The 121,260-nt window shown below is 42.5% G+C and overlaps 1 protein-coding gene and 1 long non-coding RNA gene across 6 annotated transcripts; one reads left to right on the top strand and one right to left on the bottom strand.

The window, feature by feature from the left end:
• Window positions 1-3,727: 3,727 nt before the first annotated feature.
• On the top strand, window positions 3,728-101,357 carry NMNAT3 (nicotinamide nucleotide adenylyltransferase 3). Of its 5 annotated transcripts, none has more exons than XM_012451087.3 (5): window positions 3,728-4,015; window positions 49,279-49,424; window positions 88,327-88,510; window positions 94,173-94,255; window positions 100,171-101,357. In XM_012451087.3, exons 2-5 carry the CDS (start codon window positions 49,316-49,318, stop codon window positions 100,551-100,553), a joined length of 759 nt encoding a protein of 252 aa, XP_012306510.2. In that variant the 5' UTR covers window positions 3,728-4,015; window positions 49,279-49,315; the 3' UTR covers window positions 100,554-101,357. The 5 variants fall into 5 exon arrangements, with proteins under 5 accessions (XP_012306510.2, XP_012306508.2, XP_064234813.1 ...); XM_012451085.3 differs by having other exon boundaries at window positions 49,276-49,424; XM_064378743.1 differs by lacking the exon at window positions 94,173-94,255 and having other exon boundaries at window positions 49,276-49,424.
• On the bottom strand, window positions 71,897-104,281 carry LOC135275885 (uncharacterized). The gene is made up of 3 exons (XR_010343459.1): window positions 104,237-104,281; window positions 99,807-99,902; window positions 71,897-74,828 (listed from the first exon to the last, which is right to left on the bottom strand). It is a non-coding gene; the product is annotated as an uncharacterized LOC135275885 (long non-coding RNA).
• Between the last annotated feature and the right edge of the window lie 16,979 nt (window positions 104,282-121,260).

The raw sequence follows: 121,260 nt of genomic DNA, 5'->3' as shown, positions 1-121,260 counted from the left end.
TAATACTCAACCTGTAATTATAAATCAGATTATATAATACAGCTCAGCCATTTCATTTTACTTTTCCCTCTGTGTTCCAACAATTCTTTTTAATTTAAGAGGAACCTAACCTAGAGTTGAAAGTCTGCATTCTAGAATATTATCTGTATGTTTAATGAATATGTTTTTCATTTGCTCAATTCCACTCATTCATTCATTCAACAGATATTTATTGAATATCGGGTGCTAGGCACTGTCATGGGTGTGAGGATGTGTCAGGGAACAAAATGTATAAAGATTCAGCCCCTCTTGAGCCCTATGCTTCAGCCAAAGAGAGAGATAATGAGTGAAATATCCTCCAGTGATAAGTAATAAGTACTATAAAAGGGGTTGTATGGGAGTGTTTTTGTTTGTTTGTTAGGTGGAGCAGTCTACTGAAAGCTAATGAATTGGGAAAGTTACCCTAAGAGTGGGCAGTGTGTCATTTCAGTCAGTGAGGAGAGCAGCGCAATGGCTCTGGGTGCAAATAGGCCCAGTGTGCACAAGGAACGGCAATGGAGTCAAGGAAACGAGATGAGAATGGCCGACAGTGGGAGCACTTGTCGGGGCAGAGCCTTGAGGGCCTTGCACGCCAGCAGGAGGACTTGAGATGTTATCCTAATTGTGGTGGAAGCCACTGGAGGCTTTTGAACAGAGGCATGTTATAAACTGATTCATGTTTTTAAAGTATAATTTTAGCTAAATAGTAAGTACAGCCCAATGGAGCCAGGTCGACAAAATGGAAGTTTTCTAGTGAGGACCTGCTTTGATGCCTGTATAAGGAAGATCTGACATGAGCATTGTCTGTTCACTGTTTGTAAGCAAACACCTGGCCAGGTGCAGTGGCTCATGCCTTTGGGAGCTCCCAACACTTTGGGGAACCAAGGTAGATCACCTGAGGTCAGGAGTTCCAAGACCAGCCTGGCTAACATGGTGAAATCCCGTCTCTACTAAAAATACAAAAATTAGCTGGGCATGATGGCAAGGGCTTGTAATCCCAGCTACTTGGGAGGCTGAGGCAGAAGAACCACTTGAACTCGGGAGGCGGAGGTTACAGTGAGCCGAGATCATGCCACTGCACTCCAGCTTGGGCAACGAAAGCAAAACTCGATCTCAACAAAGATAAGGAAACACCCATCTGCTGAAGTAGTTGCAGTGACTGAAAAGTTTGTCTTCTTTGGTCATTTGAAAAGTCCACCAGTCTCCCTTTTACATTTTTTTTTTTTACCCACCCAAAGTTTGCTTTTCCTCAGCGACCCCTCAGAAGTCAAGGTAAGAATGGTTTTATCCAAATGCAGAGGCTGCCCCAGGTTACAGCCTCATCGCAATCCATCCACAAGCAAGCTTTCCAGAATGTCCTCAGGTCCGTCCCAGGACTGTGACTCTCAGCCATCTGCACATTGCTCCCTGCCCAAAGAGCTCCTCCTAAAACTTCACCAGCACACTGTTAGGTGATAGGAGGAAACTGCAGAAAAATGTTATAGCCAGATCTCATTTTAGTAATGGCATTTTTATGCCTAGAAATAATGTTTTAAATGTTCAAAAATATGAGCTAACTGGTCAGTTCCAGCTTTTTTCCCTGTAAAGACCTGTCTTCTGAAGCCTTGGGTGGGATGATTCCAAGGCATGATCTTCACACTGCTTTCTAGGGTTTCTAGAAAGGTAAGAATGGTAACAATGATAGGGCTTTCTAGGGGAAAACCCTATCATCGTTAGGGCTTTCTAGGGCTTCCCCTAGAAAGGGGAACCTTCCCCTAGGTTATTAGGGAACAGGTGGTGTTTGGTTACATGAGTAAGTTCTTTAGCGGTGATGTGTAAGATTTTGGTGCACCCATCACCCAAGCAGTATACACTGCACCCAATTTGCAGTCTTTTATCCCTCACCCCCTTCTCATCCTTCCCCTCTGAGCCCCTAAAGTCTACTGTGTCATTCTTATGCCTCTGCATCCTCACAGCTTAGCTCCCACTTATGAGAAAATATGGTTTATTTTTCCATTCTTGAGTCATTTCACTTAGAATAATAGTCTCCAATCTCATCCAGTTGCTGCAAATGCCATTAATTCATTCATTTTTTTCTTGCCTAAGAAACAAGGTTTCCTCGTAGACCAAGCTTTAGTCTTCACTATCTCAGGCAAAGAAAGCTTCCCTTGCATGAGGAAGTCATTGTTCAGCCTCTTCTCTGCTCTCTGTGCAGCTTCTCCTCCCAGGCCTAGGGTCCTGACTCAGAATGACTCTTCACCCCATGATTTTAATCTAAGGGCTCTAATCAATCTGTGGTACCACATTCTACACAAAATTCTTAGAAATCCCTAAACTTTCTCATGAGCCTCCCACCCTGCTGGGAAGCAAACCTATTTATCAATTAGAGAATATCCAAAGATGTTAAGCCACTTAATCCTCCCCAACACTCAGTGTGGTAGGGGTTGTTCCATTTCAGGAAAGGAAACTGAGGCTTGGGGAGGTAAAGAGGCTTGTCTAAGATCACCGTGTGGAGCCACATTTTACACCACAGGTAAGAGAAAAGGGATCCGAGAGGGCATGGGAGTGAGGAAGTACCCTTTACCTGGGTATTTACTGGGTGCTAGCTGCATGCCCTCTGTGCTGATCCACAAGGGACAAATTTATGGGCCTCCTAAAAGTGTGGACAGTGCACCCGTCCAGCCAGCCTCATGGGTGCACTGTGAGGCACTGGTGATGAGGGCAGGCTTATAAAACACTCTCCATACTAAGGTGAGGACATGTTTCTGTGTCTAGGAAACGCTGGAAATTAAGTGTACAGCAATCACAAAACCTTGACATCATCCTTGATGTCTCTTTTCCGCACATTCCAATTCATTCCATTAAGAAATCCTATTGGCAGAATCTAGTGAATCTTGTCCTTCAAGGCCTCTTCCTGCTAGGCTCCCGTGAGCCCTGGGGCCTGAGTAGGCAGAGGAAGCCAGACTGCATTAGGGAAGCAAATTTGGGACCTAAATTTCCTAAGAAGGTATCAGGGGATAGGGACCCCAATATCCAAGCCTTCAGGATTCTGTTATGATTTCTTTTCTCTTTCTAAATAAATGTTCACTGGCAAGCCTTAATTCTGTCTTCTCTTTCTAAAGCAGCCCTCCCTTACCCTCTCCCCACACAACTGTGTAAGCTTCAGGCCGCAGAAAACCTTCCCTGCTTTGAGGTCTGGCGTTCACGAGGGCAGGGCTTGAGAATAGAGGTGTAAATTTGTCAGAAGGGAAGCAGGGGCCGCTAAGAGAGTAAATCCTCATATAACATGGCAGAAAGTCAATGGATAAATCAAGAAATCGCTATGTAAGCTGCTGCTGCTTCTTTTTTTTCCGACAAGCGGGTCACCACCAGAAGAAATAAACGGAGGAACTGTTAAAAAGAGCTGTGATGGGAGGGAGCGAGAGGTGGCCTGTTGCTTTCATTAGAAGCAAATCTAGATAATTTTATTTCGCAAAAAGTAAGTGGGCATTACTTTCATGTATTTTTTGTCTTTTAAAAAGAAAATTAAATAAAAATACAAAACAGAATACAAAACCGGAAAATAAAAAGCAAACACGCACGCGACACAAAACAGCCCCGGCTATTGGGAGCCAGGGGGCGGGGGCGGGGATAGGGAGAGGGCGGGGCTTAGGGCCCAGGGGCGGGACCAGGGCTGGGTCTCCGTAAGGCCCGTCCCAGCGAGGGGGCGGGACGTAGGTCTGTTTCCCTCAGACTCCGTCCGCTCTGGGCAGCCAGGGGAGCGCAAGGTCAAGTTCTCCTTAGGCCCCGCCCCCAGCACGGGCAAGAGGCGGGCTAGACCCCTGGCCGCCCGGGCGGGAGGTAGACTTGAGTCCCGAGACCAAGTGTCGTTCCCTCCCGGACGTGGGGCGCGGGACAACTCGCTGACCAACAGCCCCGGCTAGGCCCAGCAGGTCCCCCAGTCCCCCTCAGTCCCCCGTAGTCCCCCGCAGTTCCCTGAGACTCGCCGAGCGCCGTTGCTGAGCCCTGCGAATAGCAGGTAAGCGCAGCCTGGGGCCCTGGTCAGCCCGCTAGGACCTGGATCGCGGCTGAACGATCGGGCCCCTGTGACTCCCGGCCCCCGACGGAGTCCTGGGCGCCCCCGCTCGGGCGAATGGTGGCGGCGGAGTGTGGAGCCTTCCGGGATCGCGCAAACCCGGGGACAGCTCCGCGCTGCCTCTGCGCGCCGGCGGTTCTCGCAGCAGCGTATCAGCCTAACCCCTAGCACCTCTTTAGCTATGACCAGGGCCCCGGTGACATGGGTTCGGATCCCACCTTCAGCACTCCTGCACTCAACAGTTAAAAATAGAAGCACAGTTTCTAACAAGTACTTAACATGTGCCAGTCAGTGCCCGCTGCTGGTCTAATTGCTGGGGTTACAGTGGCAGGCCAATGGACGTGGTGCCCTCCGTCAGGCAGCTCCCAGTCCAGTGAGGGAGACAGACACCAAATAGAGATACATGCAAACAAGTGTGAGCGTTAAAACTGTGGTCAGAGCTATGATGATGGAAAGCATAGGGTGCTGGAGAGCTTTTATTAGGTCCCCCAGCTACAAAGCCTGCTGGAACTAAAACTTTAGAGAATTCGGGGGCAGAGAACAACAAAGCCAACTTATTTTGTTGGGAGAGAATGTGGCTTGTTTGAGGAAAGGAGAGTTGGTGGGGCTGGCCTGCAGAGAGCTGGGGGGACGGCAAGTTCCTTTACCTTAACTTCCTCCTCTGTAAAACGGGACTGCTCCTACCCATTGAGAATGGAAACGGTGAATGTAAATGACTTAGCACTGCGTGATGGGTGCTGGATATTACTCTGCATTAAACATCCAAGGCTGGATATTGTTCTGTACTAAACACAGTGTGCCTGCCTCTCAGCAAACTCACTTCCCCTCTCCTTGAGTCCTGTTTCCTCCTCTATCAAATAAGGGGTTCTGAGTAGAATCTCTCAAACAGCCTGTTCTCTAAAATGATGACTGGTTTCGTTGTTCATTCTTGAAATATTTAACTGGAGTCCACTTTACCCTGGCTCTGAGGATTCAGAGAGAAATCAGAAAGGGGCCCTGCCCTCCTGGAGCCCATGTCAGGTGGGCTAGGTGAAATAAAGTGACAGTTTCAGCCTAGCAGAGCCCAGAGGAAGGGGTCTGACCCTCTGGCCTTGCAGTGGAAATCGTCTTTGCCTTTGACCAGGTGCACATTTCTCAGAAAGCCACCAGCTGGAGGAGGCCCTGAAGGTATGGTTCACACAGCTCCACTGAGAATCAATTACTTCCTGAATTTCACTGGTGGTTCCCAGCTTTCAGTGTCACCCCCTAAAATTGGACAGAAGACTTCCCAGAAGCGCAACTATGCTGGTACCTTGCTGAGGACATGTCAGACCTTGAGACCCTATGGATTTGGGAGAGCACTTTAGGTTTCAGGAAACACCTGTCAGCTGCTCACTGTGTTTTATTAGCTCAAATGATCCCAATTTCTTATTTGGCTCTGTTTACACTATTGGTGTAGACAAAGGAATTGCTCCATGAAAACTAACTGAGAGGCCCAGAGAGTAGGGGAACACAAATGAGGCAGGAGCCTGGCACCATTTGTGTGAAGTGGTTAAAAAAAAAACAGGTAAGATGTTAACAGAGGGTGTTGGAGGGAAGAGGAGAGAGGGCAGCCCTTGGTGCAGCCTCTATTTTCCTCTCTCAGACAATGGCAGGGTGCCAGCCCATGAGAAGGGAAGCTCCAGGCTTGGTGGTCCCAGACCTGGCACTTCCCAGCTCTGTGAATGACCCTGGGCAGCTTACTCACCATGTGAGTCGTGAGGATTGTGCAGGCTTAAGAGGTGCTTGGCATATCGTTGGCCCTGAAGAAATATTAACTCCCACCCTCTCCTTCTCCTGAATGAACTAAAATACGCATAGTTGTAGTGTCTACTTCAGAAGGTTATTATGAGGATTTAATGAGGACCTAAAATACATAGAGCAGTGCCTGACATGTGGGAGGTTCCTACTACTGTAACTATTGATGTCGTTCCTTAGTCTGGGCAAAAATTGATGAAACAAGGCAGGGCAGCAGCGGGAGAGGGAGAGGAGTGAGGGCAGTATGAGAAACTGTGCAGGGTGATTAGTCAGGGGGTTAGATTATCTGTTGCAGTGGTTTTGCCAGAAAGCAAGATCCTGGCAGCAGGGAGGAGTGTTCTACATGATAAAGGGCCCCCTTGGCAGCTGCACTGTCAGAAAGCCCCAGAGTTTGAATATCTTTGTAGACTCAGGCCAAAGAGAACATAGCAAAAGTTGGGGGAAACTAGGATCTAAAATGGTCTTTTTGATGATGTGTCTCTAACCAATGGCTGAGTGGGGGTTCCCTGCAGGGGGCTCACTCCTCCTTGCAGACCCATCCATTTGAGCATAGTAACTGCGGAGACTGGTCTAGCTCTATGACCTGGGAGCTGTGGGGTCTAATTTTGTAACCCTTGCACCCAGCAGAGTACCAGGCCAAAAAGGCAGGAATCAGTAATGAACAAATAAATGAGCATAAACCCAAGAGGCAGATTCTTCACTCTGTGTGTGTGTGTGTGTGTGTGTGTGTGTGCATGTGTATAAAAAAGGAATGTGAAGGTAGGGAAAAATGACTAATTTAAGCATTTGCTGAGGCCAAATAATGTCATGTATGTCACAGCTTAGTGGTGAACACCACAGTCTTGTAGTCAGATAAAATTGCTTGAGTGACCTCCCATGTATCACCAAAGTGCTCTAAATCTGTTTTTGCATCTTTAAAATGAGAATCATTGTACCTAATTCATAGGGCTGTTAGGAGCATGAAGCAAGATAAGCATATGAAGCGCTGACCTCGGTGTACAACATCTAGTATGGTAAGTGCCCTGTCAATAATGGCTGCCTTATTATTATATTTATTCATCTTCCCAATGAGCTCCACTGTGATGAGGAAACTGAAGGCCACAGGCACAGATGGGTGGCGTTGATTCTGAACTCAGTCCCATCTGGAAGCAAAGGCACTTTGCAGACACTAACCAGACAGGTTGTGTGACATGAAATCAACTTTATGTGCATTTCATTCATTACTTAAAGCACTTGACTATGTGAAATTTTAAAAAGAAAAAAACTGCAAAATTATAATTTATGTGCCTTTCAAGTTCAGGTATTTTATCATCTCAATAAATCTTCCATGCATCTATGTTAAACCACTTTGGGCTGTCGAAGCTCTTAAATAAAGTGGCTTGTCCTCACCAGTGTCTGTCTTTGCTCGTTTATCATGGTTCCCCAGTAAAGATGGACAGATCCCATTTTGCAGGGCAGGCCTCAGGATAGCAGCTCCTGCCCCACTGGTTTAGCTGTGCAGTTCCACATGATGGTATTTAACAAACCACAGTAGACTCATGATTCCTTCATCATTGTGTCTCTCACATACACATAGGCCCATGTGCCACTCTAGGAATTAGGAATAGAAAGGCATTCTATTGCTAGAGAGAATCTGAGAAATCAGCTCCAGGGAAATTTAAGCTGCTCTGTAATAGGTTTTTGTGTGGAAGTGCCTGGGATGAGGGTGACCATGCGTCTGAAAGTTGAAACTCTCTGCTCTTTCCACCCAGGAGTGCTGTGTCTGGGCTGGCTTCCTGCCCAGTGAAGGCCTGGTCTGCATCCCTGTGCCTCTCTGCTGTCCCTGCCTCTGGCCAGAGCTGCCCCTAAATCCAGAACCCCTGGGGCAGCTGCAGAGGCACACTCTGTTGCAGGGAAGCCTTCCTGAATGCACTCCTCAGCCTTCCCAGAGTACCAGTGGGTGCCACCCTGAATTTTTCCTCTGCCGGGCTGTGAGCATTTCCACAACTCTGGAGTGTACTCAGCACCATGCCTGGCACTTTCTCTCAATCTCTCTCTCTCTCTCTCTCTCTCTCTCTCTCTCTCTCTCTCTTTCTCCCTCTCTCTCTCTCTCTCTCATATACTCTACCATGCCTGGCATGTTGTTTCTCTCTCTCTCTCTCTCTCTCTCTCTCTCTCTCTCTCTCTCCATTCCTTCCTCTCTTTCTTTCTTCTACAAATACTTCAGGCAATGTTCTGGGGATTCAGTGAGTCAAAATGACATAGTCCTGACCCTCTTGGAGTCCACACACATCATTAGACAGATTTAACAACAGAATTAAGCACATAGACACACACAGCAACACATTTTAAACTGGGTTAACTCTCCTGAAGGAGGAGCCTGGTGTGTCAGGGCAGCATGTGGAAGGGAGGAAGACAGATAAATTTAGTCAGTATCACTATAGATAGAGGATCCCAAAGTGTCGGGTGGAGGCTTATGTTCATTTATTCATACACCCTTGAAGACCACTGGATGATATTTTTCTATAAATCCTGGTAAGCAATGGTGGATGCTGCCGAGGTCATCCTACCGAGAATGGATACTTTGAAAAACAACTGTGTTTCAGCTTCCAAATGGGAGAATAATGCTGTGCTCCAATTCACCTACCCCTTTATAGTTTCCAGAGTGCCTCCTAGGAAGCTGTCTGGTTGGGTGCTCTGGTTCTCAGCATCCTATGTCTCATCTTGGGTAGCAGCAGCAAACAGGGATCCAGCTCACCTGAGGGTCAATCTGGTGGCGTGGGCACTGGAGCCCTTGCCCTTCTGAGTGACAGAGTCCACCTGAGAGCCTATTCGTTTCCTCCTTCTCCAATACTCCTGGGCACACCAGACTGAGGCTTCAGCACAGACGTTATCGTGTTGGGGCTAGTGGTCTGCTGTCTGAGAGGAAAGAAGGGCACTGCTGACTGCTGTTGTCCAGAAAAGTAGGCCCACCCATCTGTGTGCAGCTGTGGCAGGGTGAGCTGGCAGCGACTCTACCCATGCAGAGCCATGCCATGCCAGCACAGTCCCTCGTGAGGAACCAGCAGTTCTCCAGAGGGACACTGTGCCTGCCTTCAAAACCCTTTCATTTCCACTGAGAACAGGGAGAAAACCACACTAAAGTCCTGTTCAAAATAAGAGGTGATCCAAACAGCCTCAGGAAACATTGTCTATCCGTACTTGAATATTATTAGAGAGTTACTTTGGCCAGAGCTGTTGACAAAATACATCTCCAACCCCCACTAGTCTCAGATGTAGACCTTGTTACCAGAGATGAGCTGCCATCCTCTCTGCAACAAGGGAAGTCTGCATCACTACACAGAGATTGAGAAGGCCTCCATGCTACTCTTAGTGGGGTGAGTTTGACTGCCTTGCCCAGAGTGGTGAGGAAGGGCCATGTTCTCAAGATACAGTTATAATAGGGTTGTAATCGTGTGGCTCTTAGCCATGGAGAAGAGAAGTGGTTCTGGAAATCTCCCTTCATAAAGGCTGATGAGTTGACAGTATGTATGCCTCTTGAAAGTGCATGTTAAGTGGTGGATATTTATGAAAAGCGTTTTGAGGAGTAAAATGTGTCCATCAGTCAACCTGGAACTTTTTAGAGCTCCTAAGATGGTTTTAAATTAGAGCCAATCTTCTTCCTGCCTTCCCCCTTCCATCAGCATGCCCCCCTTTCTCTGCTTTCTCTTATAAAAATGAAGTGTCAAGGCAGAACACAGCCCAGGGAGGAGGTTGGAACTGCCTTGCAGAAGCAGAGTTAGCATATTAAAGGCAGGTGTGTAGGGGTTAGAGCCTTGATTCTGGTCCTTCCCCCTTGTCACAGTGTCCTGGAAAGAGGAGAGTATGGAGCAAGGCTGACAGGCATGGCTCAGCCTAATTCCATCCTAACCACTGTCATCAGCAGCTCTGCTATCACCCAGGCTGCTCACTGAAAGGTTTACAACCAGAAAGGAAAAGAATGATGAAAACATGTGATGCAAACCAACCTGAATTTGGGCTCACTAAGTGGCAGATGGGAGTGAATGAATGTCAGTGTCAGCAAGGGAATCATACCAGGTCAGATAAAGAGAAACCTTTAGAAGGCTGGAAGTTTCTCTGTGAGCCAGTGATCATTAGGACAGAATGCCTGTTACATGAATTAGTGTGTAGGAGTCTAACTTGAAATTATTACTCACTTTCAGATGTTCATTTTAAAGATCACTAATAGGTTTATTGCACAAGCCTTATACTTAGTATCAAAGACTGCTTTGCTTTTCATTTCCCCATCTGGCCTTCTTCTGTGTAACTTAAATGATGCTGTTGATCATTCTTGTCTTAATGTTTTTTTTGTGAGAGAAAGGATGCACTGTCTGTTACTCATGTTGTGTTTTGCAAGTAATCAAAGGACCATCGATGATCAAAGTATGGGAGCTGCCTGTTTCAGCTGTCACTGAAATGCTGCTACCTTTTGGCTTCTGGGATTCTGCTTTAAGAAAGTAATCTGAAAAGTAGAAAGAGCCACTGTATAAAAATGCTCTCTGCATCATTATTTATAACGGTGAAAACTTAAAAGTGACCTGAATATACAATATAGGAAGAGAACAAATTACAGAACACCAGGCTGATGGAATATTAGGTAGTACTTAAAAATATGAAGATTAGTCACGTAGGAGACCTTAACCTGCTCTGGGAACCAGAACACCATTACATTACAGACGTATTTAGGAAAACAGTCTTCAAGGGAACCCTGTAAGGGGACAGGAGTTACATATGAACAGGGGAATTATGGATAACCTTTTTCATATATCAAGCTTTCTATATTGTTTTATTATTCCTATAGCTTTTTTAAAATCTTAAAATCAGCCAAGTTAAATAATGATCTTTCTTCAGTTTGCAGTTTTAGGGGCATTATCTTTGTGGCCTTAGCCTGAATTAAATCATCCAATCAAGAAAAATGTTAAAGCCAGACTTAGCTCCCTACTTCCATGTTTTCAGTCCAGGATATACTCTGGGTTCATGGCGGAATGACTGACAGATATGCTCACCCTGGCCCTGTACACTTGGATTCTCAGGGTTTTTAAGTTAAAGAAGGCCACTGCCCCTCCCGGTCCCCAGTAGTGTGGTAGGAAGGGGGGATTTGGAATTGCAACCTTCAGAGGCCTTATTGGTGACATTTCAGCAAACTCTTCCCCCAACCCAACACAGATAGTTAGCAATTGCTTAGGGTAGCCCTGTATCATTCTGGCTTCTTGACTTGCAGGCACTGTACTCTAGTACCTCAGGAACTGGATACTATGTGTGTACTGCCAGCTCTCACTGTGATGGCCCTCTACCCGTGTATTCTTTGCTACCTAATGCTGGCCAAAGCCTAGTACATGGCTAATGGTATGTTCTAAATTAAACTCATTCAATTGGCTAAATATTGGGAAATCATGACACAAGACAAGGACTTGAGTCTGAGTAGTTTATTTGGGAGTGGACCCCAGGAAGCACTAGGGAAATCGGCCAGGGAAGTGTACCATCAAGTAGATGACCAGCAGGAGCAGCTGGACTTGATTCCTGCTGGGGATCTCCAGAGCCAGTGTAGAACCATCCCCTCATGGGGCTGGGGGCTGGGTATACACATACCATTTCTGTCACTCATTGGTTTAGCATTCTTCCTTAGGGGAAGTTAAGTCTCGGGTTCTTCTGGCAGGTTCCAGTCACCAGGTAAAACACTCAGGCAAAGAGATGGAGATGCTGTCAGTGGAAGTCAGGCTGGCTTGCCCTAAGATGATGAGGCCTGGGGCTCAGGGCATGGCACTGACAGTGTCTGCTGCACCCTTCTTCCCTTTAACACCATGAATATTACCAGTGTACTAAACTGAAGACAACCAAGTCCACAATTCCCTGCTAAATCACACCCACATTGAAGACTGCATTAAGTATAACAAACCCCAAAAGTTTGAGAAAAAAATCATGAATGGAAAACTTTAAATAAGAAAAACATTACCATATTTCTTCCTAGTGAATTGGATTAGACTACCAAAATTTGATTTTAGTGGCAAAATGCTAGTTTTCTGCAACTGTACAGTTTAGGACCCAACACTTTAAAAGAAGGCCTGAGTGTGTAAGGTTTGTCTTTATTGTGGCAATGTTTTCTCCTCCCTTGTAGCTTGACTACTCCTGTTATTTTTCTAGTGGATTGAGATGATTTTAAGAGAAAATTTCATTAAGAGAAAATATTTAACCTTATTTCTGTATCAACCCATAATTAGATCTCCAGTGCCCCATTTTAATATTAATGTTGGATTTACTCACTGTACTCAGTAATTCAAGAGGATGGCAGAAATTTTCTGTAGTTACAGCTTTAGGTGCTATGATATATATTTTGTAGTCATTGCCTTTATATAGAAATACTTCATCTTCAATTAAAGACTTAGTAGGTCTTCATCAAAATATCTATTCACAAATGAGGCTTACTATATGGTTGTGCTGACATTTCAACTTAATTCACTCTATAGTTTTGTGGCTCCCAATTCTTTTTTTTTTTTTTTTTTCTCCCTGAGACAGGGTCTCACTCTTCTGCCTAGGCTGGAGTGCAGTGGCACAATCTTGGTGCTTATTTCAACCTCCGGCTTCCAGGTTCAAGGAATCCTCCCATGTCAGCCCCATGAGTAGCTGGTACTACAGGCATGCACTACCACACCTGGCTAATTTTTTTGTATTTTGTAGAGATGGGGTTTCACCATGTTGCTCAGTGGTCTTGAACTCCAAGGCTCAAGTGATCCATCTGCCTTGGCCTCCCAAAGTGCTGGAATTATAGGCATGAGCCACTGCAACTGGTGCCCCAGTCCATTTTATATGCTTTTCTCTGCTATACATAGAAGAGAAACAGCAGCAGACATGTGGGGGCATGATACAGATTCTGGAAACACTCTCTATGTATTTATTAAGTCTACTGGAATATTTGTCACTACAAATGAAGGCCATACTCCAAGAAATGACTTAAAATTGTAAATCATGTAGTAAGTTCAATAGGATTTAATGGCTGAAGTTCATATGCTTTGAGTTCTAGGCATTTTAGAATTTGTATAGAAAGAATTCAAGACCTTAGTGTTTTAGATAAATGAAGCCATTTCCCTTTAAGTTATGGTCCAAGATGCATTCCTTAAAGACTGAGATGACAAATACCTGGTGTGTATGTATTTTTCCATGCCCTGTGCAGATGGCAGACATCATTGACTGATACCCAAGCCTGAATTCTCCTCTACAAAGTTCTCTATGCAGCCAGCTGCTACAGTTCATCAGAATTACTTCACTGGATGAAGTCTATGGACTCTCCATGCTCTTAGGTATCTTTGTACTTGTCCCTGCCATTTCTGGGAATGGTCAACAAAAAAAGTTATCATAGTGTCCCTTCCAAAAAAATTTTTTTAAAAGATGAATTCAAGAGGCAGCTGGTTTGTTCACCTAGTGCCTTTTTAGCCACCTCTCTGTTATGCAGAGTGTGGGCATTCCATTTGTCAATGACCGATTGTCTCCCTTCCTTTGTTCCTTCTATCATGTGCATTTTGGTTTTCTTTCTTCATTTTCTTTAATGTTGCTAAGAATATAAAACAGGAAGCCCCAAATTATTAGCTATTCTGTCTCTTATAAAGTTTGTTTGAAGTCATTTGTATAAATGGAAATGCATTGAGATTCTGATTCCGCCCCCGCCGCCCCCCCTCCGCAACACACACACCTTCAGGAAGACTGCTCTGCTATAGATCACTAGCAACCTTTACATTACCAAATCTTACAGGCTTTCTCTGTCCATATTTTCAGTGCAACAGGTGATACCTCAGACTGTGCCCCACCTTTTGAACTGTTCTTTCTTGGACTTTCTTCTCTCCTCCCTCATTGTTTCTTTGACTTCTCTACCTGCTCCCTTTCCTCTGCTGGCATCGTTAGTGGGCATCCCCAAGTTTCTTCCCTTGGGTTCCTCTTGTATATGCATTACACTTGGATAATTTCATTCATACACCTGGTTTTTAACCATCACCTTTGTATAGATACCTCCCATATCCTTATCTCTATCACATCCTTTCTCTATAACCCAGACCTCTGTGTCCAGCAGCCTGTTGAATGCTTCCTCATGTGGCTCCTATAGGCATCTGGAGTCAACATGTTTTGTTTGTTCTAGACTATTTCTTCTTTCACGAGGCCAGCTAAATACCTGCCCCCTCTCAGATTGTTTCTGCTACCACCTTGAAGTTACACATACACCATTATGAGCTTGTCAGAAAGCTCTGTCTTGGAAAATCAAGTGTAAGACAAGTGCACAAACCAAGAATGATGGCTTAAAATTTAGGGACTTAAAACAAAACAATAAGTGTATTGTCTCTCACAATTCTGGGGTTGACTGGGCTCAACCAGGCGGTTCTCACTCGGGGTCTCATTCAGAGGCAGTTAGATGGTGGTTGAGGCTGGAGCTACTCCAAAGGCTTCCTCACTCAAGAGAAACCTACAGAATGGGAGAAGGTATATGCAAACTGTCTATAAGGCAGGGAATTAATAACAAGCCTACATAAAGAACTCAACACAATAGCAAAAAAAAAAAAAGCCCAAATATTTTGATTTTTTAGAATGTGGAAATGATCCGAAAGACATTTCACAGGAGAAGACATACAAATGGCCAACAGACATGTGAAAAATGCTCAGCATCACTAACATGTGGGAAATGCAAATCAAAACCACAATGAGACATCATCTCACCCCATTTAAAATGGCTATTATCAAAAAGACAAAAAATAGCAAATGCTGGCAAGGATGAAAAGAAAGGGGAATGCTACTACATCATTGATGGGGGTGTATTAAATGACAGTACAACCATTATGAAGAGCAGTATGGGGGTTCCTCAGAAAACTAAAAATAGATCTACCAGATGATCCTGCAATCCCACTGCTGGGTATATACCCAAAAGAACAGAAATCTGCATACTGGGGAGATATGTGCACTCCCATGTTTATTGTAGCACTATTCATGACAGCCAAGACTTGGAATTAGCCTAAATTCTATCAGTATGCAACTCATTCTGTTAATCAATAAAGAAAATATGGTATTATATACATAATGATATATTACTCAGCCATAAAAAAGAATGAAATTCTGTCATTTGCAGCAACATGGATGGAACTGGACATTATGCTAAGTGAAATAAGCCAGGCACAGAAAGACAAATATTTCATGTTCTCACTCATGTGGGAGCTAAAAGAGTTGATCTCATGAAGACAGAGTAGAATGATGGTAACCAGAAGGTAGCAAGGGTCAGGGGTGGGGGTGAGGCGGGTACAGTAAAGGGAGGTTGGTTAATGGGTACAGACGTACAGTTAGAAGGAGTAAGTTCTAGTGCTTGATAGCACAGTATGGTGACAACAGTTAATAGTAATTTATCATAGATTTTTCAATTGTAGGAAGAGAAGATTAGGAATGTTCCCAACACAAAGAAATGATAAGCGTTTGAGATTACGGATTTCCTAATCAATACACATTGCATGCATGTAACAAAATATCACAAGTTACCCCATAATACATACAATTATTATGTATTAACACAAAATAAAATAATTAAAAGATTTTCTCACTCAGTGGCTGGCAACTGGGGCCTCCACTTGGATGCTGGAATGCCACGTCAGGTGGCCTAGATTTCTGCACAGCATGGCAGCTGGGTCCTAAGAACAGGTATCCTTGTGAGGCCGAAGCAGGTGGATCATGAGGTCAAGAGATTGAGACCATCATGGCCAACATGGTGAAACCCGATCTCTACTTAAAAATACAAAAAAATTAGCTGGGCATGGTGGCATGCACCTGTAGTCCCAGCTACTCCAGAGGCTGAAGCAGGAGAATCTCTTGAATCTGGGAAGCAGAGGTTGCAGTGAGCCGAGGTCATGCTACTGCACTCCAGCCTGGGCAACAGAGGGAGACTCTGAAAAAAAAAAAAAAACAGGTACCCCTGGAGGACCAGGTGGAAGCTTAGTTACCTCTTATGGTTTAACCTCAAAAGTCTCATACTATCACTTTTGCCATATTTTCTGGCCTGCCCATCTTCAGGGGGACAGAATAGACCCACCTCTCTGTGGGAGGCATGTCACTGTCCAACACTGTTGAGCATGTGGATACTGTGTGCTGTTGTGCCTGGGTTGGAAAATACATCCTGCCACAGGCCTCCCACATGTCTGACTACTCCTCTGAGAACCACCTGGAATGCCACAGAAGCTTTCTGTTTTGTTTATTAAATTTTTTGATAGGTAACATATTTATATGATTCAAAAGTTAAGAAAAATAAATATGAATATATTCAATGAAAATATTCGCTCTCATCTCATTCCTTCTACCTCTGCCTCCCCATAGACAATCACTGCTATGTTTTTATATGCCTTCAGAGTTTATAGGTATTTTGATATTTCGCCCTTTTTATACAAAACAGTATTTCATACTCACTGTTCTACATTTTGCTTTTTTTCACTTAAAATAATTCTGGAGATGACTTAGCACCAAAAGGTCTCTCTCTATCTATCTATCTACCTCTCTGTCTCCCCCGCTTTCTCCTTCTCTCGCTCTCTCTCTCCTTCTCCCTCTCTCCCTCCCCTCCTCTCCCTCTCTCCCTCTCTTCCTCCTGTTACAGATGAGTAGTATTCTATTGTGAGCTTTACTTGAGATCACTAAACTAGCTTTCTGTGGGTAGGCACTGCGCTGTTTCCAATCTTTTACCATTACAGACAACACTGCAGTTAATATGCCATCTTTGATGGGAGAGAATTAGGAAGCCTTCCTCAAGAGCTCAAGCCAACACGGTCATCCTCTTCCCACAGTGCCTTACACCTCATTCCATAATGGCACTTACCATGTCTCCTTTCACCAGACCATGGCTCCTAGGGATTATGGACTGTGGCCACTGTAACTTATTTCCATACTGCCTAGCACAGGGCGCTGTGTTCACACTTTGCCGAGGAGGTCTGTGCCAAGGAGGGAAGAAGGAGGGAGGGGGGCGAATGAGTACAGGTGTCTGGGGGAACCCGTGTTTCACCTCCTCTCATTGCATCTGTAACTGCATTTAGTGACAGGTACCACTTAAGGCCTGTGTGGTTTCTTCCTCAACCTGTCACTAAAACTGGAATCTGGTTCTACCCTGTTTTGCCTGGCTTCGTGTACAGGGTGTATCCCAGAAGACCCAAGCTCAAAGCCTAGTTTCTGTGTAGTCTCCCAGGTCAGTCCAGAACTACTCCCTGACAGTTTATCCTGTTCAAAAATAGCACCAACGGGAGTTTATTGTGGGGGAGGGTGCAGGTGGTACTCATCATATAGTAGTACCAAGGTATCCTTGAAGAATTGCTGTCCTGATAAAAATCCAGCAAGAGAGAACTCTCTCTTGTCAAGGAAGTATTCTTAAATCTCAGACTTTTATTGTTTTGCTAGGAAACGTATTCTTTAAGGAACATAAATTTTTTTTTTGTTAAATTTAGGAGGCAAAACTCTAATTTACACAAGAAAGACTGACAGTTATGCTTGTTGCTTTAAAGAAGGCTTTCTGGGATGGCTTGTATTCAAGATTCTTTCTATTGTAAGAAAGAAAAACTTCACCGAAACTAAATTAAGCAAAATTAGGCGTATGGCTAACAGAATGGAAAACTTCTGGGGAATCAAGCACAGCTAGGTCCAGGTTATCAGGTAGATGACGGTGCCAGGAATCTCACCTTCTCTGTCTTTCAGCTCTTATTACCACTGAATTGGCTTCATTCTTTAAGGTAGAGAAGATGGCAGTTCCAGGCTTATGTGGAGTTTATAGCCCCTTATCTCAGAAGGCACTATTGTTTTCCAGTATCCCTATTGAAAGAGGATCGGATTTGTTCTTCAGGAATCATATATTTTCTCCTGGACCACTCATTTCTCACAGAAAGTTGAAGTTTTCTGGCCATCTTGATTGACAGACCTTTCAGAATCATGAGGAATCGTAGTCTAGCAGTTTTGAAAACAAAGGTGCTGCAGGACCACACAATAAAGCTGCCTAATGTGGATGGTGATTCAAAATTGGAATTTCAGACCGTGAAGAGTATCTAACCTGGGGATGCTAGACCTGAGAGTTAAGGAAGGGTTCCTGTGTTAATCTCTCTACTTTCACCTGTTTGATATCTACTGTAATATAAAGTGCTTTTAAAAAGCGCATTAAAACCATTTTTGGTTTGGGAACTCTCAACAAACAAGCCTTCACATTTCTGTGCTTACTGTCTGATTTTCTCACCTTCTGCTTTTCTTTTCATTGCACAAAGAGACCTTAATCCTTACTTCCCTCTAAGCTGGGAACGGGGCGGGAAACACAGTAGTTGACTTTAGATTGGTGCGGTATGCTTGGAGGGTGCTGGGGTGAAGATAGTCAAGTGCCCTTAAATCCATGTTCCAAGCTTCCCAGAACAAAAGCCTCAGAAAATTCCAGCCAGGGAGAGAAGGAAGTCTGTGCTGTGACCATAAGTCTACATCTCCCCCTCTCATGGGCAGTACTTGAGCCAGGGTCAGTGTGGACAGATCAGGTGAGGGCTCGGTAGGGTCCTGACTTCAAGTCATGTGTGTAGTTAGAGGGAAGCCCAGGTGCTCAGAGGGTCATGAACTAGCTGCTGGAGGGCATCTTAGAGAGTATTTAGACTACCTTTTTGTTTCACAGGTGAGGAAGCTGAGGTCAGAGGCGTTAAGTGGCCCAAATTCACACAGTGAAGTAGCAGGAGCAGAGCTAGGTTTGGGATCCCAGAATCTGACTTTGGAGTCTAGTACTGCATAATAGCTGTGTGACTTTGAGTAAGCACCATTGCTTCTCTGAGCGCAGTGAGGTAGGCAGAATAATGGCCCTCCAAATGTCTACATCCTAATTCCCAGGACCTGTGAATGTGTTAGGTTCCATGCTATGGGGGCATGAAGGTTGCAGATGAAACACAGCCATAGGAAATGAATACACCTGTGAAGGGGAGTAACCATGCCTCCCTCAAAAGCCTGGCATATATAGTCAAGGAAATCACGTCTGAAAATTACCCAGCAAAGATCCTGGAACATAATAGATGCTTAATAAATAGGAATATTGATGGGGGGGTCATTAAAAGAGAGCAAAGGGAGAGTAGCTGATGGACAGGTGTCTGAAGAACCAAAGTCTGTGCCTCTGTGGTAAGGCATGGGACTACTAAGAGGCCAATAAGAGATACCAGAAGGCCCAATGGGTGGCCAAAGGCACCCTTGGAGAACCTCTCTGCTGCTAGAGTCAGCAAGGCCTTCCTCCTCCAATTCTTCAGCACTTCCATGTCCAGCAGCACCACTGTACATCAGAGGAAGCAGGAGCTGGGAGCCCACCTTGAGGATTTGGTAGGATGTAGGCCTCTCTTTGACCCCCTGAGCTTCTGCCTGGCCATCACCCTAATGAGAGAAGAGAGACAACTGGCATTCACTGGCCACTGGAAGGAGGCCTGGGAGAGTTGTGTCTGGATACTGTGAGCCTGTGGGAATGAGAGCCCCCCATATCTCAAAGAGGAGGCCCCCACTAGAGGAAGTGCCACTTCCCATCCTAGTACACTTGTGGAAATGATGGAGCCCCCAGATGGGGGCTTTGCTTCTTAGGACTTTGCAGGGACATTCACTTCTACCATGTGGAGTCACCACAACTGTGTCTGTGTTTTATTTTTCCAAAAAACATACACTGATGTTTGGATTGCTAGTAGGTGACACTGAGGAACTTTTGTTAATTATTAGTTTTTTCAGGTGTGATCGTATTGTGGTAAAGTAAGACAGTGTCCTTATTTCAGAAAGTGCCCTTTATTTTTGAAGTATTTACAGGTAAAATATCATGGTGTTTATAATGTGTCTTCATATACTTAAGGGGGGGAAGGTGAAGTAAATATAGAAGTTTGTCAATAATTTGGGGGGACCTCTGTGTGGCAGTTCCTTATACTGTTACTGTTGCCAATTTTTCTTTTTCTTTCTAGAGACAGGGTCTCACTCTATTGCCCAGCTGAATGCAGTGGCACAGTCATAGCTCACTATGATCTTGAACAACTGGGCTCAAGTGATCCTCTCCCTGGAACTCCAAAGTAGCTAGGACTACAGGCACACACCAACACACCTGGCTAAGTTTTTTTTTAATTTCTTGTAGAGATAGGTCTTGCTGTGTTATGCAGACTTGTCTCAAACTCCTGGCTACAAGTATCCTTGCACTTCAGCCTCCCAAAGTGCTGGGAGTACAGGTATGAGCCCCCACACCCAGCCTTCTACTTTTCTATATGTTTGCAATTTTTCATAACAAAATGTGTTTTTTTAATTTTGTTTTATTTTTGCGATGGAATCTCACTCTGTTGCCCAGGCTGGAGTGCTATCTCAGCTCACTGCAACCTCAGCCTCCAGGTTCAAGTGATTCTCCTGCCTCAGCTTCCCAAGTAGCTGGGATTACAGGCATGTACCACCATGCCTGGCTAATTTTTTGTATTTCTTGTAGAGACAGGGTTTCACCATGTTGGCCAGGCTGGTCTTGAACTCCTGACCTCAAGTGATCCACCCACCTTAGCCTCCCAAAGTGCTGGAATTACAGGTGTGAGCCACAGCACCCAGCTAAAAAAAAAGTTTTTTTAAGTCATTCACTAAGTACTAGGATATACTCAGTCTTAGGCTGAACTAGACACGGCCCTACATTAGGTGCCTTGCCCGTGATAGGGCAGATCTTGGGAACAGGCTCCAAGAAAGTCTTATCACCAGACCTGATTCTGAGTTCTCCCTGTTGCACAGGTGCTTTTGTTGAGCTCTTTATAGTCAATCTGCAGTCGGGTAAATAAGAAACAGTTGGCTGAGTCTTTTACGACACCTAAAATCATTGAAAGATTCCTTGTGGTTTGCGCCTGTCCTTCCACGAACAGGTGGGTGGGTTTTTCCTCTGTGGTGACATTATTCCTTTACTGCATTATGGTACAGAAGAAAAGGACGATGATGTTTTGTGAACTATCTCATGATACATACTACTTAATAGGTATTGCATATGTTACTTCAGATTCCCCAGCACGTTTTCTTTAGCAAATTCTAATCTTTTTTGGTGTTACATGAAAGTTCATTTTTCAAACTTAGCATTGAAACAGATAATCAGATTTCTTGATCTCCCCTTAGTCCCCTCTTACTTTGTATTTTTCCCTATCAAAATAGCCAGCTGGTGAAAAGGAGCAGCCTTTGGAGTGTTTGTTGTTACCTTATCTTCTCTCTAACTGTAAGGTAACAATATTTCCAAAGACTTTACCAAATTTAAGAACTGTGTTGAGTATCTTTTAATAGAGAAATCACTGCTAATCAGGAGGCCAGGTTTTGCACAAGTTCTTATTTAGCTCTCTAAATACAATGTTATCTTTAAATAAAACTCCATTACTTTCCTATAAGCCTTTGGACATGAATGCATAACAGGTGATCTTACTGGTAATTTCATAAATTCTTGGTGAAATGAATTGTGTTAAGATCAATATATATGCAGACTCATCACATTTTCTTGAGCTGTGAGGAACTTTAAGATGAATCTGGTACAGCTCTGTTAGTGGAAGAAACATTCATTTTAACTGTGTAGTCAATTCTCAATTAACAAGGGTAATGGAGTGGAAGGAGGTCACTGTTAATCAAAAATCATAGTGAAAATAAAATTATAGTCAACACTCGATTTTCTGAGGGCTGATTAACTGGTCTGTGGATTGAGGCTAATTCCCAATGGACCATAGGATATCATCCCTTTGGTCACTGGCCAACAGCTGCTCACCACTCGGTACCCACCCATCCTCTCTGTCCTCAGGAGGAGAGGGGCTTCCCAGGAGCTGAACCAGGCAGACCTAGTTGACACTGGCTGGATTGGTACCATGGTGGTGGAGATTTTCATCTTGGGAGGCAGCAGTGGCCTTTTGGACTTTTCCCACCTACCCCTAGACAATGGATCTCAAACTTCAAGAATTAGAAACACCAAGAGGGCTAGTTAAACCCACGTTGCTGGGCCCCAGACCTGATTTCTGATGGCAGAGGTCTGGAGTGGGATCTAAAAACGTGCATTTCTAGAAGCACCCAGGTGATACTGATACTGCTGATCTTTGAAAATTACTACTTTCTAAAATGTTTCTCATCCCTCGTTGCACACTAGAATCACCTGGGGAGCTTTTAAAAACTATGGATGACTGCATGTACCTTGACCAATTACATGAAAGGCTTGGGTCGTGGCACTCAGGCAGGGGTATTTTTAAAGCTCCCCAGGTGGTTCTAATGTGCATCTAGGATTGACAACCATTGCTCAAGAATGTTTCCCACACCTCAAAATCTGCATGCCCCAAGCCTCATGAGGTTTTTATCTTTACTCCCCCCATATATTTGTTTAATATTTTTCTTTAAATCGGTTTTTTGTTATGTAAACAGATGTATTTAAAAAGCAAACCAAGTATCCCTTGCATGTAGGAAAACTAGTTTCACAGGCCATAAATGGGGCATCGTTGTAATAAAAAATATATTCTCTTTTGACATTTTTAAGTTCTCACCTGAAATCATCTTGCATTCCATCACACCTGGGGAGTCTCTAGAACTGTGCTTTTTGATCTTCTTTCTGTCATAAAGGTGATTAAATGCACTATTTATGTTCTTCATGCACTCTCATGAGCTGTGCTAGCTTTGAGCACCCCCGATCTGCTCAGCAAGATAAACAGGTCCAAATGCAGGTGAGAGCAACCGTATTACAGAATGACCTCAATTCAATGATCATCTTTATTTACAAAAAAGTAATTCATCAATAGGAGAACAGATAAACTGTGGTATAGCCAAATAACGGAACACCATTCAGCAATGAAAAGGAACAAACTGCTGACACACAGAACAACGTGAGTGAACCTCAGAAATGCTGTGCTGAGTGAAACAGACACGGAAGACCATGCAGTGTGATTCTATTTATATTTAAAGTTCTAAAAGAGGCAAAATGTGTCTATGGTGGAAAAACTTAGAATAGTGGCTGCTTGAGGGAGGGGGATGGGGGATTGAGTGGGAAGGGACACAAGGGGATGTTCAGGGTGAGGGAGATGTTCTATATGTTGATGGGGTAGGAGTTACATGGTGCATGTATTTGTTAGAATTCATTGAATGGTGCCCTCAAGATCTGTGCATTTCATTGTATGTCCAAAGAAAGGAAAAAATGCTAAACAAATACTGAACTCTGGTTAAAAATATGCACGCTGAAGTGTTTAGAAATAAGTATGCTGCTGTCTGCGACTTATTTTGAAAGGGATCAAAAAAATAAGCTGGATTGCCAAATGGATAGAGGGGTAGATACATGATAAAACAAACAATAAAATATTAATGGTAGAATCTAGGTGGTGGATATCCAGATGTTCACTTTAAAATTCTTGTGACTTTGCTGCGTGTTTGAAAATCTTTCATAATAAAGTTTGGGGGGGAATTGATGCATACATTCAAAACAAACAAGTACTTCATCTGCATGTCTGAGCTCTTGAGTTTCTGCCACCCCTGGTCTTGCTAGGGGATGGCTCCTTGCAGAAGTCAAATAGGCCAGAGACTTGGAGCAATGAGCTGGGGGGTGCAAGGGTGCGAGGGGGCGCCCTTAAGAGAAGCTGCTGCACTGGGAGAGCGGACTCAAGCCCAGACTCCTCAGTGCCGGGGCCCACTGCAGGGGAGAATGCCAAGGGTATTTCCTTCCTTTCACTTGTGCTGTATCTTGGGGAGTCCCAGGGTGGGTTAGCTGGGCAGTGAGCTCTGGGAAAGGATCCCTGCAGAAGCTGTGTTAGATGTGACCTGCAGATACTACCTGAGCTGTACTACAGAAAGGGGTGCTTCCTGAGCTCCTCCAACCAGCAGAACCCCAAAACATGCCACCCGTGATGTCCACTGGCTACCCTGAGACCACAGAATGTTAAGGTTCGGGGTAGAGTGAGGGTGGGGTTCCTGGGGCATGCACCTACTATTATGGGGATTAGGCAGGTCCGGTGGGCTAGAATGGCATTCTCTGGGTTGATAGGGAGCTCTCGAGGGAGTCCCACAGCTCACTCAGGACATATCTCCACAGCACAACCCCACATGCCCATTGCAACCCAAGACACACTCTCACAGCACCACCCACCACACCTACCATGATACCTCCCACAGCAAAACCCCCCATAGTGTACCCTCATGGCACATTCCCATGCTATATCCTCCATAGCATACCCTCATGATCCATCCCCAACAACATGACTTCCACAACACATCGTGCAGCATGGCCCTCCTGTCACCCACCCTCACCCCACATTCATGGCACACTTCCCCATGAAACACCTAGAAACCTATTCTCCATCAAACCCCTCCGTGGCAGACTCCCCACCACAGAAGCTCCAACAGCACCCCACTACGGCATGTGCTTCTCTGTGACAACCCCTGCAACACCAACACATACCCACGACAGCCACAGCACACAACCCACTGCACACTTCCCAAGATACACTCCTGTTGAATCTTGACTGGAGGCTTCATTCACTTTGCTGCTGAAGAAAGAGTCATTTCTGACACCTGCTCCACTAACCTGTTTTTACCTTCCTTTGCTTGGGCAAAGATCTTGAGATACACAGGAAGGGGAACAACTCACTCTTGAGGAAAGAAGGTATAGTTGATGTCTAAAGGATGGTTAATATGCTGATTACATTTATTTCCTACAAAGATGAATAAGCCCATCTTGAATACCAAAGATCCTGTGGTTTGGATGGTGGGGCGCACTGGTTCCAGTCAGGGCTTCTGTTAGTTTCTGCCCCTCTAAAAGCAGCAGGGAGTGAAATGGCCTGGCAGGCCCTTCACTACAGGAGCTTGAACTTCCCTGGATTTCCTAGTTCCACATCTTGGGATGGAGCCCCGAGCTTCTGTGTCCCCATCAGAAACAAGATAATAGTACTTCTCTGCAAATTTCTGCAGTGTTTGCAAATATTAAAGATAAAAGTAATTATAGACACTGTATAAGTACTGCCAAAGTATGAGTTAGTAGACCTGAAAAGCACCTAGTAAACAGTGTGTTAACTTTGAGTGATTATTGATTTGTTATGCTTGATTTATTATTGTATTATTGTCGTCCATGAAGGTTTAAAATATAAAAAGAACAAGATTTGGAATTTCTGTAGTACAATGTTATGATCTTTTGTTTTTTACTACAAATAGCATTTTGGTTTTCGTTTGTCCTTAGATACTGGGTCTCGCTCTGTCACCCAGGCTGAAGTGCAGTGGCCTCAACCTCCTGGGCTGAAGAGATCCTCCCACTTCAGCCTCCCAATTCGCTGGGACTATAAGTATGCACCACTACACCCAACTATTTTTTTAAAAAAACCTTTTGTAGAGATGGGGGTCTTACTATGTTGCCCAGGCTGGTCCCAAACTCCTGGCCTCAAGCAACCTGCCTGCCTCAGCCTCCCAAAGTGCTGGCATTTTGAATATTTAAGTAGCTGTTTGTTGTTTCTTCATATTTGACTGCCCCACTAAAATGAGTTCCATGAGAGCAGAGAGCGTATCCTCCATGCCTCTGTCCCCAGGACTGAGCACAGTCACACATGGAAGGTGTTAAGAATTTGAACGGTCATCACAATAACAAAACCGTTTAGCTCATTCAAGCTGCACTTGAGAAACAAAGCTGCCAACAGGACCTTCAAAGCCACGATTGTGATCTCATTTACATGCTACTCTGTCAATTACTGTTACATGCCAATTAAATGCGACATTAAGCTGTCAAAAGGTCTGCAACTCTGTATGATAGAATCCTTTTCACTTCAGCTAGTGACCTGAATTCATTGCATCCTATTCATTAATTATCAAGGTTTGTCCTCGACCCCATCCCCAGCCACCCCTGACCAGGGCAGAAAGGCAGCGAGACATGGCCCTGCCGTGGGTCTTCTTGAGGAAATAGCATGGCTGAATTTTAATCATATTACCAAACATTGTAGTTGCTTGGACGTATCTGAGTTAGTGACATTCTAATCTTTTAAAATTCCTGCTAGAAACAGAAAAAGCAAGATTTAGATCCCAGGAGTGTGAGGGGATGGCCAGTCACTTAAAGCAGCCCAGTTTTCAAGGAGCTACTCTTGGAAAACCCTCACAAGCAGCAATTCTGCCACAAGTCCGGCTCACCCCTGGTTTGCTGCAATCCAGCCAGGTTTTAGGTAAATAATCACAATGAGCAAATGTGCCCATCTGGAAGGCCTGGTCTGACACATCCCACAAGCTTACGTTTTGGTTTTCAAATTCTTGCTACTATATTGCCATTGGCAAAAGACACAGCAGTGCTTTCTACTTCCCTCCCTCTGTGGCGCGGGCACTTTAGTAATTTAGAAATGCTTCTTCTTCTTCATCTAGAGAAGTAAAAATAATTATAATAGAAAATGGGTAATTTGCAGCTACAATGCCAGGCTGATAATCAAAAACTTGTAAATGGAAACATGAGCATATGTTTATCACTTCTTGAAATCAGGATGCAATTGAAAGAGGCTGTGGCCTCAGAGAGAGGGTATTATGGAAGGGAAGGCAGGCTTACTTGTTAGCTGGAGACCTGCCTACTAATGAGGCTTTTAAGTTGCTGTTGCCTCAGGAGCAGTGAATAAAGGAAAGCATCCTGAGAGCTGCTCAGCTTGTTCAGGAGGCCCTCAGGTAATCACTTATAGATTGATCACTCTCCTGCATACAACCATGCAGAGGCTTACCAGCCACCACCATCAGAATCAAGTTGGACCTTGTCAACATAGAGCATAAGGCCCTTGGCAAGCTGGCCCAGGCCCCCCATGTACCTTAGCCACTCTGCTGACCCTGTTACTGCCTCAGAATGCCATATGGCCTCTCACATTCCCAGGCTTTTGCAAATGCTGTTTTCTCTTCCCAACTCATTTACCTGCCTAACTCCTAGTCATCCTTTGAAACTCAAAACACCTGTTACTTCTTCCCAGCATTCCCCCACTCTCAATCTGACTGGGCCGAGGGCTCTCCTCTGCCCACCGGCGCTCCCGCTGTTTCCAGCTCTTACCACCCTGGGCTGTGGTCATCCTTAGCCTTTCTGTCTCCCACCCAGTGAAGACAGGTGAGCCTCTGGGCATGACTGTGGTGTGTCTTTCTGTCTCCCTTGTTCCTGGTGTACTGCCTGACTCAGAGTAGCTGCTATTTGATGTTTGTTGAATGAAGGGATTATTAATGGCGGTCAAGGACTTTGAAACCATTTTAAAGTTTGTCTTTGAAAAGCACAGTTATGACATAGAGTCATTGGTATCATAAATCCCATAATGCATTCCACAGCCAGTTGGGCTGCTTGGGTCCTCTGTGTCAGTGTTCATTTTTGTGATGGACTTGGGGTGGGTCATGAGTTAGGCCTCCCAGTTTTCAAATCAAAGGCAAAATTAGCCCAAGAAACATAATCGTTTTGCCTCTGTACCATGATCAGGACAGCAATGTGTTTGCTGCTTTGCATCTTATTTTGGTGATATTGTTAGAAGTACTGAAGGACACACAAATGTTTTCAGCATCTAAAGGAGGTCAGTCTTATTAATGAATCAGTTGTGAGCCCAGGAAGCAAGTTTTCTCACTTTTGCCCTTGCTCTGTGACCCAGCGTCTGGCTCTCTCTCCTGGTGGGCCCACAGGCCTGCCAGTGAATGGGCCTGTCTCCCAGTACCTTACTTTTTCATCACCATCCTCATTCCGAGTCAGTTCCAGCCTCATGGGTCAGCTGGGACACATTATTTACATTTAAATCAGCCCCCTGGTTTGAAGTTGACTTTATTTTTATCTGCGGGTTAATTGCCAAATGCTTAGCTTTTCAGCTAATCAGGTACCTCTCATGCTCCTAGCCACAGGGAAGTAAAGGGGCGCCAAGTGCAAATCCTGCCTGAAAGATCTCATTCATAAGACATGGCGAGCATGATGGTTTTGGGAGCTGTCCCCGTGTAAGACTGTGTGTGTCCTGTACTCTACTAGGACCTGGACACTGAGGGACAAGAGGGAGTAGCAGAAGCACTGGTCAGAGGACACTACTTGCCCTTGACTAGATCTCATAGCTTGTCTCCAACCTGCTGACCTATGGGATGATGAGGCTAGACTAGAAAATGAGATTTAATTTGGTTTTGACATTTTTGCAATTTCACTTAAAAACATTGCGCTGTTGGGAACCTTGGAGTCAAAGCAGTGAAGTCCTCATGAGGGCCACTCTTAGGGTCACTGAGAAGTGCTGTTGCCACCCATAGGCTGCTCTTGCTCACACTCAGGTCCTGAGGGGCCACGCGACCCTGGAGCACCTGGCAGGGTGAGGTTGAATCTCAGCTCCCTCCTCCTTGCTATGCAACCCTGGGCAGACAAGTTCAGTTCTCTAAGTCCCAGTTTCCTCATCTGCAAAGGTGGAGTAATAGCATCTGAAATATGTGTGCCCTTAAATGGGTGGAAATATTCGACAGTGCAAATGCTTCTTCTTTAGCATTCCTTGGATTGTTCACCCAGAGCCATTTAGCTCTGAGTCCCCTTACACACAGTGAGGTTGATCATCTGGGTACCCACAAAATGTAAGGGGCATTACAGCCCCTGGCTGCTGCAGGGCAGTGATGCTGAGATTCTTCTGGGATGCCATGCCTGGCCGGGGCACTGGCCAGCTAAGGGTAGACCCCAGAGCAGGAGGGTCTTCCCAGGACAGAAGGCTTCCTCCAGTATCACCTTCAGCCTAGGCTCTGGGGCCTCTAGGCGAGGACCTAGAACTTTATCTGGCAGGCCTGAAGCTGAGTAGACCATGAGGGCTGGACACAGATCAAGGAGTGGGTCCCAGATATGCTGCTCAGTAAGGAAGGGAGGACTTAGGTCCCTAGACTGTCAGTTTCCCTCTGCCAGGGGAGGGAGCATTCAGAGGAACACTGACTTTGGAATAGAAGAGAAGGCAGGAAATAGCTGGAGAAGGAGCACTGAATTATGGCTGGGAGAAGCTTGACTAGGCCATTAAGAGGGTGGGATAGGGTAGGGGAAGTAATTAAGGAGGCCATTTTGCACCCCTGGGCAGAACCTGGGACCCTGAGGCCAGGCCTCTAGGGACTCTCTCTGCCCTCAGACCTGCCAGCTCTCACACAGTCTGAGCTGTACCACAGATGTGGGCTACCTTAATTCCAGCAGCTGCCTTTGATAAGCACCCCTTGGTTTTCAGGAGTCTGGAATCTCAGCACGTCTGATGGAGAAGCAGTTCAAAGTCGCTGGCAGTGGTCAGCAGCATTATCTGCAGATAAAGCACCAACCCCACATTGTTAGCTTCTCTTCTCTTAATATCACAGATATTAGGCAGCCTTACCCTCTCAGAATAACCTCTGGCTTTTGAATATTTTGGCATGAATATATATGGAATCATTGGTGGAGTTTTTAGTCTGTTATTTTTCCATTCAGATTAGTTGGAAATGTACCTTCTTGAGCTAAGGCCTCACGCAGAAACTACTTTGCAAAAAAAAAATGGAAACTTGGGAAACCTAAAATGAAAATCATATAACGAAAGTCATTATTTAGTCTCTGACTCCTGAGTTTTTGTGCTGTGTGGTTATTTATATATTATACTTTTTACCAAAGTTCTTCATACAAACAGGCCTAAGTGGGTCTCTCATCTTCTTACCATTTCTTACAAAAATTATACTTAAGATGTCATGCCAACTCCATGCTCTTATTTTCCAAAGTATTTTCCTTTTACGATAGAAATGTTCATATTGGATTAAATTAGAAAGTTATTTTATTCCATGGTGTATATGTGCCACATTTTCTTTAGTCTATCACTGATTGATGGGCATTTGGTTTGGTTCCAAGTCTTTGCTATTGTAAACAGTGCCACAATGAACATGTGTCTTTATAATAGAATGTTTTATAGTCCTTTGGGTATATACCCAGTAATGGGATTGCTGAGTCAAATGGTATTTCTGTTTCTAGATCCTTGAGGAATCACCACACTGTCTTCCACAATGGTTGAACTAATTTACACTCCCACCAACAGTGTAAAAGTGTTCCTATTTCTCCACATTCTCTCCAGCATCTGTTGTCTCCTGATTTTTTAATGATCGCCATTCTAACTGGCGTGAAATGGTATCTCAATGTAGTTTTGATTTGCATTTCTCTAATGACAAGTGATGAGGAGTTTTTTTTATATGTTTCTTGGCTGCATGTGGCACATATACACCATGGAACACTATGCAGCCATATAAAAGGATGAGTTCATGTCCTTTGCAGGGACATGGATGAAGCTGGAAATAATCATTCTCAGCAAATTGCCACAAGAACAAAAATCAGGCACCACATGTTCCCACTCATAAGTGGGTTTTGAATAATGAGAATGCGTGGACACAGGGAGGGGAACATCACACACTGGGGCCTATAGGGGGGTGGGGGGCTAGGAGAGGGATACCAGGAGATGGGGAATTGGGGAGGGATAGCATTAGGAGAAATACCTAATGTAGATGATGGGGGATGGATGCAGCAAACCACCATGGCTCATGTACACCTATGTAACAAACCTGCATTTCTGCACATGTACCCCAGAACTTAAAGTATGATGAAAAAACAAAAAGAAAAGTATTTTGGATAATTACTTCTGAGGTATCAAAGTGAGGAAGTATTTTTAAATTTTAAAAATGATGTGGTGGTTTTCTTTGATTACTTCTTGGATCCTCCTGTTCAGACAAATCAGATATTCCTTGTTATAAGTGAAGTTATGAAACCTTCCCTGAAGGGTTTTAGATATAAGATAAGTATTTCTCCTTTGGCATGATGTCGGCAACTTCTGCCTCAAGGAAAGGAAATGGACTAGAGAATCGCTCCAGGTCCCTTTCAGCCTTAGATTTCTCTAGATTTATCACTTTCACAGAAGGGATCTCCCGCCTCTTCCACATTTGTCTCAGAATGTCCATCTCATTACGCCTAGTGGTGAGGGTTATATGTCAGGATGCATTCGTCAGGTAAAACCTAAAAGTCTCCATAGCTAAAGAGCTGTTTATAAAGCACTGTCACAGTGCGATAGAAATCTCAGCCCTGAGCCCAGAGCTCTGACTCTAGCTCTGTTATTAACTTACTGTATAAGCTTGGATAAGCAGCATCAACTCTCCAGTCCTCAACTACAAGTGAGTTTCTTCAGTTATAACACGGGGGTTTAGACCACATGTTAACATTCTGCAAATGGGAGCACAAAACCAACAGGGTTAAATATCTTGGTTACGCATAAGCCTTCCAGATAGAGCATTCCCCCAGCTTAAGGAAAAACCCAACTCCCAATCTGTGTATTTTTGTGACAGTATCTTTAAAATACAGAAGACGGAATCTTTCCTGAAATAAGCAGTCATAAAATGTCAAGACTTTTTATGATTTGTGGAAAATCTTGGAGAAATATGTCTTTAAAAACTAAACATTTCATATTATATGGAGAAGAGAAAGGGATTGGTTCTTTTCATTCAGCAAAAAGCAGTAATTGCAGTAAGAGCCATCACTTAAGAAGTATTCACAGAGACCTGTCACCTTTAAAGCATTGTGCCTATGCAGTCTGTGTTTGAGACAGAAGTTACCCATGCCCGTCTTCTTTTTATCCAAAAGGGAGTTGGGATCCTAGTTTCTTGTTGTCCAGAAATCACATCTTTGCTTTGGGTGCTTGAGACACACTCCTTTTCATCTCTTCAGTGCCCCTAAATTGAATGCTGTGAAGTCAATGCATATTTCTCTTAGCTGTATTAATGCCTTTTGGGTGTGCAGTTTTTCAGCCTGACTATGCATTAATCCAAAACAGTGTTTCAAATTGGCGAGTAAGGTGGGACTCTTTTGATCCAAGAGCTCCTCTTTTGTATGTAATGAAGCGTGATTTGGGTGTGCTTTGGGGTATACTCGGGAGTGAGGCTAGGGGTGTCCTTTTCAAAGGCACTATACCCCCTCCCTGTGGTGCAGCTCACAAACACTAGGCGGGCTGTGTACAGTAGCTAACCCTGCAGGAACTGCCCACCGGTGAGAAACTGCCCTTCCAGGAGGTAAAACAACCTTTAGAAACGTCATCATATAGAATTTTTCAGAAGGAAAGTGTTCAAAAGACAGATTCCCTTGGCTTTTGTGTGAAACCGCTGAGTCAATGAATGTTGGCTTTGCCCCACTCTTGTAGAAGAGACAAAAGACACCTGGGACTTTGACTACTAATTGTATGTCTTTTTTTCTTTTTTTAAATTAAAAACATGGCAGACCACCAGAGAGTTTGGTGTAAAAGCCAGGGGTGTGTGTGTGTGTGTGTGTGTGTGTGTGTGTGTGTGCGCGCGCTTCCCATCCTGCAACATTAGCTGGGTTACAGGAAACCTCCAGAAGCCATAGGCAATCTTCAAAGACCATCTGCTGCACAGCCTTTCACTGAGCACACAGTTACTGAGGGTCTCCACTGTTTACCAGGCATCGTATGAAACAAGGTTCTCATAGTGTATCTTTATCGCATTTTCATCTTTTTTGATTCCTAAAACTACAAAAAGCATACATGCTTTGGGAAAAAGTGTATTAGTATAAAGTAATGCTAATAAAGCCTGAGTCTGTCCACTCTTCTCACTACCCCCTCAACAATCCTACTCCTTCCTTTGAAAGTAATGACTTAGTTGATGTGTACCCATCCAACAAATTCATAAACGTACCTAGGTGTACATATATATAGTCTCTGTGTATTACAATGCAAATTGCTTTGTTTAAACAATGTGAGAAAATATCGTCTGCAACTTACATTTTTACCAATAACTACTCATTAATAATCTCCCACATCAGTATATGTAGAAGTATGTCACTCTTTTTAACAACTGCATAGTATTACATGGAATTTAACCATTCCCCTGTTAGTAGACAGTGGGGTCTCTAATTTTCCACTATTGCAGATAAACCTTCAGAGGACAGTCTGAAGACATATATTTGCAGGCATCTGGCCACGTTTATTACTAATTAAACTGTATTTGTTTGAAGATATGCTTCCCTGCCTACACAGCCCTATCCAGACTGTGAGGTTCATTTATAGAAAGTGTCTTAAATTCTTGGTTCCCCACTAATTACCTGCCACTTCATACTTATCTGTTCACATGTTTGCTTTAAGAACTAAGTATTTTTTTCTCATGCCCTCAGCCTCCTGCTTCAGGAGGGGACGCTGCCCAGAACCGGGAGTTGGCTGCCTGCTTTTCTTAACCTACATGTATCAGTCTGTTTTCGCACTGGTATAAAGAATACCTGAGACTGGGTGATTTATAAAGAAAGATGTTTAATTGACTAACAGTTCCACGTGGCTGAGGAGGCCTCCGGAAACTTACAATCCTGGCGGAAGGCGAAGGGGAAGCAAGGCGTGTCTTACGTGGCAGCAGACGAGAGGGAGCACAGAGAAAACTGTCACTTTTAAAATATCATATCTCATGAGAACTCTCCCGCTAACACAAAAACAACGTCGGGAACCCCCTACCCAGTCCCAGAATCCACTCACCTCCCAACAGATCCCTCCCTCAATAGGTGGGGATTACAATTCAAGATGAGATTTCGGTGGGGACCACAGCCAAACCATATCACTATTGCATTCAACCCTCTCCTGTTCCACTTGCTGCAGACAGGAAGTTGAGTTCAGCCAAATATCATCAAAGAACCATAGAGTTTTGGCGATAGTTTTTGTACAAACTGAAACTTCCTTCCAACATGTCTGTGAGTGTATTAGTTTTCTGTGGCTGCTGTAACAAATTACCATAAACTTGGTAGTTTAAAACCAAGGAAGTTTATTTTCTCACAATTTTGGAGGCCAAAAGTTCAAAATTAATATCCCAAGCCAAAACCAAGGCATCAGAAGGGCTGTATTCTGTTCAGAGGCTTGAGAAATTTGTTCCTTGCCGTTTCCAGCTTCTGGTGGCTGCCAGCATTCCTTGTCTTGTGACTGCACCCCTCCAACCTTCAAGGCCAGTATCTTCAAATTTCCTTCTTCCATCTTCAAACGGCCTCTCTGTGTCAAAACTCCCTTTACCTCCCTTTTATAAGGATACATGTGATTGCATTTATCACCTCCTTTCTCAATATTCTTAATCTCATCTGCAATGACCCTTTTTCCAAGTAAAGTAACATTTACAGGTTCTCGGGATTAGGACCTGACGTCTTTGGGGGACATTATTTGACCTACTTTGATGAAGTTGTTGACCTCCTTTCCAATATATTTTACTGCTGGGGCACATTTGATATTTCCTTTGAACCATTTGGAAGAATGTATTTTTATTCATAAGGGAGGCAGAAATAGATGTTATTTTGCTCTGTACATTGAAAACTTAGCTAGAAAGGTGAAGTGCCAGAGTCAAGATCAGACAGAAAATCTCTGGCTTCCAAGCTTCCTAAATTGGAGACTGTGTGGCATGAATTGCACACACAACTGTAATGAGTTAAATTACAAATGTCCCCGTCTTCACTTTTTAATGTAGAGATATTTAGCTGTGTGAAAGTTTATATGCCCTAGCTAGAAGGAAGTTGAGAAGCTATTATACCTTCTTTCCTGCAGATCATAATTTTGCCATAATTTTTTTTTAAATCTTCCCAGATGTGCATACAGGTGTTCCACTCTTGTTAAAAGCAATGAATGGTGCTAGGCAATATTAAGAGCATAAGGCCAGGAGAAGTGCACACCTCTTAAGCATTTAGCAGCATTCAAATACAAGGGTAAGGTTCATAAGCTTACATTTAACTGACAGTATATCTGCTTCTTCAAACTCTTCAGTCCTCCCTATAAAAAGCCTATTGCAATTTTGGATTTGGCCCTCCCCTTGTCATGTGAATGCTAATGTCTAATACCTCTATTTCCCAATTTCACAGTAGACCTGCATGCTCATAAATTAAACTGCATCGCTCAGCATTATTGTGTGCATTCTAGGATTCAGTCCAAAATGGCCCAAACTGCTGCCTATTTCAGCAGAACTCCCTTTGGCCATTGCCTGTTAATATATTATAGAGACATTAGGACAGTGATTTGAGAGTGTAGGCCGGGCAGGTAGAGAACATACGTCCCTGCAGAGAGGTCTGTGGGCAGATAGGAGTGGCTCAGGTGAATGATTGTGATGTTGGCTGCCTCATTTCAGACAGAGGATGGGGCATACATGGACGACCCCACCTGAAATGGGGATTGCACTGCCAGAGACTGCCTTATAGAGACTATTGAATGCGAATGGCTAAAGTTTAAAAGATAACAAATCAATTGAAAGAAGTAAAATAAAGCCCTGACCATGGCTAAGTTTGTCATTTTCTAAGCCAATGATGGGGGTTTAAAAGCATACCAAAATGTCCACTACAGAACCAGATTGCAAAGGAAACATAGCGGTGCTTGGTTTCCCAACATAATACTAAACACTGATACTTTTAAATCAAAACCATATCTGCACATGTTTTTTAAAAAACTCAAGTGATACAGAAGGGCTTTTAATGAAAAGTTGGAGCTCTGTCCCTAGTGTCCCCCACCCCACCTACATCCTGAAGGCAAGTTGCTTTAGCCTTTTGAGTTTTAATTATTTTGAAAGTTAAAAGGAACTTTAAATTGCATGCCACTGAGTTCCATTATGAAAAATAAAGATTTAATTCATTTATACTCTGCACATTACCCTTCCTCCTTCCTCTCACTTTTGATGATTCCATTATAATTTTTATTCTTTAATTGGATACATTTTTACTTAAATAATGCACTTCTATCTCTTGAGTCACAAATGGCCAGTTTGCCTATCCAATATCTGTTTCCCACTTCTTTCTTACTAAAACAACCCAATTTTGTTGAGAGCAACAATGTGCCATCTAAAAAAAACCGAACTTCTCAGTTTTTCTTGTGATAGTTTGCCTAGTCACAGTGTTCTGGTCAGTGAGATGTCAGTAGAAATTGGGGCTTCAGGAAAACTCCTTATAAAGGGGGCTGCCTCAACAGGTAGGTTCCTTTTACCCTTCTCTTCTCTTTCGTCTTCTTACCTGGAGCATGGGTATGATGGCTGGAGCTGCCACAGCCATCATGTGACCTTGAGATAATCTTGATGGTAGCTGGAAGTCATGTTCTAAGAATAACAGAGAAAAAAAATCTAGAGGGATCCTGGCAAATTGGTGACATCAGAGCTGCTGCCCTAGCCCTAAACTGCCTACCTTCCTCAATGTCATTTTATGGGACAGAAGTTTAGGCCCTGTTTTATTTAAGGCATTATTTTCCCCCATATTTGTTATTCACAGCAAATCTGTGACTCTCATTCATCAACTTTAGCAAATCAATACATTAATTTCTTTGGAAATCACAGAAGCAAATTAAGCTTTTGCTGGTTTTTAAATTCATACACAGTAGGGAAAGTCAACAAGTCCTCATTTTGTGAGAGGGAGCCTGGTACAGGGTTAGCTGGAGGGTTGTGTATAACTTGCTGGCAAATGTGTCAGGCTTGTTGACACTTGTTAACCTATGCATAGGCTTTGGTGACAACGTGGACAAGACATGTTCTGCCAGTTGTAGTTGTGGATTCTGAAATAATAACTGCAGGAAGAAACAAAGTTTGTCTGTTTAAGAATCATAGAGACTATAGTTGTTATTTATGAGCTGCCTACCATTTGGGCCTAATTTCTAGCCAACACAGTAGCAATTATGGATACCATTAAATATATGTTGGATGAACTCAGTTAAAATTTTTAATTAATCACAACCTCAAACCTGACTCAGGTCTGCTCTGACTTCATAGATCACTGCCTAGATTTGCAGTTATCTGCTTATCACTGTGACAGTCTACTTATAGTTCAGTAAAGAAGAGAAGTTGGGCTGTTTGGCTTTATAATTTCTAGGAGGAAATTACATTACATGAGATTGGAGCGAGTGACTCGGACTTGGTTGTGTTGTGCCCAGTGAAATTATCAGGCAAACAGCTCTCCCTGGGAGAGAGGTGTCTTGCCTGCACCTCCCCACTGTGATGTACGGAGCCTCCTCTGGCCTGTTCAGCCCTCATGGAGAGCCTGGCCAAGCTTCCACCTCTCAGATATTTCAGGATCCTGTTGTCCTCCTATTACCCTGAGGAACTTGGTAGCAGTGGCAGCTTGTTTTCTTTTTGAGTGAGTGAATGAACAAACAAGCTAAAACAAAGTGGCCTTTTCTGTTAGGATTTTTAGATTACATTTTAGGGCTGGTCCTAAAATTTAGTCCAAGGGGATGTGAGATCGTAGAGACAAGGCTGACATAGTGTAGGGGAGACAGCTGTCACCCTATATTCCGCAACAATTTTTCCTTCTCCTGTATCAGAATCTTTATTTCTTAAAACCAGAAAGCAGCCTGGCTGATCTGAGTTTTCCCCCGATCAGGCTGCTTCTGCCCACTCAGGCACAGGGCAGACACTGGGCCACTAGCCCCTTCTGTCTGACCTCTTTCTGTTGACTGGAATCTGCCACCCATACTGATGCTCACGGTACCATTTCTACTAGCATGTTCCCTAGGACCCTTATGCATTCACAGTTTCAGAAAACCTGTCCTGCTGGTGCATGGGACTACAGAGTCCCACCATGCACTGTCCTCACTGGGAAAGGGGTTCCCCTGATTCTGTTTCCACGTGAAGACAGCTGGGCTGTGGCTATGTAGACAGTCACTTTTATCTGAGTTTCTTTCTGATGGAAATAAATTGTATTATGTGTGGAAGGAGTGTGGTCAGGGCCGCCTGACCTCTAGTATCACCTCAACATCTCTCTCAATTGTCTGCCCCTCTGTGGTATTTCCTGGGTCACTAGGGGAAGTCCAGAATTACTCTGCTGTCTGTAAAGAACCATAAAGGGTCTGAAATTTTATCCTACTTGCAAGCTAACAAATTAACCTGCCACAGTTTCATGGATGCTGGCAGAAGACATGAGACTCCTCCCTGAGACAAAAGACTTTATTATTCACAGCAATAGCGGTAGCCAGGTGTCAGCATTTTCTTGTGCGATTTTCTGAGCTACAATTCCCACAGGAAGAAGGAAAGATGGCCATGTGACACCCACAGTTGCAGTGGATTGTGTTATGAGAGAAGATTCCTGGGCTTAGGGAACCCAGATATTTTATCAGGGTCAATAAACATGCCTGTCTTTTGTTCCAAAGAGGGACATCATCTTCATTATACTGGATAGTAACTCCGCCCACCTTTGTCCCAGCAGGAGACAATATCAGTCTTCTAGGGCTGCTGTTGGGTCTTCAAATATCCATGAAAGATAGTCCAGAACACTCAGAAGCCAATGCCTTACTTGAAAGGCATGCAGAAACGTGAGCAACCCATGGGGAATTGCCTTCCAATATTGTCTTTGTGTTGACCTCATCCATACATTCAATTTGATTATTCCACACACGTTTTACACCTACTCTGAGCAAGATCCTATGCTTGGAGCTTGGAATACAAAAATAAAACACATGCTTTGCCCTTAAGAAGCTCACTCTCTGTTAAGATAGATAGGCAATGAATAGAGAGTAAGGTAGGATAGGATGAGATGGAAGAGAGAAAGGTCTAAGGGGATGTGGAAGGCAGGGGAGGAAACCCAACTTAGCTTGGAAGGAATAGGCATTGAGAGCTTTGCAGAGGAGATAAAGTCTAAGTGAAGTAGCCATTAGCCTGACATACATGGGTGAGAGTGAGCGGAGCACTCAGGACAGGATGAAAGGCAGTTTGACAGAGCAGCCATAGGGAGGGGGTTGGAGGGTAAGTAGCAAGACTTGGGGGAAAAGGTCATAACCAGATAAGGGCTCTGGATGACACATTAAGGAATTTCAACATTATCCAGAGTGGAACCGGTAGGGAAGGGATTAAGCGGGGAATCAGCATGTTGATATGTGTGTTGAAAGATTCAACACAAAGAGGATGGATCAGAGGTGAAACTGGGAAAAAGAGACAGGCTAGGAATGCATTCAGGTCCAAATGAGAAATAATGAGTCCCAATCTAAGGCAGGGATGGTGGAGATTGAGAGAGGGATGAGCCATGAAGATATTACAGAGGTGGAACTGACAGACTGTCAAGGCAAGGGAGGGAGAAGAACCAAATGGCTGCCAGTTTCGTGATTTGGGCACTAGAAGGGCCATGGTGCCATCCCCTCATGTCATTATGAACAATTGCTTCTGCATTTTGCAGCTACACAGGGAAGCTTCCAGGGATGTAGATGGCATGGGATTGCTTTCCCAACACTAAATGTGACATATTATCCACTGTTAGACTGGAGTGCGGGCCTTGGGCATGGACCCCAGGTTGGGTAAGGGCAGAGGCAGGGAGAGGACAGAGGAATCAAATGTTATCTCTAAGGCAGGCATCAGGAATCGGGATCCTTGGATGAGACTCAGCCAAGGCATAAGATACAATTTATGGGGTTAAAACAAAATTTAAGTTCAGAAGGGAACTGCCACCCCGGATTAGGAGGCAGAAATTCTCAAGAGGTAAAGCAAACTGGGCAAAGGAGAAACCCCAGATGTTGAAGGCAATCATGGTGATGGGAAGGTGGACACCCTCTGCTCTGCTGTTTTGATTTGGGGAACATTTCTTCCACAGCTACCTGCTTCAGCCTAGATCCTGCCATGAAGTGGGCTACTGATCCCTGGCTCCCACTCTGATCTGCTTTTCATTTTTGCCTTGTCTCCCAATGAATAAGGTGAATATCTCTTATACTCACCTTCTACTCTGCATTAGACCCAGTGGGATCTCTGCCCTCAGGGATTTACAGTGGGCTAGGCAAGGAAAGAGTAGGGACTCAAAAATATAGACTAAAAATATTTGTCTATATATAGACAAATATAGTACGTCACCTTTACGAGGTCAGAGGAGGGAGCGCTGACTTCCAAGTGGACCACCTGGAACATTCTAGCACTAGGAAATGGCATAAACAGATGCCCAAGAAGCAGGAACATGCAGAAGACACATTAGAGAATGGTAGGTAATCCCAGCTTGGTGATGATATAGAGTACTTGTAGGAAATAAAGGTGGGTGGGAGACAAGTAGGAGAGGTAGAGTGAGGCCAGAATCTCTATTTTCCATATGGGTCACTAAGGTTGAGACAGATTGAGTAAGTCATATAGTACGCACAGGCTATTCGCCAAATATTTCTGGCTTTCCACCTTCAGCACATAGAGACCAATTGTACTTTCTAGCTCAATGTAGTTGCATGGGGTCTATAGAGGTGACGTGGCAATTTGGGGCCAAGCGCAAAGTTGCTGGTGAGGAACATTCTAGAGCATTCTTTTTCTCTACTATTGTGACTGACTGCATTCCATGTAGTGACTGAACTATCTTCTTGAGTCATGGATGAGGTTTTGCTCACTTGAGGGACAAAGATGACATAGAGCAGAGCCCTCAACCAATGTGGAATGGGTGTATATTATGAACATGAAATAAACCTTTATTGTTTTAAGCCACTAAGATTTGGGAAGGAACTTTCCCCCAACTCATTCCATGACATCAGCATCATCCTGATCCTAAAACCTGGCAGAGACACAACAAATAAAGAAAACTTCAGGCCAATATATCATTGATGCAAAGATTCTCAACGAAGTATTTGCAAACCAAATCAGAAGCACATAAAGAAGCCAATTCACCACAATGAAGTAGGCTTCATCTCTGGGATGAACGGTTGGTTCAACATCTGCAAATAAATAAATGTAATTCATCATATAAACAGAACTAAAGACAAAAAACACATGATTATCCCAATAGATGCAGAAAACGCTTTTGACAAAATTCAACATCCCTTCATTTTAAAAACTCTCAATTATCTATATACTGAAGGAACCTATCTCAAAATAACAGAAGCCATCTATAACAAACCCACAGCCAACATCACACTGAATGGGCCAAAGCTGGAAGCATTTCCCTTGAAAACCAGCACAAGATAAGGATGTCCTCCCTCACCACTCCTATTCAACCTAGTATTGGAAATCCAGCCAGAGCAATCAGGCAAGAGAAATAAATAAATCGTATCCAAATAGGAGGATAGGAAATCAAGCTACCCCTGTTTGCAAATGGAATGATACTGTGTCTCAAAAACCCCATTGTCTCAGCCCAAAAGCTCCTTTAGGGGTTCTTTGTTAGTGTAGCTTGCATGGCCTCTCCTGACTGATACACTTAGTCAAGATAACTCGGTTAGGAAGTACTCATTGGCTTTGATTCCATGTCTGTCTTATGATCAAGCCAGTGTCAGGCAGACCTCTAGGGGCCCGTAAGCAGGGTCAAGTCTAGAGCTGTAGATTTAGGCATCACTTACACAAATGTGATAGGAAATGGAAAGGAAGTAATAGAGATTTAGTCTGTGGGCTTTGGGGGCGAGGCTTCTCACCCTCAAATTCTTTCTGTCCCACAGCTTTGTAGTCAATTCCACATGGCCTGTTGATAAGTAGGACATCACTGCTGCCTGCCGGGTCTGCTGGTTCAGAGACGCTGGCTTGAGTTTGTTGACAGCTGCACGCTCATAACATTGCTAAAATCTTCATAAACTCTGATGCTTGGAAATAGCCCAAGTGATTTGAGGTTTTGCTCACTTGTAAATGTTTGAGTATTGTGGCCACAAATTGCAAATTGAGTAACTCAATTTTGAGGCACAGCTGTTATTTGGAAAAGACCCATCTAGGAACGCAAGCTCCTTGCAAAATAATTGCTCTTCATTTTTGTCAAGTATCAGAAAACCATTAAACTGCCAAGCCATATGGCAAATGCCCACTAGCAGCAGAGTGCGACAACAAGCCCTAATGAATCTGTTCTGGGGGGACGTTGATAGGACAGTGTCTGGTTTTTGTGATCTACAGAAAAGCAGATTCACTGCTGCACATTTCAGCCATCCAGAGTCCTGAGTAAGGATTTTTCCTCCCATGAAAAATTTATATAATAAGTTATGGTAGGTTTTTTTCTTAGGTGTATTTTTTCCCTTTCGAACAATGTCCATTTGAGTTGCTGCATATAAAATAGACTTAACTGGGGTAATAGAAACCTCTAAAAGTTTACATACTTTTCCATTTTTACATACTAACCTGATAAACATTCGTTGAATATGGGCATATCAGTTATAATTAGGTTTAGCTGTGTATAACAGAAAAATGGAAAATAACGGGGGCTTTGAAGATCATTTCTCCCCCAGGTAAAAGAAACCTGGAGGTAGGCAGTCCAGGACTGGTATGACAGCTTCAGGGTCATAGGGTCCTGGTTTTCTTTTGACCTGTTCTTTGTCAAACCTGGAGTTGGTCCTTGTTATCAGGGTCTAAGGTAGCTGCCATGTTCCAGGTATCACATTCCAGGTAGCAAGAGTAGAGAAGAAGAGAAAGGCATGCCTTTCCCCTTTAAGGACAGTGCCTGACCTAACACTTCTATTCAAAGATCACTGGCCAGACCTTAGGCACATGGCCTCACCCTACTGCCAAAGACATTGGGAAAGGTAGCAATATGCCCAGCTGAAGATAGGCATTCTGTCTAAAAAGGATGGGAGAATGGACATTGAGAAGTCACCAGCAAACTCTATCCTTCCAGAGGTCCTTGATGCTTGTTCTTCCTGCTAGAACCTTCTTGAGGACAGGAACAGATTTTATTTACTCCTCTATCTCCAGGGCACTAGCACAGTAGCTGATAGATTGTGCTTTTAATTTTCTGCCATTTGCATTCCTAACAGCAGAACCAAGACATTCCTTACCTTCTAACCCCTTCTTCTGCCATCTCTGTCCAAGTTGATGGGTCAGCTATGATTTGAGGCATATTTATTTTTCATCCTCAGAAAATGTTTCTTCCAGAATTATATTAGACTGTCTGTACCTATGTTTTTCAATATTGATTCTGAATTCCAGGGACAAAAGATGCTTAGAGGAGGGTTGCTTTGTTGGAGCCAGACAAATGACTACAGCAGTAGTACTTGGGATTGACCTTCCTCATCAACACGCTTCAGCGGTGACATCTCCAGGCTGAGCTGGTCTGAGCAAGCTGCCTAATAGGTAGAAGGATGCTGAATGTGTGTTCAAGGGCTGCCAGGTCTTGATCGTGGGTAACTAGAAAAATGGGAGGTCTTTTTCAAACAAGGTAAAGAAATGCCTGGAAGCTGGTATAGGGAGTGGTGAATTATGTTTTAAACATAATGAAAGAAAAAGGGGCTAATATTTTTGGAGAACCCTCTATGGGTCAGGTACTGTGCTAGATGGGTCACTTCCAATAACCCTCATGAGAGTTCTAAGAAGTACCTATAATTAACTCCATTTTCTCTGTGGCTCACTGAGCCTTAGGGAGGTTGATTGGACTCTTTACCAAAAAGCAAGCACAAACCCTTCCCTTCCGGGCGTGTTGAAAGAATTAGTATTGATGTGTGTGAAGTTTTTAGCACAGCGCCTAGCCTATTACTCAATAAACCCAGTAGCAGTTACCCAGATGCACTTTATTGCAGCAATTGAAACTAGTCCCAAACTCATGAGTGTGGCATTGCAAGAGATCTCATTCCACTCCTTGTGCTCCTTCAAATCTTTTGAAATTTCTTGAAACTGAAGAGTGGGCTGCCTCCTTTCCCGAGAGTCTCACAATTAGGATGAATGCTTAATTGACGTGTTTGTTTCCTCCAAGGGGTGACTGGCAGAGGATCCTCACACTGACAAAGAAGGTATGCTTTGCTTTTGTTTTTAGCAGTATTGTGTACCCATAGCGACAGCAGGTGAATGCAACAAAGTTAAAAAGAAAAAGTACCGGAGTTGGCATGAAGGTTGATTGCCCTAGGGGAGTCAACACACTCACACAGATGGAAATGATTTCACCGAGTCCTGAAAAATGTGGTCGTCAGCCCCACATACAAACCGTGACTCTTGTTTTCTTTAAGATGAGGAGTCTGGTCAAGAAGTCTGTGTAATGAAAGATGTTTGTAGAATCCATTTCCATTCTGCCTGAAGCCATCTGCTTTATGTCTATAATAAACAGGGATGTTTTCAGCCACTTTCCCGGGCCTGGGCCTGATAGAAATGCTCACCGCAGGGAAAGGTAAATTGATTGCCTCCCAAGCAATGAGCATTAGCACATTACATCTGCAGTGGTGGCACTTAACCTTCCCAGCTCGCCTTCCGTTCCGTGCCTCTGTGACGGCCTCTGACAAATGGGCTGAGGGGTGCACAGTAGGTTAGAACTTAGTACACATGGAGTATTGGCCAGGATCACATTACCTGCTGAGTCAGGTGAGACATGAGCAGCAGAAGAGGCCATATTCCAGGAAGGTGGAGGCCGCCTGACCTTCTCCAGCCAGAAAGACCTGAGGGCAGCTGGGCCATCCTGAGACTTTCTGATGTATCCACTGTCCCTGAGACTTCCCGATGCATTTGAATACTCTTTGTAAAACACAGACTGAGCAAGTCACATCCCTGTTTAAAATCCTTCAGAGGCAGCTGGGTGCCAGAGACCTGGCTGTTGTGCAGAAACTGGATGGACTCTGAAAACCAGTGTAGTGAGCAATGTCTGGGCAGTAGAACCTGGAAGGAATTATCTGGACTGTCTTGGCAAATGGACAGCCATCGACCTTCAGTTCTCTATGGCAGAGGAATGACCTTGGTATCAATGTGCAGGTGGCCAGCATATTCCCTGTGACAGGATCATGGTGTTAAAGAGGGCCCAACAGGCAGGGATGTCTCTTTTTTTTATTTCATATTGAGTCAGGTGAAGTGGGGCTTTGTGGAGGAATCTTCAGGGAGCCAGAAAGTTCACTTTATATCTCTGGAAGGCCCACTCCATTGACTGGGACAGAACCAAAGAGAGGAAGTAGCCATCTGACAAAAATACTTGGTCAGGGACAGACACTGACTCTCTTGTTTGTTCCACACACATTTCCTGAGTACTTATTGGTGGCAGGCACAGTGCTGGGAGTTGAAAGGACCAAGATAAATTTGAAAACCACTCTCTACTGGGGGGATAGGGGAGGGATAGCATTAGGAGAAATACCTAATGTAGATGATGGGGTGATGCATGCAGCAAACCATCATGGCACATATATACCTATGTAACAAAACTACATGTTCTACGCATGTACCCCAGAACTTAAAGTATAATAAAAAAAATTACTTAAAAAAAAAACCACCCTCTAATCACTTGAGCCCAGGAGTTTGAGGTTGCAGCGAGCTATGATTATGCCGCTGCACTCCAAACTGGACAACAAAGTGAGACCCTGTCTCTTAGAAAAAGAAAAAAGAAGGAAAAACCCTCCAGGAGATTATCTTCCACTTGGAGAAGAGCGACATGCATAAAAACAATGACAGTTCTGTGGTGAAGAAAGAGAAAGGTGACAAAATGTGTGACAGGTACAGAGTTAGTATGGTGGTGGGGGCAGTGGGGGGAGATAAAAGGTAAGTATTCCAGGGAGAAAATCTTGAAGGCAGATCACCAGGGTGACAAGGGTGAGGAGGGCGTTTCAGGTGGTCATGACCATATTTGCAGAAGCAGCATGTCACGCTTGAGGAGTGGGATGAAATGCTGTCTAGATAACTAAGGAGTAGGAGGCGGTAAAGCTGGAGAGGGGGCGGGAGCCAAAGGTGGAACCCGTTTGCCTTATCTCCAGTTTAATGATAAATTCCAACAAGCCTGTACACCACATTCTCAACTTGTTAAATCCTTCAGCAGCAATTATTACTCACTCTGTGGCCTCCATTAAATGCTTATTGATGAGAAGCTTTTCCCAATAGCAAATGTCTCCCTCACTTGCTCCGTCTCACTAGATATTATTAGATGATAAGGGCAGATGGGACACTTCTATGGCATGCGTCTTGCCTTGTGTCTGATGAGATTTGCACTCAACCCAGAGCCAGTTTATTGTCCTGGTGGATTCCTGGAGTGAGTCCATTTTAACCCTATCACTGTATTTCTCTGGGTTTGGCTTGGGAGGGTACTTAGTTGAAGCAAATTAGAGTATACAAATGGTACAGGCGCATTGATCCTGTTACTGATCCTGGAAATGTACACTCACTGTGTCCTTCAGCCTGAGATGTGGCCCAGACAGAGCACAGTCACCATTAGAACAGTGTGGCTCAGTCTGCCCACAGCAAAAAAAGAAGAGAGGCACTTAATAAAGGTCATTTATTCTCCTTCTCAGCATCACACTTCAATGCTGTTGATGCCACCGTTCAAACAAATGTTCTAATTTACAGTTTCTGGGAACTTTTGGAAAAATGGATGAGAGCCCCCGGTTACCTGAGATGCTACAATTACATGTTTTAATGGTTCTAACAATGTATATTTTGTCCAAATGAAATAGGATTTTGAAAGACTTTATTATAGTTGTAAAAAAAAAAACAGCCCCCTTTTCAGATACAGTCATCACGAGGCTGCTCTTGTGAATAGCTTGGCACACTTTGCAAATAACTCGTTAAACCATCCAACCTCCCTGGGAGAAGCTAGCAGCAGTTTGTTGACTGCTTTCTTCCCACACGGTAGGGGGTATTCCTGCTGCCTTAAAGGAAGTACGGAGAGACCAAGGCCATGTAGACTGAGAGCTTTTCATCTTCACACTGTAGCTCAGAGTACATGCAGAACAACTCTGTGTACAGTAGGAGATGCATTGGGCCTTCCTGCTACCAGGAGGCAGGTCTGCCCTCCAGCCAGCCAGTGTCCTGTCTCCGTCTTCACTGAGCCCCACTCTGGGCCAGGCTCTGTGCTTCAAGCTGAAATCCAAAGATGGAGAAAACACCACTTCCCCTCCTAAAGTGTTTACTGATCAGTGGATAGGAGAGACTCATAAGCAGGTTTTCTTTTCTTTTTTTTTTTTCAATAGAATGTGGCATGTGATTTATTAAAGGTAAGTCAGAGATGAGCTAACCTAAGCTAGATGTCAGAGAGGCCATCTCAGCAGCCTTCTACCCTCCCAGCTCCCAGATACTTGTATCCCTAACTCTGTGGCAGCCACAGTGGATTAGTTAATCCAGTTTCCAATACCCTTTCCCTCACTGTTCTCACCGGAGAGGCTGTCAAGCTAAATCTATGCCTTTCTAGCCTCTGTTGTAGCTACAGTGGCCATGTAACCTAGTCTTGCCAATGAGACAGGAGCAAAATCTACAGGAGGTTCTTAAAATACTCTTGTGTTATTGATGAACAGGAATAGCTAATCCAGTACAGCTCCCTGCTCCTCCCCCTTACCTTGATTGAGGTTATGATGGCTATAGCTGTAACAGCAAGCTTGTGACCATGAGGGAAAAACTGAACTGCAGGTGATCTAATGTCATTAGGTACCTACCTCCAGACTTTTTGTCATGTTAGAAACAAGTGAACCTCTCTTTGTTTAAACCACTGAGGTTAGGCTTCTATTTGCAGTCAGTATATCCCTAACTGATATAGGTACCTAGCAGGTAATTGATAGTGATTGAAGTCATAAATAATGTGATCACATAAATTGGGTCTTAACAGATTGGGATGTGCTAGGGGGTTTTCTGGTTAGAGGAAACCAAAATAGCCTATACAGAAGGTTGAAGCAGGAAACCATGAAGGTCTCACAAAGAAGCCCTAACAGGTAGTTCATTCTTGCTAGAATATAAAGTAGGAAGCTTGATGAAAGCCTAGAGAAGCAGATAACATGGGCCAAGTTAAAATAGTTTCCCTTAGATACAAATAGGGTTCCACGTTCCCGTGACGGAGCACTCCACATGCTGTCCCCAGAAGTGCAGGATTACAGCTAAGAGCATCGTCGCAAGATGAGCAATAAAGGCAGTAAATGCATTCCTCCTGTTGGCTGCTGTACTGTCTATTACTGCATAACCAATTACACCAAAATGTAGCAGCTTAAAACAACACATTTATTTATTATTTTTATTTAGTATATCACAGTTTCTGTGGGTCATAAATTCAGATATAATTTTAGTTATAAAGCTTATCTTATAAAGCTTCAATCAGGGTATTCACAGGGCTGCAGTCACATCTGAAAACTTAACTGGGGAAAGATCATGCCCACACTCATGCACGTAGTTGTTGGCAGGTTCAGTTCCTCACTGGCTGTTGGCCACCAGAGGTCTCTCTCACTCCCTGGGCCTATGGGCATCTCCATGGGGCAGCTCACAACCTGCCAGCTGGCTGCATCACGGTGAGCAAGTGAGAAAGCAAAAGAAGTGAGCAAGAGGGAAGCCAGAGGCCTTTGGTAACCTTATCTCAGAAGTGGTAACCACTACTGCTGTATTCTGTTTGTTGGAAGCAAGTTTCAGCCCATACTTAAGGGGTGAGATTACCAGTGAATTCTAGAAGGATCTTTGGAAGCCATCTTAAACACTGCCTACCACAGACACACCGTCATCTCCTTTCTCCTCCTCCATTAGGGTCAGCAGCAGCAGCAGCACCTTTCTCACTATTGTTATCATCATCCTCACAGTCACAGTGATTGTTTATTAAATGCTTCTTATGTACCAGGTACTTTTCCATGTGTAACTAATCTATCCTCACTACAACCTTGTAAGAGTAAGTAACATTATCTCCATCTTGCAGATTAGGAAACTGAGGCTCAGAAAGAGTCTGCAGTTTGCCCTAGGTCTCACAGCCAGTGAGAGGCAGACTAGGGGTCAACCAAGGCCCACCTCGAGGAGGCAGCATCTCAGAGGCAAGAGAGCCATGTCTGCCAGCCTGCCCTAGAGTCCGGGCTGTTTCCTTCTCACCTTTAACCTCAACAGAGTGAGGCCAGACAGTGTGCTGCGCCCTCTGAAAATGCTTGGGCCCCAGATAAAGGACAATAGGTGAAATCAGAATACAGTCTGCACATTAGATAATAGTCCAGTAACAATGTTGGTTTCCTGATTTCAGTCATCACTCTGCAGTTATGTAAGAAAGCGTCTTCATTCTTAGAAAACACATACTGAAGTATTTGGAGGCAAAGGGATTTTATGTCTATGATTTGCTCTTAAACATTTCAGAAAAAAATTATAAACAGATATGTACATGTGTGGAAAGAGTGAATGATAAAACAAGTGTGGTAATATGTTAACTTTGGGAAATCTGGATAAAGAGTATAAAAAAATTTTGTATAAATTTGGCAACCTTTTTTCACTAAGTCTGAAATTGTTTCAAAAAAAAAAGTGTTTTAAAAGTGCTGATCTACTCTTGGACCTTGTGAGATCTATTAGGACTACCAGGGATGACACTATGGGGGTTTTATAGCCCTCCTTCTGACCCCAGGGTGATCTGTCCCAGCCCAGGGAGGATATAGAGGTTCAGAACAGAACACGGGTTCTGGGATCAGGCTGCCTGGGTTCCAGTCCCGACCCAGTAGCTTCTACGGTCCCTAAGCTATATGAGTAACCACTCAGGGTTGTTAAAAAGGACTTGGCAATAAAGGATATATCTTGGCATAGCACTTGGCATACCTCATGGCCCATGGCAAACTCTCCTTAAATGTTGTTTTTATGGCCTCCTCAGTCATCTTACAAGTGAGAAGTAATGGTCTGTGTGTGGTTTAAAGAAACTGGTCTGGATAATTGTCTCAGCGATAACTCCCTGACATGAGCTTTTGTCTCCATAAAAGCAGGGTGGCCACTGCAACTGATGTGGATGTGCCTGACGAGATGAAGAGCCCAATCCCTGTGGTGCTCCTGGCTTGTGGCTCTTTTAACCCCATCACCAACATGCACCTGCGCTTGTTTGAGGTGGCCAGAGATCACCTACACCAAACAGGTCAGTCAGGGGGCCCTGAGCCCAACAGAAGAACTGGTGGGTTAGGCTTCATGGGGCTTTTCTGTCTGCTGGCATCACTATTATTAAAACATCTCAGTTTATTTATTCACAGCATAACTGGTGGCATATTCTTTTCATCATATTCAGAGGGTGGATGCTTCATAGTCTTATGACACATGTACAAGTCATATCCCTTTCCATGGAGCTGAACACATCTCAAGGTCTCCCCTCCCTATCCACCTCACATTGGCAATGAATGACAACAGGCCCTCTATAGAACCTGTGCCACAATGAGAGCATCCTCCCTGGTACTCCCAACATTTGCCGTTACAGCCAGATGAATAGGTAGCATGTACCTCAGAAAGGTCCTGATACTCTTCAGAGGATAAGCAAATGCTTGATAATGGGCATTTTGACATTTTCTTGAAAGAAGAGATCCTAGATTATTGCAAATTAATAATCTTATACATGGGGCATTTCCAATACAGATGGCATGACTTTGCCAGAAATATTTAATCAGCTGGAAATATATAGTCTGAGGATGTTTAATCTTGACTTTCTATTTCATTATTAAAGGAGTAAAGTGACATTTGTAATCTGCATGATTGTTTCTAAGGAATATAAGTAATGTATATGTTGCTATCAGATATATATGAAATTATTTACTTGTATATTTGTGAATGTCTTATATATTCATATATGTATTTTGTGTTTCTATATTGTTTGAAAAAGTATGCCTTTAAGGACATTGTTTTTATACCAAAATCAATTCCTATTTACTTTTAATATAGCAAAAAGTATTTGAGTAACATAAAAATCATTTCTTCAAAGAAATCATGTACAAGTATTAGTATATTTTAAAGGAAATGTCTTTATTTTAAAAACTTATTTTTATTATTGAAAAAGTGAAAGTGAGTGTCTATCCTTGACAAATAAATAGCTTAGTAAATAATAGGAATAAAAAAAATTCAAACAATTTATTAAAACTAATTGGTAGATATTAGTAGGCAGTATATCAAAGAAGAAGTATAAATGGCCAACAAACTTAGGGAAAGGTGCTTAAAATCACAATAACCAAATAAAATGCAAATAAAAATGTGATAAACTACACAAGGTGATAAGCACCACCATGAGGGTATCTCCTATGGCTGCTGGAACACCACAGAATTGTAACCATGTGTCACCGGGCTTACAGTTAGTTCTCAAAAAAATATCTGCTATAGGAGTAAATAGTTTTAGCCTATGAGACTGGCAAAGATTAAAGACTGACAAAATTCAGTACTGGCAGAATAAAGAAGCACTAGTAGTAATAGGACTGTACTGGTAGTAATAGAATAAACGATAAAACATTTTTGAGGACAATTTGGTGTTCTGTGACAAAAAATTTAAAGTCTGTACCCACACTCATAATGAAGAGAAAAATGAACCAATGGAAACCAAACTAGATTTGATGCAGATGTTAGAATTAGCCGACAAAGGCTTGAAAACAGTTATTATAATTATATGCTCTATGTTCAAGTTAAGTAAAGATATGGAAAATATAAAAAGGACCCAGATCAAACATCTAGAATTAAAGACTACAATCTGCAAAATGAAAAATATACTGGGAAGATTTAACAATAGATTAGACAGAAGAAAAGATTAGTGAACTTGAAGATTAGGGAACTGTCTAAAATAAAATACAGGAAGAAAAGGAATTTTAAAAAAGAAAGAATAGCAGTGAGATATGGAAGAACTTGAAGCAGCTTAATATACTTGGAATTGGAATCCCAGAAGGAGAAAACAAAGAAAGAACTGGAAAAAGTATTTGAAGAAATAATGACTGAAATTTCTCCCAATTTGGTGAAAACCCACAGATCCAAGTATCTGAACAAACTCCAAATACAAGAAACATTAAGAAAACACAGATGTATAATAATCAAATCTCTCAAAACCAGTAATAGTCAAAAGCAGCCACAGAACAAATATAAAGATGGCAACAGATATCTTGTTACTGAATTTACCAAAAGAGAATTCAGTGTAATAACATTGTTAGAGAACTGAAAGAAAATACTGTCAACCTAGAATTCTATATCCATTCCATTCTGGCAAAAATATCTTTCAAAAACAAAAGCAAAGTAAAGGCATTTTCAGATATTCGAAAGCTGAAAGAACTCACCACCAGCAAACTTGCACTACACGAAGTGCTAAATTCCTTCAGGCAGAAGGAAAACAATACCAAAGGGAAGCGTGGACTGACACAGAGGAATGCAGAGCACTGAAAATGGTAACCACATGAGGCAATTATATAAGGTTTCTTATTGATTAATTTTCTTTAAAAGGCAATTCACAGTTTAAACAAAAATAACAACACATCGTGGGATTTCTAACATACATAGAAGTAAAATGTATGATAACAGTAGAATAAAGGCTGAGGGGTGAAATGGAAGTATACATAAAGTGGTATAACATCACTTAGAGATAGACTGTGATAAGTTAAAGATATGTTTTAAACTCTAATGCAATTGCTAAAATGAAGTGGTTATAGTTATTAAGTATACAAAAGAAATAGAATCAGAATATACTCAGTTAATTCAAAAGAAGAAAAAGAGGAAATGGAAAACAAAAAACAGATGAGACAAATAGAAAACAATATAAGAGACTTAAACCTAACTATATCAATAATCACGTTAAATATAAATAGTCTAACAACTTCTGCAAGGAGGCAGACTGCCAGATTCAATAAAATAAGCAAGACCCAGCTATAAATAACAAGCATACTTTAAATATAGAAACCCAAATAGGTTAAAAGTAAAAGAACAGAAAACTGTCCCATGCTAACACTAATTAAAAGAAAGCTGGAGTGACTATAGTAGTATCAGAGAAAGTAGATTTCAGAGGAATGAATATTACCAGGGATAAATAAGTTTATTTCATCATCATAAGGGTTAAATTCTTTAAGCAGAAATAATACTCACACTTTTTGTACTTAGTAAGTGTATTTTTATGTATTTACATATTTTTATGTATTTTTCAAAATACATAAAAAGCAAAAACTCATAAAATTACAAGGAGAAAGAGACAAACCCACAATTACAGTCAGCTATTTTAATGCTCTTCTCAGTAATTAATAGAATAAGCACACAGAAAATTAATAAAAGACTTGAACAACACTATTAAACAATTTGACCTAATTGACATTTATAGACCACTGCATCCTACATCACAGATTATACATTCTTCCCAAGGGCACATAGAACATTTACCAAAATAGGCCATGTTCTGAACCATAAAAGAAGTCTCAGTAGATATAAAAGGACTGACGTAATACAAAGTGTATTCTCTGACCACAGTGGAATAACATTAGAAATCAATAACAGAAAGATCTCCAAATATGGAAATAAAGTAACATACTTCTAAAAACTCATGGGTCATAAAAGAAATCAAAATGGAAATTAGAAAATATTTTGAACTGAATAAAAGTGAAAACAATATATAAAAAATTTAAGGATACCACTGAAGTAGTACTTAAGAGAGTTTTATAGCATGAGATATTATAGTAGGAAAAAAATGGTCTCAAACCAATGATTTCAACTTTCACCTTGATAAACAGAGGAATAGACAAAACACAAAATAAGCAGAAGAAAGGAAATACAATAATGCACCATACTATGACATTTCAGCAAATAACAGACGTGTGTACACAGTGGTCTCATAAGATTGTAATGGAGTTGAAAAATTCCTATTGACTAGTGACATTATAGCATCATAGTGCAAGGCATTACTCATGTTTGTGGTGATACTGGTGTAAACAAACCTACTGCATGACTAATCATATAAAAGTCTAAAAAGTCTAGCACATACAATTACATACAGTACATAGTACTTGATAATGGCAATAAATGACTAAGTTACTGGTTTATGTATTTACTTTTATACTTATTTTAGAGTATATTTCTTCTATTTGCCAAAAAAAAAAAAAAAAAAAAGGTTAACTGTAAAACAGCCCTAGGCAGGTCCTTCAGAAAGAATTCCAGAAGAAGGCATTGTTATCATAGATGACAGCTCCATGCATGTTTCTGCCCCTGCAGACCTTCTAGTGGGACAAGATATGGAGGTAGGAAACAGTGATATTGATGATCCTGATCCTGTGTAGGCCTGGGCTAATATGTGTGTTTGTATCTTAATTTTTAACAAAACTTAAAAAGTAAAAATTAAAAAAAAAACACATATAGAATAAGGATATAAAGAAAAATATTTGTGTACATCCGTACAATATGTTTGTGTTTTAAGCTAAGTATAATTACAAAAGCATCCAAAAGTTTAAAAAATCGACAAGTTTATAAAGTAAAAAAGTTACAGTAAGCTAAAGTTAATGTACTATTGAAGAAAGAAAAATCTTTTTAAAAATGTAGTATAGTTTAAATAAACAGTGATGATAAACTCTCTAGGAGTCTGCAGTAATATTGTAGTCCTTCACATTTACTCATGCCCTGACTCACCCAGAGCAACTTCCAGTCCTGCAGGCTCCATTCATGGTAAGTGCCCTCTAAAGGTGTAGTGTGTCTTTTATACCATATTTTTCCTGCACCTTTTCTTTGTTTAGATATGCTTAGAACATTTCTCAAAAAGTATATACAAACGGCTAGCAGATATATGAAAAACTGCTAAGCATTACTAATCATCAGAGAAATGCAAAACAAAACCAACATGAAATATCATATTATCCCAGTTAGAATGGCTATTATTAAAATAACAAAAATAACCAGTGTTGGTGAGGATGCAGAGAAATGGGAACTCTTATAAACTATTGGTGAAAATGTAAACTAGAATAGCCATTGTGGAAAATAGTATGGAGATTTCTCAAAAAACTGAAAATATAATCACTATTTAATTCAGCAATCCCACTACAAGATATCTACCCAAAGGAAAAGAAATCAATATATCAAAGGGATACCAGAACTCACCTGTTTATTCCACTCTATTAACAATAGCAAAGATGTGGAAGCAACTTAAGTGTCCATCAGTGGATGAATAGATAATGAAAATGTGGTATATATACATAATGGAATACTCTTCTGCCATAAAAAAGGATGAAATCATGTCATTTACCACAACATGGATGGAACTGGAAATCATTATCTTAAGTGAAATAAGTCAGGCACAAAAAGATGAACATTACATGTTCTCACTTAAATGTGGGAACTAAAAAATTTGAACACATGAAGGTAGAGAGTGGAAAGACAGTTAACAGAGACTGGAAGGGTGAGTTAGGGAGGAAGTGGAAGGATGATGAGAACTAGGTTAAAAGGTACAAACATGCAGTAAGACAGAAGGAATAAATTCTAGTCAGGCGTGGCAACTCATTCCTGTAATCCCAGCACTTTGGGAGGCCAAGGTGGGTGGATCACTTGAGGCCGGGAGTTCAAGACCAGCCTGGCCAACATGATGAGACCCTGTCTCTACTAAAAATATAAACATTAGCTGGACATGGTGGTACACACCTGTAATTCCAGCTACTCAGGAGGCAAAAAGACATGAGAATCTCTTGATCCTGGGAGGCTTCCAGTGAGCCAAGATCACATTACTGCTCTTCAACCCAGGCAACAGAGCAAGGCCCTGTCTCAAAAAAATAAATAAATAAATGAAACAAAATAACAAACCAATGAAAAACTGGGCCAAATGTTTGAACCGACTCTTCACCAAAGAAGATATATGAAAGACATACAACTACGTGGAAAGATGCTCAGTAGCATTACGGAAATGCAGATGAAGATCACAGTGAGATACCACTGCACCCCTATTAGAATGACTAAAATTAAAAATTGACTATACCAAGTATGGCTAAGGACATGAAGCAATTGGAATTTTCATACACTACTGGTGGGATGTAAATAGTGGAACGGCTGTGGAAAACAACTTCATAGTTTCTTAAAAGTCAAATATGGCCAGTTGCATGGCTCATGCCTGTAATTTCAACACATATGTCAAAACCTATCAAATTATACCCTTTAAAGACGTACTGTTTACTGTGTATCAGTTATACCTCAGTAAAAAAGATTAAACTTGTTTTTTAAAGGCTCAACAAGGTTGCTATAGTTATATATAAGATAGCAATACATTCTTTAGGGCAAAAGAGACAACAAATAAATAGTAAGAAAGAGAAATTGAAAACTATAAAATTCTGCAGAGATTTTGAAGATGTATAAATTAAATACCATGTATGGACCTTATCTGAATCCTGATTCAAAACAAATCAACTATCAGATGATATTTGTGAGGGAGTTGGAGAAATCTGAAGACTGGCTGGATATTAGATGGTATTTAAAAATTATTGTTTAAACTTTTTCAGGCCAACAATGGTATTGCTGCTGTGTTAAAACAAAATGTGTCCTTATCTCTTAGAAAAAAATGTTTGTACCCTTAGTCTAGCAGAGGAAGAAAGGATGTATTCCCTGCATATCTTTTAAAATAGCCGAATAACATTAAAGTTATTTGAGGGAGTATATAACTTCCTCTTGGCTTGATAAAACATGGGCTTGACTGCTAGCCACTGAGTCTCTTCTCCTGCCAACCTTGCCTCGTCAGAAAGGCCCCTGGCATCTTGGGTGTTGTCCTTGTTGTGAGGTTTCCCGGGGGCAGGGTTTCTACTCTACTTGCAGAACGTGCTGCTTCTCAAACAGCTCCACCTACACACTGTATTGGACACAAGACACTCGATGTACTTGCAGGCTCTCCTTTAGCCTCAGGAGAAGCTTCAGCATGGCCCAGTGAGACTTCAGAGAGTACGCTTGGTCCCCGAAGGCCATGATAACCACAGCATGCATAGATAATTAATCACATTGGATACATTATACACTTATATTATATATAATTTTTATCGCTTGGAATATTATTAGGTAGTGGGGCTTTGGTCACGTATAACCTCAATCACCCTCTTGCCTTTATATTCAGTGCTCCCTCCATGGAAAGTACTCGGTCATTTTTGAAAGTTAAGAATGGACTCTGCTACTGTGTTAGTGTTATACATTGGGTTGCCACCTTTCAACATTCCACAAATACTTACTGCATCTTCCAAGCACTATTGCTGGAAATAGAGTTGGTTAAATTGCACCCCCTACCCAAAAGGCATAGGTGGCGAGAGACCTACCACATGGTAGCAGGTAATTGTGGCACTAGGTACAGAGGAAGAGGATCTTCCACCTGGAGTTGGGGCAAATTCCTTGGAGGAGGTTTAGCCAGGCACAGTTTAGGCAGAGTTTATGCAGAGAAAGCAGCCTGGGTAAAACCCGGAGGTGGAGGAGAATCACATTTTAATGCATGGGAGAAAACAGAAGGCTGACAAGATAGGGAAGACTCAGGCGTAGAGATGAGGCTGGTAAAGCAGAGTGGACCCACCTGCCACCACGAGAGTATGTGGAGTGAAATTCCCTTTTCTACACAGCCAGGCATCACCCACTGTTACCCACAGCCAGCTGATCTGTGCACCGAGCCATAACCTGACCCCTCATCTTTCTAGGGACAGATCATTTAAACAGTGCCTTTATTCTCCATCTGAACCAACTCGCAATTAAGGCTGAATGAAAATTTGGTCCCAAGCTTTCTTTTCTCATTAAGAAAACTAAATCTCTCTTCTGTGGGTGTATTTTCACTAAAACAATTCACAATTTTCATTCAATATTACATGCATGTAAATTGAATTAAGCAAGCTGAAGCAATTTGTTTAGTAACTTTAAATAGAAATTAATAGTGTCTTCCTGGTTTGCTGCAGTAGCACTAATTCCTTTTTGGCCTTGGACTCTTTCCCCTTTCACAAGCATTCCTTCTTCAAACTACAATTGTCCTTCCTTTGTTGGTTTCTTCCTTTTTCTCCTGAAATAACAACATAACCTTAAACCCTGACAGAGACACTTATGTCATCCTTACTATTTACCAGGTAGCGCTCTAAGTGCATTACATGAACTCGTTTAATTTTTATATCAGCCCTACCAGGTGGGTACTACTATTCTCCCTATTTTAGAGATGACAGACACATACACCAAAACTTCTAACTATATTTAGTCCTGTGATAACACACCTCTTTATGATGAAAAAAGTGTATGTTATATAAAAAGGAACTTACGTCTGTCAATCTTCATTGTTAATAATATACTGCCAAAGTCATCCATGATCAAGAGATGAAATGTTGAACGCAGCTATGTTTTTCACACTCCTTTACTTGAAAGAATGTTTGGGAATTAGATATGGGCTGGCGCAGTTGAGTGTTAGCTGTGGATTTTCTGTATTTTATAGTGTGGTTCTTTAATAATAGGCACTTCTTTGTCTTGTGTCACGTGCCGTGCAAGTTCTCACAGAGAAGGTTCTCAAAGGCTTGATGGATGAGTTTGTGTAGTGGATGTGGGTGGTTTCAATAAGTTCACTTGGAATTTTTATTCCTATTTTACTGATTTTTGACAGAAAATGGTTCAGTACAACATATGACTAGTCCATAGCTTTGGACATCCCTAAAGCATTCATTGAATGTATTAAGAATTTGAGCCTGCATTTCTCTTAAGATGTTGGATGTACTCCCAGTTGTAAATGCTTGTTTTCCCAACATGTAAGTAAGTTTACCACAAACTTACGAATAGAGATTGAATTCAATTTAAATTCTGTTTTCTGTTACTTAGACAATTTGTTACTTCTAATCAATATAATTTAATTATTGGCCTGTATTTCAGCACTAATCCATTTGTGTTTATTTTAAATCGAACTTTGTCAGTTTAGTGAATACTTATTCAGTTAACAATTGAAGGTGAAATTGAACTGGTAATGGATTGAATGTGAGGAAGAGAGAGTGCTACCCACTAGAAAGAGAGAGAGTCCTGAGGGAGGGTCAGATCTGGGAGATAGACAAGTTTACCTCCACATATGCTGAATTTGAGAGACCTATGAGAATACAGCACTGGAGAGGGACATTTGCAAATGACCTGTAGATAATACACGAAGGTATCCATAGGGGAACATGAGATCACAGAGAGAGAGAGTGAGAGAGAGTTATAAGGAGAGAGGAGCCCTGAGGAGCCCCAGGATTTGACAGCCTTATAAAGAAGTTCAAGAAGACCCAAGAACTAGGAGGAAACCAGAGTAGTTTCTGTCACAGAAGACAGGAAAGATAAAGGGTCCCCAGCATTTAGTGTTAGAGATTAGTATTGGAGTTAGATGAGGACTGAAAAATCACATCTGTGTAGTTGAGCAATGTAGAGTTGGTGATGTCTGAGAGAAGGGCTTTGTTGAAGCAGTGGTATTGACAACTGGATTGGCTATACATTCAGGAGAGACTAGGAGAAGAGGAGATAGAGGTGGCTAGTAGCCACAGTCCTCTTGTGAATGGCAAGGACCCAGGTAAAGTGAGGTCAAATGTACAAGAACAAGGAGAGATGATTTGTCTTAATGACAAAGGGAGCCAATTGAGAGTAGCAGCCCTGGTGGAGCACACATGCTCTGTCCAGAGCGAGGAGTAGCCACACCTTCTCATTTCTCACCAGAAGCTAGAAATAGGAACCTCCATGTTTGAAAGATTGTTGATGGCTGCATTGCTTGCAACTGCAAAATATGGAAAATAAAATATTAAACTCTAAACAAATATTCTACACTAATAAGTAGATTTCTTTTTCCTGATATATAGGGTAGCAATCCTGAAACTACTTTCTGTGTCCCCTAGCGTTAAGCAGTAAGTAAATGTCTTACAGATAACGGAAGTCAACCGTTTCACTGTTGGAAAATAAGTTACAAATGTGGACAGAGGGAAGTTACAAATGTCCTGTGATGTGGGATTGGAATTAAAGGTATCAGTGTGAACTCATGAATAGATAAACAAAAAGGATAGACGCAGTGGGTGAGTGGGTGGATAGATAGATAGATGAGTGTGGATATTTTTATAGATAAATATATATCTGTATCTTAGCCCTGTTAGCTGAGAGGGCCTAGAAATAGTTATACCCAGTAGCCATAATATAAGCTAGCATCCTAATTTTGGTTTCTAAATACTATTTTGTACTAAAAGGGTTCCTGGGAAAAATGGTTGAATCTGGGGATGGAAAGCACAAGATTAACATGGACATCTTGTGGTACCAAAAAGTAAGGAAGTGTTCAAAGAATGGCATGTCAAAGGGACACCACATCTGATGTAAGGTCTCCCTACAATAAAATCTGAGAACAACTTGAGCATAAGAACAAATAATAAAGGATTATAACTCATTGAATACATTTACAGTCTACAAGTCTAAACTGATTTAAAGCAAATAAATGTATTGGTTAATGAAATGAACAAACAAATGCAGGAAAGAAGAAGACTCTTTCTTACAGTAGAATGCCAATGTAGGAGGAATAGTGGAATTAGAAGATCACCATTTAGCAACCATTCAAATAACTGATTTATGCAAGAATCACTAATGAATCTTAATACTAGTGGGTTGAAATAACAAGATAGATATGTGGTCACAAAGTACCTCCTGACAATAGACTTATTAATTCCACAGGAAAAAATATTTTCATAGCTGAGAAATGTGGCAAATACAACCTTAACCAAGTGACCAAAGGTAACACCACCAATATCGGTCATAATGACCTCATACATGTCCTGATATGATGCCCTGAGGAAGGTACACTCCCACTTCTGTGCTGGTCCTGCCAGAAGGGTGTACCCTGTACCTCCTTCTGAGGAAACATCAGAAAAACCTAAAGTGAGAGACTTTCTGCTAAATAATTGGCCGATACGAAATGTCAGCCTCATGAAAGACAAACTAAAGAGCTATTCCAGAAGAAAGAAAGCTAAAGGGAACCCAGGTCTCTGGGCCCAGGGCCAGTGTTTCTCTCACTGCCTTGTGCTCAGTGAGGCAACAGCAGGTTCTATGAGGCCTCCTCAATGTGCAAGCCCCAAACACAAATTTGGTGAGAGCAGAGAGTCTGGTAGATTAGCAGAATGTAGGGAAGTAGTCAGGGCTTGATCTTGGAGTCTGAAATGCCTGATAAGGAATGGGGACTTTAGATGAAAGAGACTTGTTGAACACTAACCAACTGGCTCACCATGTGCCTCCTAGGCCACAGGAGGACCCTTAGCACAGGAACCTTCAGACACCTTCTGGAAAAGCAACTACTAGAATCTCTCAGCAACCTGATTCTCAGGCCAGATCCCCATCCAGTGCTAGGACTTGCTGACTCTGAGCATTCAGGCCCTCTTCACCAGAAGAGGGATGCATGCATTTATTTGGACCACCTGCCTGCAACCTGGTCCAAATGAATACTGGAATGCATGTAGAATACAGGGAGAATACAATTCCACCTGCTTGCAGCCTGGTCCAGCATGCATTTCCCACCTCATTGCCAAGGTGATCTTGTGACACCTTGTCAAATGCCTGGATAAGGTTCTGCATTCATGGCCATTACTTGCCTGCTCAGCTGGAAACTACCAAGTAGGAAAATGACTTATTCTGAGTGAACTCTTGCTAGCTGTGAGCAGTCATCACTTTTTCTAAGCAATCAGAAACTATGTTTTAGACTCGGTTCCCTGATTTTGCTCTAGTTCACGTTCAGAGTCCCAAACTATGGTCTCCGGAATGTATCCTCTATGCTTTTAGAGATGGAGTTTCACTCTTATTACCTAGGCTGGAGTGCAATGGCATGATCTCAGCTGACTGCAACCTGTGCCTCCCAGGTTCAAGTGAATCTCCTGCCTCAGCCTCCCATGTACCTGGGATTATAGGCATGCGCCACCATGCCTGGCTAATTTTGTATTTTTAGTAGAGACGGGGTTTTTCCATATTGGTCAGACTGGTCTCAAACTCCTGACCTCAGGTTATCCGCCCGCCTTGTCCTCCCAAAGTTCTGGGATTACAGGCATGAGCCACCACACCTGGCCCTCCTCTATGCCTTTTCTATGATCAACTCAACAGATACCCCCAGAAAGAAGAGTACTAGTTCTCTTGACTTGTGAAGCAGAAATGGGCACAGATCTGCTGTCAGCCAAATCTCTATCCTGTCATGGGCAGGATGCCGGAGGCCATGCCTGGCAACCCACGAACACAAAGACCCCACTCAGCCCTGGCTCACTGCCCAGCTAAGCTCAGCTCTCACTTGGTTGCTCATGGGTCTTGGGATTCTCTTCTCTATCTCTGCTTTCCCTTAGATGTCACAACCCACAAAAGAAAGAATTGCAGAATTTTTGGTGAACTTCAGAGGGGGCATGCTCCCCTTCTTGTGACTGTGGTGTCACAGAAAAAGATCACTAGCTTTGGCGTCAAATTTTGATGTCAAACTCACTTGCTGTATGACCTTGAACAATTTACCCCATCTCTCTAGCCTGCGTTTTCTCAACTGAAAATTAGGAATAATACCTTCTAATCATACAGAGTTGTTTATTTTAAGGATTAAATATGATGATATACATAAACTGTCTAGCCCATGCAATATATCCAATATATGTTTGGTTTCTTTTCTTGCATCCTTAGTGGACCCCAACTCAATGCTTCCTTAAAGCATCTCCTATTCCTGTGGCCATGGGCAGACAGGTTATCATAATACTCTCATAACTATGCATGGAAGAAAGAAAGCCTCAAGACAGTTTCTCCTGTTTTCTTTTTTAGACCTTTCTTGATTCTTTATGATGTTATTTCCTAACGATCCTGCCGCACGTGCTTGTGACACCCCAGATTAAATTGCATCGTAAAGATAACAACCCAGTCCAAAGCCTTGTCCTTTTCTTAACACCACCCCTTCGCCCCCCATCCCCACCAACTTTGGACAACCTTGAGGAGAGGAAAGGTATTTTATGGCTCCCAGTTTTTCCCCTCAGTGACTTGCATTTTAAATTGAAGCATATTTATTGTAATATCATTTACACCAGCAACTTTCTGTGTTAAATAAAAATGTCTGATCAGTGTCCAGTGTGATGTATATCACTTTTGCTGCCTTGGTGATTTTCATTTGAATTCTCTATTACACAGTGAATATGGAGAGAATTAAATGCATATGATAAGGTGGTGCAATACAATCTGAGATAAGGGGGAAAGTAAGCTATGATAATTCTATTTAAGGCAGTGGCAGCCCCAGCCCTGGGTCTTCCGGGCTTTAGGAGATACCACAAGAGCATGAGTAAATATTATATAAGCTCAGCATGTTGCTTTAATCTGGGGCTCACACTGACGTTTATTAACCAAATAGAGTGATTTTAATATATATTCACAGACAGTTCTCCAGCCTGGTCTGAAAAACTGTTCATCTTCACATCTCTAACTTAAAAGATTTTTCTGAAGAAGAGAGATTTAAGAATGTTGAATTACTCCAACGATTGTTTTGAACCAAGATAATTTTTTTGATATCATGTGAGGCTTCAAGGATTTGAGGTTATACATGTTAGATTCCAAATTCTTTGAAAATAAAATGCTTTACTAATTTAATAACAAATCAGCATTTTCTTTCTTTTTAATATGTCTACCTTGAGATGTGGTTTAAATGAAACAGATCTGGAAAGGGACTCTGAGAAGGAAACTTCCACAGCATGTGCTCTAGAACCAGACTTGGCTACACCAGGTCAGGGGATAAACAGCACTTCACAGATGAGCGTGCTTTATTTTGAGGCCCTCAGGCACTTCATGAGACCCCTGTATTCTGGAATTCACTGCCTTACTACTGCCAACACACACAATGCTGTGAAAAATAGGGAACCATTACTCATATCATTGCAAATTATGATACCGCTCACCTCTTTGCCTCTTTTCCCATCCTCTTCTCTTTTTCCCCAAATAAAAAGCTAAAACAAATACATGTATTTGTTTTGTTTTTTCTTATTTAGTTTTAGTGTCTTATTCCTTATTGTGTGCACCTGTAGTCCCAGCTACTACAGAGGTTTAGGCAGGAGAATCGCTTGAGACCAGGAGTTCTGGGCTGTAGTGTGCTATGCTGATCCACTAAGTTCTGCATCAATATGGTGACCTCTTGGGAGTGGGGAACTACCAGGTTGCCTAAGGAGGGGTGAACAGGCCTTGGTCGGAAACAGAGCAGGTGAAAACTCCTGGGCTGATTAATAATGGGATAGCATTTGTGAATAGCCACTGCACTTCAGCCTGGGCAACATAGCAAGACCTTGTCTCTTTAAAAAGAGAGAGAGAGTTGCAAACCACATATCCAACAAAGGACTAGTGTGTAGAATATCTAAAGAACTTTCAAAATTTAACAATTAAAACACAATCAGGAAATGAGAAAAATACATGAAGAACCATTTCACAAAGAGGATACACGGGTAGCAGATAAACACATGAGAAGATATTTAACATTAACCATTAGGGAAATGCAACTTAAAACCCACAATAGGATATTACTACATACCTGCCAAAATGGCTAAGATAAAAAATAGTAAACCACCAAATTCTGGAAAGAATGCCGAGAAACTGTACCTCTTATACTTGCTGAAGGAAATTTAAAATGGCACAACCACTCTGGAAAGCAGTTTGGCAGTTTCTTGTAGAACTAAATATGCAATTGCCATATGACCCAGCAGTTGTTCTCATGGCCATTTATCCCAGAGAAATGGAAACTTATGTTCACACAAAAACTTGTACACAAATGGTCATCACAGTTTCATTCATAATAACCAGAAACTAGAAACCGCCCAAATGTCCTTCAAGGGGCAAATAATTAAACTGTGATACATCCATACCACAGACTACTCCCCAGCCATAAAAGAAACAAATTATTCGTCCAACAACTTGGATGATCTCCAGGGAATAATGCTGAGTGAAAAACACCAATCCCCATACTAAGTGATTCAATATCTGTAACTTTCTTGAAAAATGACAAAATTATATAAGTAAGGAAAATATTAGTTGTTGCCAGGGATTAGGGATGGAGTTTGGGAGACAGGAGAGAAGTGGGCGTGGTTGTAAAAGAGCAACACAAGGGCTTCTTGTGGTGATGGAAGTGAAGCATTCTGTGTCTTGATTGTGGCGATGGTTCCATGAAAGCTGCAGATGGGATGAAATTTCACAGAACTACCACACAGTCAAAGTAGTGTATGGGAAATGAGTGAATTTTGAGTAAGAGCAGTGGATGACATCTATCTGAATATCCTGGTTGTGACATTGTGGTATAATATTGCAAGATGTTACCATTGGGGTAACTAGGTAAGGATACATGGGATCATTCTGTATTATTTCTTACAACTATATGTAAATCTACATTTAAAAATACAAAAAAAAAGGAATAGAAATGACATATATTATGAATTAATTATTAATTAGGCATGACAGGGTGAAGTGAGGAAGTGACACTGTCCTTCACTGGACCTCTTCCATGCCCAAGTTTTCAAATAGCCACTTTGTCCTCAAAACAGTCCTGTGAAGTAAGCTTTAATATTCCTATTCTATAGATACAAGGAAACCTGAGGACTGGAAGGGTGATATGTTTTGCAAGTGTTAGGTAATGCCCCAGTCTCAAATAATGCAAAGCTAGTGCCCTTGGCCTTGGCACCTGGGCGCCCCTTTTGAGCAGGCCGTGCTGTCTCTGCTACTGCCGCTGCTGCTACACCGGCCAGCCAAGCCCAACTCTTCACTCACTGGGGAGGCAGCTCCAGAGTTAATATGCCAAGGCCAGTAACCATCTTTGTCTTCCAAATGGGAAGCAGTGATCATTCAGAGGGGAGCACCAGCAGTTGGCTTCTTTGCTAAACAGACCATAAAGAGAAACCATGCAAAGAGCGTTCAGAAAACCCAGGATGGCATCAGATAATACAGAGTGAAGTAAAATTCCCAATAGCACGAAGACATTAATTAAAATGAATCGAATAGATGTGTCTGTATAAATATTCCTAAAGATGGGGTTGTCAAGACCTTGGGGAAATTTATGAGTTACTTATAATTATAGGTAAAATAAATTTTAAAAGGTCAAAATCATTTAAGAATTGATTTTATAAACTATTGGGGACTTACAAGGGGTAGATGGGAACAGAATACAAAGAATGAGGAAATGGCAAAGGGGTAGAAGATAGGATGAGGGCAGAAAGAGCCTTCTCTGAGTGTTCTTATTTATATAGCTCTGACTCTTAGAACCATGGGATCACATGCCAGAAAAACTATATAATGAAAGTCAATCCGGATGCAAGGGAAACCCAAGATGAAGTGCAAACAGTAACAAATGAGCCCGGCTCTTTTACAAATGAATACATAGCCACACGGAGCCATAAATGCTGCTTTATGGAAAGCAGCATTGTGATCGGATACTGCAAGGCTAAGGACAAGAAAAGGTGTACATAAGTACTGTTCACTAGTTAGTAATTTGTTTTCCACAGGGGTGTGGATGAGCAATTTTAAAACTATTTCATGTAAATACTAGGATTGAGCAAATGAGTAGATGATTGTAGATGATTGAGCCAGGTTTCTTAATGTTGAAGAAAGGAATTACAAATAAAGGAGAGGAGGCTATAATAAACTCTTTGGTGTTGTATTGGAATTGCAGGTTTCGGTATGAACAGTTTTCAATATATATACAGATGGATCGTTTTAGAAGTAAACACAGAGTGGTGTGTGTACACGTGTGAGGATAGATACAGATAGTCACAGATATAATTAATATAGTTATTATAATTATATATTTATATAAAATTTTCTAGCTTTGTTCTCTAAGAGGGCCTAGAAACCATAAAACCCCAGTAGCAATGAGTACAGCCATTCCCCTTGGTTTCTAAATGCCATTCTTCAATAAAAGAAACCAGGGCTCCTTGGAGAAATGGTTGATTCCAGGGCTGGGGCAGGGAGCTTACAAGATAAGACTGAACATCTTGCAGTTCTGAAAGCAAGGAAATACTTAAAGGATGGGAGAATGTCAAAAAGAAACAGGGGCCAACTTAAAGGAGCTTCCATTTGGCAAATCTGGGATCATTTGAGGAACAAAATAAATAATGATAACGGATTACACCCCACAAAATAAAATAAGTAGCCATGAATCCATATTGATAAAAATAAATTATTAAATGAATACATAAATGCGGGAGAAAGGTCTGTCCTTCCTTTTAGTAGAATACTAATTAATACTGTAGAAAGAATATTGGAAATAGAAAATCACTATTTTACAAACTAATATTACAGTAATAATTGTTACAGACCAGAATCATTAATGGATGCCAAAATTAGTAGGCAAAACATAATAGGAATCAGGATATTTACATAATCTTAAAGTATTTTCTTACAGGACACATATTATTTACAGATACACAGGAGGAAATAGTAACTTATGTGGAGAAATCTAGCATATAAGCATCAAAGTTAATATGACCAAAATCAAGACAAATCAACATCATGTACCCTCTGACATAGGATGCATTGAGAAGAGCACAGCATCAGTTCTGAGGTATTCTTGCCTACGGTGAATAAGCTTAATCTCATCTTGAGAAAACACCAACCAAACTGAGGGATGTTCTGCAAAGTAACTGGCCAGTGCTCTTTGAAAGGGCCAGGTGCTGAAAGAGCTGCCCTTGACTAGCAGAGACTATAGATACAGGACAAGTATATGCAATGTGAGATCCTAAATTGGACTGTGGAACAATGGGGAAATAGAAATGATGTCCCTAGATCAGTGTTGAATTACTGTTAATTTCCTGGCTCAGATCCCTGCACCATGGTTATTTATTAACATTAGTAGAAGTTGAATGAAGGATATATGGGAACTCTTCATACTATCTTGGTGACATTCTTAAGTCTAAAATTATCTAAAAGTAAGTTAAAATAAAATAGAATTACAGAGGAAGGCAATTATGTTGAAGTCATCATCTAGATAATGACTTTGAATTTGTTAGAGTGAAAAAAAATTATCACATGAAACCAAAATAATAGTAATGTTATATGTGCATGGGTCTTTAAATTTTACAAAATTTTACAAAAAGAATTTTACATTGTTATTTAATTGCCAAAACAATCCCATGAGGTTGGTATTATTGCCCCTTTCCCCATTTCAGAGATGAAGAATTTAAATCTAAGAGGTGCTTAGTATAGTAAAAACAAGCACCAAACACATTTAAAAATTAATTAATTAATTAAAAAAAAACCTTCAAAGCCAGGCAAATGATCCCGCTTTTAAATCCAAGCTTTACCATTTCCAGCCTGTACAACCTTGGCCAAACCAATTAAAAACCTTTAGAGAAATTCTGGCAATTGCCTTTTGAGATTTTGTGAGAATATAAACCCCATAAACACTCAGCACAGAGCCTGGCACATTCTGGGCACTTAGGAGAAAAGGAGAGGAAGATGAGGGTGAAGATGATGAGAAGCATCTTTGAGTTCAGCCCAGAACTCCCCTGCCCCCAGCAAAGAGTTGATCACCCCAAAAGCAGTTTTGGCCACACTATGGACACTGTGTTACCCTCACAGATTAATTCTGTTTGGGGGAGCCTAACTTAAAAAAATAATCTGTGCCTTTCCATGTATGTAGAATATACGTATGTTGGCATGTATTTGTTTATTGAAAGAGTTAACAATATGTGCATTCACAAACCAATAATTTCTAACATCAGGATGTCTAAGGAATGACACAGATGGGGAGGAAGGATTGGTGATCACCTGGTGGTACCCTCTGCACCGCCCTTGGACTCATCCCTGATCTGCCTCCACTGGGTCTTGCTATCTGTGAATGTGCTTGAAAAACTTTGCAACAATTTGAATCTGAGATATTTTTTCTTGAGACCCACCGAGAACTTCAGCACATCTGACAAGTTACAGGATAAGGAGCAGGAGGGCTGGCATTGCCCCACCCAGTGCCCTGAATACTGCTGCTCCTCATTGCATACTTACGGGCATGAGTTAATGAGGATTTTTCTGAGAGTGGTTGTTGCTCGGCCACCACATTTGGCACCACGTTGCTTTGCACTTGTTGCTTTTTCATGTCTCTTCTTTTCCCCTGAGATTTCAATGAACTTGCATTTCCTCTGGGACTAGGCTTAAAAATCAGCACATGAGATAAATTGCATATAATCAGCAGTACCCTTGAACATCCCTTAAATCACCTCATGCAAGATGATGTATATATAACTGATGTATACACACTGCATCTGTGTGTAGCCAGTGTGCAGACAGTGTGTTAACAGTGTAGAGTGTTGGTTAAGATCAGGGGCCCTGGGACCAGACTACCTGGGTTTTAGATCTTAGTCTTAAAATTAATTAGCTTTGTAACCTTAGGCTAGGTATTTAACCTCTTCGTGCCACAGTTTGTTCATTGGGGAAATGAGAATGAGAGTCACACTCCTTTCATACAGGAGTTTGCAAGGATTACAGAGAGCATATGTAAAGCCTTCGGCACAATTCCTGAGACACATACATGCCACTCTTTATTGTTATTGTACATTTATATATGGGCAATATATACAGCAATGCATACATCAAATATAACTTTAAAATAGCTCAATTACATAAACCTGAGCATATAGTTGAGTAAATTAAACACTTGTCTGCTGTAATCCCCTCCCCTCAACCCTGAACATTTCTCAAAGCAGCAACAACACTTCATTTTGTGCTCATTTTAAAGCCCCTCTAGTTGCCATATGGTTCACACCGGGGGCTGCTCCCTTACAACTAGCTGAAGTCCAGTGTCTACATTTCTGAAGGCAGAAATGAATCTTCCAGTGAGTTTACCTGACACGCAGCCCTGTGTGGTATCTTTGCCTCCTATCATAGAGGTAATGGAGGGATCTCTGCCTTGGATCAGATGTCTTGTTTAAACTAGGCCTTAAGACTCCAGGATTCTGCTGTGATGCCATGTCTAGTTCCACTTGATGGCTATTGGGATGCCACAGTAACTAGGGAAACATATGTGCAATTATATCTACCGACCAACCTTTGAGTACAACCTAGAATAATGACACTGTGCTTTCTATCTCCTCTTCTTTCTTCGTCTGGACATGGAAAGGAGAGTGAAGACAGTGGGAGCAGTGGTGGTGGCTGCTTTGACAGCAGTGGTGGTGATGTTTGCACTAGTGGCATGGTGGTAGTACAGACCATGGCAGTAATGATGGCAGCAGCATTGGTTAGTCGGAGTGTGGAGTCAGAGTGTGGTGGTAATGGTTTAGTGGTTATTGGCGTCGCAGTGGGGCGTATTAGTGGCAGTGGTAGTAATGGTGACCATGATGGCAGTAGTCTTGCTGGGCATGGTAGGATGGTAGTGGTGCTATTAATGTGACAGTGGTAGCGGGAGTCATTGTGTTGGTTGATGCCGATCATGATTTGATGATGGTGGTACTGTTGGTGATGGTGAAGTAGATTGTGATTTCCACAATTTAGGTCAGTGTTTTAACCTGAAAGTCAGAAGTAGGAAGTTGGTATTGGAGGAAACTCCCCTAGATATCTCATATAATATCTTCCTAAGTCTTGGTAACATGGGAAATGTATCCAGATGAAAGCAACCCAATCCCCCGATATAATTTTCTGACAGAGCTGAGTATTTCACAAAGTGTGATCCTATGAACACTCATCCAGCAGAGTGATCCATAAAAACTAAACAGGCTTGGGAAGCCCTGGGACTTCTGTGCCCTTCTTGGAGAGTTACTGTGCACATTAAGGGCTCTGAGAGGATCTGCAATCTGCAATAAAAGTCTGTTTCACTTTGTCTGCCCTAGTGTTTCCCAAACATATTTGATCACTTTACTCTTTTTCTTTGGGGAAGGTAGGTGCCTATCAACAATTACATAGAACAGTTAGAGAAACAATATAAACAATACTTGAAATAAAAAGAAAAATTAACCTTAAGTTTCACCACAGGGACTAATTTTCAGGTGCTTAGTGAGAATGGGCAACTTTAGGTTAGTATAAATGTCTTGTTTTACAAAGTGGAAAAGATCATCTTAAGTTTACATAATCACAATTGTGTACAAGGAATACATTAGACTTGTAAATTAAGAGTATTATTAGAAACAAGCCTCAAACATGAAATTGCATTAACTAAATAAAGCATTTACAATCTAAGAAACCCATATCCTTTTATTCTATACTTATAAAATTAGTAATTTGATCATTATAGAAACGTGGTCCTTGTTCACATTGGAGTCCAATGCTAGGTTAATAAAATAACCTTGGATGACCAAAAGGAAGTGGTCTCTCTATAGCCGATGCCAGTCTGTGGTTCTCCACTAGTGCATCAGAACCGCCTGGCATGCTTGTGAATAACTGAAGTGCCTAAACCTCACTGCCAGTAAGCATATTTGGTTACAATCTGGAATATGCATTTTTGTCAATGACATCAATGTAGGCCTCACTTTGAAAAATACCAGAAGGAACTGACATTAATAAATTATCTCCTATTCTGCTCATTCTACCCAATGTCAATTCTAAGAAAAAAATCTTGTTTCAAGCTTCCCATTCCTGCAGCAGTTTCAGAAGCAGCCCAGGCAGGGGAGGTTGACTGGTGGGCCAAGCAGGTATCTTCCCTGCTACAATGCCTGTTAACCTCAAGGGTAGAGTCCACAACCCCACCAGATGTGCTTAAAGAATTAAGAAAATGGCTTCCTGATTTCTGCAGTGATTCCTTCCCATTTATGAGTAATTGTTAGTCTTAACACGAATAATGCAAAAAAGGCAGCTAAGCAGTTTAAATTTTATCCATAAAATTAAGCCCTGTGTTTCAGCATAGCATTTAACTCCATGACCTATTTTATTGAATCCTCTGCATGTCTTGGACAGTTTCCTTGAGTGTAAATTACCATGAAGGTAAATTGAAAATGTATCAAGAAACGGGCAAGAATATTAGTGCAGAATCAAGGCATCATCGAGCTTCAGTTGTTATGAAGATTTTTTAAATATCTTTTCAATACAGTTAAAGTGAAAAGAATTGATTTGATTAACAAGGCTTTACCTTTCTTAGGTTACCATCTGCCTTGAACAGTCTAGGTGATTCAGTTTCAATGTCCCATCCTCCAGAAAACCTGCTCCAACCTGTTCAGAGCTTCTTTCAGGCTCCTGAAGCTTCCCTCATGTGTCTGTGTCCAGCAGTGACCACCCATGTGGTGACTGTCCGTACTTTACCCCCCACTTCAACCCCGTCCTGTTAGGGCAGGGCTCCCAACATATTTATTTCTGAATCCACAGTGCTGGTACATTCCCTGGCTTGAAGTGCATGCTAAACTGTCTGCTAAATGATCAATGTGTTCCACTCTTGCCTTAAAAGCAGGAAAGGAAATGCTATTTGTAGTGAAAACAAGGAGGCAGGTAGGGGAAAATTCAGATTCTACTGATATTTCTAGTGTGCTCTCCAACCATGTCTCTGCCCCTGAACTATCCCTATAGTAGCTCATTTGAGTCTTACACCATGCCTCCGAAGTGTGTGATATTATTTATTCTCATTGCACAGGTGAAGGGACTGGGGTACAGAGAGGTTAAGTAATTTGCCCCAGGTCACACAGCTCATAAGCAGAGGCTCACACTTAGGTCTGTCTCTGCCTGCTGGACCTAAATTCCTGCTACGGCAAAGCCTGGCTTAAAAGGACAGTTGAAGTGACAGATTGCCCAGGCTCAGTTATTTGTTAATAGAGAGCAGAGCTGCTTTGCTTAGATTCCACACATGGAGAATGTCCAGTCTCGCAGTGCTGAGCTGCTTCCCTTCAGCAGGAGCAGACTATGTCCAGCCAGAATGGCCTGTCCTTACTGCCTGCTCCCTGGCTGCCTTTCTTCCTATGTGAGGTTCCTGCCAAGTCTGAGGATCCCAAAGAGCACATTTTAAAGGCTACCTACTGCGAAAAGATGTTCATTCTGGTCAGTGGGGAGAGAGAAACACATCTGGGTATTAAATGGTGGGAGACAGAGGCATGCAAAAGGAAGAAATTTTAATACTCCAAAAGCAGGCAGGACCCTAACTGAGCACCCCCTCCTCTGAAAGCTGTGTAAGGGCTCAGACACACAGAAGGTGCTGCCACTCAACCTCGTCTGAGACTTAGAGAGATGATTGCAGCGAAAGGAGCAGGAGAAAAAGGAAACAAAAACATCCTTTCTTCCGGGTATGGTGGCTCACGCCTGTAATCCCAGCACTTTGAGATGCAGAGACGAGTGGATCACCTGAGGTCAGGAGTTCGAGATCAGCCTGGCCAACATGGCGAAACTCCACCTCTACTAAAAAATACAAAAAAATTTAGCTGGTCATGGTGGTGGGAGCCTGTGATCCCAGCTACTTGGGAGGCTGAGGCAGGAGAATCGCTTGAACCCGGGAGACAGAGGTTGCAGTGAGCAGAGATCACACCATTGCACTCTAGCCTGGGCGACAAGAGCAAAACTCCATCTCAAAAAAAAAAAAAAAAAAATCCTTTGTATCCAGGACCAAAGGGAAGTTTAAACCCTATGAAATATTGCTGCTTTTTTGTTTACTTTGCCAAGTTCTTAAGAAGTTGCACACAAAGAAAGCAGGACATTTGGAAATAAAGAAAGAGAAACCTCATACTAACAAACTCTGGCACTGAAAAACTCTGAAGACCAAAATGGGCTTTACAGTGTGCAGGAAGAGTTTACTGACTGAAAGGAAGACTCTTCACACAGAAAGAAGTAAGAGAAATTGAAGGCAGACAGAAGAGCACATTCTCCAAGGGCACTGAGGAGGGAGGGTGGATAATCACACTTCGTATTGGTCACCATGGTCCCAGCTGACCGACTGTGGTACCAGGCCAGGCTCTATTTTGGAGTAATGGGAAGACCTGGATCTTTTTTTTTTTTTAATATTGGTTGCTTGGGGCTTAATTTTGGAGTGGTGACTGATTACAAAAGGAAGCAAGATATTAATAATTTTTTGGTGATAGAAGTACTGTTTTTTTTCTGAATATCTTTTTATGAGGTTATTTGCCATCTGAATGTCACCTTCAGTGTAATGTCTGTTCATGTCTTTTGACTATTTTCTATTTGGAATTTTTTTTAAAAAAAAAAAGGAAGAAAGAGAGAAAGAAAAAAAAAGAATGAAGGAGAGGAAGAAAAAGGAAGAGAAAGAGGGAGAGAGAATGGGAGTATTGCTTTATTGCCCAGGCTAGAATGCAGTCTAGGAATGGGTATTGAAAACTTCTTTTATGCCAATAATTGTGCTTAGCAATGGAGACAGGAAGGAATAAGGGAAGAAAATAACAAACAAGCAGCCAACCAATATTTCATTTAAACCTATGAAATGCTATGCAATTACTGAGGAGTGATTTACTTCCAATTATGTAGTCACTTTTGGAATAGGTGTGATGTGGTAATGTATGTTTTGTGTATTTGAAGTGGAGAGTTCTATAAATGTTTATTAAGTTTACTTGTTCCGGGTCTGAGTTCAAGTCCTGGATATCCTTGTTAATTTTCTATCTTGTTGATCAGTCTAATATTGACAATGTGATGTTACAGTCTCCCACTATTATTGTGTGGGAGGCTAAGTCTTTTTGTAAGTCATTAAAAACTTGCCTTATGTATTTAGGTGCTCCTGTATTGGGTGCGTATATATTTAGGATCGTTAGCTCTTCTTGTTGCATTGATCCTTTTACCATTATGTAATGTCCTTCTTTGCCTCTTTTGATCTTTGTTGCTTTAAGGTCTATTTTATCAGAGGCGAAAATTGCAACTCCTGCTTTTTATTTATTTATTTATTTTTGTTCTCTGGTTGGTTGGTAAATCTTCCTCCATCCCTTTGTTTTGAGTCTTTGTGTATCGTTGCATGTGAGATGGGTCTGGATGCAGCATACCGATGGGTTTTGGCTTTTTATCCAGTTTGATGCTAGCTGGCTGTTTTGCCCATTAGTTGATGTAAATTCTTCATTATGTTGATGCTCTTTACCTTTTGATATATTTTTGGAAAGGCTGATACTGGTTGCTCCTTTATATGTATAGTGCTTCTTTCAGACCTGGTGATGGTGAAATCTCTAAGTACTTGCTTGTTCGCGAAAGATTTTATTTTTCCTTCACTTGTGAAGCTTAGTTTGGCTAGATATGAAATTCTGGGTTGAAAGTTCTTTTCTTTAAGGATGTTAAATATTGGCCCCCACTCTTTTCTGACTTGTAGGGTTTCTGCTGCGAAATCTGCTGTAAGTCTGATAGACTTCCCTTTCTGGGTAACCTGACCTTTCTCTCTGGCTGCCCTTAGTATTTTCTCCTTCATTTCAACCCTAATGAATCTGACGATTATGCACCTTGGGGTTGGTCTTCTTGAGGAATATCTTTGTGGTGTTCTCTGTATTACCTGGAGTTGAATATTGTCCTGTCTTACTAGGTTGGGAAAGTTTTCCTGAATAATATCCTGAAGAGTATTTTCCAAGGGAAGACCTGGATCTATTCTTCTCCCTGCTCCTGGCTTCTTCAATCCAGTCACACAGAGGCCTTTGAAATTGATGGTCACTTCTGGCCAGCAGAACACACGGTAGAGCAGTAAATAGGTGGTCTCAAATTCATTTGGATCAAACAGGTGAAGAGCTCTCTGGAGAAATGAAAAAGATGCAAAACATTAAATAATCTTGAAGACTGATGAGGAAAATAAATAAAATGGTGCTAAAATGGCCTTAAAACCTCAGTAGCCTCAGCCAGATCATGTTTTCCAAGCTTCACTTAGGGGTGAGGTTTAATCACAATAATCTATTTGTAGAAGCATGCATAACCATTTAGTTGAGATTCTGGTCTTTTTTTGAGACGGAGTCTCTGTCGCCCAGGCTGGAGTGCAGTGGCCCAATCTCGGCTCACTACAACCTCCGCCTCCCAGGCTCAAGTGATTCTTCTGCCTCAGCCTACCGAATAGCTGTAACTACAGGCACGCACCACCACACCCAGCTGATCTTTGTATTTTTAGTAGAGACGGGGTTTCACCATGTTAGCTAAGCTGGTCTTGAACTCCTGACCTCATGATCCACTCGCCTCGGCCTCCCAAAGCGCTGGGATTTCAGGCATGAGCTGCCATGCTGGACCCGTTTTGTTTTTTCTTAACCTGCTATATTACCCGCAGTTTCTTTTCTTTGTTACTTGATTCTTAACATCACTGAGGCAGTTGCTCCTGATCTCTTAGATTTTTGTCTTTCACGGCCTTTGTTTCCCAGTGCACACTTCAGCCAACACAACTAAGGGAAGAAGAAAGTGGGCAAAAGGGTGCATGAGGTGGCAGGGGCCAGACTGTGCTTGTGCCCACAGAACACCAAGCTTCTCCCAGGAGAAGCTTCAGAAAGGAAGTCTGAGAAAAGGAAGAGGCGGATTAGTAATCAGTCTGTGCTACAGGGCAGCCACGTCTGAGCATTACCTAATGCTTTTCTCAATTGTTTTGACACGTGTAGTTTTGTTTTAAATATGTATGGTAATTCTTAATAAAATGCTGATAAATGTGCCAAGCAGTTCTCTGTGGAAATAATGAAGTCTTTACAGTTTGGAATGCTATTAAGTCTTTGCTTCATGGTTTGTGAGGCTGCTAGCATTTTAAGCAGCAATAACATTTTATTGAGGCCCAGTCTTGCTGAGGGAGATGGTCAGCTCCAGACAGGGCAGTTTCTCCATCACACCTCAGAGTGACCTGGTTTGGGGCTACACATAGATGGAGGTGGAGCTGCTTAGTGATAACTTTCTTAGCCCTGCCTGGCTTAGCCACCACCTCTCCAAATTCACTGTACATCATCAGTACCGTGCAGCAGAAAAAAATACAGGCAAACCTGGGTTTGAACCACAGTCCTACCATTTTCAGGTAGTATAACTATGGGAAAATCACATAACCTTTTTGAATCTCCATTCCTGTTCCAGTTATTAGTATATAACCACCCCAAACGTACTGATGTAAATTGACCATTCTATTATGCTCATAGATTCAGTGGGTCAGGAATTTGGCCAGAGCACAATTGGGTGGCTTGTCCCTGCTCCGTGATACCTGGGGACTCAGCTGAGAAGACTTGAAGACTGAGACTAAGTGGACAGCTGGAGACTACAATCATCCAGAGACTCTTCATTCATGTGTCTGGCAGTTGGTGCTGGATGTGACACATTGACCCCAGCACATGAATGTGACCACTCTGTGGGGTCTTTCTGAGTTGGCGAGTTTGGGTGTTTTTCAGAACCCAGTCATGGAAGCTGAGTTTTAAAACCAAGTGCCCCAAGACCATAAGATGTAAGTGCGTGGCATGTTTATGACCTTGTCTCAGAAGTCACACAGTATCACTTCTGCCATTCAGTAAAGCAGTCACAAATGCCTACCCCAGTCCACCAGGAGGGACACAGACATCACCTTTCAATGGAGGAGTGGCCAGGTTCTAGAAGAGCATGTGAACCAGGAGATGATCCTGCGGCCATGTTTTGAAAAGACTCTCTGTCACCTCTACTGAGCCCACCAGGCCAGAGAATGGAGGGAGTGATGATTGCTAAGCACAAGCTAAGTGCCATGAGCTCTTCATCTGTTATCTAATTATAATTATTTAAGTCTTAAAATAGTATCCACACACTTTTTTGTTTGTTTTCAGACGAGACATATCGATCAGCTTCAGCTGCATAAAAACTACAAATTAACAATGGCATACAAGAATAAGCAGTTTATTTCTTGATCACAGATCTTGGGTCAGCTGAGACAGGTGTGTTCCTCCTCTCCTATCGGAGGTTTAGGAGAGTTAGGAGAGGCAGCAGCTGCCTTACTATCTTTCTCATTTAGATGGCACAGGCAGAGGATTGCAAGCCCCACCAAGCAAGCAAGCTTTAAGTTTCTGTTTATGTCCTATCTGCTACTATCCCATTGGTCAAAGCAAGTCTCATTGCCAGTTCCAAAGTCAAGGGGCAGGGAAATACATTCTGCCTTTGTGAGACTGTGGCAGAGATGTGGGTGTATAATACTATAATGGCAGAGTGAGGAATTGGGAGCAATAATTCAATCTACCATAGCCGTTTTCTAGCACAAAGAAAATTGGATAAGGATATTGTGGCATTACAGCTAGTGTTTAACAATATAATCTTAGGTGCAAAATACCCATATAAAATAGTAGGTTATCAAATTGCTAATAAAAGAATAATTCAACAAGACCAGGTAGCATTTATCCCAGATATTCAAGGACAATATACCATAAAGATATCTATTAATATACCACATTACTAAGACAATATATTTTTATGAAACTTAAATCATCATCTCAATACACACTTAAGTCATTCAATAAAATCCAACACCTACTCGGGGATTTTTTTTATGCTCTTAGTAAATTAGAACTGTAAGGATCCTTCCCTAGCATGATGCATAATAGCATAACACTTGAAAAGCATCCCCACAGAAGCAAGGAAATAGAAAAGAATGCCTACTCACCACCATTATTTTCCAATGGTATCAGTCAAAAATAAGAAATATAGTTATAGAAAGGAGATTCAGTTTTCATTATTTGCAGGTGGTGTTACTGTGTCCTTAGAAATTCCAGGGGAGGCATTTGAAAAACTGTTAGAACTAATAAGTTCAGTAAAGTAGCCCAGATTCAAAATAAACCAAAGAATGGGGTTTCCTATGTAATGGTTGTAATGCAATGTAATGTGTGTGTGTGTGTGTGTGTGTGTGTGTGTGTGTGTGTGACAAAATATAATGGAAAAAAGATCTCATTCACAAGATGAAAAGCCAAGGACATTTGTCACCAGGGCTAACCTGAACCGCATGCATGAAGGGGACCAAGGGCAGCAAGCAGCCGCTCTGCCTGCTCTGAAGCTGGACTAAATGGAAACATGGCTGGCTCCTCATGAAAACAGCCATTTATTGATTGGCTTTCCAGTGAAAACGCCAATGGGTGGATATTTTTCTTTATTTGTTAACTTGAGAAAAGTATCCAGAGGTTCTCCCAGAAGACTAACCAGGTGCTCAGAAAGATTTCGCAAATATCAAAATGTACTTGTTTTTGAAAGTGATTGAGTATGATACTGACTCCACACAGCATAATGGAACATGGCTCTATATAAAAAGATAATATAAAGGAAAAACAAAAAATCAGTGGGAGTCGGGGGAAGGTTATTCAGTAAAAGGAAACAGTATAGTCACCTAAGTATTTGGAGGAGAAAAAAAGCAATTTGATTTCCTACCGCATATATTTCACTCAGTAAAATACTAAACATAAAACCTAAATGTGGAGAATACCCTATCAATGGCTGTTTCCTTTGACCTGCAGCTACTTCCTGGAACTACACAGGTAGTATATTTCTCAGGGGCAGAGAAGAATTGCAGTAAGCCTAAATGCTGCCTTGATCCTTTTGCTGTGAACAAAAATTATTAATCAGGACTTACCCATTCTCTGACAGGGCTACCCAGAAGCCCATAAGGGACACATAGACCTTTCTGGAAAAGGCTGACTTGTCAGAGAAAAACCACAGGTCATAGGAAAAGGGACTGTAGTTCCAAAGCAGGGACCAGGCTGCAGATTCACAGCAAGTGGCTCTCCATTTAAGAAGAATATAAGATTTTTAAATTTCTGGTTCTCCATGAGACTCAACAGAAGAATGTGGTAATAGCGAAAGAACAGCCTGTCAGTAAAAGGTGCAGTCTGTGGACAGTGAAATGCTTTGGGAGTGAAAACCCCATTGCCCCATTAGTGCTCAAGGAGGGCAGCAGGAAGGCTGTTTCTGGCAATAAAATTAGAACATCAGTCCCAGGAATTCTTCCAGAACTGAAGAAAAAGATAAGGGGATGACAATTATGAGATCCAACATAGAGAATTGGTGCAAGACAACACAGCAGAGGCTCAATAGTAACCCGGGAAATGACAGAAGAAATGACCCCTGAGATGAAGACCTGAGGCTTTGCTTCAGTAAAGTAGAGAAACTTAGTCAATCTAAGATCTGGGCCTAATTTCCAGCAGCCAGACAGGAGCTGGGTGAAAGGGAAATCATGATTTGGAAGAGAGTCCTCTCTATATCATTGCCAAAAGACCCAACAGACAAATATTTAATATACAGTCAACCCTCTAGATTCATGGGTTCTGCACCCCCAGATTCCACCAACCACAGATAAAAGGAAATTAGGGGAAAAAAATATTGCTGCCATTATTCTCCAAACAATACAGTATAGCACCTATTTACACGGCATTTACATTGTATTAGATATTATAAGTAATCTAGAGATGAAGTATACAAAAGGATGTGTGTAGATTATATGCAAATATTACACCATTTTATATAAAGGAATTATGCATCTGTGGATTTTGGTATCCATGGGAGGTCCTAGAACCAATCCCCCACGGATACCAGGGGATGACTGTACTTGTTAAAATAGTTTATATGTGTCAGTAGATACAATGAATGTGAACAGGCAGTTCACACAAAGAGAAATAAAAGTGTCTAATAATAAATTAAACTCACATAAGTAACTTTAAATGCAAATTTGAAACCACAAAATATTCCTGCAGATTGGCAAAGATGTTTTTGAATGAATAATCCCAGTACGGCCAGATGCAATGAGATGGCATCTTTCATACCTGCTGGTGACTTTCTCTTCTTATTCAGAATTTCTGAAAAGCAGCTTAAAAAGATATAGCAAAAAACCCCCAAAATTGTCAAGTCAATAGTTTTCTTCCTAATGATTTATCTTTAAAAACTGTCCAAGACTTGGAACCAAGATGTACAAAGATAGTCATATTTGGATTCTAACACAAAATGTTTATATTTTTAATCTGTATCATTATGCAGCTATTAAAAATGTCTTCAAGAGTGCTAATGACCAAGAAAAGCATTTATGATATAATCTAAATAAAGAAGATATAAAAGTGAATTTGTATCACTTGAAAAAAAGACAAAATGAACTATAAATCATATTAACCTCAGATATGTTTTTATTAACTTTTTATCCTTTACACTTTTCAATAGACTGTAATATTTCTACAGTGTGCATTAATTTTTAAGTGTATTTTATATATCATTTATAAATTTATTACATAATAAACATTGTTACTGTAAGGCTTCTAGTGTTATTTGTTCCATCCTCATTTCTGATTCCTGGTTCCCAGAGCACTCACTTATGACTCTTTCAGATGTTTTCTCTGGTACTTGAACCCATTTCTAAATGATACACAAAGCCTGCTGACTCCCTGTTCTAATTGATTGGTAGTTCGATCAAATGTAGAATTAAGGTTGGAAAGGATGTTCCTTTAACATTTTGAGGCCTTCACTCCACTGTCTCCTGGATTCCAGACTTGCTGTTGAGAAATCCAATGCTATCCTGCTTTCCAGTTCTGTAGATTAAACCTCTGGTTTTCTCCTTTGAAACTTTTAGGATCTTCTCTTTAAACCTACTGGTTTAAAATTTTATAATGATTTGCCATTGTGTGAATCTTTTTTTATACCAAATGCTGATTCTCAGAGGACCATTGATTCTGAAAATATATGTCCTTCTAGTCTGGGAAAATAGAATGTCTTACTTTTTTGATGATTTCCTCTGTTTTCCTGTTCTCTTTCAGAAATTTCTGTTGGTTCAATGTGTACCTCCTAGATTAAACCTCTAGTCTTTTCTTCTTTTTAGTATACAATTTTCTCAGATTTATCTTCTAATTCTTCTATTTAATTTAATTGCTATTATCGTCCCCTAGAATGTAAATTCCACCAGGGAACGAATTGGTCTGTTTCATCACCACAGGATTTCCCTAGTATCTAGGACTATGCGTGGCATGTAATAGGCAGCTTGGTGAATCTTGTTAGATGAGTGAATATTTTTTAATTTCTAAAAGTTTCTTCCTGTTTTTGATTGTTTCTTTATAAAACCCCATTCTTGTTTCATGGATAGGATATAATCTCTGTAGTATTTCTGACAATATTATCTGAAGGTTTCCGAAATTTCCTTTTGCTTTCTGCATTGCCTTTGTATCCTCCAAGTTCCTGTCCTCCTGGTGGCTGTTTTAGTCTCTGTCTTTCATGGTAAGCACCTTTCTAAAATTTGTCTCTTCCTAAACGTCCACTCATGTTTGCAGGTCAGGCCCTAAATCCAGGCTAGAAGCTCTGCATGTATGTGTAAAGCCGGCAGACCTCATGGTTATGTGGTCGGGCCCCCAAATGTGTGTAGGTGTTGGTGTCTTCTCTAGGTAGGTCTGTTCCTCAGAGTGACATTCTGGGAAACATACTTAATCTTTCTGTCTTAAAGATGTTACTTCCCCTCCCTGAGCTGTGCCTAAATTTGAGAATGAAGGTTCTCTCTGGTCCAACCCAGGCAGAAAGCAGATATCTGGCCTTCTGCCATGATGGGAGGATAAGGTGGGCGGTTGGTGGCTGGGGTGGATCTAAGGACTCTTCAGACAAACTCTCAACTGGCCCTCCTGTTTTCAGGCCCTCTGGCACCCCCACCTGGAGAGGCTCTTGGCTCCTCCGGCTCCTGAGCCACTCTGAGTCTCTGCTATTGTGCAGCTTGCCTCTTACTGCCTTCCCTGCTTGCAGAAAACTCTGCTTGGTTTGTTACCGTTTTTTATCAGCACTCCAGCTTCCAAAATGTTTCGCATCTTCCCAACTATTGTCATCTCCTTTTGCACTCTCTTTGACCTTGTGATTTCATACTTTGTTTATTCCTTTATTGTTTATTTTATTAGTTTTCAGAGAGGGTGGAGATAAACAAGGAATTCTGTCATGTTAGGATAGTATAGCTTCGTTCTAACTGATAACGCTTGTCATGTTACCCAGAGCGAAAAGACAAGTTCATGTCCTTAAGGGGCACTCAGTGTCATGGGAAAGACACGGGCCGATGGATCATTTTCATCCAAGTGCTGTAATGGAGGTGTGTCTGAGCAGCAGAGGGTCACAGGAGAAGTAGCTGCATCTAGTGGGGGAGGGGCTAAGACAAGCTCATGTCCTTAAGGAGCGCTCAGTGGCATGGGAAAGACATGTGCAGATGGATCGTTTTCATACAAGTGCTATAATGGAGGTGTGTCTGAGCAGCAGAGGGTCACGGGAGAAGTATCAGCATCTAGTGGGGGAGGGGCTGGGAGGGTCACTGGGATTGTGGCCAAGAGCAGTGGGGAAGGGAAAAGGCTTGGACTTATGACCATTTGGAGGGCAAGAAGGAGTTTTAGATCAAATTGTTATTTTTATTGACTCTCCTTTTCTAGGTGCCATAAAAAAGCATTGATTTCTCAGTGCAGGGCCAGCCCTATCAAGATGAGCTAAACCATCACGGATGTCACCTGACTATCCAACATGCCCAGCAGAGCTGCCTGGAGAGGGCTCTGTCCTTCCATCCCATTTTCTTCTGTAAAACAGAAATTAATATGAAATCTAAATATATGTAAATTGCTTCAGAGGGTCAACACCCAACAGGAGTTAGTCCTCCCAGCCCCCATTTCTTTTAAACAGGAAGAGAGAAAGAAGTAGCATGTATGTCCCATGTATAACATGGAGCTCAGATGTGCAGAAATGAAATTTACTTTGCTTTCTATAACATTCGACTTACTCTTAAGCCACCATTTCCACAAATTGTGAAAAAGTTGGCCACTTCAAGGTGTTCTTGAAGTGGTAAACTTTTTAATTTTCAGGTTGGTCTTTTACAGGCTAGTTATTAATCAAGTGCATCTTTTCCTGCCTACCTCCCCAAGAGTGCATTAAGCATCCTGGGTGGCTTAGCATTCTGGCATCCAAAACAGGGCAGCTGCCCTCACTACTTTCTAGCTCACGGACTCTGTCCCTAATCTCAGGCCTTGGCCTCTATCCACTCTCGCTCCACTATTGAAGCCTCTTCAGCTTCTCTTGTGTCAGGCATTATATCCCTGCAGTCTGGATCTGTGCCTGGGCTCTCCTTGGTACTGCCAAGGCCAAGTCCCTGGCTTTGGATTGTACTCCCTATACCCTGTATCTATCCACCAGTAGCCCAGGCACCTGCTGACTGCTAATTCTCCTCCTTGAGAGAGGAATACCTCTCAAGGAGACTTAGAATTGCTGTGGATCTGTGCCACGCCCTGCTGAAGCTCTAGGAGGGTGTTCTGAAGCCCTCTGTGTGATACACGCCACATGCCATTTCTACTTTGTCAGTGCCATTCCGTATTGGCACAGGGCAATGCAAGGTGGTGTTCCAGAATTCCAGGTGGGAAGCAAAATATAAACCCCACTTCTCTACCATTGCCAGACTTAACTGGGCCTCTTAACTATGCCCTCCCAAACCCCAATACAAATGAGTTTTATCTCTGCAGGATATGAGAGTATAGGGAGCAGGCCGAATGCCTGTCTAAACTGTCACCACAGACCTCGTCTATCAGGCTCTTCTCTGCCCTTCTGCCCATTCTTCCACCTCACCTCACCCTCAGGCCAAAAAGGGCCTTTTGTTTTCATTTTCACATTCTTTTCTTTTCACTGCTCTGTGGGCTTTAGTGAAACTGTGCACTCTGATTCCCTGGGTTTTCTGGTTCTTGATTATTTTAAGACTAACTTTCGGAACTTAAATAAACCTTTTCTCTCTCAATATAGCCTGGCCCTTATAAATGAAAGCTTTAACCTTCACAAGCATTACCTCTGAAATGAGTTTCAAGAGCCGGTTGTGGGAGTCAAAAACTGAATATGACCTCCTTGCTCTCAGCTGGGTTCTGTCATCCCCTTGAAGGAGGGGGTACCCCAGGAAGGAGAGCCTAGGCCTGCCAGGATTACCATGGATGGAAAATGCTTCCAGTTTCCAGGGGTACAGGCTACACTCTTAGGACCAACTTTCCCATTACAGCAACAAAAACTGGTAGGTAGAACATTTTCCACACTTCACCTTTTTTTAACTTTTATTTTGGGTTCAAGGGTACCTATGAGGGTTTGTTGTGTAGGTAAACTCATGTCACAGGGGGTTTGTTATACAGATTATTTCATCACCCAGGTATTAAGCCTGTTACCCAGTAGTTATTTTCTCTGCTTCTCTCACCCTCCACCCTCAAGTAGACCCCAGTGTGTGTTGGTCTTTTCTTTGTGTTCATGAGTTCCTGTCAGTAGCTTCCACTTATAAGTGAGAACATGCAGCATTGGTTTTCTGTTCTGCTTGTCTTTAGCAAACTTCACTTTTAAAGCTAAAAAGCTGTAACCAGAGAGGTGAGCAGGCTGTGGGAGCGCCAGAGCCACTGGTGCCCTGTGAGCACTTGCCAGAACTGCTCACTTAGGCTTTGAAGCAGCAGGCACGCAAGTTGGGAAGGTCAGAATTCAGAGGCTGGGTCCCTTCCAAGCTGAGAGGCCTCAGAGTTGACTTCTCCCACATTAAGCTGGACCCACGAGGAGTTATACCCTAAGGGGTATGGTGAACTAGATCTTAATTCACCTTTTCCTCCTAATCCTAGAGGACTAATGAAAGGATCAAATATCCCTAGGAAGAAGCAGCCACACATGAGCCCTTGCTCAGATTTGAAACCCCCAGCCTGGATTAGCCAAAAAAGTTCAAGCCAGGAATTTGATTTCAGATTATTCATGAGTTTTAATAACTCTAGGTGTCTGGCAAAAGCAAATATGAAGTGTCTCTGGAATTATCTATCTTAGATCTGGAGGGTCTTTCACAAATAATTACTCAGGGGCATTCACAAGAAAACATTCAAAAGTAACTAGGCACAAAAGAAAACAGTATGGCTAAGAACTATCCGAAACAACAGACAACACAAATAACCTATACAGACTTTGAAACTGGCATTGTCAGATACAGATTTTAAAAGTAGCACTTGTAGCTAAAGAAAAAAAAGACACCATAGAAAGTCACTTAGCAGATTTGATGAAGAACTCCTCAAAATTTCAAGAAATTATGATCAAAATAAACAAAATTAGAAGTTCATTGAAAGTCCATTAAATGTGTGTACACCAAAAACAGGATCCCAAAATACACAGAGCAGAAACTGATGGAGCTGAAAGGAAAAACAGACAAATTTGCAATTATAGGTAGAGAGTTCAACACCCCACAATTGGCAACTGCTACTGCTAGACAGAACTACTGGACAGAAAATCAGCAAAGATATAGAACTAAAGACACTCAACAACAGCATTAAATTGATGTGTAATACAACTTTCCATCCAACAACAGCAGAAAATATATTTTTAAGCACCTATGGAATATTCACTAAGATAGGTCATATTCTGAGCTAAAAAACAATCCTGAAAATGTATGAAACCAAAGTGGAAAGTCCTAAAAAGAAAAATGAAAAAATCCACAATCATAGTCAGAGATTTTAACATACCTTTGTTTATGACTAACAAAAAAGGCAGACAAAAACAAAATCAGAACATAGATTTAAGCAAAACAATTAGTAATCTTGGCTGAATGGACAGAACATTACATTTGACAACCGTAGAACAGCATTCTTTTTAAGCACACATAGAACATTTACCAAAACTCACCATACACTGGGACATAAATCAAATATCAACACATTTCACAAGATTGAATCACTATAGAGCATATTCTCTGACTACAGTGCAACTAAGCTAGAAGTCAATAAATAATAAAAAGATAACCAAAAGTCACACTATGTTTGGTAGCTAAAAATACTTCTAAATAATTCATGGATCAAAACAGACATCATAATAGAAATTAGAAAATATTTTGAACTAAATGATCATGAAAACACTACATATCAAAATTTGTAGGATTGCTTACAGGGCACTTTTATAGCCTGAAGTGTATATAGTAGGAAATAAGGATGTGAGGACGATCTGGCTGAGACATCTGTCACCCCACGGATCACCAATGTTGATTCGGCTGATCTGGCTGGCGGGGCGGGTGTCCCCTTCCTCCCTCCCTGCTCCATGTGCGTCCTTCCGGAAGCCGCAGGCTTGGTCAAAGAGGACGACCATCCGCGATAGAGGAGGACTTCAGTCAAGGGTGTACAAGTAGCTGCCCTCCCCTGCTAGAACCTCCAGACAAGCTCTCAAGGAAATAAGGCAGACTGCAAATTAATTAGTTGGGCATACATCACAAGAAGTTAGAAAAAGAATAGCAAAATAACACCAATAGAGTGGAAGGTTAGAATGATTAAAAATGAGACCAGAAATTAGTGAAACAGAAAATGAACCTTCAGTAGAGAAAACCAATATGCCAGAAGTTGGTTATTTGAAAAGAATCAACTAATAAAATGACAAGCCTCTAGCAATATTGCCCAAGGAAAAAGAAAGAAGTTGCAACCAACATTAGGAATGAAAACAGGCATCACTGCAGATGGTACAGATAAAAGACATTAAACAGATAAAAGAATATTATAAAGAACTTTATGCTAAGAAATTTTAAATTTTAGGTATGATGGACAAAATCCTGGAAAACATAAGTTGCCAAAATCACAATGAAGAAGTGAAAATCTGAATTATAATCCTTAAAGAAATTAAATCAGTAGTCAAAAAATTGACTGCTGAGTCTACTGCCACTCAGGATGAGGCCCTTGAGAGATTTAGCACCTGTCTGACTTCAGGCTGCCAGGTGGCAAGCGTCTGTCTGTATGTGCAACACCACTGCTCTCTCTTACCCAGGAATGTACCAGGTCATCCAGGGTATCATCTCTCCTGTCAGAGACAACACAAATTAAACAAAATCTAGCCTCACAAAACTTCACTGGTGAGTTCTACAAAACACTTAACAAAAAAAAGAAAAAAAATGTTATTTCAGGCTGGGCACAGTGGCTTATGCCTGTAATCCCAGTACTTTGGGAGGCCAAGATGGGTGGATCACTTGAGGTCAGGAGTTGGAGCCAGCCTGCCTAACATGGCAAAACTCTGTCTCTACCAAAAATAAAAAATTAAAATTAAAAAATACTGGTCAGGCGTGGTGTCGCATACCTGTAGTCTCAGCTACTCGGGAGGCTGAGACAGGAGACTTGCTTGAACCAGGAAGGCGGAGGTTGTAGTGAGCTGCGATTGCACCACTGCACTCCAGGCTGGGTGACGGAGCAAGACTCTGTCTCAAAAAGAAAGTTATTTCAGTCCTAACACACAAGATCTCTTACAGCATAGAAAAAGAGAGAACTCTCCAATACTTTTTATGAGGCTCGCATAACCTTGATACCAAAAACTGATTAGGACAGTGAGAGAAAGGAAAAATTATAGACCTGTCTTACTACCTAAAAAACAAATTAGCAAAGTGAACTCACCAATACACAAAAAAAGCTAATATATCTTGGCCAAATCGGGTTTATCTGTGGAATGCAGTGTTAGTTTAAGATTAGAAAATTAATCAATGCAATTTACCATATTAACTGAGTAAAGGAAAAAAAATCACATAATCAAGAGTTACAGAAAAAAAATAATAAAATTCAACATTTATGGCAGGCACTCAAACTAGGAATAACAGGGAATGTCTCAAAATAACGTATTTGTCAAGATAGACTAGGCTCGCTGCAATAATAAATCCTCCAGTTTTAGGAGCTTAACACATGAAAATTTCTCTCTCACCAGATGAACCCCGTGTGGGTTTAGAAGATCTACAGGGCAGTTATCACTGTTAGCGAGCACAGTCCGTGTCTGTTCCAAAGTACACTTTCCCATCCCATTAGCAGCACATTCCTCCCAGGTCAGTGGTGGCCTGTGCAGTTCATCTACAGCCAATACCCACCAACCCTGGTTCATGCTAAAATCCCATCCTTTGTCCTTCATCCTCAAAATCCCTGTTTGGGCTAAGAAACTACATATAGTTTTCATTCTCACATAGAGGGCAAAAATAGTGCCTCTGTTAATTTCTATAGAAGGGGAAGTCATGCTGTTCCTCAACTATATCCTGATCCTAACTGTCCACACTGCTGTATGGGACCTTGCCTGAGCTCCACCTCCACAGCCTTTCTCTCAGCAGAGAAGCCTTCCTCTCAGTGCTACCCTGGGTTGTAGAAGGCTCTAGAGGAGAAGCACGTGGTCATCCTAAGGTAATGCCTTTACTCTTGCCTAAGGGAGCCACCCGTCCTCCCCCATGAGAGAATGCCAGACTCTACTCCCACTCAGGATGAGGCACTGGAGAGATTTAGCACTTGCCTGAATTCAGACTGCCAGATGGTGAGCATCTGTCTGTATGTGCAATACCACTGCTCTCTCTTACCTAGGAATGTACCAGGTCATCCAGGGTATCATCTCTCCTGTCAATGACAACTATGGGAAGAAAGACCTCGCAGCTTCTCATCACCGAGTGGCCATGGCCCAGCTGGCCCTGCAGACATCTGACTGGATCCGAGTGGACCCCTGGGAGAGTGAGCAGGCACAGTGGATGGAGACAGTGAAGGTGCTGAGGTAATGGTAGTCACTCTCCTGTGTGATGACCAGGGCCCACGGGAGACGTCTGCAGAGCCTGCAGGGTAAAAGGTAGGGCAGATTGTGGGGCTGGGGTTCTGCCAGGCCTTTTCAGCACAGATCGGAGAAGCAGCTTCTACTTAGCGGGAGAGAGACCAACAGATTCACATTCTCAGAGAGGTCCCTGAGCAGAAAAATTACAAAACACTGTCCTTTCAGATGCACTTGTGGAAACACTCAACCTTATTTCAGACGACTGTAGCACTGGGGTCTAGCACCACCACTTCGTAGCTGTGTGACTTTGAGCAAATGATTTGATGTCTCTGAGACATATTTCTCACTTGCAAAATGGAAACAGCAAAACCTAATGAATGACTTTTTTAAATGCAAATAACTTTCCTGACCCAAAACTACATAATAATATTCAGTAGGTGGGAACTTTTGTTATTTTTATCATTGTCTAGGGTGAAAACTGCATCTACATATTAAGCCATCTTTTTAAATTGTACAAATCCTGGGTTCTATATAAACCCAGACTTTTATGTGAAATAGGAAAAAAAAAAAGACTATAAATCTAGAAACAGTTACTCAGGATAATTTTTTCTTCTGGAATTGCTATTTGTATTCAATGTAAGTAATAAAACTGTTTAAAACCTCAAGCCAGCCCTGCATGTTAAGGCAGTGGGTCACTAGCTTGTGTCTGCAGTTTTTAAGGGGAATTGCCAGAGAAGCAGGAAGTCCCACCTATCCTGGCTGCTGGGATTGTGAGGGGGGCTGCCTCATCACTAATGACAACCAGCTCTGCTGAAGGGATTGCAAATTGTGGGCTGTGTTTTTTGTCTATTTGGAACCACTAGGATTGGCAGGAAATGGGAGGCACAAGGAATGAGGTGAAATGATTGACAGGCCTGTTCATAAAGTGTTTTGGTTTTCATTTTACACTTGTCTTCAAAAATCACTTGGGAGAAAAGGTTTACCTTTTTAGTAGAGGTAATCATTTCGTTTTATTATCCTGATTCTTTTTACTTACATTTTACTGGGGAAAGAACCAGCCAGAAGCATTCAGCAGTTACAGTGTTGCTTCAGAACCTGTTGCCATTTTTTTTTCTTTTTTTGAGACGGATTTTTGCTCTTGTTGCCCAGGCTGGAGTGCAATGGTGCCATCTCGGCTCACTGCAACCTCCACTCCCAAGTTCAAGCAATTCTCCTGCCTCAGTCTCCCTAGTATCTGGGATTACAGGCAGATGACACAATGCCCAGCTAACTTCTGTATTTTTCATAGAGATGGGGTTTCACCATTTTAGTCAAGGCTGGTTTCGAACTCCTGACCTCAGGTGATCCACCTGCCTCGGCCTCCCAAAGCTGGGATTGCAGGCATAAGCCACCACGTCTGGCGCCTGTTGCCAAATTAAAAGGAGAGCCATTATAAAATAATTGTTAGACACATGTTCTTCTTTACTTGTTTAAACTATCCATTAATATAAACAAAAACTCATATATCGAAAATTATATAAGGAATAAATTGACACCTAGATCATCCTTTTAGAATGAGTCATGCAGTTATTTCTCATTTATCTAGACTAAGAGAGGAGGAATAGAAGGAAGCGCATAGATCATCCAACAAGTGATTTAGTTTTAATATGTAGGCAGAAACAGACACTTTCTCCTCCACACTGTGAGAAGCAGTGTAGCCCAGGACATAGGTTTTAGAGCCAAATTTACTAGCTGAATGACTTGATGTAAGTGATTTAGCCTCCCTGAGTCTCAATTTCTCACCTAATAAAATGGAAATGACATCACCCACTTCACTAGGATTTCATGTGAATTAAATGAGATGATGTAGGCAAAACACCTGCTTTATGGTAGGTACTTAATAATGTTAGCTACCTGCCCTGAATCCCTAATGCTGTCCCATAATTTGTCCTCAGAACAGATAAGCCATTCATGGATAGATAGGAGTTGACCATAGTACTATTTATGATTACTTGTGCTTCTGCGGCAAAATATAGGGGTGAGCTAAGATTCTACTGACCGCATTCATTTTCTTTTTAATTTTTTTTTTTGAGACAGGGTCTCAAAAAAAGCTCCCTGATGATTCTAATATATGGCTAGCCCACTGCTTCAGCTACCAAGTTTATGAATTTAGCTCTGGTGCCCAGGCTGGAGTGCAGTGGTGCGATCTCGGCTCATTTCCTGTTTATTTGTGTAACCTCCACCTCCCGGTTCAAGCAATTCTCCTGCCTCAGCCTCCCAAGTAGCTGGGATTACAGGCACACACCACCATGCCCTGCTAATTTTTTGTATTTTTAGTAGAGATGGCCAGGCTGGTCTCGAACTCCTGACCCACCTCAGCTTCCCAAAGTGCTGGGATTACAGGCATGAACCACCACACCCGGCCTTTTTTTAATTTGTTTAAATAACTCCTTTATTCCTGTGTTTCTCAGTGCTGGCTTGCACACTGGAATCACCCAGGGAGCTTTTAAAAGTACTCATGTCTGGGTCTCACCCCAGAGACTAAGATGTCCTTGGTCTAGGTTGGGGTATCAGGATTTTTTAAAGCTCCCTGGTGATTCTAATATATGGCTAGCCCACAGCTTCAGCTGCCAAGCATATGAATTAAGCTTATGATCAGTACCAAGATGCATTTAAACCAGTGTTCTCAACTCTGGCTGCAGAAATCACTTAATAAGCTTTTTTAAATGCTCACTTCTTCCCACCCATCCCAGAGATTTTGATTGGTCTGGATTAGGCTCTAAACATTGCTATTTTCATATAGGTTCCCAGATGTATTTTGTGCAACCAAAATTGAGAATCACTGATATAGTCAACACAGTTTTATCAAATGCTGATTCAGATTTTAAAAATTACTATTTGGAGTGAGTTTCATCTCCAAAATACACCAATTGCATTTGTGTTTGATTACTAACACTTTCCTAAAATTATCAAAATTGAGGTTTTCTTAAGACTGAAAATCCAGTTATAATTGTAAAGTCAGGTGGTTTTAGAAGCAGGGTAGAAATCCTCGGAGACCTCAGTGCTCCATTTAGTGTCCTCCTGATGAAGTCCATCGTGAATCTACATCATAGTGACATAGTAACAAACATCTCTATAATGTAAATTCACTGCAGAGCTTATTGAGGATTCCTTCTTTCCTCATAAGATCGCTTATTTTTATTCTAATTTTTAAAATGTAGGCCAACTTCCATGCCTTTAGGACATTTGATAACACGTTTCACTCACCTTTTCCCTGTGTTGTGGGCAAGGCCCTAGTCACATGCCATTTGATATAATCCATCATCGTCATCATCATCACTCTTTCATGCACCCTCTTGCAGACGTGATCTTGTGTTGTCCTCATTTTACAGATAAAGAAACTGAGGCTCAAAGAGGCTAAGTTAATAACAGTCACACACAAATAAACAGGAAATGGAGCTCCCATCTGTGGAGCCCTGAAGCCATGCTTATGGCCACCTTCAAAAACAGGGATCTGCAGGCTGGAAGCATGATGTGGCTGGCTTTAAACCTGCCACAGTTACCCTCCAATGGGGCTTTCCTGAAGACCAGTGGGGCTGCTGAGGACACCAAGAACATGCCCCCAAGGGCAGTCCACAGGCCCAAGGTGCCACTCAGGCAGGCAGCAAGAAGCAGCAACGGTCATGCCCCATGGAGGCACAGTGGAAGTCCCTGGAAAATGCATGTTGTATTGAAAGTAATGATTTCCACAACAAAGTTCAGCAATCCAGCTAATACTCAAAGTAGAGTCAACCTGAACTAAGACGTTCAAGGTAAGAAAATGACAATCACCACCTTTTACTGATCACCCGCTATGTGTCCCAAGCTCTTTCACGAATATCTAGTAAGCTCAGTAACTCTAAGAAGTAGGTGGGTTTAGTCCTATTTTATAAGTGAGGACATGGAGATTCAGAAAGGGTTGTAAAATACTTCAAGTCCTACAGTTAGAAAGTGGAGGTGAGACTCAATCTACTTCAGTCTGATAGGAGAGCCCATACCAACCCAAGGGTGAATCATCAGAAATAAAGTTCACCAAAACCAAAGCAGTAAAACAATAATGAAAACACTGAGTCCAGCCAGGCTCTAAGAAGATTCTGCTGAGTCTCTGAGATAATCTGAAAGGGCTTTGAACCAGGTTAAATATATTCATTCATCCACTCCTTCCATCATTCCTGAATTCAGCAGACTTAAGGAGCATTTTCATGGTGCTAGGAATATAAAAGTGAATTCAGGGTCCCTATTCACAATCTGGTGGGAAGATAGACTATAATAACAGCTAACATTTATTGGGCTCTTTCTGTGTATGGGCCAGGGCCAAGCGTTTCAATTAATCCTCATGACAGCTCTCTGGGGTAGATTCTGTCATTATCCCTCATTCTGTAGATAAGGAAACTAGAGACATGAGACTTCATGGCTAGTAGTTAGAACCAGAATTTCAACCCAGTCTAATTCTAGAACTTAACACTGTGCCCCTTCCCAATTATAATCAGCAGCAGGCCACTTCGCCAGCATTTGGCAAGGCAGAAGTAGTTTTTCATTCATGATCTTGCAATACTTATTGTAGATAAGGCCAGCATTAACTTTCATGACCAATTAACAGATGAGGTCCACATGGCTCGGAGATTATCAGTGCCACAGGGTGTTGGGGTCATTCAAGCAGAAAAGCCTGAGCCTAAACTCACCCACTTTGGCTGAAAAGCATACGCTTTTTCCACCAGGCACTACTGCCCCCTAAACACAGCTCTAGTAAATGCATAATACAGGAAGTGGAAGATGGAAGATCAATTTGATACAAGACGGGGTGAATAGTGATTGCCTCTGTTTGATAAAAGAATATATAGGTATCTCATGATTCGCAGAAGATAGATTGCTGAAGAAGGGCAGCATGGCAAATTTGTGAAAGTCCAATCATCTTTGAAATGCCCAGTGCACTTTGTGTGTATTAACCCCTTTAATCTTCATAACCACCCGTCAGAGGTGGGCACTGTCATAATTCCTCATTGGCAGATGCAGCACCATCCACATAGAGACTTGAAATCACCCACCCAGGGTCACACAGCCAGCTGGTGGAGGAACTGAGATCCAACCCAGGCCATCTGGCTGCAAGCCCTGGCTCTTGGCCGCCACTCTATTGCCATCTAAAGCACCAGTTTCTAATGAGAGCGGGCAGCTTTTCTTGGACCTCGCTGTGGGCCAGGCACTGTGCCAGTGCTTCGTGTGCATGGCTCATTTACCTTCACAAGAGTCTAAAAGTAGGTGTTTTCCCTGCTTCTCAAATGAAAATGTGTCTTGAACTCAAGTCTGTCTGACTCAATAGCCCGTGTCCTTAACCCCTACTCAACAGTGACTCTTTTTTTAAGTGAGAAATATTGAAGGAAATGTTAAAACAGTAGAAATGTATTCATTTCCCTGCTTTCACACACGTCACATGGAAAGTAGTGAACTGTCTTGAAGAACTCTCCATGAAGACCCACCTGGCTTTCTGTCCCAGCACCTGGCAATGCCTGCCACAGAGTAGGCCCTCAACGGATATTTGGGGAATGAGTGAACTAAAGTAGATAAAAGCAGGCGAGACAAAATCTGAAAATCCCTGGGTTGCTTTGAGGGCTGGAGGACAGACATACCCTGAGCCCATATGTTTCCATCGCAGGCATCATCACAGCGAACTGCTCAGATCTCCACCCCAGATGGAAGGCCCAGACCATGGCAAGGCACTCTCCCCGACCCCTGCAGGTGGGTGCTGACCCTCTTGTCTGTAGGAGAATGAGATGTTAGGGATTCTGTGAGAACTGAAGGGACTAGGGGTAGTCACAGCTGCAGAGGACTTGAGTCCAACCCTCTGGGCACAGACAAGGAATTTAAGGGCTGCCTGCTTGGGAAGACACTTCTGAGGTTGAAGTTCAGATTAGACAATCTGCCACCACCCCCTGTAAGTTGCTCTGCTAATTTGGGATTTTTTTTTCCCCCCAAAGAAGTTTACCTACCCTTGTGACTTGTTCTAATGACATGGATTACAGTCAGGGTCACACAGGGATAAACTGATGAGGGCTGCTGGGTTTCTTTTAAAAGCCTTAGCCTTTTTGAATGTAAAATATGACATTATAAAACTTGAACAAAGAGACTAAGACTTTTTTTATAGCAGAATTACTCAATGGTTCACTCAGAAGAGGAAACCTATTTTTACGGGAATTTAAAGTTGGTTTGGATTATCCTCTTAATTTGTAAGCCAGGAAGTGTTGTCATTTCCTGGTGTTTGATAAAACCTTGTTGGCTGTGATTTCAGAGTATGAACAGCCCTGGTGTCAGGGGCCAAATGCATTAACCCTTTCATGCAAATAAGCAGGAGCACCATGCAGTGGTGGGCACGCAGATTCCTGCAGGTCATCTGCAGAGTTTCCTGTGGCAGGGTCTCCTGGGGAAGAGAGTTGGTGGAACACTGCTTCCAGATTAAAAGCGTTCAGGGACGCTGAGGTTAAGCACACCTAAAGTGGTTTCTTTACTGCAGGACTTTTCAGAGGCTTTACTATGTCCATGTGCATTGTGATTGTACAAGAAAGAGAAAGACCTTGTTCTTACCATATGGAACTCTTTGTTTAAGATCTGTTAGTAATTTTCAGAACTAGTGCTCCCTAAAGCAAGATTGGGAAACACTCTTCTAAAAAGAACTGAAAATGCTAGCAGACCCTATAGGTGCCATGCCACAGTCCCCAAATTCTGGCCAAAGGATCACTCACAGCAGTATCCCCTGTGCGGCTTGTTAAAAGCACTAATTCTCAGAGTGGGAGTAGGTCCCAGGAATCTGGATATTTAACAAGCACTCTGAGGATTTGCTTTACAGCCAGTTTGGGGGGTTATGCATGAAAGTAAGAATCTAAGAAGGAATTACAGTGGCTCCTGTATAATCATCTTATATAATGTTTATTATATTCCTCTGGTCTCTCTGAATGCCTCTCCTCTCTGTTACCTGCATGGGCTCCTTCCCACCCATCCCCCATGAGCACAGTGCCCATTGTTCATTATCAGCCTCTCCCTTCTTTCTGCATCATCTCTGGCTCAGTAGGCATTCCTAAAAGGATTCTACAGACACTTTTTGAGCACCTCATTGGAACAGACTCTGGGCTCAGGGTGAGAACAGATACAGCCAGCCCCAGCCCCCACCCCAAGCTGGAGACAAGGTGTGAATGGACTTGAGTCCAGGCATGAATTAGGAGGGCTGCATGATGGAGCAGGTACCTGCACTGAGACTTGCAAGATGAGTAGATTATTGAGGTTGGAGACATTTCTGGGCCAAGGGGCAGTCTAAGGAAAGCACAAAGGCGGGAGACAGCATAAGTGTGGGGCACTGCATGCCACTGGGGCGGGCTGGAGTCTCCAGTGAGAGGCAGGGGCAGCCAGAGTGACTGGAGAGGGACCCCACACTGAGGCTCCCAGCCTCTCACACTTCACCTCTCTGCATATGCTTCCAGAATCCCTGTCTCAGCTCTTTGCCTTGGCTGCCCCTCCTTCCTCTTAATTCTTAGTTCCCCTGTTGAAAACCTATCTGGCCTGTGAGGCCCAGCTCAGAATTCACCTTGCCTATAAAACCAGCCCCAGCTGCTCTCATTAATATGAACTCTCTCCCTCTGCCAAAGCCCACTCCAGATTCTTTCCAGATTCGTTTTTCTAGGGGCTACTAGCATACTCTGCTTGGCGCTATATTGTAGAGAGCCTCTTTCTCTCTATTCAGACCCTAAATCCCAGTCATCTTGTTCTATTCTAAAGTAACTATTTGTTAAAAAAGGAAGTTTACATGAAATGAAAAGTATGTTTTCCAGTTTACCAAAATATATCAGGGATATATTTAAAAATCTTTGTACTCTGCTTGATAAATTCCCATTCTAGGAATCTAGCTAAGGAAATAATTAGAAATTGGGATAAAGATTTACGCAGAAAGATGTTTATCACAGCAGTTTTTACAATGGCAGGAAGTGAAAGCAACCTCAATATTTAAATATAAAGGAATGTGTAAGTAAATTACACTGTATACACAGGATAAGGAAACTATATAAAAGGTTTTAATGATATGGAAAAACACTTACGAAGGCAGTGGAAAAAATCAGGATACGATACTGCATATAATCTTAAGTATATAAAAATATGACTAAACTTTCACATCTGTTTGCATGTCTAAATAGATAGAAGAGACTAAGGAAATACACTAAAATACTGATGGTGTTTTGTAGAAAGCAGAATTATTATTGTTATTTCTACTTTAAATACTTATTTTCCATATGTTCCATAATGAATACAGTTTGATATTTGTCATCCAGGAAACCGTAGAGCAATTAAAAACAGAAAGGTGGAATTTTTCTCAGCATAAGTTTGGCTTTTGATGAGATGGCATGTGTGTTACTAGTGACATATTTCTAAAGGACTATTTTGTGTGCTGCATGTGTTATTGGTGTGCTGTTATACTCTGGGGTTGCAAATTACATGATGAGCTCAGCACTTTCTGGCTGCCAGAGCCTTGCTTTGCCCATCACTTCTGTGATTTGCAGGCCTCCTTGGGCTCACCCAGAGTCATGTGGATTGCTATATGCTGGGCTGCTTGGGTGTGACACTTTGGGATGGATGATGCCTCCAGTCCGTTAACAGCTGACTGTCTGTCTTTTGTAAAGGCGTCCCCCACCCATGGCTGATGGAGCTGAGCACAGCTCAGCCACGTGCAGAGGATTGCCTCTCCCAACAGAGCAGGCCCTTTACCTGTTTCCGTTTTACACTGAATGTTCCAAGGTGGCCTTGTATGGTAAATTTGGGTGCTGCCTGTCAGATGCTTCATCTCTTGTGTCCTGTTTAGATCCAGAAGTCCCACATTTCTGAGTATGTCTGTGAGGTACCATGACAGACATTGCTGTTGGTGGCAGTGTTCACATGCTGCGCCAGACAGGAAATTTACATTGCATTCTCTCCATCACTCAATTCCCATAACTTCCAAAGAAAGCTTTACTATCCCCATTTCATGGCTGAAGAAACAGGCCCATAGGCTAAGTAATTTTCCTGGGATACCAGTAGATTTAAACTGGAACCCAGAGCTGACTGACCTCAAGATTGGTGCTCTTTGATGTCACAGACTTAGGACAACCAAATTTTCAAAGATCCTAGTGGCACTTCCCTCGCAGTCTATGTAAACTTCGGCTTTATCTGCCTTTCAAAGCCCTTAGCTACTGAAAGGTAGAGCACACTGCCCTCAAAATGCCCACGGACATCCTGTTTATGTCTCTGTATCACTGTTAGGAGAAATCATATTGACAACCTTTATACTACACCCTGGAGTCACATACTTTGGACATGGATAGAGTTACTCAGTCTAAAAATTTTGTAACAGTGTTGTAAATGGATTTGGAGATGTGTGAATGCCTCTGTGAGCCCTGAAGACAGGACTGCCAGGAGTTGGAGGTCTGAGGCCCATGTCGCGCAAGAAGTGACCTATCACATGGTATTGTTGCCATGGAATAACAGGTGCCACCAGCCACAAAAATGCACATGCCTTTGATTTGGGAGGCAGAGGCGGTGTGGGCGCTTGTTCCCTCTAGGCAAGGCCCAAAGTGAATAGTATTCCTTACTGTCATTGTTAATGAATCAAACAGTACTGAATATTGAAACCGACACGTAGAAATTGTCCCCACAAAAAAAATCTATTGGAAAAAGAAGGTAGTATCTTCTCTGCTCTCTGACCTGTAGGAAGACAGGGGATGTGTCCCAGGCCCCAGCAGATCCTGGAATGAAATGCACTTTGTAGCACCTCCCCCAGGAAGACCACATAAAAGTACCTAATTGTTTGAAAGACCAAACACTGTTCTCCTTTATACTACACTGGTTGGATAGATAAGAAATTAGAGTAAAACTTCACAGATGCAGAAGAGTTCAAATACACATATATGCTGTGAGCAATGGGACCAGCCGAAATTAGTGAAAAGTGGGTGTTACTGAATAATTGTTAAATGCAGTTTTATTGATTTAAAAAGGCCAGACACTGGGAGATAATTCATAAATGTTCAGTGGGAGTATCTATGAATAGAGTGGTAGATAAATGGGTAAATGGATAGTGAATGAATGAATAAATGAAGGGCAATATCCTCATTTTTAAGTTGAGATCGTGAGGTATTGAATAGCAGAACCAGAATTTGGATCTAAGGTATCTGGCTCTAGAGTCTTAGTTTGTAACCACTAAGAGTTCATACGTGCATGAATGAAGGAATGTTTGAAAACCATTTACCATACCAATATTACACTGCTAAAGCATTTGAAAAGTGTGTTTCTGTGATTTCATATGTTGCTTTAAATGAGTCCAGAGCACATCATCTCATGGTTGGGAAAACTGAGACACAGAGAAAAAAAGATCTTGGCTCCAGCTCCACAGCAGCCTGGGTCCAATTGAGGCCAGGACTCAGACCTCTCCAGGACACCTCGAGTCTCTCACTTTCCAGTCCACAATCGCTCCAGTGCTTTTGTGTGAACTCATCTCTCTGGTCCATGTGTGGATTCCTTCAGAGGTTCCGCCTTAGGGGATCCTAAACTGGCCATTTACACCAAGGTTTCCCCAGTATGGCAGCCCTGGAGACCCTGCAGCTTGTTTCTAGCATGGATCTGGATTTCCTTTACAGATTAGCTCACCAAGAGGGACACGGATAGTGCCAGGAAAATCAGCCTGGGTCTCTAGAAAAGGCTTCTTCAGTATGCTGCAAGTACAGACTCCCACCAGCAGGTAGCAGAAGAACCCAGCAATTACAAATGCCCCACCTAGAGAATAGCTGCCAGGTTGGACTCCTGACTTCTCTGCCTAGCTGAGTGACCTGAGGCAAGTCACTTACCTCTCTCTGCCTCCATTTCCCCCTCCACAGAATGGGCACAACACTCACCTCATAAGTTGTTCTGGGGTGCATATGGTATTATACACATAAAGAGCTTAGTAGTAGTGCCCATAGTAAGCTCCCAATACATGTTAGGTATTGTTTTATTATCACAATTAGCATTCTGTTAGAACACATTCCAAAGGATTATCCACATTAATCGTTGTTCTAGAGCTTTGTTTTATTGGAAACTGCAATGAAAAGGCCACCAGCTGGAGTTTTAAGACCTTTTGGTTATCCAAAGAGCCTTTATAAGTAATCTTTATAATGAGATTTTTATATAAAAGTGCCAGGTACTAGTTCCTAGTAATACAAGGGCTGCAATGGATTTCAAATAGGGCAGTGACTTGTCCACGGCCCACAGCTTGTTGGTCTCAGAGCTCTCAGAACCTTACCTTCCATCAGAAGACACAGGACTGGGTACAGCACAGTCACCTTTAGAGCACTCTGCTTTGGTCCAAAGCAACCACAGGCAGACTTATGTTAGAACACTGAAAAAAATATTTTTTGTATTACTTGGCACTTTTCCAATATTAAACAAAAGATGTATTGATTAAATCATTACTTATAACTGTATTCCCTGAAAAAGCTGCAGATTTGTTTACATACTATTTCTTTTCAAGTCATGAACATGGAGACACTGAGTTCTCGATACTTTCCAAGAAAAGCATTTTGTGAGATTTTCCAACAGAATGTGATGTTGTCTTTCCTGGCAGTGACGCTTCTGTAACTTTACTGAGTCTGTCCTTGTTTTTGCAGCTGTGCCTGAACTGAAGCTTCTCTGCGGGGCAGACGTCTTGAAGACCTTCCACACCCCCAACCTCTGGAAGGACGCGCACATCCAGGAAATAGTGGAGAAGTTTGGCTTGGTGTGCGTGGGCCGGATGGGTCACGACCCAAAAGGGTACATCTCAGAATCTCCCATCCTACGGATGCACCAGCACAACATTCACCTGGCCAAGGAGCCCGTGCAGAATGAGATCAGTGCCACGTACATCAGGCGAGCCTTGAGCCAAGGGCAGAGTGTGAAGTACCTGATCCCCGATGCTGTCATCAGCTACATCAAGGACCATGGCCTCTACACCAAGGACAGTGCCTGGAAAGGCAAAAGCACCCAGAGCGCTGAGGGAAAGACAAGCTAGGGAGGGGGACTCGGCACCCACACCTCCTCCACCAAGCTCCTGCTCGGGAGAGGGCTGTTAAGGTTTCTGTTTGACTTCGGTTTTTGCTTCTCTATTTTTCATTTGTTTATTTCTACAATGATTCTACTTCCAAGGAGTCTTCTGTCCCAAGAAGAGATCCTTCTTTGTGGGAGAGGAAAGGTCTAAATCACAAGGATGGACATTTATCAACGAAGTTAAAGTGATGTGGCAGGTCATTAGGATTAGGCAGAATCTCTCAGAGCTGCTGGACCAAGGAGGCCTACTTATTTTGTGTGGATGGTAATTATGGTGTGCACACTGAATGCAGTTCTGAGCATGGCAAGGGCCCCTGAGGGTCAGATCAGAATTGCCCACAATGCATTTTTTAACTAGGACCAGGTGCAGCGTGCTAGTCTTGATTGGAGAGATTTGACAGGATGCTAATTACCGAACAGTGGGTTTTGTCGGTGCCCTGGTTTCAGAATATGAACTGAGGAGTCAAACAGTTGGAAACAGCACACTGAATCTTGTCTTACAAACCATTGTCTGCCTGACTAACCAGCCCCTCATAAAATTTAAACAAAACTCTTTCTACATAGTGATCCTCAAGCAGTATTTTTCATATGGCAAGTATCAAAGTTGCTGTAGTATAAAAGCCAGGGCTCCTGATTTCCAGATTTCTAAAAAGGAACTGAGGTAAAACAGATGCCTGACTGTTTTAAAGGATCTTTTTTAATGTTTTATGACTGCCTGTCTGTTTGAATATTGGCAAAGGGATAAATAATAAATTGACATCAAAAAGTACTAATGAAAAGTTTCTTCCTTTATTATATTATTAATGCCTGATGTCCCAGCTGTTTCTCTTCTTTTTAGCTGCTCCATGAAACTTGCTACTATTGCAATTGAACTGGCATGAATTTAAAAGTGTGTGTTTCCAGATAGTAGGAATGGAAGAAGCAACTGCTTTTCAGTGCCATGAAAACGGCTTTCTAAAAGAAAGCACTGGGTCGATAGGTTTTTTTCAGGTGAGCCTCTGAAATATTAGAACAGAGGCCTTGTGCACACAGGATTTGTCATTCCACTCCCAAATTAGGGAAAGGTTTTGATTGACCTAATTCTGCTTGGGTTTACTCTTTAAACTTGCTGACCACATGACTGAATGCATTCAGAATTTACTTCTCCATAGTTTTACTCTGGTTCATCCTTGCTCTGGGTTTGGTCATGCAGAAAAACAAAGGGCCTGTTAGGAAGAATCCATTATCTGCCCCCAAAACATACCAGTGTTCACATATGTGTCATGAAATATATGAATGAAGTAGGAAATCAGGATTTTCTGAATCCAGCAAGTTCAGGTGGGAAGCAGATTTCCATCCCTGCAACCACTGAAGGTGCCAGCCATTCCTCACCCTAAATGAACTCTGCCCTCCAAGAGGTCAGGACCCTGATAATTCAGGGGAATAGGAATCAGACAGCCTCGTCCAAAAGCTGCCACAGCAAGCTGTGTGACTTTCACTAACTCCCTTCCCCACTGTTAGCCGTCGTTTCCCTGCCTGTAAAGTGGGAGGTTTAATCAGACACCTCTAAATTATCTCCTAGTTCTAGTTTTCTAAGACTATGAGTGCCTCTGGCTTCAGCCTATCCAGCCTTCTTTGGATCCAGTACACGTATGGCCAGACTGAACGCTCTCCAGGGGCAGGGAATCTTTGTTTTGTTTGCTGATATATCCCAAATGCCTAGAAATTTGCTACAGAAAGTGAACTCCCAGAACAGCAATGTTTGCACCTGCAGGGAGCCAGCAAGAAATGAAGACTCTCAGGCCCCACTGCAGACCTGCCTCAGAATTGGCATTTTGATATGAGTCACTGGCTGAAAACAGTGCCCCATACAACAAATAATCATTTTATTTTCAATAAACTGAACATATGATTGAGATTGTGTGACTTTTACTATGGTGAATATCTTCTGCCTTATCCTCAGAGCTACACTGCCACAGTCTTCTGTGTGGAGTAGAGAAAGCAGAGGAAAAGGGGGAAGAAACTCCAGCCTACAAACAGTTGCAGTGTCCAGAAAAATGATGAGAGGGAACCTGTGGATTTAAGGCAGGATTTCTCAACCTTGGCAATAGTGACACTCTGGGCTGGATAATTCTTTGCTCTATGGGGTTATCCTGTGCATTTGGAGTGTTTAGAACATCCATGGCCTCTTGCCACTAGAAGCAACAGTACTTGTCGTACTGTTGGGGGTACTAACAGTACCCCCATAATCGTGACAATAAAAATGCCCCCAGACTTTGCCAAATATCACTAGGGACACCAAATAAGAATATGGCTGTGAGAGGTGTGCATATGAGGAAGGGTTCTCTATTTCCTAGCAGGGAAAATCAAGAGGCAGCAGCTTTAGAATAGTCCCCTTTCATAAAGGAGTAGTTGGGGTGGGGGGCTTTCCTACCACTCATGAAGTCATGTTTATTCTGCAGACACCATGCTGTCCACAGTAAGAATTAGAAGCCACATCCATGACTCACAGTCACCCCCAACTTGAATCTCCCATTACCTTCAAGTACCCTTGGTTACTTTCTCTGCTGCATTTTCACAGGGTGAGGATCCCAACATACTCTGGACCCTCAGTACTGAAACCTGGGGTTCCTGATAGCAGAGACTCTCAATGAGTGGGAGCTAATAGATTTATTATTATTACTATTCAAAATTAAGAATTCATTTATTCAAATCACATTTACTGAGGACCTCTTGTGCCAGGCAATAAACACTGGAGTACAATGGTAAACAAAATAGACACTGTTTCTACCCTCAAAGGGCTTATAATCCAGTGGGGAGTGGACAAGAATCAAATAATCACACAACTAAACATGTGACTCCAAACTGTGATGAGGGCTCTGAAGGCAAATACACGCATAGTCTGCCAGTCAGAGACAGCAGGTTCACTGCAAAGCTAATGATGCTTAAGCTTTAGTCTCTCACTTGCCCAGGCCCTTTCCAGGGTCCTAAAAAAGGGCCCTAATTTTGTGAATCTCTAATTTCAAAGTAATAATTTTTATACTTATTTCTGAAAAATGGCCTTCAAAATTGTACAAGATTTTGACTCTATAAAATGGATTTGCCCTGATGACAGTGTAGACAGAAGGGAAATGACCATGGATTTGATACATGAAGGGTGAGTTCACAAGACCTGAGGATGGGTGGTAGCAACTGGCTTTCAGGAAGGGGGAACATCATATGCAAAGGCCTTGAGGCAGAAGAGGCCAAAATGTGCAGCATGCTGAGTTGGATTCATGATCACTTCCTGGAGAGGGGATGCCTTGTTGCATCATGCACCTGACAGCAGGAGTCTCAAGCCCCCATGGCCCTGTCCAGCCTTTCCATAGGCTCAGGGCACCAGGTCCAACCAGGCTTGGAAGTGATGCCATCATCTCCCTCATCCATGTGTGCATGATGCAGCCCCTACCAGGCAAAACATCCGTTTCTGAGCCATTACATTGTCTCTTTCTAAAATAAAACAACAGAACCACAAAACCTACTTCATTAAATATATATAAATGAAACATTATATATCTTAATTTCTGTACTTTCACTTTATCTCATTGATTCATGCAGCCCCCCTTCTCTGGAATCAGAAGAGAAATATGTATTACTGCTGTGCTCCTGATTTATTGTGTTGACACTGACCTGCATACCTGATTCCACATTCCTTTCCATTCCCTCGGGTCTTCTCTGCATCTGCTTTGCCAGGGTGTTGTGTTTATTCTGCAAGAACAGAAAAACAGTGGTTTGAGCTCCTGAGTAAATAGAATTTCCAGCCTTAAATAAAGATTCTTCTGTGATAGCATGCACTGCCCAAATGAGAGGAGCGCTGTATCCTAGCCTGAGGAAAGGATTTTTCATTTATAATACTGTCTGTATCACTTGGGACGGAATATGTGAAATCCCATGTTAAAGCGTCAGTGCTCTAGATTTGCAAGGTACATTTGGTAATTGGGTTAATACATGAATATGAATTTCTTTATCCCCATCCTCACACTTTCTGTACTAACAGTGTTTTTGCCTTCCCTTTCTGCAAGGGTCTTCATGCATACATTGTGTTCAGTTTCAGTCATGAAGTTATTTTCTTGGATCAAAAATTGGCATCATAGATACACATGTGTGACTAATAAACAATCTGTAACAATGCACCTAGGCAGACGCCTCTGAATATTTTAGTATTGTTAAAATAACCTCAGAAAGGATTTTTCATGGCACCACAGACTGTGAGGACTAGAGGGAACCTTCAGATTCATCTGGTCCCACATTTCCAAATTATCAGTATGTAAATCTCACAAATAAATGGAGTTTCACTACTAGAAAGAGTAATAATACCAATGTATTCTGTGGATGAACTTGGGGAGGTCTCCTTTCCTTTCCCCTGCTGAAAATCTATAATGTGTGGAGTGCATGCCCTCTCAGTCCTACCTTCTATACACCCTCTGTATGGAGCTGCTTTTCTCCATCCCTTCTGTCACGCCCCATCTAAACTGCTATCATCTCTCACCTGGACCACACAACAGCCTCCTAACAGGATGCCCCAATCCATTCCTGAACCCTGCAGTCCATTCTCCACATAGTAGGTAGGGCGCTGTACGTGTGTGCAAATCTGGTCATATTACTTCCCTTCCCAAACTCCTTCTGAGGGACATTAAGAAAATGGAAAGCCACAGACTGGGGGAAACATTGCAAAATGTATGTTGGAAGCAGATGCTTGGTGCCACAGAGAAAAATTAGCACTGAGACAAAGGATCTTTCAGCAGTGCAATTTTTACTTCCTGGGCTGCAGGAGGGGTACCCTCACTAGCCATCTAGCCATGAGAGTACAATGAAAAAAGGAAAAAAAAAACATATTTATCCCTTACGCATTTGGGTTGTCCTCACTGCTGTGTCTGGTCTCCATTGGCTGGACCCAGACCTCACAATTTAAAGTAAAATCTGATGGGCAAAAAACTTAAAACTTAAAACTTTTCTAAACAGGTAAAAGCAATGGAGAGCTGGGACATGCCTGTGAGTCCGTCCAGCACAGATATCTCGGTTAAAGTACAAGGACATAGAATGTACTACATGCCTGTAAGCATGCCACGTTTATCAGCTACATAGGATAGGGCTTAACAAAGGGTTATCAGCACACTTATGATTTATTCTTTAACAAGAAAGGAAACTTTAAAGAGGAACTTTTTTACATCCCACAATGTACATCTAATAAACAATTTAAATTCAGGATATATAAAGAACTCTAATGACAAAAATAAGAAGACTAACAACCCAATTTAAAAATGACCAAAAGATTTGACTAGACATGTGCAGGAGAGGGGAGCATAGCAGGCCTGATGCTGCTCTGCAGAAGGGTCTGCCTGTGGAGCTGGCCCTTGCCTGGCATCTGAGAACCTGGCTTTTGGAATGTTACCTATGTTTCTAACTGATAAGGCTGTTTTGTCTTCCTGGTGCACAGAATCCTACCTTACCAGCTTGCCTAAACTGTCTGTACAGACAGTATGATTTATGGTGCACACCTGCTTTTCCTCGAGGAGTTTGGAATTTCAGTAATCACGATTGGTCGTGTGGCAGAAGAGTCCCTACATCACTAGCCCACAAAAAACTCTGGATGTTGAGTCTCAAGCAAAGCTCCTGGGCAGAAACAACATGCACTGTTGCTGCATTTCACGGCTAGAGAAGAAGCAGGTTTGGTGAAGACCCCACCCCAGAAGCGAGAACTTTAAGAGCCTACACCTGGACACGTCCACACTCTACCTTGTGTACCTTTCCTCCTGCTGCGTGCTTTTCACCATGATAACCATTGCATGGATGCAACTGCTGCCCCCGAGGTCTGTGAGTCCTTCGAGCAAGTCCCCAAACAAGATGTTTCCCCAAAGAAGATATATCGATGAATATAATATGCACATGAGAAGGTGCTCAACACTATTAGTCATTAGAGAAATACAAACCAGAACCACAATGAGACACCATTTTATACCCACTAGAATAATTAAAATCAATCTAGCAATCCACTCCTAGATGTCTATTAAAAAGAGATGGTATCCCATTACTGAGTATATACCCAAAGGACTATAAATCAGTCTATTATAAAGACACATGCACACGTATGTTCACTGCGGCACTGTTTACAATAGCAAAGACTTGGAACCAACCCAAATGCCCATCAATGATAGATGGGACAAAGAAAACGTGGCACATATAAACCATGGAATACTATGAGCCATAAAGGATGAGTTTGTGCCCTTTGCAGGGACATGGATGAAGCTGGAAACCATCATTCTCAGCAAACTGACACAAGAACAGAAAACCAAACACTGCAAGTTCTTACTCATAAGTGGGTGTCGAACAATGAGAACACATGGACACAGGGAGGGGAACATCACACACTGGGGTCTGTTGGAGGGTGGGAGGCTAGGGGAGGGATAGCAAGGGGTGGGGAGATTAAGGAGGGATAACAATAGGAGAAATACTTAATGTGGGTGACAGGGGGATGGAGGCAGCAAACCACCATGGCATGGGTATACCTGTGTAACAATCCTGCAAGATCTACACATGTACTCCAGAACTTAAAGTAAAATTTTAAAAAAGAGAGAGAGAGAGATGAAAACACATGTCCACTCAGATTTGTAGGCAAACATCTATAGCAACATAATTTTTTGTAGTAAAACACAAGAAGCAATTCAAGTGTCCCTCAATTGGCAAATGTATAAACAAATGTATCATATCCATGCAATGGGATTCTGTTTAGCAGTTTTACAAAGGACTAGTGGTGCCTGCAGCAACGTGGATGAACCTCAAAATGAGCTAAGTAAAAGAAACAGACACAGAAGATACATATTAAATGATTCCACTCACATGAGATTTCTAGAAAAGCCAAAACTATAGAGGAAAAAGCAGGTCAGTGCCTGGGAATGGGATTGGTAGTAAGCGGGCACAAGGAAATTTTGAGGGTGATAAAAATGTTCTAAAACTAGATTGTGACGATGGTTGTACAACTGTATAAACTTACTAAGGCTCATCAAACTGTGCACATAAAATGGGTAGATATTGTGTTATGTAAATAACACCTTAATTAAGGAGTTTAGAAGAAAAATCTCGGGCTAGGTGCAGTGGCTCACACCTGTAATCCCAGCACTTTGGGAAGTCAAGGCAGGTGGATCATGGGGTCGGGAGTTCAAGACCAGCCTGACCAATATGATGAAACCCCATCTCTACTAAAAATACAAAAATTAACAGGGTGTGGTGGTGTGTGCCTGTAGTCCCAGCTACTCAGGAGGCTGAGGCAGGAGAATCGCTTGAACCCGGGAGGCAGAGGTTGCAGTGAGCCAAGATCATGCCACTACACTCCAGTCTGGGCAACAGAGCAAGACTCTGTCTCAAAAAAAAAAAAAAAACAAAAGAAAAATCTCCCTATGCTTCTCTTGCTTCCACTTGAGGTGAAGACGCGGCTCCTCATGGGGTGGCCGCCTCTCCCCTCCAGCTCTTTCTCTGTCTGCTTCATCCATCAGACTTCTCCAGTTTCTCACCGCACTCTCTTTCCTGTGAGTGCTCTAGCAGGTGCTGCTCCCTCTGCCTGGCAGGCTTCCTTGCTTCTCCACTTCTTTAGGATAACTCCGAGTCTTCTTCAGCTCTCCACCTCAAGTCACATCTCACAGGAAGCCTCTCTGGCTCTGCCCACTGCACTCCTAGCTCCCTGCCCCTCGCCTTGGGGACACTCGTCACTCCTGAAACTATTGACTCTTCTCCTAAGCACAGCTTCTGGCTCACAGAGGTGCTCAGTAAATATTTCACAAAATAATGTCTGAATAAGCATCTGAATCGTTCTGAGAAGCCCATGATAAACATGTTTAACTTTATGTAAACCAGTGTTTTTGAGGCATGTTTTCACAAAGAACACCTACTCTACTTTTTTTTGTTTTGTTTCATTTTGTTTGTTTTGTTTTGTTTAAGATGGAGACCCTCTCTGTTGCCTAGGCTGGAGTGCAGTGGCGCAATCTCGGCTCACTGCAACCTACCCCTCCCGGGAAGAACCCCTTTTTATACACATATAATGTTGTTTGATAATACGTGCAACACGATATTCAGAAGACCAGTTCAGGAAATTATTGCCTAAAGTTTTTTTCTAGTTTTTTCCTGCTACAAACAATGCTGCAATAAACACTCTTATGCATAAACTCTTAGAAGCTAGTGCTTTTGTCAGATGGATTCCCAGGAGTGGTTATTACTATATCAAATGGTGTGTGTACATTTTATTCTAATAGATGTTACCAGACTGTAGACAGTAGATTTTAAGTAAGTTGATTTTAAAAAAAAAAAAAAAAAAGCAGAATCCCATAGAGCTGCTAAAATTCTCATTTCCTTATTCCTTCACAGAGAATCTCCTTCATTATCTTTGATACAAACCTAAGCAAAATCCATTTCTTTATTTCAGCAGATAATCTATGATGAAGAATTTCAGGAATTCATTTGCCACAGAGAGATAGCAATTCACAGGCAAACATTGTTCCTGGCATTTGCTGGGTGCCTAAGTCAAGGATTATTTTTAATTATTGGCAAAAAAGGAACTCTTCAAACTGCCTAAATAAAGGAGATGGGAGCATCAGGTATCATAAGAATGTCAAGAATGGAAGGACCCAAGGACAAGACATATATACAGGTTTCAGGAGAACTGGAAAAAAGGAAGAAATTCAAGATTCCTCCTCTCTCCCCCCTCTCTCCCTTCTCCTCTTTCTCTTCCTCTTTCCCTCTCCTTCCTTCTCTCCTTCCTCTTCCCCTTTCTCCCTCTTCTTCCCTTTATCTCATTCTTCTTCTCTCTCTTATTCCTCTTTTCTCCTCTCTCTTTCTCTCTCTCTCTCTGTCTCTCTCTCTCTCTCTCTCTCTCTCAATCTCTCTTCTCTCTCCCTATCCAGCAGCCTTAACACCTGTGCCCAGGTGACGTTCCACCTTCACCCTTCATCTCAGTGTCATGATTCCAAATTCCTAGAGATACTCCCTGAATGGACTTGTTCATCCTTGCCCATGTGGCCATGACTGGGAGGTTGGGGCCATATGTTTCTCTTCAAACTGAGCCAGTGACATTTCTGTATAGGGGAAGAATAAGTAGGAAGGAAGGAAATGATAGGCACCTCCAACACTAGAGTAAGTGCCCCTTAAGTCACAAAATAACCCGGCATTTTGTGCATATATCTCTTTACTCCTGTTTTGCTGGAGGCAGTGAACTAGGATGCATGCTGGTGGTCAGAGCACACCACTGGAGAAAAGGAAAGCTGGCAGGGATGGCACCTGCATGTCACCCACTCTTCACTCTCCTCCTTCCACTGTGGGCATCCAGGACCTGAGCCTGGCCGGTTGGGCAGAAGCTGGGCCTGGATAAGCCTGACTTCCACAGAGGAGGGCAGAGGAAAGGGACTGAAGCTGCCTGGTGAGCCACCACCTTCAGCCTGATTCTGCAGAGGAACCAGGGCCCTCCTGCCCAAGAGGCTCTCTGAGCTAAGGACTGGGAGCATCGAGCCAGCCGTGGGGGCCCAACCCTCTGCAACAGCCCCAGAACCCTGTCTCCTCCCTTACAACCTCTCTGGGAACCCTAATGTGGCCAAAGTTCAACTGGCTTGTTGAAAAAGCATGGCAAATTTGTACAAATGGATGTTTGTGAGGATTGTGTGGATTTTCATCTCATCTCAAGATGTTATCTTATCTTTCCCAACCAGTCCCCTGCACCTCCTTCCCATCAAAGCTGGAGGAGAGCCTCTCCTCTTTGCTCCTGTGCCCCTGTGCATCCCCAGTCACGTCCCCACTCATCCTGGTTGCCCCGTTTCCATGGCTGTCTCCTTGGTCTGACTGTGCACCTGGTGAGGGTAGGGGCTGTGTTGAAACCAGCTCAGCATCTCACAGTGTGCAGACCAAATGCCCCATGGAACGGCTTCTGGATAGTCTGGTGAAGGCCTGGCGTCCACTCCCCCATCCTAACAACATCCTGACTTCCTTTTAACAGCTTTTCTTCCTCATCTGGTGCAGCACTGCTGCATGCTCATTCCCAGCTTTTAAATCTGAAGTACAGCAACAGACTGAAAAAGAATGAAGTTCATTCTAGTGGCCATGTTCTAACCAGAACCCAGTAAGAGGTCACACTTGTTTTTCTTATTTCCCTCCCAAAAAATGTTGTTTAGTGCTTGACAAGCCATCTAATTAATTTTCTTCCTTCTTAAGGTCTCCAGAATCTGTTTCTGTTCTTTGCATCTTAAAGAAGGGTAGGGAGATAAAGGAAGAAAAGGAGGGAGGAAAGGAGGGAGGGAGAAAGGGAGGGAGAGAAGGAAGGGAGGGAGGGAGGGAGGAAGGAAGGGAGGGAAGGAAGGGAGGGAGGGAGGAAGGGAGAGAGGGAAGGAAGGGAGGGAGGGAGGAAGGGAGGGAAGGAAGGGACAGAGGAAAGGGAGGGAGGGAGGGAGGGAAGGGAGGGAGGGAAGAAGGAGGGAGGAAAGGGAGGGAGAGAAGGAAGGGAGGGAGGGAGGAAGGGAGGGAAACTAACTCAAACCCTGAGTGAGTGGATGGATGAAATAAGACCACGGCCTGGCTGGAAAGCCTGCTATCAGCAGGGCAGAAGTGGACAGTGGTGATGGTTGCTGAGATGAGCAATACTGTCTTTCTGGAACAGCCAGACCAAGCCCAGACATTCACATCTATGTTAACCCTGGGCCAGACATAGAGATAATTTCAGAAAATTCTCCCTAGACTTCACAAATGTTATCAGGCCCATGGTGTCCTCTGCCATTTAATGACTAATTGACACCTACTGAGCTCCTGCTAATAGAGACAGGAAGGCCACAGCCCCGGCCCTCAGATTGCCAGGGTCAGAGTGCAGGGTAGCGGCCAGGGCAACCGAGCAAGAAAGATGTCAGGACTCAGGTCCCCAGCATGCAGAGAGCATGAGACTCACCTGCAGAGCTTGGTAAAGATGCCATCTGCTGGGCCCATCTAGACTGTGATTCAGTAACTGGGAGTAGGCCCAGGAATCTGGGCTTTACCAACACCCCAGGACTCTGAGGCAAATGGTCTCTCTTTAGAAGACACTGAGAATTGAGAGAAAGAAGAAATGCAAATAGGTGTGCCCTGGTGGCAGCAGACAGCTTGGCCTCTGACTGAACCTCTGCAGAGTTCCTAGGGATGGAGCACATCTGCCCTTCAGCCCCTCCCAAGTTAATTCCTCCCAGAATATCTTCATATTGTGCTGCTGTCACTCTGGTGTCAAAAGCATTCAATAGCTTCTCATCACCTCGACAAAAAGGCCTGGCTTCTCAGTCAACCTTTGAGCCTCTGAATCTCATCATCCACTTTTGCTCCTGTCTGCTCTCTAGTTGTTAATCCATGAACCCTCTCCCCTGAACATCTTGAGATCTCTGCCGCTGTAATAAATCACAGGCCTCCCACCTCACAATCTTTGCCCATACCATTTCTCTGCTCTGGAATGCACACCCCTATCCTCTTATCCTCTCTTAGTACTATTCAGTCCTTGAGACCCCCTCCAGCCCTGTGTCTTCCAGAAAGCTCCCCCTCCCGACTCTGTTCCCCCTCCTCTGACTTCGCAGCTCTGTATTAGACACCTGAGGCTGACGTGGGGGTTCTCTGCCTCTGAATCAGAGAATGTCAGAGAGTCCATGAGGAGAAATCCATTTACACTGCCTGATCTGGAAAGACTGGAATGAAATGGGGTGGTGCAGGCAGATTTCCAGAGCAAGCCTGAGTTGGACTCTCAGGTCTCCAGACCACGGCATCAATTCTCAGGACACATCGGGCATCCTGACCCAACCCTAAGCTCTAAGTTGACCCACTGTGCTCTTGCTTCATCACCTCAGTTCTCCCTGAGCCCCTTTCTGGGCTCCTGTCTTCTCTCTGCTGCATGTGGCACAGTGCCCACCTGCCTTCAGGTGCATTGTGCTTGCCTGGGCATCCAGAGGCCCAAACAAAATGGTTTCCTTAGTCCCTCAAGAGGACCCTAGACTGAGAAATCACCAACTGAAAGGTGTGAATTCAGCAAAGATCACACCCTATCCCACACCTCCAAGGAAGCAGCCCAAATAAATGACTCCACGGTGTGGCAGTAACAGAAAGGAGTGTGGGCTTTGGAATCACACACAACTGGGTTAGAATTATGGGGTTTCGACTTGGAACTATGTCTGCAGCCTTCAGCCAATTACTTACTCTCTCCAAATTTCATTATTTACATCTGTAAAAGAGTGATAAGAACACCTATCCCGTGGTGTGGTTCAAGGATTAAATTAGATAATATATGCGACATGTTTGTTACATGGTGACCACCCAAACAGTGGCTAGGATCATCCTCATCATTGTCTTCATCAGGCTTTATGAAAAAAACGTTCTGAATCTTTCTTTGATGCTCATCACAATCTATTCCAGTGCTCCTGTGTCTTGCCTGGGGCCCCTCCACATCCACTGGTCTGCCAAGGAAAATGAAAGCAAGTGCTTTGGCAAAGGTCCTGGGAGCCTAAGTGCAGACACAATTCTTTTAAGTGGAGATGGGCAGGATTTTGAATATGCTACTCCCTTGAGTCAGTCAGCTTTTGCTGTGTAATGAACCACTCCAAAATTAAGCGATCTAAAATCAGAGCCGTTTATTACTTTTCATGAGTCTAACAGTTAGCTGGTGCCTCTGGGCCAAGATCAGCTGATCTTGCCTGGGCTCACTTACATGTACAGTGGTGACTGGTGGTGGTCTGAGGTAATGTGGGTGGCTGAGCCATGCGTCTATCACCCATCAGACCAGCCAGGTATGTTCACCTGGAAGCAGGTAGTAGTGTCCCAAGTGTCTGACAACAGAAGCTGCAGGCCTCTGGAGGCTATGCCCAAAACCTATACAACTAATTGCTTCCACCACAAATTCTACTGGTCAAAGCAAGTCATGAGGCCAACCCAAACTCAAGGGGTGGGAAAATATACCCCATGTCCTGATAAGAAAAGCGGCAAAGCATTGTGATTTATGGCCACTTCTGTAATCTACACAGACCTCAAGCATTTCTCTGCATTGCTTATGGTTCGTAATTGTGCATTGCAGTAAAAAACGAAAACAAAAACTCTGTTTTAAAATAAAGATGGATGGATGGATGGTTGGAAGGAAGGACAGGAGGATATCTGTTAGATGTGCAATGCTCTATACGAATGAGTGAGTGTGTAGATAAGTGAATGAGTAGGCAGTGGGACAATTTCTGTGGAGGTATATTATGTGGGTAGATAAAAGGAGGTTGTTGTAATAGATGGTGGATATGTGACTGGGTGGAAAGGCGACCTTCACACCCTACTCTCATCCCTGTAGCCCTGGAGCATAGTGGCACAAGAACAAGACAGCTGTGCCTGTCATTGTATGAGTCCTAGCCATCTCCTGGCAAGCAAAACCCTACCCTCTCCACCTCCCGTACCCCCACGGTATGCTTCATTCCTGCTGCACTGGCTGGCTTGCCACAGAGGCTCACTTACACAACTTTATTTCCATAACCACATTTCTCTCCTCTTCTCCTGTTCCTTGTGGTGACACTCCTGTGCTTAAACCTTTTCAGTGGCTCCCGATTTTCTACAGGATGGAATCCAAGTAGCTTGATAATACCTGTAAGGCTCTCCATGGCCTGGCCCTGCCTGTCTCTCCAACATTTTCTCCCAGTGTGTTGGACCATCTCATCCCTCCTGCCCCCCGCTGCCCGCTATTTGCCGTGCTGAGCCACATTTGATTATTTCACTTTCCCTGAAGATGCCAGCTTTCCTATGCCCTCAACCACCGTCTTAACCTTGAAGCACATTTTACAATCCTCTACTTGTTACATTTCTATCTCCCACTGGACTTTGACTTCCTCGGGATTGTGTCTCACTCATGGCACTGCCCTCAGCATCTAGCCCAGTTCCAGGCACCCAGAAAGTGCCCAGCAGTGTTTGCTGAAAGGATTCATAAGCTCACAGCTTTGGCACCTTCCCCTAGTTCTCTCAATGAGTATCTGTTTTAAGCTCATGTTACTGTATGTCCAGCTTTTGACCAGGTGCTGAGAGGAATACAGAAGGAATTTAAGACACAGTCACTAGCCACGAAGCATTGACAGTCTGTGTGGAGGAGCTGAAGCAAGTGTGGACAAGCACTCATGCATGAGAAAAATCTCTGTCCACCTAAGGTAGTATAAGCAGCACAGCTGGGAAAGTCCAGGGCTCTCAGGATTCAGAGTGGAGATCATGGTGAAATGGAAACACAAGGACCTTGGTGAGTGGAGAATAAAGAGAAGACGGAGAATATTTGGGCCAGGGGCTCACACCTGTAATCCCAGCACTTTGGGAGGCCAAGGCAGGCGGATCATCTGAGGTCAGGAGTTCAAGACCAGCCTGGCCAACATGGCAAAACCCTGTCTCTACTAAAAGTACAAAAATTAGCCAGGCATGGTGGTGCGCACCTATAATCCCAGCTACTCAGGAGGCTGAGGCAGGAGAATTGTTTGAACCCAGGAGGCAGAGGTTGCAGTGAACTGAGATTGTGCCACTGTATTCCAGCCTAGCAGAAGGAGACTCCATCTCAAAAAACAAAAAACACACACACACAAAAAGAGAAGATGGAGAACATTTAGGCCAGGGGATCTACACTAATAAGACTAGACTGTGAGGGCACAGAAGACAAAGCCACCAGCACAAGATGGTAATGAAAAGGGAAGTGAGCATAGAGCTGGGAAAAGATGCTGGGGCCGGAGAGTGGAGGGACAAGGAAGAGAAGGAAACTGAGTCCTCAAAACTACCCTGTGAGGGTGATGGCTCAGAGACATTATATGACTGACTGACCCAAGACCACACAACTAGAGAACGGTGGTCCTGGGCTAACACCAGGCTGACTCTAACACCCAGCTCTGTTCATTGCATGGGACTCTATCACTCTAGAGGCACTGGGGCTTAATAAATATTATTATAATGCTACTTGGAATGTGTTCTCTGTTCCTGAGTCAATGTGCTCCTGGCCTATTCCTTATCTTTTTGGAAGTACAGACTCTCCACAAGATGCCTAAATATCGTGTTTATCCTCTGCTGCTTCCAAGGAGACAGGACAGATACTAAGGCCTTGAAGCTAACTCTGAATGGGTGACCTTGGCACACTCCTCATGGCCACTCCTCTTGGTCATGAGTCAGCGTGAGCCCTGATCTGGATTCATTCACAGGGAAGGCCTTAGAGGACTCAGTCCCCTGCTTCCTGGAAATCAATACGTGTTTGACCAGCTGCTTCCCTTTCATCTCTTCATTGAACAATTCTGCCCCAAGAACACAAAAACATTGCTATGGCAAGATTTGTTCTTTTTAAATCTGGCCAGAGCCTCACTAAGGTGCATTAATCTTTAACTGTTTATAGATTTTTCTGCTTAGAATGTATGCCCTGTGCTTTCATTTCACTTGGGGATTCGAGTTCTACTCCCATATTGATGATGACTTAGGAGACTTATTTTCTCTCTGGGATTTCCTTCTACAGGCTCATTTATCAGATCCAACAGGCCAGGATCCCATGGATCTCTGCTTCACTCTGGACACAATAGGTATTTAAGACCTTGGGCTTTAGGATCAGACAGAGCCAGACACAAACTGATTCCCCAACCCTGCCACTCCACCCATGTGACCTTGAGCAAGTTATAAAAACTCTCTAAACCTCATTCTCTTCTGAAAGTGAAGGCCCAATGGAATATTATCTTACCCAGGATTCTATAATCAGCACAAAGCCCATAAATGGTCATAACAATTACTTTTGCAAAGTCTTTAACTTATGCAAGGACTCCCATCTCATCCCACCCTCCCATCTCCCCTTTTCTTCCGAGGGTAGCTACCTGCTCTTCCTCTATTCACCTTATAGGACCACCTGCAATCGTCCCTCCACCCACTGCCCCTGATTAGCTCAATAAGAGGGTGCAGGGTGAAATACACAAAACTAGGCTGTAAGTGTATATAATTCATATCTTTTTCAAATTTACTACTGGCAAAAATACATTTTAAGAGTTAAACCAAAGTGAAAACACAAAATTGATAAAATTTTCTGATAAGTCTTAAGCCCTCAAGGCCCGAGTACACCAAGTACTTGAGAAAGACTACTCAATGTAAGAGATCAAAAAAAAAAAAAATCCTTCCCCACACTCATCATTGGCTCAATGACTCTATGGAAAGCAAAACAAGCAGCCATGTGGATTAAGAATCTGCTACACCTCTGTTCTATCTAAAACTAACTTGGCAATGGCTGCTCCTAGTTGCCAAACTTCTCAGATAGCCTCTTCTACCTCCTATTTCAGTCCTTTTATGGGCAAGTCATGGGGTGGAGAGGCTGACTGGCCTCCACTAGGCAGATAAATTATACTGACCCTTACCCCAACTTTCAGTCACTCTAATATAACCAAACTGTCACTGACATCTCACTTAAAAATTCCTTTAGTAATTGCTTCTGACTAAAAAACATTCCTACATCACTGTCATGACATCAGAAGGGACAGAATTATGACATTCTTAGTTGTTTCATCTATGATGTCTCTCACAAGTTGAAATGGCCACTTAAAGACTGAAATAAGACTGAAATTCAAAGGCTGACTGTTTCTGATTTCCTATCAGCTATGCCACTACCTGAGATGCTGCCTCTCAGCTGATCCAGCACAGTGAGCAACCATCCTGTTTGGCATCCATAACCCTACCATCCCCCTAGTCCCATTATCTAGGTTGGTGGGCCTCTGAGACTCATAAGGTCTTCACCCACAAGATAGTGCTGTCAGGACACAAGGCATGTTCTCCCTGGCACAACCTTGGAACTCATGTGTGGGCTTCCACCAGCCAATGGGTAACCCATATCCCCACCCCACATGTATGCTTGCCCCATTGAAACCACAGTATTCCACAGGACTCATGCTATATCCTCCAGGAGGCACTTCCCTTGCAAATGGATTGATGTCTACAGCGCTGCAGGATTGGAGAGGTGAGACCCAGGTATATTTGCAGAAGGATGTTAGGCTAGGTGAGTAGGCTGGGATAGATAAAGTAGAAGGTGTTCTGTTTTTCACAAAACTGACACAATCGATAGAAGCTGCCTCATTGAGTGCCTGGATCTGCCCACTGAACCATGTTGTCATCACTGTGGGCAGGATCCTTGCCAAGTTCCACCTGCTGAACCACCCTTTCCAAGGTACCCTAGCCGTCTAGTGGCAATACAGAAGAGTCTACCACATGAGCCTGTGGTTGAATAGCAGGAAGGCATGTGAAAAACGGCCCTCCTTCCCTAAAACTGGACCCTGACATGACTTAGTGGGGAGCCCACCAAGATGGTGGATAGATACAGCTGCTCATGGGGTCACCTCCCATCTCCCCAGATCCTGGGAGACACTGCTCTACTCAGAGCCATTAGCCTGGTACATATGGCATTTCTGGTAGCATGTTACACTGGGCAGCCATTCACATGACATAACATCCAGGAATAAGAACTGCAAATAGAATTTATAAATACAATTTAATAAAACAGACCGAGAAGTCATATTTGTGTTCAGTAGTTGCATCCCACTCTGATAATTATTCACATGTGCAGAGGAGATTAATTGAGGCTTTTATAATGCTGGCTAAATAAGAAAATGACTACTCACTTTTTGGTATCAGAACCCTCCCCCAGTGCAAATACAAATTACCCTGAGATACCCTTTTTCACTCGAAGAAAATCCAAGAGTTTGACAACATCATCTGATGGGAAGGCTGCGAGGAAACAGACGCTTTCATACATTGCTGGTGGAAAAGCAAAATAAAACAATTCTATGGAAGGAAATTCATCAATATCTAGCAAAAGTGCACTAGGTATTTGCCCTTTAACATAGCAATTCCACTTCCAGGAATCTATTCCAAAGACACACTGGCAAAAATACAAAAAGACTTAACCTGCTCATTGCAGCACTGTTTTTTACAGGAAAAGACTGGAAACAACCTATGTGTCCGTGAATAGGATACTGCTTCCAGAACCTATAGTACATCCACAAAAAGGAGCGCCATGCAGCTGTAAAAGAGGAGGCAGCTCTCTGTATATTACCGTGGAGTAATCTCCAGGATGTTTTCTTAAGCTTAAAAAAAGCAGATGTTATGCTACCATTTCCCAAAAGAGCAGAGCTGTAGATATATATTTAAATTTATATCTTGTAATGAAAGAATAAAGCATAAAATAAAAGAGATAACCAATGATATTGTACAAAACTTTTTTGGATCCCAATTCAAACAAATATACTGGAAAAAATGAGCTAATTGAACACTTGCTGGATATTTGATGACATTAGGAATTAATAATTTTTTTCTAGTTATGATAATGTTGTGGTTACATTTCCAAAAAATGACTCCTTCTTAGAAGCAGTCATCCAAAGAAGTTGCAGTCCTACGCAATTATATGTTCTCAGCAAGATAATCTCAGAGGGCCCCACAAAAGTGTGCCTGGAGAAGGAACTACCTTTGAACACCCATCAACCCAGACAGACAGAAGCAGATTATTACAGTGGAAGTGAGAACTTCCCAGTCAAATATCACTACCCCCTTTCCTTGTTTAGTACAGGAGGAATAAAAAATAAAAATTTAAATTTAAAAAGCCCAGCTTGCTGGATAACATTGAGAAGCAAAATCCAGAAAAATAATTTCCTTTAGCTTTCCAGCCCAAAGTCATAAACTGGGACAGAAAGAAGGTTGAGATCACATTAAGGTCTTGCTTATGATATTGACTGACATTTTTATTACTGGATATTTTGTTGCTGTTGTTGTTCCTTGATATGGTAGGCAAAATAATGGCTCTCCCAAAGATGTTCATATCTTAATCTCAAATAGGTTACCTTTTTAATGGCAAAAGGGACTCTGGAGCTGTGATTAAAGTAAAGATGTACAGATGGAGAGGTTATCCTGGATTATATGGGTGGGCACGATGCAATCACCTGGGTACCCATACAAAAGGCAAGAGAATCAGAGAAGAAAATATAAGGAAGGAAGCAACAGTCAGAATGAAGTAGCCACGAGCCAGGAAATGCAGGCAACATCTAGAAGCTGGAAAAGGCAAGGAAGAGATTTCCCCCTAGATCCTGAAGAGGGAATGCAATTCTGCCAACACCTTGATTTCAGTCCATGAGACCCATTTCAGACTTCCGAACTTCAGAACTGTAAAAGTTCATGTTGTTTTAAGCTTTTAAAAAAATGAGTTCTTATCTTTGAGAGATACTTTCTGAAACGTCCCCAGATGATATGATATCTGGTATTTGCCTCAAAATAATTTTGAAAATTGGGGAGTAGGTGGTGACATAGATGAAACGAGATTGGCTATGGGTTAATAATTGTTGAAGCTAGGGAATTAATCCATGGTGGCTCAATATACTATTCTCTTTAAGTTTACATAGGTTCAAGATTTTCTGTAACAAAATAGCTAAGAAAGAGAGAGAACAAAAAAAGAGGGAGAGAAAGAAGCCCATCTCTTGTACTGTATGTCATAATCTGAGAAACAAATATGTGACTAAATGAAGAGGGTCAGACAGAAAGTAGCTGACCCACTCTGCAGAACCATTTTCTACACAGAAATAAATCCACAGGCCACCCTCAAAAGCGGGTTCAAGATTCTGGGGCCTGTAGACATGGTGTCTCATTTGCATGTTTGAATATTCATGAACTCATCAAAAAGGAGTGTCCTCAGTAGTCCTCAGTAGACCTCAGTGCCCCTCAGCCTCTGTGGCCTCTTGACAAGCTCTCTCACTCCCCATGCAGGAAGGCAGCTTTGTTGGGCCACTCTCATCCTTTCAGTCATTAACCTCACAGATGGCATGGTGACAGCTCAGAGACTGGAGCAGGGTCATTCTCCATAGCATAACTCCGGAGACATATTTGAATACAGAAAAAAGGAAGATTTTACAAGTCTACAAGATAACAATGATCCCTTGAGAAGAAAAGCAGGGGTGTGGTCTCAGAGCCAGGGAAGCCAGATGATAGATATTTTCTTACAAGATGAGGGAGAAGTACCAGGCACCTGTCCCCTGCTAGGAGTGAATCTCTTGATGTGTGGCAGACCTGGCAGAGAGGGTGGAAGGAGACTGCAAGTCACCCCCTACCCCAGGGTCTTGAGAAAAATATCTTCTGGGGGGTGGGGACAGAGCCTTGGGGTCTGTTTCAGGGCTCTCTGCTCCAACCTCATTGCCTTTGGGAAGCTCTGCTACCCCAACAACTGGGGACCCTGGCAAGCTGCTTGATTTGCAGTGATATAAGCATAGTACTGCCCACCTCACAAAGCAGGCAATCAAGACATCATTTTATAGACATATTTTTCTTTTCTTCTTTTTTTTTTTTTTTTGAGACAAAGACTCACTGCAACACCCAGGCTAGAGTGCAATGGCACGATCTCAGCTCACCCTAACCTCTGCCTCCTGGGTTCAAGCGATTCCCCTGCCTCAGCCTCCCAAGTAGCTGGACTACAGCCTGTGCCACCATGCTCACCTAATTTTTGTATTTTTAGTAAAGACGGGATTTCACCATATTAGCCAGGCTGGTCTTGAACTCCTGACCTCACCAGATCCACCCACCTCAGCCTCCCAAAGTGCTGGGATTATAGGGATGAGCCACCATGCCCAGTTCATGGACATATTTTTCTGAGCTCTGGTTTATTTCTGTGGAGTTGACTGATCAGCTGA

The sequence above is a fragment of the Aotus nancymaae genome, unplaced genomic scaffold (genome assembly GCF_030222135.1).
Source record: "Aotus nancymaae isolate 86718 unplaced genomic scaffold, 86718_ANA_hifiasm-v0.15.2.pri h1tg000019l, whole genome shotgun sequence".
Lineage (NCBI taxonomy): Eukaryota > Metazoa > Chordata > Mammalia > Primates > Aotidae > Aotus > Aotus nancymaae.
Note: the sequence above shows the minus strand (reverse complement) of the source record. Positions and strands in the feature narration are given on the sequence as shown.

What these genes read in the sequence shown, in the direction of transcription:
- NMNAT3 (XM_012451087.3), top strand. Translation starts at nt 49,316, where the DNA reads ATGAAGAGCCCAATCCCTGTGGTGCTCCTGGCTTGTGGCTCTTTTAAC. An exon ending in AGATCACCTACACCAAACAG is followed by an intron (nt 49,425 to 88,326) that starts GTCAGTCAGGGG and finishes TCTCTTACCTAG; the next exon opens with GAATGTACCAGGTCATCCAG. An exon ending in GAGACAGTGAAGGTGCTGAG is followed by an intron (nt 88,511 to 94,172) that starts GTAATGGTAGTC and finishes TTTCCATCGCAG; the next exon opens with GCATCATCACAGCGAACTGC.